General features: G+C 34.8%; 9 protein-coding genes across 15 annotated transcripts in view; 4 read left to right on the plus strand and 5 right to left on the minus strand.

Annotated features, from left to right (window-relative positions):
- The first annotated feature begins 14,698 nt into the window (after positions 1-14,698).
- On the plus strand, positions 14,699-43,211 carry LOC129002507 (cell division cycle protein 27 homolog). The gene is made up of 16 exons (XM_054430365.1): positions 14,699-14,858; positions 19,321-19,396; positions 19,981-20,128; positions 20,977-21,333; positions 21,875-22,039; positions 22,717-22,840; positions 23,399-23,581; positions 24,263-24,506; positions 24,965-25,145; positions 26,021-26,246; positions 36,697-36,824; positions 37,088-37,205; positions 37,679-37,882; positions 38,168-38,306; positions 38,915-39,001; positions 39,359-43,211. The coding sequence occupies exons 1-15, from the start codon at positions 14,838-14,840 to the stop codon at positions 38,998-39,000; spliced, it is 2,400 nt and encodes a 799-aa protein (XP_054286340.1). The 5' UTR covers positions 14,699-14,837; the 3' UTR covers position 39,001; positions 39,359-43,211.
- Positions 43,212-45,612: 2,401 nt separating this feature from the next.
- On the minus strand, positions 45,613-77,601 carry LOC129002215 (protein virilizer-like). The gene is made up of 25 exons (XM_054429862.1): positions 77,531-77,601; positions 76,441-76,594; positions 73,308-73,420; positions 72,623-72,758; positions 68,297-68,464; positions 67,390-67,545; positions 66,766-66,887; positions 63,653-63,846; positions 62,582-62,829; positions 61,795-61,887; positions 60,985-61,189; positions 59,140-60,049; positions 57,313-58,204; positions 56,173-56,370; positions 55,206-55,412; positions 53,219-53,473; positions 52,360-52,628; positions 51,085-51,232; positions 50,768-50,890; positions 50,202-50,304; positions 49,476-49,633; positions 48,484-48,652; positions 47,768-47,952; positions 47,407-47,506; positions 45,613-46,178 (listed from the first exon to the last, which is right to left on the minus strand). The coding sequence occupies exons 2-25, from the start codon at positions 76,498-76,500 to the stop codon at positions 45,913-45,915; spliced, it is 5,478 nt and encodes a 1,825-aa protein (XP_054285837.1). The 5' UTR covers positions 76,501-76,594; positions 77,531-77,601; the 3' UTR covers positions 45,613-45,912.
- A 1,385-nt stretch (positions 77,602-78,986) lies between these two features.
- LOC129002613 (putative sodium-coupled neutral amino acid transporter 10) lies at positions 78,987-89,708 on the plus strand. Its single transcript, XM_054430554.1, has 11 exons — positions 78,987-79,087; positions 80,117-80,227; positions 80,850-80,967; positions 81,980-82,153; positions 82,352-82,458; positions 82,915-83,036; positions 83,506-83,654; positions 84,286-84,422; positions 85,332-85,571; positions 86,435-86,606; positions 87,499-89,708. Exons 2-11 carry the CDS (start codon positions 80,141-80,143, stop codon positions 89,085-89,087), a joined length of 2,895 nt encoding a protein of 964 aa, XP_054286529.1. The 5' UTR covers positions 78,987-79,087; positions 80,117-80,140; the 3' UTR covers positions 89,088-89,708.
- Positions 89,709-92,065: 2,357 nt separating this feature from the next.
- LOC129002216 (nicotinamide riboside kinase 1-like) lies at positions 92,066-93,098 on the minus strand. The gene is made up of 2 exons (XM_054429863.1): positions 92,766-93,098; positions 92,066-92,390 (listed from the first exon to the last, which is right to left on the minus strand). Exons 1-2 carry the CDS (start codon positions 93,062-93,064, stop codon positions 92,066-92,068), a joined length of 624 nt encoding a protein of 207 aa, XP_054285838.1. The 5' UTR covers positions 93,065-93,098.
- A 602-nt stretch (positions 93,099-93,700) lies between these two features.
- LOC129002776 (nicotinamide riboside kinase 1-like) lies at positions 93,701-99,333 on the minus strand. Of its 2 annotated transcripts, XM_054430823.1 has the most exons (4): positions 99,198-99,333; positions 97,072-97,318; positions 95,703-96,042; positions 93,924-94,052 (listed from the first exon to the last, which is right to left on the minus strand). In XM_054430823.1, the coding sequence occupies exons 2-4, from the start codon at positions 97,314-97,316 to the stop codon at positions 94,035-94,037; spliced, it is 603 nt and encodes a 200-aa protein (XP_054286798.1). In that variant the 5' UTR covers positions 97,317-97,318; positions 99,198-99,333; the 3' UTR covers positions 93,924-94,034. The 2 variants fall into 2 exon arrangements, with proteins under 2 accessions (XP_054286799.1, XP_054286798.1); XM_054430824.1 differs by lacking the exon at positions 95,703-96,042 and having other exon boundaries at positions 93,701-94,052.
- Positions 99,334-99,492: 159 nt separating this feature from the next.
- On the minus strand, positions 99,493-103,564 carry LOC129002777 (active regulator of SIRT1-like). Its single transcript, XM_054430826.1, has 3 exons — positions 103,333-103,564; positions 100,257-100,483; positions 99,493-99,671 (listed from the first exon to the last, which is right to left on the minus strand). The coding sequence occupies exons 1-3, from the start codon at positions 103,385-103,387 to the stop codon at positions 99,555-99,557; spliced, it is 399 nt and encodes a 132-aa protein (XP_054286801.1). The 5' UTR covers positions 103,388-103,564; the 3' UTR covers positions 99,493-99,554.
- A 580-nt stretch (positions 103,565-104,144) lies between these two features.
- Positions 104,145-105,842, plus strand: LOC129002738 (putative methyltransferase C9orf114 homolog). Its single transcript, XM_054430763.1, has one exon. It carries the CDS (start codon positions 104,255-104,257, stop codon positions 105,371-105,373), a length of 1,119 nt encoding a protein of 372 aa, XP_054286738.1. The 5' UTR covers positions 104,145-104,254; the 3' UTR covers positions 105,374-105,842.
- Positions 105,843-107,653: 1,811 nt separating this feature from the next.
- Positions 107,654-115,307, minus strand: LOC129002562 (probable enoyl-CoA hydratase, mitochondrial). The gene is made up of 8 exons (XM_054430455.1): positions 114,864-115,307; positions 113,765-113,965; positions 113,047-113,171; positions 112,350-112,554; positions 110,483-110,602; positions 109,568-109,635; positions 108,450-108,519; positions 107,654-107,792 (listed from the first exon to the last, which is right to left on the minus strand). The coding sequence occupies exons 1-7, from the start codon at positions 114,973-114,975 to the stop codon at positions 108,454-108,456; spliced, it is 897 nt and encodes a 298-aa protein (XP_054286430.1). The 5' UTR covers positions 114,976-115,307; the 3' UTR covers positions 107,654-107,792; positions 108,450-108,453.
- A 9,056-nt stretch (positions 115,308-124,363) lies between these two features.
- LOC129003797 (TOM1-like protein 2) overlaps positions 124,364-144,179 on the plus strand; it is a 27,153-nt gene continuing 7,337 nt past the window's right edge. Inside the window, exons 1-12 of one of the 6 annotated variants that reach the window (XM_054432099.1) lie at positions 124,364-124,554; positions 125,949-126,118; positions 131,721-131,811; positions 134,725-134,829; positions 137,543-137,649; positions 138,178-138,300; positions 139,077-139,304; positions 140,251-140,375; positions 140,941-141,095; positions 141,282-141,402; positions 141,631-141,733; positions 142,595-142,615. In XM_054432099.1, coding sequence (XP_054288074.1) covers positions 124,494-124,554; positions 125,949-126,118; positions 131,721-131,811; positions 134,725-134,829; positions 137,543-137,649; positions 138,178-138,300; positions 139,077-139,304; positions 140,251-140,375; positions 140,941-141,095; positions 141,282-141,402; positions 141,631-141,733; positions 142,595-142,615 — 1,410 coding nt within the window. In that variant the 5' untranslated portion in view covers positions 124,364-124,493. Of the gene's footprint in view, positions 124,555-125,948; positions 126,119-131,720; positions 131,812-134,724; positions 134,830-137,542; positions 137,650-138,177; positions 138,301-139,076; positions 139,305-140,250; positions 140,376-140,940; positions 141,096-141,281; positions 141,403-141,630; positions 141,734-142,594; positions 142,616-143,024; positions 143,040-144,179 lie in introns of all 6 variants that reach the window. The other 5 variants (XM_054432100.1, XM_054432102.1, XM_054432101.1 and 2 more) reach the window with 5 other exon arrangements.

Below are 144,179 nucleotides of genomic sequence, written 5' to 3' on the forward strand. Positions count from 1 at the left end.
CCTGATTGTAACTGTCAAATTAGTATGTATTTGTTTTGATATGATTGTTAATGTTTCTTTTATAAAAACACACATTATAAAAACAATAACAACCAAATCAAAACAAATACATATACTAATTTCACAGTTATAATCAGGTGATCTTTTGTTTGCAATCCAAGTGACGTTAGAATATGACGGGAATAGCACACCTATGTTTTTTCCTTCCACCATGCTAAAAGCCAGATCAGCTTTTGAAACATGATAAAATATTTACAAGAAATGTTGATTATGTTGAACTGGTAAGTACATTGTGAGTATTATCATTAGTTACGTAATCTTTGAGTTGACTCTTTTAAACTCATCGGAATTTATAACTTATATTTGTTCTTAAACAAGTTATTTGTTTTTAAATAACTCCTTTATGTACTTCTTTGCGATTGCTCGATTTCGAGCAACATATACCTAGTTCAATTTATGGGTCAACTTTTTTTTATAAGAACCAGGTTTCGTTATTCATGTAACTATTGGAACACTTTATTATTATAGTATCCATAATACGAGTAAAAAAATTAAACATAACTAGAAAACACCAGGATTCGAATCAGCTGCTTGATATTGACATTTTGTGGACATTGTGTGACTATTTTTATATACGGTATTTCAATCTACTGATGTAGTGGAAGAATATTAGGAAAATCGACCTAACAAATTCGGACTAAGTGGAAACTTTGCACAGTTGTTTAGTAAGCCCAAATAAATAAAATATCAAAAGTCCCCATAAATCCCTGCTGTGCTTCAGCCGCCATCTTGGAAAATGGCGGCCAATTTTCACTTTTTTGACAATATTTCACAAACTATTGGTAATACAGAATTTTTGTAAATACAAAAGTTAAAGAACGTCTAAAAATACATCTTTTTCATATTACAAGGTTTGCTCTATCTCTAACGGTTATTGAGATAAATAATAAAAGTTAGTATTAAATTTAAAATTCCCATGTTATTCTTATGGAAGAAAATAAAATTGTTGCAGTTTGCTTATTTATGGATATATTTTGATGAAACTTGGCAAATTTATTTATTTTATGATGAGCTATTAATATTTAACATAAATAGTAGTGTTATATATTTAACATAATAAGTAGTGTTATATAGTCAATGTTATAACTGAATAAGTTACACACACTTACCATGGTTGGAATATGCAGGCAACCTTGTGTTTGCATTGAACAGTATGACATAACAAAAACCAATAACTTTGTGGTAATGCAAACATCATCTATACAGTAATGAGAATTGAGAATCAAAGATTCATAATTATAATTAATAATTCAGTAATAGAGTAAACAAACAAACAATAAATCTTCATAAATAAAATTAGAGTTTTGTCTGCAAATTGCTCAGAATTATATATTAAAACGTTTTTTATTAGCTCGCTTATTTCTTGTCTGGTACAAATTTTGCAATAAATAATAAATGTTATACTAAGTTCCCGATGAGCTAGAGACTTGAAACTTGAAAAATATCTCACAAATGGATGACAATGCAATATTATATCATTTAATTTTCATATTTCCCTTGGGCTACGCCCCATGTGCTTGTTTTTATTAGCTCGCTAGTCGCTTTCCTACAAATTTTGATATCAATTTTAAACAAAGTTCCCGATGAGCTAGAGACTTGAAATTTGAAACATAGCTCCCAAATGGATGACAATGCAATATTATACTAGGTGGCGTTCGCAGAGGCATCCACAAAATTGAGCGGAGTCATCAAGATTTCATATTATATTGATTTTGAATACTGCAGTAAAAACAGTCGTATGTAGCAGTAAAAGTAGCATTTTTACTCTTTAGGGAGTAAAAATCGTTTTTAGCCTCTATGGAGTAAAAATCAGCTGTTGTCAACTCAGTTGCAAATTTATATTGTAAACGATTGCATGAATCAAAATATGTATCGATTCGTGCTTCGTAATCATTTTAACCTACAGTCTACAGTCTCTTCCCATAGTATTTTAGCATTGAAGATAAATTAATCCATTCCCACACTCAACACTGCTCACCTTTACACTACTTCCTTCACCACCCCCTACGTCGACCTGTTTCCCTCTCTTCCCATAGTCTTTAAGGATTGCAGATACATTAATGTAATTGCCAAAGACAGTTCCCACACTCTGCACTGCAAGCCTTACTACTTCCTACGTCATAGGCCTGTTTCCTTCCCTTCTCATAGCATTTTAGGATTGAAGATACATTAATATAACTGCCACAGACGGTTCTCACAATATGCTCATACTTTACTATTTCCTAAGTCACTTCCTACATCGTGTACCTGTATCCATCACTTTCCATAGCATTTTAGTATTTTAGCTACGTTAATCTAATTGCCACAAACATTTACCACACTCAAAATAAAAAAACCATGAAGAATATACACATCGTGTTGTCACAGTGGTAAAGTAAACCTACCTAAAGTCAGATCAAAGAAATACATGCAAGAAATGTTTACTGGTATCAGCTTTAAGTCGGGAAACATTTGTAGAAAACACTAAAAAATAAGGCCGAGTCCTAAAAATGCTAAAATATTTTTACAAGAAACGTTTATTTATAATTTCAAAGCAGTATTAAATAGCGTGAGTATTTCAATTAGTTACCTTAGCATTTAGTCGGGTCTTTTAAACTCATTGAAAATTATGACTGTTATTACTGTAGTTTTAAAATAACTCCTGCATAATACCGGTACTTGACAATTGCTCGATTTCGAGCAACAGGTACACTAGTTCCTGTTGAAATTACTGTTCAAAAGTTAATGAAACTTTTGAGATTTTACCTATTAAATAGGCCTACCACTATCATCGCTTACCTATGATAAAGGTTGTTGACAAGCTATAATGGGAGAAAGTATGTGTCAGATTGCCGATACCGTTTATTTTGAATTTATAAAAACAGCTAATTTGAACTAAGCAGCAAAAAAAACTGTGATACGCAATGAGAAATGTCAAAGTAGGATTGTGTTATCTTTACATTTCTAATTTCATGAATAATTTGTGATATTTTGTGAATTTTTATAATTTTTTTCTCTATTGTTTAGGTGAAGTGGTAGAACATAATGGCTATGTTTATGTAAACTGTAAATTTAAAGAAGCAAATTTCATTAAACTGTGTCCTTCCCCATTGCATACACAAAGCTTGAGTATAACTCTTGAGTATATATGTCTATACTCCTTTTATCCATGCATGGTATAACTACAATAAGAATTTTATACTTATATGCCAACCCCATAAGAAGGACGGGTACTCTGCTAGTAGATTGGTATATTTATAGTTAGTAGGTAGGCCATACATTCAATCTAATACATAATTATATGAAAAGAAACTCAAATAAACCCTAGATTTCCTACATGCCTCTGTCTTAATTTGATATAGACGCTTAAAATAGATTTAACATCCAAACACATTAAAAACTGGAAAATAAATTATAAATATGTGGAGAGTATAAATACTTTAAGACTTAGAACTAGAACGAAAAACGTTGGGTGCATGCAATTTATAATACTGTAATACATTAGTTCAATAGGTGAAGGTAATTGAAAAATTTGTGTATTTTTACATTTCATACATTAAAGAAGCCGAAACAACTCAAACAAGTCTTATCTCAATTGCTGTCTATCTCTCCAGCAGTATACAATGTAGTTAAAGGCGGCCGTGATACAATGCCCTAGCGGAAATGCCGGAAATGCCATTGATATCATAAAGGCTCGTCCAACGATGTGAGCCTCCCAACGGCTACAGTTGCGGTCAACCTAGTACTGTACTTTTATGATTCAAATTGTCTAGGTAGGTCAATGCGGAACTTTGGCACGTTATTAAAATAATACTTGTACTGTAATAATCATTTCAAATACAGTATGTATAAATAACAAATCAAAAATTATTTGATAGTTTACTTTACTTCAAACAGAGACATATATTAATAACGTAATTAATTATTGGTTTTCAACCGAAATATTAATTTAGGCCTAAACAACCTTAGGACGTTGACCCCCCCCCCCTTTCGAGGGTACGTTTTAACTGCGAGGCGCAGTTCGTATGATAAGGACCGTTTCCCGACTGTACCACAGAAAACATATACTAACTGGGGCCCATTTGATAATGAAGTACATAATATTATTAGTAAATCAGCTGATCGCCCGATGCAAATCTAATGGAAATTACAAGTTGTTGTAACTTGTAATTTGTAGTTTATTATGAAATGGGCTACGCAGGATTAAATCCTGTACGCAGGATATGAGCATGTATTATGTGACGACGTCTTAACTTGACAGGAGACGGGACTAGTGAGTAGTGAGAATAAAAACTACATCCCAGTCCAAGTCTATATATGACTGTTATTCGCTAAATCAATAAAACATGCCGTTAACGTAATCTTTATTGCTTTCATTAACAAAGTGTACTATTCCTCCTGTAGTTGCCCGATTGCACCTATGGCCAGGGATTAGGTCCACCCTACGATTGCACCGACAGCCCTTTTTAGGGGTACCCGTTAGTACTAATGTTTGCATACTTTTAATCTTTCAGTAGAGTATTAAAATGTTCTAACGCGGTAAAACTGATTTGTTTATTAAATAACAAACATTATCAGGTTGATTATACATTGCACGAAATAATACGTAAAACATAAATTGCTTATCGCCGAATACACAAAGTCCATTAACAAGTCTGGAAAATCTGCGTTAGTGAACTATGGGTAGCCATAGATGAACTAATATTAAAATTAGTATATTATTAGTTCTTACTATGGCTACCCGAAAATTAATAAATAATACATTAATAAAATTAGAGTAAAACTAAAGTGTTAAATAGTCGATGGGGTTACGTTAATTCAACTTTACAAGTATCTACCATTTATTATGTATACCATATACGAGAGAGGTCATCCAGTGGCCAAAAACTCGACCAAAATAATCTGCTATAAGGTACAGTACAGAGTTCTCTATTTCCACCCCGCACTGTAAATATAAAACATTATTGGAATTTCTTCCATTTTTTTATTTTCTGTTTATGTTTCGTTGTCATTTCGTCACCAGCATGGCAACCCATATATGGCCCATATGCAAATTTGTTTAAACTAGTAAACACGTCGCTCGAAATCGAGCAATTGCAAAGAAGTAAAGTAGTTATTTAAAAACAAATAAAAGTCATCATAATTTCCCATGAGTTTAAAAGACTCAACTCATAGATTACGTGCCTAACAGTTCCATATAAACAACATTTCTTGTAAATATTTTATCATTTTTCAAAAGCTGATCTGGTTTTTTTATGTTTCCCGCTATAGCCGTAATAGGTTGTCCGTGTTGATCATCGTCAATGATAATGTATGGCTGCATGGTACCACCCATTGTCGCCAGTACGTTTACAAATTTCAGTCAGTTCTTTATAGCGATAATAATATTATCGCTATACAACAAAATATTATTTTGTTTACATGACTAAGAACTACCCTACTACCTGATTTTCTGCTTAACCTCTCTGTCGCAATTTTATTTGCATGAATTGGCATTCATTTGGCTAGTTACTGTTGTATTGTAAATTATATTTACCTGAAAAAAATGCAGAATTGAAAGGCCTAATGTCGTCCAGATGGGGTTTTGTTTCCCTTAAATGGGAATAATGCGAATCCTTCAATAAAAGTTGTATTAAGGTTTCTTGGATGTAGTCACATTCTTTTAAAATCCCTTGACTTTTATGAAAACACTAGCAGAGTACCCGTCCTTCGTACGGGGTTGGCATATAAGTATAAAATGTTTATTGCAGTTATGCTCATTAACTTTCTGATTGCAATGGGGAAGGACACAGTTTGATAACATTTGCTTCTCTAAATTTAAGGTATACTATAGTATTACACATCTACCAGAGCCATAATGTTCTACCACTAAACAAATATTATTAAAAATTCTCAAAATATCACAAATTATTCATGAAATTAAAAACAGAAACATAACTGTAATCAATCCTTCTTTGACAGTTCTCATTGCGTATCACAGTTTTATAAATGCAAAAGAAATCGTGCTGCACCCTGTTGGTAAATCTAATAACTTTTTAAGGCTTTTGCATATCATAGAACAAACCTTTTTATTTGAAACAGCCGACTAAATTCTTTTATTCCCCCCCTTTAAATATGAATACTCATAAGATTAACATGGGGAACTACAGAGCCACTGGGGCGGAGCCCGAAAAGATTTTTGAGATAAGAATATGCCTATACATTTATGTTAATCGGGAATGTAAGCTATCATTGTGCCAAATTTCAGCCCAGTTCGTCCAGTAGTTAATGCGTGATTGAACTTCAAACACCCAAACCTTCACATACATATATATATTTTATATATATAATACGCTAAGCCGATTTTTGTGAACAGAACTCCTCCCTCATTTTTGGACCGATTTTGATGATTAGTGTAAAAGAAAATTGCCCTGATCTGTAGTTGTGCAAAGTGTTTTTCGTTGTTTGATATCTTTATTAGTTTGGGCAGGATCTTCCATCAAAGTTGGGTTTTCTCCCATAAGATTAACATGGGGGAATCTAAATATTTAATTGGAAACTTTGTCTCCACTAATTTGAGAGAACGGCTGGGCGTAGAAACTTGGTAGGAGGTGTCCAAAGAAAAATCTTGGTCTGTAGATGAGTTATCAAAAGATAAACGAAATAAATTCGCTTAGGACTCTGCCCCAGAAGCCTTTAAAGATCCCTCCACAGATTTGTTTACATTTCGGTCATGTGGATAATACTTTTTAATAAAAACAGCTGTTCATTTAAAAATTGTATTTTAAACAACACACACTGAATTGTCTAAAAAAATTATTTGCAATGTTATTTTCTGATTTTAAAATTGATTTTCTTCTGTATCATGTCATGTGTTGCAATTGGTTGCAATATAAAGTTCCATTACGAAATCAGTGGAAAATCCTTTTATCACAATAACTCTTACAATTATTTCTTATTGAACTATCTTATATCTATTTTACGGGTTGGTGACTGCCTTTTTCACACCTTTTCCCTACATTTTATCATATTATTCTAGACAGATCATCATAGGTTCATGAGATTATTGTCACACATGCTTTTAATCATTGAAAAAGTCTTCGATTGTGTAATACAATACAAAATAATACAAGTGCAGAAGGGCACTGTGCCCATTTGAGACGTGTCCATATTTTGTTAAATTAATAGTTGTTTTCAGCAACTGGATAAAACATGTTACAATATTTATGTAGAAATATGTGCATGATTTAGAAAGTCTTGGAAAACTGTAATATATTGCAGACTTTTCAGAGAGGTTACTTCGATGTATTCATTCAGCTTAGTGAAAATATAATATATATATGTATACAAATAAGAACTTCAACTCTTAGAGAGCCTTTGAATGTTATTAGACTAACAAAAAGGGTTATGCATGTTTACTAGCGCTACTCAGCAACAAAACCCATTTAATTTATCTCTAAAATATATATTCTTAAGGTGCACTGAGCAGCAGCCTAAAAATTCTATGTAACTTACCCTTATAATATAGTTACAAAATGCTCATACTCGCATTGTGACATTTATAATTCGGCTTATAATTCTCCAAAAGAAAATTCACCAGCAGAAGAATTTTATTGTACTCTTACCTAACATCCAAACACAGAAACCTTGCCTAAAATGGTACCTGTCTTGACAAATTATTTTCAGTGGCCTATATTACGGACCGTGGCCCACTGGGTTGGTAACATTATTGAAAATAACACGACGATTTTGGCTGTAAAATGGCCCATTGAGTAAATACTATTCAAGCAGCTACTGTCATGACAGAAAGGTCATATTCCTTTTAAACTAGATCACATCATTCTTTATAAGATACGTTGATTAACAATGCATGTAAACGTAAATATTTACGTAACAGCCAATTAACATTATTTTTTGCTTTTTGGAAATGCCACATTACTGTGTCATTCGCATTATTTGTTGCCAATGAAGCTGCACGACCATGTAAATGAGGAGGCTCCTAACAATCCGTAGAGAGATTATATTGACAACTTTATGTAACTGATAAGGCTGAGACAACTAACTATGACATCCCCCATGTCAAGGAATTCCAGCATTAACAGTAACCTCACAACCAATTTCTCAAAACTGTGCTAGAGGGTTATTCATTGGCACAGAAGTACGATATGAACTGACGCGACGTGACAAAGGAAAAATCAAACTTACACTGTAACGGATATACCTCCCTTTGGAGTTAGAAAGTGTCTTCCCAACAAACAGATATTTTTTCAAATAAAATCATAGATTAATCTGCATTACACTGAAATCACGGAAGTGTTTGAAAAGAAAAGATTCGCCAATACGATTTTAAATACTATTTAAACGTTCTTCCAAAGGAAGAGATACCAGATAGCTTAATAACAACTCCGATGACGTAATGTATGGGAAATAATTTATTCATTGAATGATCAACCATAATTGATATCTAACGCAATTAATATCATTATTGTTTTTACACTTACTAATCTTTAAACAATGCTAAATGCTCGAAATATGTACCCCTCGAAATATGTATTGAAATATGTATACTCGAAATATGTATTGGTATAATTTCACTCAATTTTTCGCAGTTAAGTTAGATAAATTAGCGTAAGCCTTGAAAGTAACCGTCGATTTCGACGGGTTTCACCTAGTTTATAATATTAGTAAGATAGGCCTATACTATATTTAATGATTAATGTCCTTGCCGTACCAGTTTAATTCAGACTTAGAGGGGTTTCCTTTGCCAATCATCATAAAGTTAAGTCCATGTTTCTTACAAAATAGTAGCACTTCGTCTAACATTCTTGTTCGTTGTTTGTGGAAATCTTCATATTGGTGCTGTAGGTGTTCCTCATTATATAGGTTGATGACGATAGTACTGTACTTTTTTATCTCTGTTTCTTCTACTTGGTGGCGTTCTATGATTTTGCTATGTTTCCATGGTTAACAAATCTGTTCTTTCAATGATTTCTCAAGAAATGCAGTACTATGTCAGTTCATTTTTCTTATTTGGTAAAATAAATCAAATTGTCCAGGCTTTCTCGATTTTTACTTTCTCCCCCTATACCATAGTATATGGAGAAAGTATTGTTTTCGTCAAAATTTTCGAGTTTGAGTTTTGAGTGGATATATTCGTTTTGGGTCCCCCTGGACCCAAAAAAGTGGTTTTCAAAGTGATGTCTGTGTGTGTGTGTGTGTGTGTGTGTCTGTGTGTCCGTGTGTCTGTGTGTCTGTGTGTCTGGATGTGTACAGAGCTAGAGACTACACCTGTGGTCCGATTTCGATGAAATTTGGTATGTAGGTTCTAATTCGTGGTATCTCCAGGCGTTTTTTTAATTTTTTTGAAATATTGATTTTTAATGGGGATTTTCCCATAAAAACCCATAAAAAACCGGAAAAATCTGATTTTCTCGAAAATGGCCCGAACGATTTTGATAAAAATTTAGTATGTTATAGTCCTTTATATTCTGAACAAAATGGTACAAATCCCATTTCTGTAAAAATTACGGTTCAAAAGTTATGGTAAATTATGTTATTTTCCCATAAAAACCCCATAAAATAACGAAAAATAGGATTTTAGACAAAAATCCAGTTTTTATTTGACATAGTATGTTATGGTCCTTACAATTATGATATTTTTTTTTAATTTTTTAGAAATTCTTATTTTTAATGGGTATTTTCCCATAAAACCCCATAAAATAACGGAAAAATAAGATTTTCCCAAAAATGGCCCGAACGATTTTGATAAAAATTTAGTATGTTATAGTCCTTTATATTCTGAACAAAATGGTACAAATCCCATCTCTGTAAAAATTACGGTTCAAAAGTTATTGTAAATTATGTTATTTTCCCATTAAAACCCCACAAAATAACGGAAAATCACATTTTCCCAAAATTGGCTCGAACGATTTTGATAAAAATGTAGTATGTTATAGTCCTTTAAATTCTGAAGAAAATCTTACAAATCCCATTTCCGTATATTTACTCTCACCGCTTACACATGATAAAGGTTGTTGACAAACTTATGGGAGAAAGTATGTGTCAGAATGCTGATACCGTTTATTTACATTGTAATATGTACAAATGTAAATTTAAATAGTAAATATTTAATTTCAACAAAATCAGTAAATGTACCCAATGCGTTTCATTGAATTGAAAACTAAATAACAGCAATTAAAATATACAGCTGATCAAAATATAACAATTCTGTTCTTCATAAGGATAACATGGGATCTTTGGGCAGAGCCCAAGAGACTTTTTCAAAAATGTAAGGCCAGTTTGCAAATCTACGTGACACGGTCTTTCCAATGAGACGTCAATGGATAAAATCGTTTAAGAAATGGCGGCGACAAAGTTTCATGTAGCGTATTAATTATATAGATTTTAAATCCATTTTGTGCTTACTTTTGAACCTATTTTAATTTATAAATACCTTCTTTTTTTAAGCTCTACAAAACGGTTTAAAAATAAATTGAAAACTTTTTGTTTTAGGGGAAAAAATTGAAAACCCCCATTTTTACCCCATAAAACCCCCCCGTAAACCCCTGTTCCCATGGTCCGATTATGCTGGTTCGCGAACTCGTTCGAATAAACGTAGGTTTACACGTTTTTTATGCGAGGAGTAAATACCTACGTCAAATAAGTCTTAAAATTGCATCCACATTCCAAAAAGACCATAAAATTAGTTAAAAATATTAATTCCAAAATGGCGACAAACTTGAAAAGTCGAAAGCTGTGCATTTTATGGTCTTTATGGAATGTGGATGCAATTTTTACTTTCTCCCCCTATACCATAGTATATGGAGAAAGTATTGTTTTCGTCAAAATTTTCGAGTTTGAGTTTTGAGTGGATATATTCGTTTTGGGTCCCCCTGGACCTAAAAAAGTGGTTTTCGAAGTGATGTCTGTGTGTGTGTGTGTGTGTGTGTGTGTGTGTGTGTCTGTGTGTCTGGATGTGTACAGAGCTAGAGACCACACCTGTGGTCCGATTTCGATGAAATTTGGTATGTAGGTTCTAATCCATGGTATCTCCAGGCGTTTTTTTCATTTTTTTGAAATTTTGATTTTTAATGGGAATTTTTCCATAAAAACCCATAAAAAACGGAAAAAACAGATTTTCTCGAAAACGGCCCGAACGATTTTGATAAAAATTTAGTATGTTGTAGCCCTTTAAATTCTGAATAAAATGGTACAAACCCCATATCTTTAAAAATTACGGTTCAAAAGTTATGGTCAAATATGTTATTTTCCCATAAAAACCCCATAAACAACAAAAAATAGGATTTTAGAAAAACATCCGGTTTTGATTTAACACAGTATGTTATACTCCTTACAGTTTTGATAGTTTTTTTTTAATTTTTTGGAAATTTTTATTTTTAATGGGGATTTTCCTATAAAAACCCCATAAAATAACAAAAAAATATGATTTTCCCAAAAATGGCCCGAACGATTTTGATAAAAATTTAGTATGTTATAGTCCTTTATATTCTGAACAAAATGGTACAAATCACATTTCTGTAAAAATTACGGTTCAAAAGTTATTGTAAATTATGTCATTTTACCATAAAACCCCCTTAAAATAACAGAAAAATCGGATTACCTCAAAATTGGCCCGAACGATTTTGAAAAAAAATTTAGCATGTTATAATCCTTTAAATTCTGAACAAAATTTTACAAATCTCATTTGCGTATACAGTTATCTACTCTCACCACTTACACATGATAAAGGTTTTTGACAATTTCATGATGTTTCATAAGTTTTTGACAAACTTATGGGAGAAAGTATGTGTCAGAATGCTGATACCGTTTATTTATTCTGTGTTCGCTGGTATTAACAGGAAAAAGTTGGATCATCAATTAAAATGACGTTCGAAGCATTCCAATTTTACTTCTTTTCTCTCAATCCTTGAACCTCATTGGTCCGTTGCCTGTGTTGTTATGAGAAAAACTACGCTGTTGTGAAATGAAACTATGCTGTTATGAAACACTGAGCTATAATTCTAACTGGAGGTAGCACTGAATGTCAAAGATGCGTGTCGCCAGCCGCCATGTTTGCGTGAGTCTGGTGTCATAAGAAGCCATATTATTGCTATAACTATTATTATACTTGGCAAATACCTACTTTGTATGGTCGCCATTTCAAAGAAAATTAATAAAGTATTCAAGTATGACAAAAATACTCACTGCTATACCAACCTAGTTATAAGAAGCCATGTCATTGCTATGATAAGAAAACTTACTGCTATACCAACCTAACAAAATCAGCGACACGCTTTTGACAGACTTCTGCCATGGCAGTGCTACCTCCAGTTATAATTTTAGCTCAGTGTTATGAAAGTAAAGAGCTGTTAAGTGAAACTTTTCAATTCTAAGAACTGAACTGAAATGGCTACTTTAAAAAACTGTCGTATTTAAAACGGTAATAGGTAAAAACATTTTGGTGAATGTTCCATATAGGTAATACGCTATTACCATTAGCGAAAAAATCTCTCATGGCAAAAATAATACGATCCTGATGAAATTTGTACAAAACGTGTCGTGTAAACCTAACCTACAACGAATGAGTCCGCGAACCAACACAATTGGAATACGCGAAAATGGGTTTTTGAGGGTAATAAGAATAAGGTAAAGATTTTTACATGAGCATAATGAGTGAATTTCCAAACAAAATTTAAAATCTTAACCAATTGTAAATAGCTTATGTGTGGCATGCAGAAGGAATTTTGTATATATTTTATGTATTTCTGTAATTGACGTAACCAATGCATAACTTATGTAAATCTGGTTAAATAAATCACTCATGACTTTAGAGTAAAATACCCCCGCCGCAGCAAACCTGCATACTAAGCGAATTTCCATTTGCCTAACTGGATTTACACTAAAATGTCTCCCTTAAAATATCACGTAAACTATCGTATGTAACTCGTCCAAAATGTGTGTACCGGACTCGTATGGTAATCCCGTACTCGACTTCGTCTCGCACGGGAACAACCACACTCGTCCGATAAACACACTTATTTTCAGGACTAGTAACGTAATATACTATTACCGTGTACTTAGTCAGCTGTTGAAATAAACAGCTAATTTCAGCGGCCTATTTTATAAAAAAAAAATCTAATTTATGTTCTGTCCTAAATAAATTGTGTCGCACGAAAATCCCGTACTCGGCTACGCCTTCGATAAAACACCTTACCGCTTACCGGGCTAGTAACGTAATACAGTAGGCATATACTATTATTTTCTTTATACCTACTGCATTTAGATAAGGTGTTTAAGTTTCTTAAGCAGCCATTACAGTTTACAGGTGGTTCTGATGTGTGTTTCTAAATACTGCAACAACTCTATGATTTATTTTAAATACCCCCCCCCCGCAGCAAACCTGCAGACTAAACGAATTTCCATTTGCTTGATTGGATTTACACTATCTCCTTAAAATATCACAAAATTATTCCCTATTTCAATATTGCACTAGTTTAACAAGTACTTAGGTATGTTGTAACAGGGAGGGTTTTAAGTTTAAAAATATTATTACATGTAGGTAGTTTAGTATGAAATATATGCATTTTCAAATTTAGATCAAAAGATGTTCATAAACAAGCTAACTACAACAGTTTACTTATTCTCCATAAGATAAGAATAACATAGGGATTTTAAATTTAAAGCTGTTTGAGTTTTCTCCGTAACCATTAGGCGCATAATAATGCTTCAATATACTAAATAATTTTTTTTAAGCTCTACAAAATAGTTTGGAAAGAAATTATTGCAAAATTTTATGTTGTCATTGCTTTTTATGGATCGCCATATTGTCAATGGAAAGGTTAACAAAAGAATCAAAGCATCTGCAGTTTGTTTAGGCAAATTAACGCAGTTTTTCATTTCCGTTGTAAGTTGCTGATACAAATGTACTACAACTAATTTAATATTTCAAAGTGTAACAATGAACAACGTAAAATTGTTGTTTGGGTTTATCTGTTTTAACACTAAGCTAGTAAGTTAAATGAAAAAAAACTATGTACTTATATCATTATATATTTCAAATAAATGTATGATTGAAAAAAACTTGGATGGATACCATAATCATCCTCTAGCAAAGTTTGGCCTAGGTATCAAGTTTTAACTACCTTCTTACACGAAAAAAAAAACAGTTAATAAATCATAATACAAGTGCGACAAATGTCTAATTATTTTAAGCCTTCAAACGGCAGAACACATATTATATACACAAGATAGTTGAGATAGCATTGACAAATTTGAAGGAGACTGCAAGCGCCGTGAATAGAAGTCGTTCGGAGTTTAAAAAAAGAACGACTCTCATTATACTCAACCGATCTGTTCAGCAAGAGCTGTTCACCTTCAATTTGAATCTCGCGCTCTTTGTCGATCTGTTTTGCTTGTCGACATTTTGCGTGTCGATAAAGTGGGAAAATTTACACAACCGTCCCACTTAACAGACATCCCACATAACCGACATCCCACTTTACAGACATCCCATATTACCGACACTGTCGACATTTTGAGTTGTCGACAAAGTGGGACTATTTCAGTGTCGATCTTTTGGGATGTCGATAAACTGGGACCCCACGACCGTTGAAGGTCATTGCCAATAATTTAGAAATTGATCAAGCTGGCCTGTCTGTCTACCCCCGTTTCGTTTCCAAGATGGTGGTAGTTTTGTAACTGTGTAGGTGAAGTGTTACCTCAACATTCCCCACTGAGACTAAATTAGTCTTGGTACGCTTCTGTAGAAATTTTAATTCACTCCGCAATTTAGTTAACAGTGAAATCAATAGTTTATCAAGATGATTATGGAGCCTGTACAGGTAAGAGAATATTTTTCAGAACAGTGAATGGGTGTGTTCTCGTTTTGTAATTTTACCTAACTACCCTACTTGTATAGTACTTTCTCATTCTTTATTTGTTCACCATTTCAATTGCTAAATTCATTAAATTATTACTCCCGATTGGGCCCACTATTAAGGCCCTAAATTTTCTCTTCAGCCTAAAGTAAAAACTACCTCTAATTTAAAGACTACATTAAGCATCTGGCTTTTTTGCTTCCCCTTCCTATCGTTGATGTTAAATCCATAAAATGCTTCAAGCTGTTGTTTGTTGTTGTTGGCCTACTAACGTGTTTGTCAAACATACATTCCATTAAGACATTGTGTTGAATGGAATACCTAGGCTATTATTGTTAAAAATATAGGCTCAAACATGGACACAACATACCTAGGCCTATATATTGGCCTGTACTTATGCTAAACAATGGCCAAGCCAACAAAAATATTCTCTTTTTATAAGTTATGCCATTATAAATTAGGCCTACAGTATTTTTATCGTTAATTTTGAGGCATGCTGTTGTTAGCACCTAAATAATTTTATCTTGCTGGATTTGTTGAAAACAATAAATTTTCCTAAGTTGGTTGGACAGTTCTACACTTAACCCTCCGAGCGTCGAGAGTCTACGCATAGACGAACAAAACCCCCTGTGGGGCGTCGAGCATCTACGCGTAGACGAACACGCAGTGTTCCGTTCAATTTGCATTCAAATAGGCAATTCTAAATTCAATTCGACGCAATGGGACAACTGATTGATATTGGTATCACCGTTTACGGCAGAAGTTGGGCTTTCTCCCAATGTCTGTCTCGAGCCACTAAACTGTATGTAGTGATCGTAGCGCAGCTGTAAACTTTGTCAATGTTTTGTTTGTTGACAGTTGCTTGTTTACTAACACTTGCTTGTAAATGGTGGATTGTTGTTTTAGATGTCGTGTTAATTTCTAAATATGGATAGTATAGTGACATTCGTGATTGTTTATTTGAGAGTGGTGATGAGTTAAATGATCCTGATGAAGTGGACATAGACAGTGATTTAGAAATAAATGAACCTCCAACATCAGATTCAGACTAGCCTGTATTAAGTTAGTCTATTATCAGATTCTGACCATAAACATGGCGCAGAAATCACTTTTACACCTATAACTTTTTGTTACTATACTTTATCTAACTTATAATAATGTTTATATATTTGTAATCTACATAAAATTTCAGACAATGTGGCTATCTTCAAATAGTTGTAGGCCTAGAAATATTTTATTTTGACTTAGCGCGAAGCTAAAAGTTTTTTTAGATTCTTTATATTTTGATTTTTTTGTGTATCATTTATAATTTTTTTTTATTTTTATTGCAAATAGGCCTAACGCCTACATTATTGTAGCCCATGAACCTGTGAACAAAATTATATACAAAACATCATAGTTTCTGACATTTAAATAGGCTCTAGGTTATGTTTAATGAAATCCTGCAAATCAGTAAAAAACAGCTTGACGCCAAGGCGTTTTTGCTTGATGCTTGGAGGGTTAAGATTAGGTATGCTATTTTGCACAGCTAACTTATTAAGTTAGTAGGCCTATTAAGTTCTTGACTGAGTAACACACCAATTTCACTAAAACAATACCATTAAGGACCAAAGGCCTAGGGCATATACCGGTATTGAGGCAGTCAATTGTTTTATGCTTTCTATTGATCGATTCAACCCCATTTAATCAGCTGTTTCTTGTTAGCAGTGTTACCACACGCCCTAAGTTAAACAAAAATCCTGCTTATGTGGTTGCTGAACCCTGTTTTATTAACCTATCCCGCTTTAAAATCCTAACTTATTTTTTCCGCATTTTAGTATCGGTACCGTATCGTACAAATTATGTCACATCTCAAATGATCTTTTGGCCGTGTCCATGTGAAAATTGCCATTTTAACCTTAACCCTAGATGGGTATCGCACGTAAATATGACGTTGTGCAAGTTATTTTTAGCATCTCAACCCCACCCCCTCAACCGACAATACCCTCCTTCCGGCAGTGCTCTCAGCAGTCATTTGCCGTGCGATGGCTGCCTTGGTTTGGTCGTAGTGTGTTTCTTTATGCACTTGCCAGTCAATTTCTTGGAACGCATATCAAACTTACGTGTCAATACCCTTTGTGGAGGCCTATAATAAAACGGCCGGCTAGTTTATGGTAAAACGGCCGGCAGTACATAAAATTTACGTATTGATACCTTAAAAGTGTCATACTATATGACGATACCTTACTATGCGATTCCTATGAAACGTCAAATTTACGTATTGATCCCCTTAGCGTCATGCTGTATGACGATACCTTTCCAGGGTTAAGTGACATAAGTTACTAGGCGTAGGAAAGGTACCTAAAATCCTATTTCATTCCACATCACGTTTTAATCCCTCAAAAATCCTGGCTTTGTAATAAAAGTCTTGTTTAGCCTATGGAAGCACTGCATGTCAGAAATTCACTCTTGTATCCTAAAGAAGGCAATGCTTATAAGCCTATTACCCATTGTCTTTTAAGTTCAGACTTTTGTAACTTAGGCCTAGACTTCAACTTTTAAAAAATTTAGATGGGAATTAGGACATAGGCCTAGCTCATTGTTGTTTTTTGATGACTACCGGTAACTTAGTTTCCAGTTGGTAAAAATTGACAGGTCGATTTCTTTTCTGCACAATTAATTAAACAACCTGTTCCTGTCTGTTGAGTATACTTACCTATTCAATCTATGGGACCGGTAGGCTAAGTTAATTACGGTATTAATTAGTTTTTATCTTTAGGCACTTAACTTTGAGTTATAAAAACTTAAGTTGACGTTCAAGTCAATGTTAAAGTTAATTCAACGTTAACGTTAAGTCAACTCAGTTGACTTAAGTTGAACTAAATATCTTATAACTTATAGTTTATTTTAGACTGGCCCACTAAGCTCTGTCTAGGTGCGGTAGCAGTGGATGTCTTAGGATTGAGTAGAACATTTATTTGTCAGTACGGTACCGTAAGCTCTGGGTATTCCTAGGTAGGATAAGACCCTGTGAATAAAGGTGTGCAATACACCATTGTGGGGAAAAGAAAGATATAACTTAGAAAGAGGGATTCATGTCACACCACGTAAGAAAGTGTTCTTCATTTTATGTCTCCATGGGGTAAGATGGGAGGTGGAAAGGGAACTCATTTCTCTGATCAGTGCTGTTAAAATATTAAACTGTGGTTTGTTTGTGCTTAACTTTGGCAAATCAACCGTGCAGAACTAAAGCTTATTCAGCAATTTCTGCACATGTGTGTGCCTAGTCCCAGACTCAGCATCGCAGTTATCTCTCAAACGAGTTACAGTTTTTTTCCGGTAATCCTGGCCGGTGGACGTAATATCTTTATAGGAGACGTTCTGAAATAAACCTACAAGAAGCCTGTATTTCCTAGTACTGTATACTTTATTGATATGGTAACCTGAAAGCTCTATCTTGTTTATAACAATGAAAGTACTTTCCTGTTAAAGGGAGCATTCATTATTATGGATGATTTGTTTGATGTGTATCGATATTTTCTTTTTCTTTCCGATATTAAGTAACGAATATTAAGTAGGTAACAAATTGAAACAGTCAGCTGACACTACGATGAATAAAAATATTGTTCAGTATCAACAAACAATTTTAAAAAATATCAAAATAAATCTGATCTAAACTAACCTAACCTAACTTACCAACTTGCTAACATTTGAAACAATTCAGCAAGTTTGGTTAGATTTAGTTATTTATGTTAGGTTGGTTTAGAACACAGTTTCATTTTTTGATCAATATCAATCATGGGACGCAACTATGTCCGTATTTCAACCCAAATATGAGTGAAGGATGAGTGTAGGATGAGTGTAGGATGAGTGGCGCGTTCTTGTAGTCTTGTGAGTGACTAAGGTCGACTTATTCACTTAGACATTAATAGCTTTTAAGTAATAGCCCATACAGCTAATGGCAACTAAGGGACCTACTACTACTACAGGGGATGAACTACTAGGGGGGGTACTACTATAGGGGATGAATTTTATAGTGGAATCCGAACCACATTTTTGCCGTGGTTATAACGTATCAGTCTAATTAGGCCTATCATTATAGTACTGCAGATAGTCTTAGTACGTTACTCACTAGTGATGACTTTAATCCACACCAGGTAGTATCGCATCCACATTGCATGCCCATAAATATCCACAATTTGTGACCTCCTAGTAGCTGGATTACAGGATGACACCTTTGTCCCAGTCATATATTGGCGTGTTTTTTTATATCAGCAATTACTGTAATTCTAAAAATATGAGTGGATTTAAAAACCTCCAATCTTCTTTTTTCACTTATTATTTAACATAGGCGTATTTTGTGTGTTGTTACAAGAGTGTTGTTCATAAATTATATTCTGTTACAAACATATTCCATTGTGATAATGACAACATGTATGTTTTTCAGGCTGCCATTTGGCATTGCTTAAACAATTACAGTTATGGAGATGCAATATTTCTAGCAGAACGCCTCCGAGCAGAAGGTAAGGACATCTAATGTTTGTTTATTTAACTTTTAATTCACTTAAAAGAGGAGATAAGTAGGCGTTCTAGTAGTGACTAAATTTAATTAATTCAGAAATTTGAACATTAAACTTAGCGCTTAGTAAAGAAGTAAACATGTTTAACCGTTTTCTACAGCTAATTTTAATTGTTGACCGTTTACTTTGTGAGTTGGACTTCAAATAAAAAAATGTTTGGAAAGTGAAAAAGATATTTGCTACTTATTTAGGCCTACCGGTACCGTAATTAAATTTGAATTCTTAGCATTGCCCTACATAGTAAATGCAATAAATAAGCTACCGTACTATTTGAAAGGAATTTTATTGTAAGGTTCTATGGTGAAACTAAAAGTTCAAAAATTGGTATTTTGGAGATGGTCGTTTTAATTGAAGAGGCGAAAATACTGGCTGATGTTTTGGATGTGTTTGCAGCAATGTGTCTTCGACATGCTCAACTGACGTATAGGCCTATTAATTACATGTATTTTTTTATTCATCAAAATGAGAAGTAGGTTTAATTATATTGTAAATGATCCAATTTAAGATATTTGAAACCGTGTTTACAGTGGAGTCAGATGAAACACTTTTCCTACTGGCTACATGCTACTACCGCAGCGGCAAACCTGCGCAAGCCTACAACATCCTCAAAGACAAAGGCCCAGTCTCGGCTCAGTGTAAATACTTGTTGGCCCGCTGCTGTCTCGACCTACAGAAGTAAGAACATGTTAGAAATTATGATAACAGTTCCGCGGAGATCCCACAATCTACAATATTATCTGATGAAATATTAGTTTGATGTATAAATAAAATCGGATATAGTTTTCAAGCTTTATAAATATTGATTTGGCTAACTTATATGTATTGAATTAGACATGAAAATGTTAAGCCATAATAGGCCGAGGGTCCTTTCAAGAAGACTCTTTCACACTCATCTGCGGCAGTAAAGTTAGTTTAGTCCAGTTTGGCAAAAGTTGAAATGTTTTGTTGTTTGAGGAAAAAAAACAAATAAATTTACAAAGATGTCAGTTTGTAGGCATATTCAAGTTCTCTTTTTTCATGAGTAAGAAAAAGATTTATTTTGTATATGTTAAGTAACTACCATGTTTGTGATCATCACTTAACTTAACGAAACTAACCTAACCCATTGAAAATATCATCCGATAGTAGTAGTTGTAGGTCCTCTGCGGAACTGTCCCCGTAACTTTTTGTGATACATTTTGGCCAACATAAACATAATAAAAAATGCAAAACTCAAATTGTCTTTAAAAATACCATTGGAATGATCATGAATTTAATAGGCTACTTAATTCATTAATTGAACATTATATTTTAATTAATCAAAACTGTAAAATCTAATCTGTTTTCGTTGCATTTATCATAAGAACAAAATATAATATATTTGTTATTTATTAGTGGAAACAAAATTTTTTTAATGAAGACTGTTAATGAACAAATTTAGATGCCTTCAGTAGGGTATTTTTTTTCACACAATCTTTCTTTTGATTTGACCTTTGTTTGACAACTTTTAGCATTTTAAGCTAATATTTTCTTCCCACTGTCAGGAACGCAGAGGCTGAGGCAGTTTTGACTGGAGGAGATGCCACGCGGACACGCAGCCTAGACGAGATCACAGCAGAGTTCGGCAACTTGTCGTGCTTCGCTCTGAGTGTGATTGGTCGCGTGTGCTGTGCCTCGGAACGCACGGTGCGCGGTGTCGAAGCCTACAAAAGAGCTTTGAAGCTCAACCCTCTACTGTGGCAGTCTTACGAACAACTTTGCCGCCACGGAGAGAAGCCTGAACCCAACAAAATCTTCTCGATGAACCATCTTGACAATCTCGGTCACATTACGGGCACACAAAACCCTTTTGTTTCAACCAGTCCTGCGGAATTCGGGCTGGAGAACAATTTAAATATACAGTAAGTCTAAAGTAAAGTTGCTATTTTACTTTTAGGAATCTCGATGATTTTGTTTATGTCTATTAACACATAAAATCTCAGTTGTAATTTAATTAGTAAGGTCTCAAATTTATATGTAACGTAAAAGGCATAACTAAAGATTATTTATACAACGCTTACTTTTATTCTCTTCTATATGAATAGTCAAATGAATCTGGAATCATTCGCCACCAACCACTTTGGTTCTAGTTCTTTTAGATTACTATACAATTTTTTTGCTTGAACTCAAGTACACATCCTGTTTTTATGATGTAATTACATTTTAAATAAGTTTTGCGTTTGTAATTGTCGGTTTGGGTGCAAAATTATCCAAAAATGTTACAGAGTCAAACAGGATACCATAGTATATACTCAAAACACTTCTACCAAGAGTCTATACATTTACCACTATGATAACGTATAGGCTGATTTGATTGTTTGTCAGTGGAGACGGCTTTGCTTCAATTTAAATTTAAACATCTGAAATTTTCAATATGTATAAAAATCCTTTTTGTATTTTCAGAACACCGATTCAAATAGAAAATATTTTAACGAGTAACAAGATTGAATGCAGTGGTATTCGACCTTTCTCACCCGACGATAGTCCTATGTTGCCTTTGCGATCTGCCAAAACTTCGGGATTTAGAAAAGCGTTCTCAGGAAGCAGTGTCAGCCCCTTAACTCCGAGGTAAGTTTGTATTCATGATTGAATATTTGCCAGACAAATATTGTGTATTTGATATTTACCTATCAACAAATTAAGTTAGGTTTTGGTAGAAAAACATTTGGTGAGGAATATATTAAGGAAGAAGGAATGGATTCCCATCTAACTTACATTAGAAAAGAGTACTAGGTAGTTGAAAGTACAAGGAAAGTCAACAACACAATAAACTTGATATTTCGCCCCTGCTAGAAAGAAGTAGAATACCAATTAGAAAATGACTTCCCTAATGTTATCAACAAATAACTGAGACTTACAATTTTTTATTACCGCTAAAAGATCTCCATGATGCTTTTCAAAGTCTTGAATTTTAACCCTCCTTCAAGCATATCATTGATGTTTGTCATGTTTTTATTCGTAATAAATAACCAAATATTTTTTTTTAATCAGCATTATACAATGCTCAACAACTTAAATGACTGATTATTAGTAATAAGAGACAAAATGCTTAATTCAAACATCTTCTTTATGGTAATTTTGTTGAGTTTTCTGCACTCTGGAAGCTACCATGTTGTTCATAGGTTTAGCCATGACAAGTGTATTTTTAATGACATAAACAAAACCTTTTTGAGAGCATATCATCATATTGCTGTGTAATAAAGACTGTCAGTAATGATTGCTGATTTGACAATGTATTGTCCTAGTTTCGGAGTGATGCCGCTGGTAGACTGGTCTCCTCAGGACGTTTACCCATCTCCTCTTCCTGTCTTCTTTGCCACTAACTCAACGTTGACTGATGCCAACGAACAAAAAACATTGGCAAAAAGAGTAAGTACTCAAAATGCTTGGTCAAAGTACAGTTGGTCTGTGACAGTGAAATATTCTAATATTTGTGTACATAGTGTAAAGTTTTATGTTTCCTGTGCCAGTTTGGACTCTTTCCCATTCAGGTAAGCCTGCTATCCTCTCAACAAATCCTCAAACATTTTTTTTTTGTTAGTGATGTTTTTTTTATTTGCTTGGGATAGTCCCAACATTTTAGGTATTAAGAAATTTTTTGTTTTGTTTTGGGATATGACAGACTTTTTTGGAATGGGCAACCTAGCGATATTATCATCTTCATAAATTACCTCTTTGTAGGTGATGATCATAAGGTTTTTCGATTCTTGTGTAAATGGCCTTAAAAATCAATTGTAAGTATAAGAATGGTTTCAAAGTAAGTTTATAATAGGGGAAATACATTTTTACACCAGACACTATGTACCTATTTATTTTGCAATAATCACACTTGAATATGTAATGAGGAATTCAGTTTTAAATGTTGTAGGATGTGCGTTGAGATTTGGATTTGTTTGCCGGTATTGACCATCTGTGTGTGTGTTGTAGCAGTTGATCAGTCGCAAGGAGACGCCACTGCAACAGTCCAAGACTACAGTGTTCTCTCAGTCATGTAACACCTCCCACGTGCTGACCACACCCAGCGCCACGCCTGTACCCGGCCCTCTCAACAACACGGCGCAGAACGTACGCAGGTCCTCGCGTCTCTTCACCAACAGCTACTCCGTCAAGGTAACATCCACAGAGTGTACCACAGTTAGTTCTATTTACTGCGCTAGTCTTTGTTACTATAGTTGATGTGACTTACAATAACTCGTCTTATCATGACTTGGCTAAAAGTTGGTGTATTCGACAGAAATCGGTAATTTATATCAGTATTCTATCAGACGCTTAGTTCAGCTATGTTTTGATTTTAAATAACTGATGACTTGCGGCCAACCAAAATAAAGAGGCAAAGTCATTTTTGATAACCTATCTTTTTATTTAATCAGTTCTAAGCAGGAATTTAAAGGCTAAGTATATTCAAAGAGATCTAAAACAGTATTAATAGTAGTTTTGTAAATTGATGTCATCTTAAATCTACAACTGAATACACAACATTTATAATCAAAATAGTTGATAAATTGTTTCCTTAACTTTTTCAACTAGACCTATATCAAAGCATGAGATCCATGTTGTCATGCTCTTACATTTTGTTGGCCAAGCCACTGCAGGCAGATTGAATTTTTTATGATGGTTTTGGTTTACCCGGGTTTTTGTTTTACTGAGTGCTGTTAAAAGGCGGTTTACTATACAAAAATCCGTCCATAAATTATTTACCAGATTTGGACCATATCTAAGTCAAGGCTCTACAGCATTAATTTTTTTAATGATCTGATTTATAGTGAAAATGGCATTGCTAATGTTTTGCAGGAAAACAACAAGAGTCCAAATCGGAACAAGTTTGCCACACCAAAGTCACCGTCGAGGAAAACAAAGTCGTCGCGGTTAGCGAAAGCGAACCTGAACAAAACAAATTTCCAAGACCTGAACGAACGTAATCGCCTCGGCGTGGTGGGTGAGCGGCCGGAATCTATTGTGGGCGACAACTCCAACAACCAAATGAACTGTGCGACAATGACTCAGCAATATCTAGGCATGCAGAAACAATCTATTGGTGAGTGTGGTACAAGTTGGATGTATACACATGTGTGTTAATCATCGTGTTGTGCTGTATATTTCACTAAAATACACCCCTTTGGACATTTAGACAGATTGAAATGTAAAAGAATTTCAGGAATTAAATATGAGTTTATTATTGTGTTGGAATATATTTGAATCCAAATAACAGCAACAGCTGATCAAGTGTAGTAAAACACAAAATAAACTATTTTGGAGGCTAAGTGTCAAAAATGTATGAAATTTACTTTTTGTGAATTATTTAGCTTAGAGAATGGTGCAGTACAACAAATATAGTTGGTCGCACATCAGCCAGCCGAGGCAAAGCGTCAGGTTTTAATCCTTAGCTTGGGCTGAAAAGAGTCACTTTGAGCAAATACACTGCTTATAATATTTATTATTTCAGATTCTAAAATATCCCTTAGTTTCTAACCACCCCTGGTATGATTGTTACAGAAGGCTTGTTGACTCTACTAAGGGAGGTAGGCACAGCGTATCTACACCTGTCTCAGTTCCAATGTCGTAAGGCTATAGAGTGTCTGTCGTCTCTGCCTTCACAACAGTACAACACAGGCTGGGTGCTGGGGCTGCTGGGCCGAGCCTACCTGGAGCTCACTGACTACCAGAAGGCCGTGCAGTAAGTTATCTATCTTTGTAATGGATGGGATCCAACTTCAGTCTTACCTTACTGACAAAGATGAAAATACACAAATAAATACATAACGCATTGAATTTACAGAGCTACTAGCTTTTTCTTTTGTAGTAGTGTCTTTCCATGACTCTTCTTCAGACGGAAAGATACTAATACTGAAGAAGGAGCTAGTAGCTCTAAAAATTCTATGTTTTATGTGTTTATTTAATTATTTAACTTATTTCTAAACTTTTCCGTTATCGACTTCAATTTATAGATTTGTTACAGATAGTTCATATGGGGAGTCTGTGGGTCCTAAGTATTTTTGGCTTGGTCGGAGTCAGGCCAACAGTTTCCCCAAGGGAGTGGTCCCTGCCAGAAATCGTTTTTGGGTCAAACTTAGGTCGGGTTGACCCTAGTTGAGTCTTTATGTTAGCAATCACAGAAAGCAGCTCTGAAGATATGCGATCCCAAATTAACGATTTGTGAGTGATGTTCATGGTTTGATGCGATTGCGGAAGATGTGTTGCCATGGCCACAGACTTTGCTATGACAGCATTAGAGATTTTAGGATCTGCTGTGACTGCGGGTGTTAGGTACCATAATATCATTCGCCTATTGGGTCTGATGATGATTGGAGTGCCCAATCGAAATCGATCACCACTTACCAACTTTTACATGTATTTACCGTCTTGTAAGTCAACAGTATAAGTGTAAATATATTATTGCAAGTGTTATTAGACGTAATATATTTCTGTATTTTTCAGATAATATTGTTGTTACCATGGAAGATGTAGGCTACTTGATTTCACTTTGTCTGCATGAGGTGTTCACGATTTTGCCTTGACAGCAAAAAAACTAATAGTTGTGTGACTTTGTAGCTATTTCTCCCAAGTGAGAGAGAAGGAGGCTCATCGCATGGAGGGTATGGAGCTGTACAGCACGGCTCTGTGGCATCTACAGCGGGAAGCAGCACTGTCAGCGCTGGCGCAGGACCTTATATCACTAGACCGCCACAGTCCCCACGCCTGGTGCGCCGCGGGAAACTGCTTCAGCTTACACAAGGAGCACGACACCGCGATCAAGTTCATGCATCGGGCTGTACAGGTGAGTACACTGACGACTTGCTACTTTCCGTACGTAAAGTTCATTGATGTTGCATGTTAGTTACAAAGAACTCTTCGTTGCCTGTGTGTTTCCAACTATTGATATCCAAGTGTTGTATGATTTGCTTTTAAGCTAGTCTAATTTAATTGCAGTAGTTTAAATGATAGCATCTAAAAAATGTTGTATATAAGCCAAAAAGGTTGTTGATGTTCACTCACAATTTAGGACAATTTGGATCTGTACTTAAATTTAATTTCCAGTTTTTAATTGTTGACAAAGGTATATTTGAGTAATAAATTTATTTTTTTAACTTTAATGTTTCACGCTGGGCAAGTTTGATTTAATCAATATTCACTCTTAATGAAAATGTTCAAATTGTAACGTTTTCCTTTTCAATGTGTTACATCTTACCAGATCGGAACAATTTAAGACTTGATTTAATAAATGCATTCCATTTTCAGGGTTGCCACCAGCCATGAAAACCTTGAAAAGCGTGAATTATGCGTGAATTTAGGTGACCATGAAAAAGTGCGTGAATTATGCGTGAATTTCGTCATTGGACCATGAATTCTCAATATCATTATTAACAATTCAGCCAAAACCCCTAAATGTGCTGAATCAAATACTCCGTATTAAAACCATTCTCGAAATGAACACCGAGATAAAACGTCAAAATGGGAGTGTCGAGATAGAAAATTTTGTTGCCATGCCACGAACAGAAACGATTGCGTAGTTTATTCAAGGTCAAATCCGATCGTAACCGACGTCAGCCGAGTAGTCTAGAGATGGGAATTATCGTTGTTTTCCGGCAACGGTTATAACGATAACGCAGCTGCCCAATAACGTGTTGCGGCAACCTATTATTTCAATAACGATTGCCAACTCGTTGCCGTTGCCGCTATAAACCGTTGTCCGCCGGTCGGTGTTGCGGCGTTCAGTTATCATTGTCGGTTGATCAGTTCAGTTTTCAGTTGTAGTTGGGAGTCGGGCGTTGCCGCGTTGTCCAGACAGGATGCGTTATTCTAGTTTGTTTCAGAAGTTATCGTTGCTCTGGTAGCGTTGCGGCAACGGCACTAATGGCAATGCATGTTTTCGTTTTCGTTGTCGCGCGGCTTTCCTGCAACATTGTGTAGATAGATACGTTATTATAATAACAGGGAGTTCTCCACAACGTGTTGCCGCGATAACGTTGCCGTGACCGCAACACTGTTATTCATCCTGTTATGTTATAACGCCCATCTCTACCGAGTACCGATCTACCGATAAAATCGATGCTTTCGGAGCTAAAACATCGATCACAATTCAATTCAATTCAATTCAATTCAATTCAATTCAATTCAAAACATCTTTATTCATTAGTATATAAAATTGTATATACAAGAATGGTGTCAAATTCATCATTACATAAAATATAAACACAAATAAAAGACAAATACAATACACAAGAACAAAACAACAAAATAATACAGTCATCTCTCAAGTAGGTATAAAACAAAAGCATTCTTCAGTGAAAACAAAAATATAGTTCAGTGAAACAGCAATAGGCCTAAAACATTTTAAGTCAATGCTGTTATTGCTTAGCCCAGAAATCTTTGAATTTATAGAGAGCATTTTGTGTCAAATGTAATTTTAGAGCATTTTTAAATCTGTTGTCATCTGTTTCATTTTTGATTTTTATTGGTAATTGATTAAAAAATTGTATTCCAATGTATGATGGTTTTTGTTTAAATATTTCTTTTTTATGCTTTTTAATTTGGAAATTATATCGGTTTCTTGTGTTGTAATTATGATTATCGACGTTTCTAGTAAATGTTGAAATATTACGTTTAACATGAAGAACAGTTTTGTAAATATAAAGGCTATAAACTGTCATGATACCCAATCCAATAAAATGTTTTTTACAGTGTGCATCAAAATCCAATTTAAGCATTGATCTTATTGCATCTTTTTGAAGATGTAAAATTTTTTTGAGGTTAAAATTTGATGTTGCTCCATATACTTCAAGACCATACCCAATATGGGTATGGACCATTGAAAAATATATTGATTGCAATGTTTTGATGTCACAAAAAGAGGACAATCTCTTCAGAGCAAAGACTCCTGAACTAACTTTTGAACAGACCTCTTTTACATGATCTGACCAAGACAGTTTTCTATCCAGTAGAATACCAAGGAACTTTGACTTTTCAGCAAGGTCAACAGTATTAAGGCAGTCTGTTGGTTCTGTGTCATTCCTTGAATTACCATTTTTACAAGAGAATTTAATTATTGTTGTTTTATTTTTATTAGTTAAAAGGTTCAAGTTACTTAGTCTTTCGTTGACTTTATTTGTTGCTAGGGATAATTGATCAAAAACATTACTTCTATTGCTACTAGCTATCGTTAGATTAATATCATCTGCAAAAATACAAAATTTGTTATTTAATGTTAGATTTGAAAGACATTCTGGTAACTTTCCTAAATACACAAGGAATAGGAATGGTCCCAGGACTGATCCCTGGGGAACGGAATATTTAATTAATCTAGTTTTTGACTTTATTTTAAATAATTTATTGCCATTGAGGTGTTTAGTTTCCACATATTGCCTTCGACCTATTAGGTATGATTTTAATAAAGCTAAATCTTTGCCAATTATTCCATTAGAAGTTAGTTTTTCTAGTAAAATAGAATGGGATACACTATCAAACGCTTTAGTCAGATCTAAAAATGCAGAAACAGTATGGTCACCTTTGTCTAATTTATCCACAATATGTTCAACAAAAGCTATGACTGCAGTAATAGTTGATTTATTTTGTCTAAAACCATGCTGTTCCGAATCTAATAAGCTATTTTTTTCAAAATAATCAGTCAGTTGCATCAACATACACTTTTCAAAAAACTTTGATAATGATGGTAGGATTGAAATAGGTCTGTAGTTGGCAGGATCCTTCTTGTCGCCCTTTTTAAATATTGGAATAATTTTTGAGATTTTTAATTCTGTGGGAAATACTCCAGATATCAAAGAAGCATTTATAACATGCAGTAAAGGCTTAAGAATTGCTCTTTTTGAAGCCTTAATGACTTTTGTTGGGATGTCATCGTATCCAGATGACCACTTGTTCTTTACTGAATTAATTATTTTATCTAACTGTTCCTCAGATATAGTGTGAAACTTAAATCTAGACTTATCAGCAATAACAGCATTGGACTGCTTGGGGCTATCCCCAAAGGAATCTTTATTAGTCAAATTTGGAATTATTGTGCTGTCAACTAAGTCTGCATAGTAATCATTCATTATGTTGACAACTTCCACAGGGTCAGTAACGGAATTTCCATTATGTTTTAAAATAATCTGGGATGGTAAATTAGCAGAATTTCTTCCAAGTTCAGTGTTGATTAAATTCCAAGTAGTTTTGGCTACATTTTCAGATAAAGTGATTTTATTGTGAAAGTATTGTTTCTTCTTTTCAATTATGAGTTTTTTTAACCTTCTTTTTTGCTGCTTTATGTTTAATTTAAATGTCACATTTTTATTTTTCCTTTTGTTTTTACAAGCGTTTAATAAGTTTTGCCTTTCTTCTTTGATCTCTCTATCTATCCAATTCTTAAATCCGTGTTTTGTACGAACATTAGTCACAGGAAAATTCTTATCAAAGTAAAACCTTAGAATATTGTAAAAAAATGTAAATTTTTTATCAATAGGGGTTTGGTAAAGTTGTGTCCAGTTCTCAAATTCTAAATCTTTTATAAAACTATTAATATTATTTTTGCTAAAAATCCTTTTTGATTCCAATAATATTTTAGGGTTATTGGATTTTTCTTTACTCATAGTATTTATTGTGAGCAATTGCCCATCATGATCTGAGAGTGCAGTTACTAAACACAGCACTTTAATATAGGCTTTGTCAATGTTAGTAATAAAGTTATCTATTGCTGTTTCACTTGTATCTGTAACTCTAGTTGGTATGTTTACTGTATAGTACATGTTGTGCAACTTTAATAAATTAACAAAATCTATTTTTCTGTTATCTTCAGACAAAATATCTATATTAAAATCACCACCAACGCAAATACTATTATTAATTTCTCCTAAGCAATGTAAAAGTTTATTTAAATGTTCTAAAAAACTATCAATATTCCTAGATGGGGTTCTGTAAATACCAGCTAAAATAAATTTTACATTATTTGTTTTTACTTCTATTGAACAGGATTCAAAAACTTTATCAATATTTAATTCGTCTATGCATTTACTGGTAATTTTTTTGCATTTAATCACATTTGAGACCATTATCATAACCCCACCTCCTTGGTTATTATTCCTAACATAATAACTAACTGTTTTATAGCCACTAAGTACAAAACTATTTATCTCATCTATTGTCAATTTGTGTTCTGTCAAGATTATAATATCAGGTTTTAAATCATCAATAGTAATTTTTAATGAATCTATTCTGCTAGATAAACACTGTATGTTTTGGTGGAAAACTGTAATTTTAGATGCTGAATTGTTGGTGGTGTTAGTTATTTTAAATCTTTTGTTCCAATCCTGCTTCTTAAAAAATAATTCTTACTATGAACATCATTATCCCCGATCAAAACATCAAGCTCTGCATTACAAGTAGGCGCAACACTCACTTCACCTTCACTGAGCACAGCACTTGTTGTTGATGTGTGTGCAGGCGTAGGTGCATCTCTCTGTGTGGATTTCTGGTCAGCCTGTGTTGATTGTTTAATCACCTCGCTGTACTGCAGTTCACCTGGTACCACTGGAGGGCTGGCTTGAATGGGACAGGGGATGCTCGTCAGATCATCAGTGGTTGTTGTGGTGGCGTCATCAGAAGCATTTGCTGTGCCACTAGCTTTTGCAGTAATATTAGTATTGGTATCACCAGAGCCACCTCTAATGATGTTGGCAGGAGTGCTAGTCATAGCAATGCAGCTGGTGCTTGGTGGCAGCTGTGAGTTCCCTGTCTTTTGTGTCTGGTCAGGCCACCCGCGCCAGGGCGAGGAATCAGACATCAATGAGTCACTGGCATTGAAGCAAGGAGTGGCAGGAATGACCTTTGCTGATGGTTTTAAAGATGTCTTGAGTATTTCAGCTTTAAGTGATTCTTCAAGCTGGATTTTAAAATTATGGTGGCTCAGTCCGTTTCTCAAACATCTTCTTGAGTCTTCATTGTATGTAACAATGATAACTGTAGCATTAGTCTTCTTTTGGAACGATATGATACTAGATACAAAAGTTTTTATTTCCACATTGTCCCTTATGCATCCAATAGGGGAACAGTATAAAGTATCGTAGTTCCTGCTTTTAAAATCTACAGTGAGCTCTTGGAAAGCTTTCACATAGTCAATTAGTTTTGGTTTGTCATAGTACTTGAGCTTGGTTATTAGGCTGTATATTCCAGGTCCGTTATTAGCTTGTTGGTGTGCTAGGTGGCTGGCAACACAATCCCAAACTGTAGGCTTCCCGAATTGGTTCTTAAATTTAACGGCAACTCCAGCAGTCATTTGCCTGTCGTGACCAAAATCACCTGATATACTGTGGGCAAAAGCTACTTTCTTCTTATTACAGTTGTTCTTCAGTGTAGTTGCCATGTCTTGATCGATTACTGTTATTATACTGCTAGGCTTAAAGGGTGTTTTATCTGGCTCTGGCAATATTTTTTTATCAAAAATGAGATTGCATACTTTTCTAGCTACGATTTTTTTCCCCTTTTTGTTAATATGGTAACCTTGTCGTGTATGATAAAATTTTTCCAAGAGATGCAAGTCCAATAGCTTTGTATGAGAATTTGTATGTACCAATGCTCTAATCTTGTTATTTATTTCTGAAATTATATTATGCTGTACCTTATAATTGTGTAGGTCATATCGGTAGGGTATTGTGGTTATTATAAGATTTGTGTTTTTTAAATTGACAATTAGACTCTCTAGATTTTTTATTATTGAATCTGAAGTTTCGTTAAGGTCTTTCATTGTGTGGTGAAGCTTCACATTGTTTGATCCCCCAATCAAACAAATCCAGTCATTTTCTGTATATGACTTCAAATGTGACATAGTTTTAGTTTTGTTCACCACATATTCAAACGAAGCTCCAGGTGTTATGTGTCCAAACACATTAAAAGTCTCATTAGTGAGGCTGGTCACATGGCTAGCCAGATCTCTCCCCTGACTATCAGCCACAATTGTTAAATTATGTTTTTTTGTCTTGCTGGTCAATTTGATGTTATCTGGCTTGACTACTTTTGCAGGCTTGGGTTGTTTTTTATTTGGAATTTTTATATTAGTAGATGTACTCAGTTCGGTCGCTGCTGATAGTGTGGGGGGGTTAAGGTCTGATTGAGTGCTTAATATTTCAAAGGGGTTTTTGGATACAATAACCTCATTTTGCTGAATGTTGCTGCTCGTATCACAATGTGTAGGCGTGAAAGGTTTTCGTCCTCTTGGGGTAACTGTTGTCCATGGGGTTTTACTCTCTTGGGAGGTAGACTCTTTGCTAGCAACAAGTTTCTCAGTATTGCAACTAAGTTTGTTGTCCAAAGGCTGTAAGGTTTGTGCTACATTGTTATTGCAAACTGTTTCACTTATTAGTGTAGATTTAAGTGTTGTCAGTATCTTGGGGTATTTATGGGATTTGTCAAGCATGAAATTCATGAAAAATTCACTGCTCATTGCAAAGTGATTACTCAGTACATAGGCTATATGGGATCGTTTGGAAACTATGTCTGATTCAGTGAGTACAACATTTTGGAGGAAGTCTAAGTTGATAGTTTCCTGAGTTACGATGTCATGCACAATAGACTCTATAAGCCAGCAAACAAAAACACCACAGTCCCATGTATTTGACTGCTGAGGTCCATGCATTTCAATAAATTCGTAGTTCAATGCATTTTCTCCAATGTAACCTGAGATTTTATCTGCTACTTTCTTTGCAGATTCTAAATTATAACTTTTGCTGGAGTCAAAATAGTGATATTTATTTACTATTTTATTGTAAATAAGAAGGCTCCAGTGTGAACCACTAGTGTTGTTTTCTGAGGTAGTTACTTGATCAGAATCATTGATTACCATGATTAATATTTTCATTTTACTAATATGCAAGGGCTCAAGCAAATAATGAAAATCTTGACAGTTTTTAACACCATTAAGGATTAGTGGATTTATTATGGTACAGTCCTTTTTGTAAAGGAATTTGTCATCCAACAGTTATAAATATGGCTGGAGAGAAATGTCAGACAGCCACTTTTTACCAAGCAACTCCTCTCGAATCCGGTCTTGGCTATTCAAAACATTGTCATTGTTTATAGTGATTACAGAAGAATCCAAAGTTTGCATGGTTAAGCTACTTGTTAAATTGTCAAAACTAAAGGATGTATTTGTTGCTATAGATGTGTCAGAAGGTGCGGGGCTTAGATCAGTATTAGAAGTTTGACTGTCATCTGAACTTATATCTGTCGGAAGCTTTTTTGTAGAAAAATTAAAATGTTCTATTTTCAGTTCCAGTTTATTTTCGGTAATGTACTTAGTCAACTCTTTTTTGGATCGAAAAACTTTTCCTTTTGGTGACACCACATGAATATCTATTTTTCCTTTGGATAATCCTGCTTTTCTCACAACTTCTTTTCTTTGCCATCCTTTACCATCCTTACCTTACCATCACATCGATGTTTGTTCCGAGTTTCTCGTCTGGTCTAAATAAACCAACACAGCCAATACAAAATAACCTAAAACCAATACAATTCAGTTACGGAAAACATCAATATTTCATTACTTTTGTTGGCCTAAAAGACTGATGTAACAAACCAAATCATCGGTTCGGTAATCTACCATCGATGTAAACAAATAACTTCGAACATCGATAGAAAAGACATCGATGTTTCGAAAACATCGACAATCGGAATTGATGCTCGCTCTCATTCTCTAGTCTCTACTCTCAACTCAACAGTCTCAGTTCGTGTGGAAGGAAATACAGAGTAACCATAACCTAAAAGTTTTAAACTGATCTGAAACTTAGAATAGAAACGAGTCAAACGTTTGAAGTAGTGGTGGACACTGGACAGGACAGTAAGATCACTTGTTGCACTCGTGATTCAGTTTTGTGCTTCTTATAATTGATTACCCAACACTCAGTGGAACAAGTGTTCAGATTAAATATTTTTTATTACTGATATATTATACTTCCGATACTTTACAACGTTAAAATAAGAAGTACCTTGCCTTGCCATAAAGGTCAAAATGGCTTGCGCCGGCTGGAACTTAATCGTCTTCTGTGTTTGTTTTGGTCATATTATGTCGTCATTTCAAACTACTGTCAGTGTTGAGTAAATGTGTTACAACGTGAGATTAAGTTTATTTATTTAGGCCTGAAGTCAATGTTGTGCTGAAAAATGGTGATTTCGTTCTGAGGAAGGTAAATGTGGTAAATGTTTTGTTGAAGCATAATAACTAGGTGTTTTCAGTCAATACGAATCTAACTAATGAGATGTAAATTTAATTAAATAATTGTTTTAACTGTGATTTAAACCTGTGTAGGCAAAAAATAATATATAAACTGATCCAATCTGAAGAAACATCCTCCTAACTATGTTTATTTTAACATTTTCTGTAATGTAATTAATTATTTTTTTATTACTTAATGTAAGTTAGCCTATGTCTAAACTTACATACATTCCATAACTTTTGTTTCGTTCTTAGCTTTAACTAAATATTTATTTACATAATCTTACCTTTTTAGACTGTTTTTATCAGTCAGTTGGTAACCTTTAATCTTCTCAATAAATAAAAGTTGGTTCAGGCCTAACTTAGCCTGGATTCAGCTTTGGATTACAGTACAATGTAGGCTAGCCTACTGTGTTACAGTATAAAGTAATAAAGTGCATGTGCGTTTTAGTAGGCCTAGATATGGCCCATTACTAAGTTAACCGTTTCTTGATCATGTTCTTAGCATTTGTTTTTATAGTAGCCTATTATCTTAATTTGATGTTTAGACAGTAAAGTTCTAGGCCATTGCTGGATTAACTAAGTTAAACCTTTTATGTTTGGATGCAATGTTTTTTAGGTTAGGCCTAGACCTAACTACCAATCCGACTTATTTTTTTATTTATTATTTCTTCTAACGTTTGAATTTATCATTAGGCCTATGATGTTGTTAAATCAGATGTTTCAATTTTTTTTAACCCTCCGAGTGTCCATAGTTTAGGCCTTAATGTCCACCTATTTTTGGCCCCTTTGCAAGGTTTTATTAAAACGGATCTGAGAAGCTTAAAACAATGTTAATTCTAATGTTCTATATACCATTTTGTTTGGAAAATCATGGGCTTCAATATTATATATAAAACATAAGGAACATTTTTTCAAAAAAAAATTTTTAGGTAAAAAAAATATAATTTCGAAAATTTTCAAAAAAAAAATAAGTTCGCGCTCAATGAAATTGTATAAATTATAGGCCTATAAATATTTGAAAATAGCCACTTTGTTCTAAATTTAATGAGGATTACAAATATATAATCATATAGCGAGGTAAGTTATCAAATAAATAAGTTATGAGCGAAAAACGGATTTCAGTACATAGCGTTTAGCTAAGAATGCATAGCCTAACCATAGCTAGGAATCTGGCTGATAATTTACATCAATATCACTACCTACTTCTTCAGGATCATCAACCAGCACTTCAAAACCACTTAAATCTTCTTATAATGCACCACGTATATCACTACTTTTGATTTTTAACACTAAAACAATGATAAACGTAATAAAACACATCAGTCATCGGTCCGGGGGAACCTAGCTGTTTACAAATACACGCACGTCAGCTGTCTGCTACAATATTTTCGGAACTAAAATGAATAGCGCTTAGAGACAGGCCTCTGGAGAAAGCTTAGAATATTACGGAAAGAACGATACCTAACTCGATCCAGTTCAATCCGATTCAGTCAGTCATAGAGCCTTCGCCGTAAACGATGTTTGTGCGTCTTAAACTCGACGCGTGACCCTACACAAAGTGTGTTGTGCGTCTATTTTTTGACGCGTGACCCTCGGAGGGTTAATAATTAGGCCTACATCATATTATCACACACAAGATTTTTATTAATATCTTTTTTCATCTGTGATTTTACTTTTTTAGACTGGATAAATTATATTAAATTCTTATTTTTAACTCTAAAATAAACGCATGAAATGTGTTTTATTTGATAGTAGCACACAAAACTATATATTTTCGATAAATTAATGTACAATTCTGAACTAGGCAACACTTTTTTATGGTGAAATTGTGCGAGCATATACCCCATGAATTTTTCAAAACTACCAATGAAAACCTTGAATTATGCATGAATTTTTTTATCTCACCTTGGTGGCAACCCTGATTTTTAATATTTATAAAAATTTTAATTTTTTTAAACAGAATAACATTACTAAATTAGTTTTACCTTAAACAAGATAATGTTTTACAATAACCAAATATTTCCAGGTCGATCCAAACTTTGCGTACGCCTACACACTTCTAGGTCATGAATACGTGGTGACGGAGGAGCTAGAAAAAGCCATGAGCTGCTATAGAAATGCCGTACGGATAGACTCTAGACATTATATAGCTTGGTAAGTTTTTGTTGTAACTCTTGTATTGTGGTTCAGTTTAATAGTTCTATGGATAGTACTACAAAAAAATTCCATACATTAAAATCTTAATTATATAACAACGTTAACGTTTAGTTATATTGTTTCCCACTCAATCAGTTTCTCAAATGGTTAACCGTAGGATGTCTCTCTGGTAATTTTTTTGTGTAATGAGATGTCACAAGTTGTTAGGTAAAAAAATAAAAAGTTTTCAAAATCAAAACTCAAGCGTAACTCTGTTTCAGGTTCGGGATTGGGACAATATACTCCAAACAGGAGAGGTTCCAGTTAGCAGAGGTACACTTCAAACGAGCCCTCGCTATCAACCCCCACAATTCTGTCGTCATGTGCCACATCGGTGTCGTAAGTAGCTGAACTATGAATCTATGAATATTTATTAGTCAATACTCAATTTTGACATAAATTCTGGATGAGACCGTTTCCAGTTTTCTGATTCCTCTGTATTGACTTTGATTCTTTTCCTATCCCAGTTCCTAAAATTTCTCAATAACATCGGTATTGAAGTTTTGAGGAATTGATAATTGGAAATGGTTCATTCTTAGTATTTTACCGTGTGCCTGTTGTTCAAAGTTTACCCTCAATTGCAGGTTCTTCGATAGAGTGAAAACATATTGGCCTTGTTTTAAGAAGCTTCTCTGTGTGCAATAGCTTTTACTCCTAAGGATAACATTAAAGGACAAAGGATTTTGAAATAATTTGAACACCTAGTAATATAAGAAACTTTGTGTTAACTCAAAGTGATGTACACACAAGACTCTTATTTCATCCTTACTGATAGTGATTGTACAGTAGGCTAACTTTAGGTTTTCCTCCAGGTCCAAAATGCCCAGCAGAAGACTGACCAGGCCTTGCAGACGCTGGATGCTGCTATTGCCGCAGACCCCAGCAACCCTCTGTGCAAGTTCCACCGTGCCTCCATCTTCTTTGCGGTCGGTCGTCTCAAAGAGGCACTGCAAGAACTGGAGGAGCTCAAGGAAATCGTACCTAGTGAATCTCTAGTCTACTACCTAACTGGGAAGGTAAGTTCTGTGTAGACTGTTAGACCTAGACATTCCATCCACATGTTAAAGTAGTCGTCTGTAAGAATCAATATGTGCATAGTTGTATTGAGCGATTAACAGAGTGTGCTAATGTAAATCACAGATTTCTTTTGAATATGTCAACTTTTTAACCAAGTCAAACTAAAATGACGTCTCATTGTAAGCTATAGCATCTTTAAAAAAAATATTTACGTCAACAGCGGATCAGTCAAGGCTGCATGTTTCATGGTTTACCTGGTGTAATTTGTGGTTTCCGTTCTGCAGGTACACAAGAAGTTGGGTAACACACATTTAGCGTTGATGCACTTTAGCTGGGCCACCGACCTAGACCCCAAAGGAGCCAATAGTCAAATCAAGGACGCCATTGACCCTTCGATCTCACGATCCCATACGGAGGACTCGGGTGAGTAGATCAGGTGTTAATTACATGTTTGTGGTAAAACTGAGGAACTAGATTCAACCATCCTCTCACTTCTCACTGTACATTGAGTGGTCATGTGTTTATTGAAGTAAATTTTTTTGCCGAAGACCATCACTTTAAATTTTTGGTTGGGTCAAACATTTTGGCAGTCAAGTCACTGGGAAAATTGGGGTTGGACCAAATTTGGTTGCTTTGGGAAAATTTGAAAAAAATATAACTCTAAACCACATTCATCAATATCTTACTTTAATCTCCCGCAATTGGCGTTGAACTGTGAAAATCTTCCTCAGTCATGGGGTAATCAAGAACACCCTCCTCAAAATGACAGGAAGTGTACTGAAGTAAGAAGATAAATCAAGAATAAATTTTAAAAAATCAAGACTATAACACAAATATAGAAAATACATTTTGTTACATTTTCAGAATAATATAAAGGACGTGTTTCAACAATTCTTATATAAATTTCACACTTGCATCACGAAGGGGCATAAGTACATATGATAAGCCTATGTACTTACTTCCCTTCTTCTTGTAAGCCACAAATTAAAATAACAAAAGTTTTGAAAAATAATATTTTTGTTTATTTTCAGATTTTGTCCAGGTGTTTCCGCCAGCTGAAAGCTCACAAGAAATGAACTCATTGCAGTTACAAGATAGCGATGATAGTCTTCTATGAGGTAAGTTTTTCAAAGATTTTTGTTTATCTCCTGGTAATTCATAGCAAGGAATGAGTTGGCTTTGCAATGTTTAATGGGGCAGACTTTGGCAGAAATTGTTGAAAAATTCCAATATTTACCACTTATGGCAAACTTAACGGTAACACCCATCTGTCGCTGCCGTTTGCATGCCCATTATCCTGACATCTTAAAAGTTATTTTAGTTCCAAGATTGCTAGCTATCACCTCAACAAAACGTTTTTTTTTTCAAACGCTAGCCTTTCAAGCATAAATTTTTCTGTTGGGATGCAGGTTATAGACACTTTTCTTATAATCTAAAGGTTTTGCCCGAAGTATTAGTTTTGCCTTGTGTTTCAGTGACTTCTGGGTATTAGGTAGCCTAATCTCTCCCTCTAGTCTCGCAATTGCGTCGGGAGATTTTCACACAGCTTAAGTTTCATCGCAGCTAACCTACCAGTCTTATTATATATTGTAAATTGTATAAGTTTATATGTATATTTCTACTGTAAATGTGTAAGTGTGTTTGCTGAAGCGTACTGTACGGAGCTGAAACGGTTTGATAATTGTTGTGTTATTAATTTTGGATTTTATTAGACTTTTCTTTTGTACATTATACTTTTCCTTATTTCAGTGCCTGTAAAGAGAGGAGTGATTTATTTAGGTTAATTATACAGTGTAAGCATTTGTGGGTGTTTTAATGTGTCCTTTAATCTCAGTTTATATTTTTAAATTATTTTAGCGTGTTAACAAATTATTATTTTGTAGATTATATAGTAGCTTTAATCAAGATGACTTTAGAATAATTATTTTTCATAGTGAAAATAAAAACATAATCCGTAACATAATATTTGTCAATAAGAATTATATATTTATTTTTTCTTGTCCTAAACATTGAGTTAACCTGTGGTTTTTGTATACTGTACCATGTTAAGAACTATTTCAACATCTACACATGACAGAAGATCTTGGATAGTTATTTTGATTTACGATATACTTATAATTTTCTTCAGCTACAAAAATAACTTAAATTAGTACAATTACTGGATTTCTATACATCTTTATATATCACTAGCTATCCTAAACCCCAACCTACTAATTGTTGCTCAACAGTTTTGCAGAAAATATTATCAGAATACTAAAAGTATATAAAAATTAAAGCTCACGAAATTTTTGTTCATTGAATATTTGTTACAGTGCCTGCATTTATATATATTTTACAGTGAACTGGGTTCGATATACAGTTCAGTCAAGTCTTTGGCTAAAAATACAATACCGGTACTTTGAAGTAGACACTCCATTTTCATATTATCAACTTATTTCAATTGAGCCAATGATACAGTTTGCGGATGTAAATAGTTTCTAAGAGAAAAAACAGTGAAGGTTCATGTGTTAAATCGATGGTGGAGAGTTCCGAGTAAAGCCATGGCTCCACCAGTAACTAGAAGAGAAAAATATCTTCACTAGCACACTCTATTTGAAGCTGTACTTGTTCAAGTTTTGGCCATTTTACAACTCGAAATGAACGTTAAAGTGAGCGACTGTCGGATTACGATTTTGTAAATGACTCATTTCTGTCAAGTATTCAAACTGATGGGACGACCTTGTTAGCTATAAGCATCTTTTATTTCCTATCAGCTATCTCAGTAATTAAAAATAAGGTGGAAAATTAAATTTTATACATTAGCGCAACCTGTGACTGGCTTACAGAACTATGTTCTTTTTTTAAAAAACATTGGCAACAGCTAGTTCATATGGATGGTATGTCTACTTCAGTATCGTAAAGTCAATGCTCAGTCAACTATTTTCTCTTTAAAAAACTCACTACAGAGCTGGTTCATATTGAAATGTCTACTTCAGTAGCCAAAGCATATTATTGTTTAGTATTAAATTTTTTTTATGTATTTTTGAATCATTGTATTGTTACATTAAAAATGTTATGACAATAAAATACACAAGTAGAATCAAAGCTGTTTCAGACAATTGGCTGCTTTTGTGGTAAGGTAGTGAACCTTAACATGTTATGATTTAACCCATTGATGCCGTTTCTTAAGTGTTGCTCGTCACCGCATTTCGTGGCGTGGTAGCCTTGCTGCTAACACACTAGCACTTAAGTTTATTGTTCTAACCTGCGAGAGATAGTGTTGACATATGATTTTAGTGGCATTCATTCAAGTCGTTGCACAGACGAGTGTAGCGTTGAGGCCTTTCTACATGCGCGAGTTTAAATCCCCTGTGCAGTCCATATTGAGCTTACTAATGTGTGGGTTAGCCAGTGGAAGGACCCACCTTAAATAAACGGTGTTCGGCTTGGGTAGAAGTTGACGGCATTAGTGAGTTTAACACTTTAATACTTATCAATGAAATGGCGACCATACAAAGTAGGTATTTTAAGCCAAGTATGAATGGAGATGAGTGTAGGATGAGTGGCGCGATAGTGATTGCAAAATAACTTCTTGAACAGCATTGTATGTGTTATTAAATTACCTGAAAGTACAAAAATACGTCAAATAACACTTGTAATAAATAAATATATTTACAGTATACTTTTTCCTAGTCAAGTGGGCTTCCTTGCACAGTTTATAGTACAGAAAGCCTTACTTTGGTGCACAGTTTTTACTTCAGAATACACCAGTATTCCAACCAAACAACACAACAGCGTGCTTTTATTATGCACATAATCTGTGTATGCTTGGAAATAAGTTTGCAACACTTAAAGATATACGACTACGATCAGCTGGTGCAGCGTTTCCCATTTCGTTCAGTGTTTGGATTTACCCTAACCTTAAAACGTGCTGTACAGTGTTTGAAAGACTAATTATTTATATGATTTATAGTAACTGCAGGGAAAATATAATGTGTACCACGAGTGCAAACTGCCTTTGCTATCACAGGCCAACTCGAGAAACTTTCCACACTCGCCTACGGCTCGCGTGTAAATATTTCTCTCGTGTGCAGCAAATTGCCACTTTGCCCACTAGTTACACAAATAACTATTTACTCTCAAGACGTATTTACATACATATAAAAGATGGTAAGTGGTGATCGATTACACTTACACTTTTGTCAAATATGGACATCGAGTTGAAATTGTGTGCGACAAAAGACATAAAACTAAATAACCTAAAAAAATATTTAATTTAAAAAATAATCCGGTGTCAATGGGTTAGATCTTACTCCAAATTGATTGTAAGAAACCAATACTCTTTGTAATTCTAGTTTAAAAGATCTTGTTCTGTTAAGAAATTTGACATTTATCTTATGTAAGCTATGTTTATACTCCTGTGATAGTTTTGACTGCTCGAAGAAAGACTGAATTTGAGTTAAATGAGCTAATTAACGTAAAAACTAAATAATGCTTTTAAATTTTCCAAATTTGTTGAATGTAACAGTTCATGTTTTCTTTTGTTTGTCGCATCTAGTTTGAATTACAGGTTAAGTACCTTTGACTATTCATAGAACTAGACATTTGATCTCCTTGTCAAAATTGTAACCGGTTTTAAAATTAAAATTCATTTGTGGTTAGAATTTTGTTCCATTGTGTATTTTACTTGAATAAATACCTCCTTATCAATGGTAAGACCAATTAATTGGAAATAAAAAGTGAATAAAATGGTTTTGTGAATTAATTTGCTTAAATAATGGTGCAGTATGACAAATACAATTCATCACATGGGCCAAACTGTCTTATAACCCTTATTTCCCAAAACAGTTGAATATTCTATACTTGAGGCTGACTTTTTTTGGTGGGTGGCATCGAGTTAGATTACGAGAGGGTCTGGATTATGGTGGTTCTACTGGACAATATCTTTGTTACCAATCTTCAAAGTTTCAGAATGCATGCATATTTTAACGTACTTGTAATGATTTTGTCAGATTTGTTGTGTTGTGATAATTTCTATTTCAAGTTTATTTTTTTAATTCTTTACTTGAGCCATATAATGTGCATTGAATTACCTCAACTAGCTTGTTCAACACCGGTATGAATACTACTTAAAAATTTATGAATGTTATGTAGATGTTGTTTTCAATATTGTATATATTATTTTAACTGTCAGTATCTGAGAACATATATAATATGATGAAATTGTAATGTATTTTAATGGAGATTGTGTTTTTGTATGCGTATAGATTAAGCTAGCCAATTTTTGTAGCTATGTATCATACAAATTGTGTTAATTTATTCAAAGAATAATATCGAAGGGAGATACAATCTGGTGTTTTATTGATCCTTTGGCTTCAACACAGTTTTTAGATAAAAATAATGACAAATCATCGAGTGCAGTAATGACTTTTACCTATGACCGTTTTTAAAACTAGCTTTTCAATTACATTTTCAGCATGGAATAGATCAATTTACCACATTTTTTACTTTCTCCACAACACAACATTAGTGTGATAAAGTAAACGGATCAGCTGGTAATGTCCAATTTAAAATTGTTGATCTGTCGAAAACTCACATAGGCTATTCTTTCCTCAACCCTTGGTGAACTCAAAGATTTGCTAACCCACAGTTACGGGAAGGCTTTTTAAAAGATTGTTAAAATGTCAGATAATTCTAGTGGAATAGACATAGAAGGGCTCAAACGGTTCGTAATTATCTTTTACCGCCTTAATCAAAGAAACGTTACGAGAAAATCCACTACCAATTTATCAAATGGACAGTAAAAATAAAGTTAGATCATTCTATGAATAAATAATTAATAGATATTTTAATTTTGTTTGTTTTGATTTAAATGTTGTAAATAAAGTAATAAACTGTTGTTATAATACATTCAGTATTGCCCAAAATTTATACTTTTATCACAAGTAAGTCTGGTAATTTTTGTTTATTCTTTTACTGCTTCGATAATTTTTAGAAGTTACAAGAGCTCGCCCCTTGGTTGAAAACTCAACCAAAAGTATGTATTGTGCAAACTTCTCTATTTTCACCCCACGCTGTAAATAAATCACATGTGATTGGAATTTCTTTCATTTGTTTTGATTATCTGTTTATATTTTGTTGATATTTTGTCACCAACATGGCAACCCATAAGGTCCATGTTAATTACAAAAAAAAAAATTAATTTCAATTTTGTGATTATTAAAGTATATTTTAATTTATATTGGGATTCTGCACATGTACAGGAAAATATCCCTCATTTGGAACCAACAGTGTGTAATTTGGTACAATACTGGACAGGCTAGCTGTCAATTTTTTTTAATATAAAATTTCATTTCAGGTAAACATTAATATTACGCACAGAATTTAATTTAAGGTAAAGCAATTTTATTCCATCTTTATGAGTACATAGAAAAGAAACTAAACTATTCTATTAAAATATACACAAAATGTACAGTTAAAATAGGTAATACAAAGTAACTTTAAATGCTAAATTCACTTTACATCTCAATTTGTTTGTGGTGGCGATTAAAAAAAAAAATTACAATCTCCTTCAGTTAGTATACATGCTAAAGTAACCACTTATATTCTAGATTCACTGCACAAGCTTACAAGTATCATACAACTATTCCTTTCAACTTGTACTAGTTTTGTATTTATCCTAGGTGTCGCTATAAAATAAGAGGCATTTTTAAAAGAAAAACTGCATGAGCATTAAGGCAAAACGCCATATTGCCAAGTTGCCAATCTCCCTCCACATTACGGCCTGTTTGAGGATTCTAGGCTGCTTAGTTCGACTACAGCCTTCGCTTGTATTTGGGTTGTGTACTTGCTTCTCGTCAGAAAATAGTTGGCATTATAACCATAGACAAAAAGAATTAAATATAGACCGTCAGCTGTGCTGCGGTTACCATAGGTTCTGGCGCACACCGCTGGGATCGCCATGGTAGTTACAGCGTACGCGCTACGTAAACTACAGCGGTGTGCGCCCGAACTTATGGTAACCGCAGCACGGCTGACAGTCTATATTTAATTCTTTTTGTCTATGTTATAACTGAGCAACATGTAAATTTTTTTGCGAAGCACTGTTAAAACACTTGAAAAAATACCCCAACAGTTTAGGATATTTCTTTATGTTTTTCAAGGTGGTAGAAGAAATTTCCATCCGCGAGTACTTTTGTTCAGGCATGATGATTTTGAGCACCATTAAGTCTCTGTTGTGGACTAACTGAGCTCTACAACAAATTTTCCACGGCAATGTTGTTCGATATTTTTCTGATGAGAATCATATACACAAATGAAGACTTGGGCTGAACTAAGCAACCTAGTGTCGTAGCGTAGAACCGGTCGGAACGTGGCAATATGAAAATTGGCCTTGAGGCTCATTCTTAGAAAACCAGTATTGTTATTTTATAGCCACACCTCGTGCATAAAGAATACCTAACCTTAAAAAACATTGGACTGGTTTTCTATGCATAACATCTAATGCCATTTAGATATCAACTTTTGGAAAGTCAACAAATAAAAGTATAAGAAAGTTTACAATCAAAATATGGACAACTTGCAATTCTGTGAAACATTTGAAAACGTTCAAATTGACACAATCAATGGGTTTTAGGATATAAACACATTGGTAAATGTCAAAGTGTAAAATCAACTTATAAAAATGTCAATCATTAAATTTTTTTAGTTGTATTAACTAACAGTTAATACATGTTAGTTAATGTGGTTATTCAATCAATCATTATTCAATTTAAATTTTCTTAGTTTCAGTATGATTGTGAAATAGAGTTACTATATTAAAAGTTCCAAGTTGACTCTTATTAGTAAATGGAATACTTAGCCATGTGCCCTTTCGTGTAAAAAAACCTAACCTTTATAGTTTATACCTACCACAAATTCTACTGATTTTTCCACTTGTTAAAATTTTGAACATAACAAAATAGTTATCTCCCAATCATTCCACTCACACTAATTTTAAACAATCAATTCTCAATACGTTTTTAAGTTTCAAACCAACATCAAAGCACAATTATCTAGAAAAGAAGCGTCCCATGTGTCTATTCTGCTCGCTGCGATGGGGAGGCCCCGCCCTCATGTTGGGGGATGAGAACCGCTCCCTGCTGTCCTTGGTCGGCCAAGAATGGCTGGGCGGGGGTGGGGCCCGTAGTGGAGCTCGCCCGTTGGAGAAGTGGCCGGACCTCATGTCAGGGGGCAAAGCTCTGAAACTCCCCCCGCTGGGGCCCGAGCTGCCTGCAGCTTCAGCGTGCCAGTGCGGCGATAGGCTTTCTCTTCCATCTACAACACATGCAAATATGCTTCACAACACAAACCCTCTGGAAAAGAATGAATACACAGGCAAAGACGTCAAGACTTGCCGGGAGTAACCAATGGAGAAAATAGTTAAGATTATGAGTCTTGCTTCATCACCAAGACAATAAGTCCATCCCTAAATAGCAATGCAACATTACCCAATTGAGGTGGGGATTAGCCTACAAGTACATTACCAGTACAAACTAGAATATACACTTAATCCTCCTAACCTCAATAAAATAGCCCCAACCTCCTCTCACAGCTGGTTTAAAAGCAATTCATTTTAAACTGTTCTCCTTCCTTTTTTATTTGTTATATATTATGCATCTAATAATCTAAATATATAAAAGGCAAAGCCCTCACTGACTGACTGACTGACTCACTCACTGACTCACTCACTCACTCACTCATCACTAATTCTCCCACTTCCCATTTACCCAGGAGGCTGAAATTCGGTACACCGATTCTTTGGGCATTAAATAGGAAAACTAAGTAGTTTTTATTCTGATCGGGCTTTCGGGCTCCGCCCCAGTGGCTCTGGAGTTTCCCATGTTAACCTTATGATTTTTCATATTTAAAAGGAATTTCTTAACAGCTGTTTCAATTAAACAAGTTGGTTCTGTTCTATGATGTCCAATAGCATTAAAGTTACAAGGATTACCAACAGGGTGCAGCACTATTATTTTTTTTTTATTTATGACTACAGCCAATTTGCAACCAAAAGGTGAGTGAGCGTAGCGAACGAACTTCAACCTGGAAGCGAGTTAGCGTAGCGAACGAGCTAACCTGAAGGCAAGTGAGTGGAGCGAACGAGCTCCAACCTAAAGGTGAGTGAGCGTAGCGAACGAACTTCAACCAGGACGTGATTGAGCCATGCGAACGAGCTCACTTGTGAAGTTGAACGGGGCAAAGCCCGCGGGTACAGCTAGTCACTAATAAAACTAAACATTTTTTTGAGGCCACAAATGGGAATAATGGAGGTTTCAGACTTCTGTTTTGATTTATCTCTCTAAAGAAGTCTTAAATTGGGACAAAATAGCAATGTTATGATTTTTTATACCCTAGAAAATTTTTAAATTTTTCAGTTTAGCTGGCTGAACTCTATCTCTTTCAAAACTATCTAATCATCCACTTGATTTCTTCACTCATAATTGGACTGACGACCTTCCACTTGCTATCCAATTAATAAAATAACATGAATATGGAACATTACCACTTTCTCTTCTGCCAGGATATGGTGTAGGGAAAAACCTTCCTCCACGGTCAACACCAAATGGCCGAGGTCTTCCACGAACTCTCGAGGCAATTATATCCTAAAAGAGAAAAATTGTATCAAAAAATTTTAAAACGTTAGTTTTCAGATAGTCGATGATCAGTAAAATTATGAAATATTCTCAAAATTAAATGTATTTTCAAAATAATACTAATAATCTAAACTAAACCGCTACGTGACATAAACTGTTCATTTTAAAAGAGGTTGAAAAAAAACTTTTCTAGACCTGCATCAAGTTTAACTTTTCTTAGCCAATTTTTCAAGATTTCAAAATAGCTAAAGAGTTTTTTGTTGTACATACCTGTGCAGCCCTCATAGATATCTTGTTGTAACCTGTCGGACCAGTAGGCTGAGCGCCACAGGTCTCCAGTGCCACAAAGTCATCCACGTGGAGTGAGGGCGGACGAGATGTGTTGGGCGGACGAGACCTGAACATGTCTCCTCGCTGCACGGACCCTCGGAACCCCCGGCCTCGCATGGGTGCGACTGTAGAAACGGGGTGATTTTAACATAAAATACACCAAACACAAGTTACAATGGTTAATTTATGACTCACTATATCCAATATTATAGTATCCCCAACATTACTAATTATCTATCCTTGGAAACAATATTAATTTTCAAACAAAACTTTCCATTGAACGATGTACAAGGCATAGAAATAGTAGCTGGTGAATGCTGGCGCTAAACCTATCATCCAATAACCCATTTTTACGGTGGGTTAGCAAATTCCTCAGCTGTCCAGTTCAGTCGCTTTGGAGAATTAGGGAATTTCTTGGTTTGCCAACCTCAGCAGAGTTAGTGAATTTGTCTGCAAGTTCTGTCTCTTGGAAGAGTTGGCAAATTCCTCGGTTATCAAGTTTCCAGTTCATCTAATTTGATGTTAGCCAATGCTCCTGGATCTGTTAGTCAATGGATCTGTTTTCAACAACACTTAGGCCTAGCCTTATTTCTATAGGTCTAATAACAATAATGTAAATGCTTCCAAAAGCAAGATTAAATCATCAGATGACATACCGAAGGGTCGTCGACTAGAGTTGTCTGCTGTGGTGTTTGTGTGCGTGTTGGGTGACGTAGAGGTGTCCAAGTCCCCCACTGCCTTGTGTCTACACAACGTCGCAACTTTCTCTGCCAATGGGAAGTCAGGAACATCCTTGGCTACCACTTCCAACAGGTCTGCCGCAACCTGGGAAGCAAACAGTAAAACATTACCATAATGTGGATGGAATACATCGGTAGTCACAAAAAGAATATTACTTGTTTTGGCGCAGTGTCGTTTCCAACTTTCTCAGTCTAGGAATCAGTTGTATTTACTCAATTATACCGATAATTTAGTAATTATTATGAATCGTATTGAACGAGTTTCAGATCGTTGTAGCACAAAAAGTTCACATCATTACATTTTTGCCTCCAAGCGGACTTCTTCGACACTTGGAACTTTCTAAATGAGTATCACCAATCCTGATATAGACTGACTGTATGAAGCAATTAAAGTAAAATAGATTTTAATACTGTAGATTTTCTTGTTCAGGCCCTTTGAAATTAAGCAAAGGGAATGAATGAAATTAAGCATTTGTCTGAACTAAAAAAAAAAAAAAAAAAAAAACTAAAAACTACCATAAGTTCCATATTGGATACGCCAAAACATCTACCTTTCTCCGTGTCTAAGTAGTACAATGAACCATAAAACCGAAGTAGTAAAGTCAGGGATTCGCTTTCCGAAGCTGTCACATATAATTTATCATTAGAGAACCTACAAATGAATTAGATAATCCTTGCTTTGTTGGATACATACACCAACAGGCCTTTGGATGTGAATGGACAACTAAAGAGTTAAAAAGGCTAATTTTCTTAAACAAAAAACTAATAAACAGTGCTGGAAAACTGGGGCCTATCCTTTCAGCAAGTAGGTAAATTGTCCACTGTACCACTAACTTACTGCTGTCATTAATAGTATACTTTTATTCAATCCTAAACATTATTGATGTAATTGGAGGAGAGTAGTTTACCTGTTGCATCTCACTATCCTGATCGTCTGGTGGAGGTACGGAGAGCCAGTAGCCTGCGGCGAGTCTGTCGTCTTCTACTTCCCCCACCACAAACACAGGCCGAGCCGAGAATTGAGCCAACAATGTGTCTGGCGACGGCAACATCGGTTCTGGCACTTCTGTGGACAGACAATAGGAAAACTTAGGTACAAATACAAATTTTCTGCTTTTGCTATGTTTCACAAGACTGTTTCACTTTCACTTGTTAAGAGATAACTAAGAAACAGGTGAATCTTTTCTTTTATATACCGGTACCAGATTGCATATATTCACGTAGGGGAACATTGGAATCTTTCCTTCAGAGAAATTACAAGATCATCTTCCTTCTATGCAATCCATAAAAAAATATGTTGCCTCAACGATTCCTGGCGGATCTGTCTGAACACAATAATCAAATATTGCCGACCTCTACAGGGAAATCTTTGCCTAATTGTAAACCTATGTCCTTTACCTATAGAATGATGAAAAATTAAAGAAGCAGGCTTACCCAACAACGAACGACATACACAAGTTAATCTTACAACAAGTTTATCTTCATGTGCCATGATAATTTTTTACAACCAATGTTTGGATTTAATTGATTTATGCTGAACAAGTTGTGTGTCTTAGGCCTGACATAAGGTCAATTTCAAACCAAACATGTATCTTTTTAAATTGTTAACTCCCATTATCTTAACACTTTTTTACCTTTTGTCTCAAGAGGTTTTGATCCTTCTTCTTCCAACAACCGAATCAACTCCGTAACATTTTCACAGAGGGATTCCAAGGTTTCATCTTCAGCTCGGCTTTCCTATAATTATCAATGTTTAAGACTGTGCCTTAAGAGATTTTGGCAGAAAACGTAAAAAAGGAATACGACAGGTGGATGGATCAAGGATTAGGAAGAGAAAGATGTTGGCAGTTTTAATTTGAGGTTAATGATGTAATAATTTAGGGCACAAGGCCAAGATTTTAAGTATCACAGGGACAGCAGGTTTACCTGAAGTTCATCCTGGGACATTAAAGACAAAAACCTTACACTATAAAAAATAATATATTCAATAAGGTTTTAAGTTAGAAAGATTTGTAGGCTCAAAGGTGGCCAAGAAAGTTGAAGAGTATATTGAATAATTTCACAGATAATTGTAAAATTAATTTAAGAAGCCTAGTCAGTGGTCCAGTATTTAAATAGTTTCACAACCAAACTTGCAGAGAAATTTGACATCTTTTAATCCGGGACTTTTGTGTTAAAAATGTACTTCAATGCCTAATACCTGAAGTAAAGTATCAACAGTGTAGAGAGGATGCTTCTTTTCCTCAGAGTTTTTTTCCCATCCGAGAATGTTGGCAAGCTCTGGCGGAGACAAGGTGATTGCCCGGGCAGGCACTCCTAAGACCTGAAACAACCAAATGCAGTAAATAATACTGCGGGAGATATGCAGGATTAGCTGTGATCGTGAAAGAAGTGTGCGATGATTTTTTAAATTTAAAACCGACAGCTAATAAAACAAAAACCAATCTGAAACCTAACTTATAAAAATTGTCAAGATATCACTAGTTAAAACGGTCACAAACTAATGACTTTTCTTACCTCATCGGGTGCGTCAGGAGTAATACAGCCTCTCAGAAGCTCCAATAGAGTGCTGAGTGTACTGAGACAATCTGTACGTTCCGTGTTCCACACACTTACTATCTTAGCCACCAAGTTCATCAGTGCTTCTGGCTTCTTCTCCAGGCAGCTGAAACAAAGTGTTAAGCTTTATGTTAAAGAATTCACCATATACAAAGCTAAACAACATGTAACATTTTTAAATGATCAGACTTTTTTCCAGTAAAATATTATATTTGATACATATATTGAAAATACATATAAAAAAGTATAAAATAAGAAGAACAACACAAACTGAAATACAGGTGGCACTGGAGAGAAGAAGAAACATCATCCAGTAAGTTGTATTTACTCAGTGACAGTGATAAGACAGTGCTGAACAGCCTGTATAGTTTTAATCAGTTTATCAAATTTTATTCCATATTTATTTTATTAACATCACAAGTTTTAGTTATTGTGATTGTGACAGTATTTTAAAGAATCTATTGACATACCACAATGTATTAATTAATACATTGATGATGTGGTTGCATACAATGACCTCACTAAGTTCTAAGGAAGGAAACTAGTCGTCATAACAACAACTGTGGTTGGATAAGGTAATCGTTTTATTTAATCAATAATATATTCCAGCCATGGGTCACAATAATAATAAGAATAAAAATGAAACAAAGGGTCGCATTATGGTTTTCATTTTTGTAGGCTTTTTCCATTCAGTTCTAACTCCACAACAATCTTTAAGTGTTGATTGGACGTAATTCATTACTATATAAATAAATTTTAAACACCAGTAAAATAAATAAAAGTCCTATTACTTGTCAAATTGTTATTTAATAATACTGTGGATATTGTACCACACATTTCACAAACCAAAACCATTGGCTTTCGATTTGGATAATGTAGTAGTAGATATTCTATGAATGAAAAGTATTTGATAATTACCATAAAATATAAATTGGAAAACAGCTATATTCAGTTTTAGTTAGGACTTTATTACTGGACTACCTTTAGCCAATTTATATTCATGAATATAACTGAATTAGCCACTCACAGAATTTGCTACAGTCTAAATGGTTTTTACTTTATTACTTTCAATGTTTTCTTGTATTTAAGAGACCGACATAAATACACTATATTGGTTGCTCAATTCAAAACCCTCCTTTATTCTAAAACTCGCAACAAATCGTAATAGAAGGTCTACTTCATCCAAAAGCTAACACCTAATACCGTTGCCAACAACGTCATCAAACACATTACTTCTTCAAGTGGAAGAACCCGTAGTCGTGTTCCGTCAGCATGAGGAAGGTGCGTAGAGACGGCTGCAGTGTAGTGAGGTTGTTCCTGGCGTCTCCGACGTGTTCCAACATGACCAGCAGCAGTGTGCCGAGCAGGTCGCGCGGAGGCAGTGTGTTGGCGAGGTATGTGTCAGGGTGGGGGGTGGTCGCTCCGACTAGCACAACCCCCGGCGGCGGCACCAGGGTCAGCTCACAGTGACACAGCGACTGCACCACGGACACAATACATTCCTACAACAAACACCGATGTTTTAAATGTGCTTTTTGAATATCAAGGTTGAAGTTGTTTGAGATTAATTAGCTGATAGTTTTTTTTAAAATTTGTAATAATTTGCTGGATCATTCCTCATGCAATTTCTTGCCAGTAAAGACATAGGGACAGCACTAACGCAACACCATACGTTTCAGACTTCTTTAACCTCCTTCTAGAATACCTAAAGCAAGAACAGCAGTCAACTCGAGCAGTCAGAACTGCAGTTTGATTCAAGTCTTCATTTATTTTTGGGTAGTTTTGGACACCAAGCAGAAGCAAAAGGTAAAATCACCTGCTGTTGCCTTATGGTAAAAAATCTTAAACTATCGGTTAGTGTTTTGTTTTATATGATGTACCATGTGTTAATGTTTTTTTTTTTTTTTACTATTGACACACCTCTTTTGGCAAGATTAGTTTTTATATGAGAATCTGATGATGACTGAAGAACTGGATTGTGTATAATCCAGTCAGGACGAAACGACCATAAGGCAACAAAAGGTAATTAAGCCTTTTTCCCAGTCTGTTAAACACAATAATAACACACTTTCATACAATTTACAACACCGACCTGAGCCTGGACATGGGTGGGACAGTCATGAGGTGCCCTGAGTACATGACACAGACTGACGACTAGATCTGGGTAGCGCTGGTGAGCCTTGTCAGATGACGGTTGTCGGACGATCAGGTTGAGGAGCGCCGCTTTGACACTGGCGTGTGTTGTCATACAGGCGAGGAACGTCAACAGTCGCATCATGTGACTGGTCACCGGACGCTCCGGCGGCGTCACAGCCTTCACGATCGAATCCAACACCGCTCGAGTCACCTGTAGTATCACTCTGGTTTAAGGTTTTGTTTGGAGTAAACACGTTTTAATAGTTATAAAGTGAAATGAAAAAATCTACTGAAATAGCAGATCTAAAATATCAGTTACACACTTTTACCACATTGTGAGTTGTGTAAGCCTTAGAACACTGAATATTTTGATCACCGTCCGTGATGATTAGGTTGAATAAATATTTAGAACTAAACTAATAAAACGAAACAGTTTATCTCGGTCGATCAGAAAGATCAGGTCTTCACACAATTCTACATTCTGCACTAACCCTCCATTAATTTTTAGCATTTAAAGTTTGCACACAAGTGTATGAAGATGTCTTAAAGAAGTAAGTGAACTGTATCTAGGCTATGCTGCCATTTAACCGTACAACTTGTTGGTGGTGTATTCTTTAGATTCTGAAGGTTGGAACTTCTTTATATAGTTTTAATAGTTCTTCCCCCAAACAATGATTTGAAAATATTGCCTGTTGTTTATTTTCTTATTCTAAAATATAAAAAACAAAACTGAAACTCCATAAAAAAAGAAAACAGAAACTGAAAAGTTTTGTCCATAATCCAGGTGTGGGTAACATTATATTTTAACATGATTCTTCATCAGGGTGAGTATTTCAACGTAAAGATGAGTAGTGGATGAACAGCTAAGATCATCCACATCATCATTTTAAATGATTTTTAATATTGACTAAGATCAGCTGTTTCCTCTAACTCAGACTATACAGTGTGTAAATTAAGTATGGAAACAAATCTGTATTTTTAAAACCGAAATAGATAGAAATATTCTATTTGTTGCAATAATAGTTAACAAAGATTCCGCAATTTTTCACATGAAAAATATTTTTTTACCCCCCTAACAGGGTAGGTGGTAGGGGGTGACTTATTTTTTTCAAATAGCAACCCCTATTGAGTGACCCCTCATTTTGAAGGGTTTGTCAAAAGAAACACAATGACGCAAATCCGAGGTGAATATCTCACTCCTAGCTAACATGGCGGATATTCCAAAATGGGCTTTTTTTTACAAAAATTAAATTTTTCATTACCCACCATTTAGGCTAGGGGTGAAATATCTACCTCGGGTTTGCGTCATTCTTTTTCTTTTAACAAACCCTTCAAAATGAGGGGTCACTCAATAGGGGTTGTTGTTGAAAAAAATAAGTCACTCCCACCCCCTACCCTGTTAAAGGGGTTGAAAAAATATTGTTGATTAAAAAAATTGCGGAACCTATGTCAACAATCAATTCCACAAACAGAATATTTCTATCTATTTCGGTTTTAAAAATACAGATTTCTTTCCATTATTTGTGAAATTGGTGCTTTTCACGTACAATAAATCAAATTTTGGAATATCCGCCATTTGGGCTAGGAGTGAGATATTCACCTCGGATTTGCGTCATTGTGTTTCTTTTGACAAACTCTTCAAAATGAGGGGTCACTCAATAGGGGTTGCTATTTGAAAAAAAATAAGTCACCCCCTACCACCTACCCTGTTAGGGGGGTAAAAAAATATTTTTCATGTGAAAAATTGCGGAATCTTTGTTAACTATTATTGCCACAAATAGAATATTTCTATCTATTTCGGTTTTAAAAATACAGATTTGTTTCCATACTTAATTTACACACTGTATAAAGCCCAATCAAGGACAGCTGGGCCAGGTATCAAAACCTATCACCAACACCCAGCTTCTATCTTTCTCACTAAACCGGAAACCTCCCTGACTTACCGTGAGGGCCGTAGGTGCGGCCAGATCGGCCAGTTGGGAGCACACACTCCTCAGCAGCTGCAGCAGCGGGCTGTAGCTGGAGCAGCACATCGTGGTGATAGTCTCGTGTATCAGACTGCTGAGGCAGTGAAGGTGAGCTGACCACAGCTTGCGACAGTTCACCACTCTTTTGATCTCCTCATCAGGCAGAGGCGACCTCGTTTGGACCTGAGACAGTTTAATGTTTATTTAAAGAAGAGTAGGTAAGTTTAATGAAATTACCTAATTGTTGGAGTCTGGATTAAATGTTGATTTTAAGATTTGTAACGACTTAAGTCATGATGACTTGTGTTATTAAATTCTTTAGATTTTTTTTGTGTTGGTATTATTAGGTTTTTTTTTAGGGATTATTACAGACATTTTCCATCCTGATAGTGAAAGACAGAAGAGACTCAAACTAACTAGGGGGTCTTGCTGGAGTCACTATCTTGTGCAGATGTTTCAACTGGATTTTCATAATTTCTTATTATTTTTATTTTGGGATTTTTTTAAATTTATTGTTTTGATCACTGTAGGGTCTTTGTAGGTTTTCTTTTGTAATTTTCCAGCTTTTGCTAGGTCTGTGAACTATTTTAAGTGATCAGAATCCAGATCCTGAAACGTTATGAAAACTTACTTTTTTACTAAATATGACAGAAATTTTGCACAATATCCTATTATAATATATTAAAGTTGTATGGAACACCATAGCAAAATCTCTATGTTTGAACACTAATACCTCATCTGAGACATATTTGGGACCTATAGACCTATTGGTATCAACCAGATAGACGAGCAGGATCTATATGCACAAAAACTCTTCCTCTACCCCTGTATCTTTTGTTAATTTGTACAGTTCCAACCGATGATTGCCGTTGGATTGCGTCTAGTGTTGATCGGAGACCTTCCTCATTACTTCTTACTCGCCATTGTAATTTGAAATGTTTACCTGCAGAGGTAGAGGCAGCAGCTCAGACAGCAGGGACAGTCCAGGCAAGAAGTTGTGCGGAGTTGCTACAGTAAACTTCAACACCTCAGTCACCATGAGTGTCCACAGACTCTTGTTGAGAGCCTCTGTCTCAGAGCTCGGGTCCGCGGCCACAGGCTGAGTGTAGGCCAGTAGAGTCTCTACCACGTCTCTACTCACCTGTGAAATGGAGAAATTATTTTGTTTTACGGTTTTATGTGCAACTATTTTCTAACCTCCTTTCTCCCCTTAAGCACAATGTTTCTATTCTATACTCAAAAGGTATCCAGTGGCTCTGTGATTCTTGGAGTTTAAAGTCTTGTCAATGCAAGTGTTCATATTGAAAATCACACTAGTTTAAAAATAACAGCGTTCTTTACGATCATAACCAACTCAAAATTACCGCCCTTAATAACAGATAGCGGAGAAATAATGAATTAAAGCCAAGTGAGGTTCAAAGGAATTGATTTTAATTTCAGAAGACTGTTTGAACTAAGTAATTGGGATAATATAATATGACTAATAAACTGGAACCAAAGTTAGCTACAAAACCAGTGAAGATCATTGTTGATGTTAATGGTTGGTTACAAAACTCTGAATATTTTGGCGTTTGCCGTTTAGTTCATGAAACTGTTGATCAAGAGCTTTTGAGGTACCGGTAAGCATAGTGTATGATATACCGGTAATAAAAATTAAAGAAACCCAATTTATTTTTAGAGGTTATAAAAAAAATTGTCCGAGTGCTTGAAAAGTGCCGTAAACAAAAAAATTGACTGCATAGAAAACTAAGCTTAAGAGTTTCTCTTTAAAACCTATGTAACATAATATTTTAATATGAATACTTTTAAAACTTTTTATTAATTTATGGAAACTTTCTGTATAATCAACTCTCAATATCATATCATTATCAACTATTATGGTTTGAAAATCATAAAATGTAGATAATGGAATGTGAACCATTAAAATTTACAATAATCACAGAGCTCTCAGTAAATCTAGAAAAAGAGTAAATAGTATTATTTGATAAGCCTTAACTGATATTTAAAATAAAGGGCAGTAAATGTGTAAAATAATTTTACAATCTAGAAATGCAGAGTTGAAGAGAAAATTTAAAACACTCACCTTCTGCGCTTCCAGATGTGCATGTGCCGTAACTGGAATTGCCTGCATCAAAGAGTACGTCTGAAGAAGAACAGGAATCATGGTGAGATCTTTGAACTCCGTGTTGCGACACTTGATGACGTGAGTCAGAACTTTCCGGATGAGTTTCATAGCCGGGTGTAGGAACGAAGTAAGAGCAAGACCCTGTCTTCCAACCAGCTTGGCCGAGTGAAGAGCAGGCTGCTCGTAGTTTTCACACAACTTCTGTATGACAGCTGACAAATGACTGATGCCTTCGAGAGAGAACAGCTGGATTATCACGCACTTATATTTCAGCTCGGAAAACCCAAATGAATCGGGTACATTTATGCTGAGTTCTGAATCGTTAGGTGGAATTCCCAAATACTTCAAAACCCTCACAGCCGTTATCAACTCTCCTGGAAGAGATGTCGCTTGTTCGATGTTCTTTTTGATGAGTTCTACCAATCCGGAGATATCATCGTAGGCGAAAGCGGAGGGATTTTCAACCGGTTTCAGCCAAGAAGATAATTCATTGTATTCTTGAGATGAATCGTTCACCACTTTATCCAATAACTCTTTTACGTATTTTTGCAGGAACGGAACGTAATCAGAATATTTTATAGTCATGGAGATTAAATCTCCGATGTAAGATTTGCCGGGGAATTTTTTCACTTTAGAATCCTTCTCGACAGTTTTACCCTTAAAATATTTTAGAAGCACTGCAGCGTTATCTCCTTTACTCAACACGTGCACAACAGCCATTTTCCCGATCGCTGCGAACGTCAGACAGTACAAGCTTTGAAGATGCTCAATAACTTCAGAATCCTCTGCGTCTGTTTTTCCTTTGGCATACAGATCCATCAGATGATCAATGTGAGACATTGCCTGAAGCCTGGAAAATTCCAAATGTATCAGTAAAATCTATGTGTGTATATAAACCATGATCTCAACAGTGTTAAGTAATATAAACCAAACTAAACCATAGTTGCCTTTAATATTTTTTAAAAATTATTTCTTAGATAGTAGTAACTTCAATTAAATCTAACCCAGGCTCCTATTGAACAATAAATTATTAATTAGGGTTTACGAAAACTTACTGTTTAAATGTACTTAACTTTTTTTTAACTTAGTTGGTCTCACAGTAAAGGACGTTTGAAATTGAAGGATGATTAACTGACTCAAGTGAATATTTTTTACAACATATCTTTTTCACTCAATTTTTTTTTAGAGTAACTTAAGAAGGAATAAACATATTTTACTAAATAAATATTGTTTTTGGAACACGTTTATTTACTTTTTGTATAAAAGTAAAAGTTATAATTAATTTTTCTGACAAGTTTTTTTTGTGAGTTTGACTGACAAAACCCCTGAAGGTTTTATCTTATCAGCTTCAACAGTTCTACTCTTATTGTAAATTATTTGTATTGCGTAAACATCAATTTTAGCCCCATAGTTATTTATTGAAAAAAAAAAAAAAAATGTACTCAGAAAACGTTAGTAATAGAGTCTAAAAGTAAGAGTTGAAAAATACAATAATAAGATGCAGTCATGTTAGGTCGTGTTATTAGAATGTATCGACAGGGAATTCCTAGGAAAATGGATTTAATTGGTGATAGAGGAATGGAATCTGACAAGGAAATCTAAGATGATGGATGGATGAGGCAAAGAGGAATGTTGATAAGGGAGAAATGAGATGGTAGATAGTGAAGGAGAGAAACTAAAGAGGGGATGGAAGATAAGACCTGTGAGTCCTGGGGAACGGAAACGAAAGACAATATGTATATAAATAACAGTATAAGTAATCTTGCCATTATATCTATGCCTCACCTGTAGATAAGATGCAATCCCAACTGTGAGGAACTACTCTCTTGGGTGTCTTCGTTTTCCTCCCCTGAAGAAGGACCTCCCAGCAACACCCTGATTAGGGGGTTAATGGTCTCCGACACTGCATACAAAAACCGCAGACCATCCTGTGATTCCTGCAGAATCGTGATCATTTCCTGGATAGGAATCACAATAGAAGAATAGCAAGAAGTACCGGGATGAGTCAACAAGATCAAAAACGACTCCAGAAGTCTGTGAGTTCGAAAGTAAGTGAAGAGAGCCGGGTAGGGGTCTGGATTTGACCCAGAGTTTATTTCAAACTGAGCGGAAACCGGGAGAAACCGTTTTGGGTGCGAAACCATTGTAGGAGCGTTTTTGTAAACATTAATTATCTGTTCTATTGAGTTAGCGATACTTTCTAGATCCAACTCGGCTGTTTCACTCTCGTTTTCTTTTCCCTCTTCGACGACCAGTTCCGCCACGGATTTGTTGAGCTTGTCTAAAGCTTCGTACAAGTGCAGCTTTTGCAGGATGGAAGTGATCGCGTATTGCACTCGAGCTAGCTGCTTGGCTCGTACCATCTCCAAGAGTTTCTTGTAACCGTTCCAATCTTTCGCTTCCAAAAAGTGTTCAACGGCCTTCTTGTAGCGTAGACTCGCATCTAGAGAGCGCAAGATCATCAGTTTGATTGAGAGTGCCATGTAGTCTTGATGGAACAGCTCTATCAGTTTTTTGTGAACGTTGACCTTTGCCATGAGTCGTTCGGTGACCTCTTCCCCGCACTGGCAGAGTGCTTCGACCAATCGGATGCCAGCTTTGATGTGTCGCAGCTTGTAGCCAGGCTGTGGTTGGCTGAGGGCGTCCTCAAAGTCTAGTCCAATGTCCACCCAGGATATTACAGTGTCAATGACTTCTGTCAAACAAAGAAAGCGTAGGTTAGAAGTTAGAACAAAACTGTTTTTAGATATCCCATTAAATATTTCTAAATTCATAATTTTGTAGTCAATTATTCTTGACTAAGAATATAAAGGTAATTCCAGTTGCAATGTACTGGCAACGTGGATTTACTCACTGAATTCTAAAGGTTATTCAGTGATTTAATTATGTTCTATTATATTTTTATTTTAAGCCCAGAAATCTTTATTCACTACCGATCATATTACATGAAGGCTTCGTCATACAATATAAATATATGATAATACTCAAGAAAAGAATATCTACACTTCTGCACATATAACACTAATCTTATGAACGTTACAGTTCAAATTTGTTTAATGAATTTTTTGGTGGACACACACAATAAGAACATAAAAAAAGTTAATACAAAAATAAACATGCCTGATTTTGGGGTGTAACTCAGAAAGAATCCACCTTCAAGTCAACTTCCACCCAAGAAACCCAAAATTTATTTTAGCTAGGGCCTTTTTTGACAAGCTTTACCACAAACTGGCATCCAAACCATAAATCTATGGTGTTGTCTGCTGTCTCTTGGCCAGCGATCCAACATCTCAGACTACTCAGCCATTGATTAAACAGCTACATGTACAGCTTTCAGTTCATTTTGTACATTTACTAGCATAGATGGTTGTTAGTGCAAGTTTGGTTGTGTTACTCCTGAGTCCAATATATTTGCATTTGGAGCTCACACGACTAATGTTGTATTCCAAACTATGTTTTTACCTTTCCTTTGCAAACTTATACTGAACTTTACACATATCCATCTAGACTTTCTTTGACAGGTAAATATGGTATGAATATTGGCCAAAATAACTTCTGTTTCCAAACAATTTGAAAAAAAGTCAACCTGAAATAGCGAAATAAAAACAGTAAAATACGACGTTAACTAACCATCAAACTTGTCAACATGAGGCAAAGCTGCGGGCAGTAGAGTGATGAGCTGTTCTGCAGCATGTACCCACTCTTCTCTCTGTGCTGCGGTAATACGCTCCCTAGCCACACCGGCCAGCAACTCCCCCACCTTGGCTGCGGAAGGGGGAGAGGGGTGATGACTGCGCTGCCACTCCAGTGAAGTCTTGGCTGGGTCACTCAGGTGCTAGCAAACACACAGTACTTTGTTATGCACACTACAATATACAGGAAAACCCCCTTTCCAACGTACCCACCCCATCAAACTGAAATCCAGGTTATAACCGTTATTACTGTAGCAAAACTTCAGTTGTCTAAATCAATATTTTGGAGGACTAATAAATATTTTAAATAAATTTTTGCTATTCTGAACTAAAGGTTTTGTTTGAATTTATTACTGAATTTTTCATAAAAGAGAGTATGGCAGTCTGTTTCATCTTGCTTTACCTTATCCACAAAGGCTAAAGGAATTCAAATGCCAGTGAGTGAAATAAAAATAGATGGATCCACCGTGACTTAGCCTAGACTGTGTGTATTGTGTTCTAGGGGATCAGAGAATTTACTTCAGTATTGTAGAGTCCTTTCGTTGAGTAGGCATCTGGACTCGCAGAAAGTTATCATTATAATCCTCATTCAGAGTGATCACACACCGCCTTAACCTTCCCTAATCCACAGAGGTTTTCCTTATTTCCTAGTTACTTCAACTTCAGTTCATGTATGTATACCAATGACTAATTTATGATTACTTACAAATTATAAGTAGCCAACAATTACAAAGAGTTAATTACTCACCACAAAAGGCTGCAGTTCAAAATTGTAAGGATTGAAAGTCTTCATGGCATCTTCAGCATAATCCGGGAAGTCGTAGTCAGCCATGTCCTGAAACTGTGGCATGTATTCATAAACAACATAGATATTTGTAACGCCAAACTTCTATTCCAGTTAACTGGTCTGATGATGGTTTTATGTAATGAGCCCGGAACGTCAGCCAATAGTACATGTTTGTCTGTGAACCGATTTGACCCTGAAGACCAAGTTTGTAGTGACATGCATACTCAAATTGGTCAGTTTGACTGGTTCATTTTGGAATCCCAAGAACAATTTTTGTAACTAGTACAATAATCTACTAAAATAATTTGTTCTAAACACAATATTTACTCTATTTCTAATAATTTCTAAAACCTATATTTGATTTTCAAGACTTTTTACTCCAAAATTGAAGCAATATTGCCACGATCTTCTGTAATTTTGTTTTGATAGGAGGAAAAAGCTTACTAGCACAGCGAAGTAACGTCTGCTGAACTTAGGTCTGCTCAGTAGGAAAGTAATTTAAATACTCACAAACAATGAAATATTCCATGGTACCCAACCACTTACTTAGTCACAAGGAAAGGAAGATTGCAATGAGCCAAGAGCTCAATCTAGGTCAAGTCAAGATTGTTTTGGACTAGATCTGTTGATCAAGAACACCTAAATATAAGATTAAGTGCATTTAAGATTTAGTTTAAAAGCACTCATCACTAATGTTTAGAACTATGGCTACGTAGATTGCGTTACAGAAGAACAAAAATCAACCTACCTGAGCATCCGTGTCATCAGGCATCTCCTCGTCGCTGAGAATGGGTTCGAAGGGCTCCACATCCATAGTAGGTTCCTCGGGTGCCGGTGGCGGAGGAGGGGAGGGTGTGGAAGGTGTTGCTTGACGTACAACGGCTCCCTCTACCCCCTCCACTTCCCCCTCTGCCTCGGGGATCTCTCCTTCAGATATTGACTCCACATCTCCCGGGGACAACGAGTCAAATGGTGCTTGCGGAGACGTTGCATCTGCTGTAAATAAATAGATCGGTTATTGCTCTATTACGACTATCTAATATTAACCCTTGTAATCTTAACTTGTTTTGCCTTTGTTGTACAGTAGAACTTCAATCAGGACTGAATCCCATTCAATTACTTACTCTTTACACCCAGAGCCATTCATATTGAATGTGATATTTGGCTGCAACATTTGATTAGCCTAATCAAAAAAACCAGATAATGGTATTCTTCATGAAAAACTATCTAGTGATACTAGGTAGATAACTCATCGCACAATCGATATGACACTACAATAGACTAACCGAATGATGAACACAATTAATTGGTACTTTAAAATATGTAACGGATAGCTCCTAACTGTAAAACTTGAAACAAACATCACTTTTTTAGTGAATTAACTTTAAGGTGATACATATCTGGATGTTTAAATCTGGATGGTTCTCCTATAATTTATTCGCACATCTCAATAGGGTGGGAGTGAGCTATCCAAAAGCTCTCTCCCGTCGTGCCCTATCAACACTTTTCTGCATCCACGTCTGTCAAATGGCAACAGTAATAAACAGAGATTGATACCCTATAGAAACCTAATTACGAAACACAAGGCATACTTGGCAGTAGAGTAAATTTTCCCTCACTGTTTTTGGCTACTACAACTACAAAGAATAATCATTGCATAGGGATGGGAACCAGCTAAAATAGTAGTGGACTAACACAAGAACACAACTTTGGTCTCAGATTGCTTGGCTAAAACTAGAGCTAAATAAAGATCTTATTACAGACGACCCTTATAGAAAGGGATTAACCAGTAGGTACAAGTTTTTTTGAGACAACTAACCTCTTTTCTCCTGAGGTGACGTGGCAGGGGTAGGCTCCGCAGAAGGTGGTGGGGGAGGTGTCCTAGCCCCCGCTCTGTGAGGAGGAGGGGAGCGGGGCCGGCCAGTCCAGCCCCGGTGGTGCGGGGGACCACGGGGGTAGTGAAAATCCCCTCTTGGACCTCTAGCCCGGTCAAACTCTGGGCTATTGTGGTCACTGTTGAAGTATTGAGAAACGGAATTACATGTAGTTTCAAACAAATCACTGTATTTTACAGAATTAACATAACAGATAATTACAATTACGTAATAGCCATAATGTTGCTAGTGAATTTCCTTTTCAGGAAGTATTTGCAGGAATTACTCTAATATTGCATTACTCACAGAGGTACCTAGATCTAGGACTGCTACAATTAATCGTTTTAGGTTCACCCAGAATCCAAACAGACTGTTAAATTATAGAAAGGAAAGTGGTAGGGGTGTGCGATGCATCGAAAATGCATCGAAATTTCGATTCGATTCGATTCGATGCATCGAATCGCGATTCGATTCAGTGGTGGTCAAAAAACGATTCGATTCACGAGGGAGTCAGTATCCATATACGAAAAACGCCTGCAGAAAGTCAATGCAATACCCGCAATACAGGAGCGCGTTGCTGTTGCGTTTCCTTTACGAAGGCGTTCTTATTTAATACATTCTTTGCATTAAATATAGCTTTAATTGTTTTATATTTTTTTGTTTTGACATTGCAAATGATTAGAGGTTTTGTTTTTTGTTTTAAAAATAAGTCTGAAAAATTGTTACTTAATACTTAACTAGTAAGATCAATGTTATAGACTGATACACTTGGTATTTTTGTTAGGTGTCTGTCGGTCCCCGTCCCCGAATTTTTGTTGGGGCAAAAGAAAAAAAAGAATAATTTATTTCCAAAGAAACACTCTTATATTATTATATCTATTACAGAGGAATTAAAATGTTCAAATGAGAATTAAAAATTAAGTTGGCTCACGACCTTTAAGAATAAAGACACAACAGAGCAATTGCCGCACTGCCACTAGCCAGAGCCAGGTCTAGTCGTCTACTGATAAGAGTAACAAGACAAAAGCCGTGACGCAACACTAACAGTGCAAAGAAAACAAAGTCAAAAGAATAGAAAGACTATTTATCCAGACATACTAGTATAATCATTTATTGTTCATTTAATACCTAATTAAAAATATATTTTAGTATTTTACATAATAAATTATAAACAAAAGAAATATCTGATATAGTGAACAGATCTGTATCTTGGTTAAATAGGGTTAAAAAAATATATTTCTAAGATCCAATACAATATTTACAACTCACAAATTACATTGAATCAATTTCTTTGAAAATAATCTCTAACAGTTTTGTGTTTTTGAATAAAGAAATATATTTCTTTGTCTCTACTTCCTTGTTTCATCACTTGCATTTTGTCAGCAATTGAAGCAACTGGAAAGCAACCGGGTGGTGTAAGAGGGGAGGGGGAGGGTCTATGACCTTGAATTCACACATCGTTGCCCGGGCCTGGCTGGTGAGACTGATTCATTGTTTTTGTTGACATACTACTACCCTTCCTTAAGAGAAAAAGGCCCTGCTGTTCCAAAAACATTGAGGGTAGTTTAAAAACATTGACCTGTGTTGCCAAGGGCACTAGAAGATAGCATTTAACTTTCTTGTCTCTTGATTTAATATTATTTTAATCTTCTATATATTATTTAAGAGTTACTTTTCGGGTACCTAATTAGTTGTGATATTGTTTAGCTTCATTTTATGGATTTTTAATTCTTTTCATTCATTAGCTATCAAAATCAGTTGTTTTAGGATTTTAATCTCTTGCAGTACGGTAGGTCTATACTACTGTATGACATGATATGCATTTTTTAGTCCTTATTAATTATACCATAAACAATGTTTGTATGTTATTTACTGTTTTTGAGTTTTATAGGAAATTAGTTTACACAATATCTTTTCTTCAATGAGTTCTCCACTTGACATGTTGCTTCTAGCCTATTACTATTTTAGGCCCTATAAAAATAATGCCTATGTAAAGCTGTAGGCCTACTGATGCCAATAATAATTCTTTATTTATGATGATGTAACAAATAATGTAAGTGTGAGGTTATTATACTAAGGAGGTTAGGAGGCAGGGAATGAATGATACATGTTGCATGGTGGAAACATATTATTTTTATTTTCTTCTTGCTTGCAGTCCTGAAGCCGGTCCACAGGCCCTAAACTTGTGATATGTAAATTTATTTCTTAATGGTCTTTTTATATTAAGTTCCATTCAAATTTGTTGTAATTTAGCTACCGGTACCTATTTAGTTATTTAAACAGTTATTAAAATGAGAATGAATGTCTTGATAAAAAAAATATTTTCTTCTTTCTTGCAGTTGAGCCAATTCCAAGTAAAAATTATGAAATAGGCAAGTAAAGCAGCTCACTGGTATTTCCAGCAGTTATTCTAATACATATGATTGAAAATAAATATTTTTTCACCTAAAATTCATATGTAAGTATGAATAGGCCTAATACCACATCAACAAAAATTTGTATTACACAAATGTGATAAATTTTAATTATTGTTAATCCACTCAATTGACAATTATGAATAGAAAAATACCGTATTGCTTCGAATCGAGTTGCATCGAATCGAATCGAAAATCGTTTGAATCGAATCGTTGCTTCGAATCGAAAATTTTTTGCTGCTTCGCACACCCCTAGAAAGTGGAGAGCAGTTTAAAGCCAGAAAGCTGTGACTTTTTAATCAAGTGTGAGCTTCTCAAGAAGAGTTACAACAAAAAATATCATAAGAATACTGCAGTATAAAAAATTAATTTGCAGAACTAAATTGGAATTTCCATGTCATTGCCAAGGGTTTCAGATCTAAACTCAAAATTACGACAGTAGTTGTTAAAAGGTGTGCCATTTATTTTTTTCTTTACTAAGAGACTTCACTGTATGGAAAGAAGCTATTCTCAGTAACTTACAATTGATTAATAAGCCATCTCATCTGAGTTTTACATGGTTTTTGACAACACAGAACCACAATACATACAATTGCTTATAGAAGTTTTTATTTGTACTTTGTTTAATATATTTCATCACTCACCGGAACTCCCTTTCTCCACGGTGCCTCATGTCTCTCTCCCAGCCACTTTTGTCCTCGGGCGTCCGTTGGTCCCATTCACCCTCGTACATCGGCTCCTTCGCCCCCTCGTAACCCTCTGCAGGCTGGCAACAAAACAGAGCATTGAGATTTAAATTCAGATCCTATTTCATTGGAGCAGCCTCAACCGGGTCTAGGTATTACCATGAGACCTACGGTAATAGCTTATTCCCTATATGGGAAATATGCTAAATAATAGAATATTCCACTATTACTGACAGCATTTTTCAACCAAGGAGGTGGAAAGCGAGATGTATCAACGTTTGGTAATGGCCAGGAAGCTATTCAACCTAATATTTCCTTGGTTGAAAACCCTGCCAATGATATAATCTAATGTTGTGTATTATCCTTTGTTTTTTGTGTTTCTTGAGATGCTTTCTCATTCAGAAAAGCCTATCATAACAAAAGTTGTCAACTTTTTGAGTTTCAATTCCTTTTATACTACTAAGTTTTTCCAGTCATAGATCGACTTCTCAAACTTTTATGCAAGAAACACTAGAATGATTTTCTAGATGTCTAAATAAGTCGTAGGTCACTTGTCTATTTGATGATAGTGCTAGGCCCCACCTGGGGCCATTCCTCCTGGTACGGGTGTGGGTGTGGGTGCGGGTGAGACGGGTAGTCCGGATGTGGTGGAGGGTAACTCTCCTCCGGGTAAGGTCCTGTCATGTACGGGTCCCTTGATGGTTCTACTACGTACCCATCTTGTGGAAGCTCTCCTACCTAAAGAACAATATGATTTTATTAAAATTATACAAAAATAAATAGAATATTTTTGCTAAAGGCTTTTGTTACAGAATGTGCTTACAATAGACATTGCTAAATCGACCACCATTTGAGCCTGCAAGAATTACTTAAGGATAATAAAGTAACAATACAATATTTGGTAAGATAAGACTGAACATTGTTGGCCAAACAATATGCTAAGAGCGTTAGAATAGGAAAAGGGTGTGGTCCTGCTCCATTTCCCAATCACCTAGTAGTAGGCCTAGTGTGGTCTACTCATCAGCCTTAAAACATCAGTAACTGTGATACACTACTAAACTTTTTACTTACGTTTATATTTGTTAGATACCTACTACACTATATTTTACCATATCAAAGTCAAAATTGAAATCATTATGCAACAATACAATTTGATTATGAGCATAAGGTCACGGAAATAAGTAAAATATACTTCAGCACCTTCACAAGCGTCACAAGCTTAATAAACGCTACAATGTTTCCAGTAATTTTAATACCACCATACACACCTGTGCATTCCTGTCACTGAATGTGGAATTGAGTTTAGCGGTTAGCAATTCAGTGAGAAAGTGAATGGTTCAATCCCTGACATGTTCACAAAAAATGTATTTCGCCAATTTGAGGGGCGTTTGGCTTAACCTATGAAGCATTTGCGATTCCTCTGAACAAAACGCCTCCAGTGTAGTTATTACAGCTAGATTCACAAGTATTGTTTTGTGGGTTAGGTCACCTGTCCAGCTGGTTGCCAACCCGAGGGAGTGACAGGTCCTGTGTCCACCTGAGGACCTCCAGGAACTGGTGGGGGTGTCTCATGAACAATGGCTTTAGTCAGGTATCCATACACTGCCAGGGTGATGGTAGTGTACCAACCTCGCAACACCAGCCCATCAGTTGGTATCTGCAAGAATTACAATTTTATATGAGAGGACGTATATATGCAACGTCTTGGCAAGATTTACTATGATGATCCTATTGAATAGAAATGACTTGTTGAAAAATTAAATACCGTAGTAGTTTTATGCTGCGATATTAAAACTGTCTGTACAATCCACACAGATGAGCATTTCATTACCCAGTAAGGTCCAGATGGAAAATATTCAAAGTCCCTGAGCATTTCATTACCCAGATAAGAAATATTCAAAGTACCTGAGCATTTCATTACCCAGTAAGGTCCAGATGAGAAATATTCAAAGTCCCTGAGCATTTCATTACCCAGTAAGATCCAGATGGGAAATATTCAAAGTCCCTGAGCATTTAATTACCCAGTAAGGTCCAGATGAGAAATATTCAAATTACCTGAGCATTTTATTACCCAGTAAGGTCCAGATGAGAAATATTCAAAGTACCTGAGCATTTCATTACCCAGTAAGGCCCAGATAAGAAATATTCAAAGTACCTAAGCATTTCATTACCCAGTAAGGCCCAGATAAGAAATATTCAAAGTACCTGAGCATTTCATTACCTACCCACTAAGGTCCAGTTGGGAAATATTCGGGCAATAAACCCTTATTGATTTATTCTTTTCTTAGGAACGATAACTCTAATAAAAACTCTCAAGAGCCAGAGTTGACAATTTTATGTTGATGAAATCACAACTAAATGAATTATTATACAACTAAAATCCGTATTTTTTTTTTCAAATGCAGTTTAAAATAGAACTATTATTTATTAATTAACATGTAGGCCTACAGAACATAAAATATATATAAGGTTACATTACCTTGATCGCCAAGTGATCCATGTCACTTGGCGATCAAGGTAATGTAACCTTATATATATTTTATCATCAGTGATTCAGAAAAACAAAACACACCATGAAGCTAAAGAACATTTTTTAAACATTTTAGTGTAAAAACATACAGACAGCGTAGCGTAGCCCAGCGTAGCGCAGCGCAGCGCATGTTTTAAATCAAAACCGTGCATTGAAATGAGGTATGACATACTAGTAGCGTATTTCGGCGTAGCGTAGCGCAGCGTACGACCGAGGAACAAACTATTTTGTTTTTCTCAGAGCGTATTGGAGCGCATTCGACTGCAGACACGCTTTAAAGTCAATACTAGTCTCTTTTCTGCACCAATTGGTCTCCTCCAATTAGTTGTCAGCTTCTCTCAATCATCCTTCACCAAACTAAATATGTAATCGAACGTTGTAGTCGACATTCTTGTGTAGTTCTTAAACCCAGACTCATATTTCCTAAGGTTTGGAAATAAGATGTATTCACCATGTTTGCCCCTGCCTTTACACACTTCATGCAACCCCGACACTTCTCCTACTGATCAAAACTGCCACCTTAAGGTATTTTCGACAAAAATAATACGAGCCATCTTCGACAGAGCCATCCTCTATACTGATGTACCCTATTAAGACCGTCTACGACCTATGTTGCGCTACGCTACGCTGCGCTCTCTGTGTGTATTGGACAACGCTGCGCTCGGCTACGCTACGCTGCGCTGCGCTACGTTGCGCTACGCTACGCTGTCTGTATGTTTCTACACTTACTGACACATAACTTAATGGTAATTGAAATAACTTAATTTTTAAGTTTGTATTGGGGATAAAACAGTTTTTTTTGTATTTTTTATGAGAAGCAATTTTTTTTTTATTCTGTGTTCTGTTTATAATCATATGATTATTGTTATTGTTTATGTTTGAATTATTTACAAGTTGTACACAGATTTAGTTGAATTAAAAAAGATACATTTTTAATTATGAAAATAAGTACATTCTAATCAACATGTCTCCAAACTAAAAATGTATAAATCTTTTTTTATTTAGTTACCAAGAAAGAGATATTGAGTAGAGTAAAAAAAAAAAAACTAATATAATTTTCTCCAAATAACAGCACCATCAAGTAATGCCATCAAGACATTATTTAATCAAGAAGTTATTCAGTAAAACAATCAACATAGACACTTTGGACTCTAAGTTGCAGATAAATAAATGCCGATTCTCAAAGATTGCCAGAGCAATGAATGAAGATTGAGTCAGAATCTAATGACAAACTGTTTGATGATTTAAAGGTTGCGACAAGTGGAGAAAATAAACATTGCTAAGCCCATCTGTTCAATCAGCTGTTGATAAGACTTGGCTTGTGATAACAATGAACATGGATACCGAGGCTCTCCTTGCTGATAATGATAACGATCAGGTAATTAACTGGCTGATCGTAATTATTAATGTATTTAGTGATTTGTATTGTTCATCAATATCAGTATTTCTGAATCTTTGACACTCATCTATTTTATTTAACTGTACAATATTATGCCGTAAAATTCGGTTCAGCAGAAAAATGTACTGAACTATGTTGGATTTTAACGTATTGTGAATTTAGTTGATGTACCTAATACGTCATTGGCCCTGCATTCTTTTTACTCTTCCAAAAGCAATTGAATAGCTAGAGCAGGTTCCAACAAAGATCACTAAGCTATTGTTTACTCAAGAAAAAGTATTAGCAGAACAATGAGTTTTAAATATTAAATTTTTGTTAATGTTTTGGAAGAAATTTCAGAAAGTGTTTAGTCATAAAGGTCTAATATAGGCTACATGTATACCAGAAGTCATTCTAATGCAAAATACCCCCGCCGCAGCAAACCTGCCGTCTAAGCGAATTTCCATTTGGCTGAATTGATTTTCAATTGATCTATTTAAAAAACATTAGGTTTAACGAGTACCTAGGTTTGCTGCTACAAGGAATCTATTAAAGTGTGTGTTTTAAGTAAAATAATTATTGCTTAGTATTAAATGAGCATATTTGCCAAATTTGATCAAAAGATATCCATAAACAAGCAAACTACAACATTTTACAATATTCTCCATAAGAATAACATGGGAATTTTAAATTTACCATTTTTTTTAGTTTTCTCCGTGACCAATAACCGTACAAGAACACTTTGATATACTGAATTGTTTGTCTTTTAAAGCTCTTTAAGAAGGTTTAGAGAAAAATTGGAAAATTTTGTGTTTTGAGGGTCAAAAGTGAGAAAAACCAATTTTTACCCCTTAAAATCTCCCATAAAACCCTGTTCCCATGGTCCGATCATGCTGGATCGCGAACTCATTCAAGTTTATGCCGCCTTACACCTTCAAACCAAATTTCATCAAAATCGGATAAAAATTACTCAAGTTATCGTGTTCACGGACACATATATATATAAATCTATATACAGTATATATATATATACATATATAAAAATTTGAACGAATGGTGTTTTTGGCCTCTGGGGACATCAAAACGAAAAAGTAAATCGGTCCCGGGCCTAAGTCTTACCATGAGACCTACGGTAATAGCTACTTCCCTATAGGGAAATTCGCTAAAATATGCGAATAGTCAAAGAGGTCGGCATAAAAGGTTCAATAAACTACCTGTAGGTCTAATTAGAATTAAAGTTTATTAACCAAGGAAAATCATTTTTTTATTAGGCACCAGTGACTTGTGATTCATTGAATTGTTTTGTTGTATTATCCAACTGAAATGTTTACTGTGATGTGTGATTTAGGTTGAAAAAAATTATCATAGTTTGTATTTTACGGTTATTCAATTTTAGCTCATCTTAGTCTATTAAATATTTGTAAGCTCAAATAGTTTGAACTCATGCATAAAATCATTAATTGAGGCAATAATAGTTCAATCTAATTTAGGCCTAGGCCTATAGAATGTTAAATACTTAAAATCTTTTCTTTAAAATTAGTTTCCTTTTAATTGGACTTTTTTATTCATAGCCCTAAGTTGACATCTTTTCTGTCAAAGAAATCCTGTGCAAAATGCAAGATGATAAGAAAAATCAATTAAATACAAAAAAACTTGATAATGACCCCATACATAAACAGTGGAACATGCTTGAATTAAACTCTCTTAGCTTAATTAAAAAAAAAATCTTTAATTCAAATCTTTGTCTCTGTTCTTAGAACTACCATGTATAATCCATCAAAGTTGAAAAACTGCTGGTTATTCAAATATAATTTTGGATACTTTGAATCTTTTCTAGATGAAGTTTTCTGTACCACAAAAAAAATCAATTTTACATACGTACAAAATACATAGATCCAAGCACTTACTCTCTGTTCACACTCCACGTGTATGTTTCCGTTTTGATTGTACTCCATTCCACCGACGCTCTCAAACGCTGACGCTCCAGGTTTGCTCAAATCGTTGACAAAGAACTCTATTTTAAATTGTGACGGGTTGGTCGCTCTGTAACATAGAAAAATATATTTAAAGTGATACGATTACTTTAACAATCGTCGTTATTTTGCACAAAAAGATCCTGAGAATGAAACATAGTTTAAATTCAGCCACCAAATTTAATTTACACAGGGTGTCAATAACTTTTTTCAGTTGTCATAAACTTTTAACCAAGCTAAAATTAATGGACAACTTAATGCAAACTTTAGTATTTCATGTCACATCAATATTTATAATGCTAGCCTTCAAATCTGTTGTAGGATAATGGTACAATCAATTTCGTACTCGATTATGGACTCAGATGTAGTTTCTCATTAGGTTATCAATCAAAATTCCTATCTAACAAAATTATTGAAGTTACAATCTTTGAGCGGCTCATTCTACTAACCTCTACTTTAATGTAAAAGCGACTATATTATCTGGTTTATAGATGTATCAACAACAAAGACCATGTTGTTGAAAGTTACAATCCAACTGTTAACTGTTAAATTTTCCGTGATTCAGTGATCATTCGTACTTGATTGATTAATTGGATAACTCTGTACATTTATCACTCACCCGAGCCTAACTCCTCCAGGAAAGTCTGCCTGAACCCTCGCTCCGAGAGGGATGACTCTCACTTCCGTCACACAAACTGTCTTCGTAAACTGGACCAGGTCTAGGTTGAGTTCCTGAAATAGTATATTACGTTACTAGTCCTGAAAATAAGTGTTTACCGGACGAGTGTGGACGTTCCCGTGCGAGACGAAGTCGAGTACGGGATTACCATACGAGTCCGGTACACACATTTTGGACGAGTTACGTACGATAGTTTACGCCATTCTAATAAATCTGTACAAATCCTTATATATTACCACCAACTAAAGGACTAAAAATCACTAGTCAATAACCTCTAAGAGAGGTTACGTTTTTGTTTATAACCACTCATTGCCACCCAAATACAGTATAATCAGCTGATTGGTGTCCGGTAAAACTCGTTACAGTACAGTAGTACGCAATGAAACCCCATTTGATTAAGCTGGCGGCAAAGAGCTGTTTTCTGGACTATATCCTTGCGTGGGAAGTTCGTCAAAATAGTGTAGTGTGGCATAAGTATTTTTGAGTTTTGGGTGGAAATATACAATTTTGGTCCCCCTTGACCAAAATGGTAGGTTTTAAAGTGACGTCTGTGACTGTGACTGAATGTGTAGAAATGTACAGAGCTTCAGACCATCCCTGTAGGGGTGGTCTCATTTTGACAAAATTTTATATGAAATTAAATTAAAAGAAAAATGTCTTTATCTAAGAGGCGAAGTTATGTGGGTGCTAATGCTTGGTATCTCCAGGTGTTGTTTTTATTTGAATTTTTAATGGTGATTTTCCAAAAAAAAACCATAATATAACGGAAAATCAAATTTTCAAATAAATGGCTTACACAAATTTTACTACACTTTGGTATCTTGTGGTCCTTTTAACTGTATACTAAATGGTCCAATTCCCGATGCTATTAAAATTACGTTTTAATGGTTATTACAATTTTTGTTTGTAACCATAAAAGTCATGGATATCCCGCCGCTTACCAAATTAAACAAGCTTATGGGAGAAAGTATGTTTCTGATACATAAATGACTTACCCTGATGCTTAAATTTAAACAGTAAATAACAAAAACATCATCAAAGTACTGAAAGTTAAATATATTTTAGCAATTATTTAGAACATAAATTTTGTTTAGAAAAGATTATTTTTTACAATCAACAATAAGAAACAAAAACACTTTCTGCAAGACTACTTAAAGAGTCGGAAAGAAGCATCATTTATAGAGTCTCCTTTGAACAACATAGCCATTTTAAGAAGTTCAATCTTGGCATCTTTGCATTTAGCGGAGCTCAGTTCGTGCATATAGCACAGGTTGGAGATGAGGCTATCCTGAAGACCATGAAGTGGATCATTGTGCAATGCTCCATGCAACAATCGAATGCCTTCCCTCAAATGTCCCGAGTAGAAGAGACAAACGGAGCAATTGTTCATCACCAACAAACTAGAGGGATCTATGAAAGACGCTTGTTCAAAACATCTATACCCTTCTTCAAAATCATTACGAGCAACAGCCAACAATCCCATATCCACGATACTGTCAAAGTCTTCAGATGGATGTTCAAAACTTGATGAACTACTATTTTGTGCCTGTAAGAAACAATGTTCAGCACTCTTCAAGTCTCCAAATTGTAGATATATTCGACCAAGAACTGAGCAAAGTGTTTTCTTTTTACCGAGGGAACTCTCATTTTCAATCATACCATTCACAATATCTACAGCAAGTAAAAAATCATTTATTTTTAAAGCAACATTAACGATTGAAATCAATACACGTTTCTTTCTCGCTTTCCACAAATTGTAAGCTTTGTCTTTTTCCAATTCCAATCGACTTGCAGCCTCGTTTTCCAAATTCTTCTCTATCTTTTTGACAACTGCTAAAATGTTAAAAAGATTCTCCAACGATTCTGAATGTTGACCACACAAGCTTGGCAAATTAGCGAGCAGCAACCTCATTTGGAATGGAACCATGGAACCACTACGACCGTGGTAGACTTCTGGGTAGAACTGATAGTACAGGTCAGGCTGGTCCCCATCCCTCCAATAAGTTGCTTCCATAGCAGCTATATCAAACTCTCGCAGCTTCACCAGCAATGTTAGCCTTGTAAACCACAACTGTATTGACTGCGGAGTATGATTAACTGACGAATCACTGATTCTACAATTCATTTTATGATCTGTCAACAGCTGAGCGGTAAGGTTAACAGCAGTTGTATAATCCTCTTTCCTGACCAATTCTAAAAGGGAGTCAAATCCATATTTGGATGATTTTTCCAAATCGATTGTTCTAAAATTGGTTTCTTCTCCTTCAGTGACCGAGGTTGCAAGTTCACCAAGTCTGCTAGGTACATTGTCTTCGTGAATTTCTGGTATTGTAAAAACATCCCTAGCAGAGAATTGCGGTGGAGGATTTAGCAAAGCATGTTTTGTTCTCTCTGATAAAATCCAAAAATCACTTTTGTAAATGTACGCATCATTTTTGTCAAAATTTGTAATATTTAAACTACAAAAGTCATCATCGCTAGTCTCCATATTATCAGAGAATGTCAGAAGATCTTCGCTTAATTCATCGGCAGAGGATATATTTTCTTCGTTAAAGAGTGGTGAAGATTCTCTCTCTGATTTTGATGAGCTAGGAACAAAACTAAATGAAACTTCTCCCTCCGATTTGTTCAAAAGACCCAACTTAACTGGAGGCTCATTCACATTTTCAGTTTCCAAGTCAATATCTATTCCCATTGCTTTGTCAACATCTTCATGACTGTTCTGTTTGGAAACATGGAGTTGAGTTAGGTGCATATTAAACTTAACCATAATAAACGTAATAATTTGTGTACGTCATAAGCACATAAAGTAGTATCAACTTATATCTAATTAGTGGTCTACATGTGCGGAATACAATGTGGAGGATGAGTGAGAGTTGAGTAAAAAATCTTAGTTACTTTGTTACCGACTAAGATCAGCTGTTTCTTTAGGCTTACCTAGAACCATTTATTGAAAGCATTCCATCTGACTTGGCATTTTTTAATGGAGCAAACTAACTGAAGTATCTTATGTAATAAACAATTCAAAATGAAACATGGATTGCAATTTTGAAACCGTCTACAAAATACCTACCTCAGATGTTTCATGAGAAAATGTATCAAAGAACAACAGTTCTGGTTGTTCTGAGGCCATTATTTACACAGTTTCTATTGTTCTCCCAATGTGACTATTTTGTTCAACCAAATTTCTTCTGTGACTCCTCTTTACCGAGGCTACAGCAGGCACACTGAAAAAATCAAGTATTTATTTAATTGTAAGAGAATTCATGTCATGAAAATTATAATTATTATGTTTGGAAATGTTATGCCTGTTGATTAAACCACTGAAATTTATTTCTACTAGGCTACCGTACCTAATAACTTGATAAAAAAAAATATGGACCAAATATTTTATGTCATACTGTAATGGTTCCGACTGATAATAAGTTAGGCTAGGCCTAATCAAGTCAAGTAGCCTACAGTATAATTGTGTTCGTATGATCTGACTAAGACTTAGCACATGCAGTGCTGCAGGAAAGAAACAACCTAATCTAGGCTATGGGTAGACTTCCATATCTGTTGGCACAAACAACTGAATAAAAATATCGATTGTTCGATTGTTTCATTCGATATATCGTTTGGTTAGTTAGGTTAGGTTAACCTTACCTAACTTTCATTTGGTTGTTTGTGCCAACAGATATGGAAGTCTACCCTAGGCTATCTAAGAAGTACACATGATCTAAGATGTTTCAATCTACGTCTAGGACTAAGTCTTAGGACTAACTCTGACAGGTTTTGCAGCGTATATTTAATTCAATGTCACAAACTTAAGAACTTCCAATCCTTAAAATGTGAGCCAATAGGCTAACTTATGTAAATTTAGGTTCAACCAAATTGTAAACATTGACCTAAACTTAGCAGTCAAATTACCTACGATTCTTGACTAGGCCTAAACTATGGAGCAATCAATTATCAAACACCGAAATTACAGTAGCCGAGTATAGCTTACAATTTTATTAATTTATAGTAATTTTTTCACAAAATTAAAATATAAGTTAAAGCTTTTACTGATATGGCTGACTAAATTAGTTAATTTTCTAAGTTCTAGGCCTAACTTAAGTTATGTTCTAGATACCTGTAGGTACTATTTAAAAAATAGTTTTATACACGATGTTAAGTGTTACCTGCAGAAATACTGTTAAGTATATTATTTATTTACTTTCTGGATACTTAAATACATTAATTAATACAAAATCCATTGCCAAGCCTTGACAATATTTTTAACAACATTAAAACTTATCAAACTAACAAACTTCACTTGAGGTTAGTTTAGTTGAATCGGCATTCGTAAACAATTTATAACCAACCAGGCAGGAATTCAGGAATATTATTTTCTGAAGTACATATCGGTTTTGTACCATTGGTTAAAGTTTCAAACTACCGATTGTCAAAGCTATTGCATAGATGTAGGCAATGCATTAATGCAATCATTTTGACACCACCATCAAGTAAAACAAAGGCACCATTATCAAGTTAGTCATAATGATAGTCATATAATATTTATTCAAGAGTACGACATGTTGCACCAGAATGGCGTTATACAATTAAATTATATTGTTAAAACTAACCATGTATAAAAAGGCTAAATAAAATACAAAAGCTTATAACTTACAAATCTACAACAAAGTCAACCAACAAATTCATCTAGGGAATAATCGGGCTTGAATAACATACAAGTTGTTAGTTGTTTTTTAAAATGTATTTATGTCTGTAATTAATTTTTAAAATATTATCAGGTAGAAGTTTACAAAACTTAATCCCAGCATAATAATGAACAGGTTTTCAAAGAATTTTAAGTTGTGATTAGAAAAACTGATTTTATGTCTGTGCCTTTCCTTGTCCCATAGCTGTGGCATGAACCCAAGGTCTCGAATTTTGGTAAATAATTATCCTTTACAAACAATATCAAATCAAAGATATATTAGGCAAAAACAGCAAGAATACCAAGTTTTGAAAATTGTTGTTTCTGAAGTTGTCCAATCTTGAATGTTTAACATGATGTGAAGTCCCTCTTTTTTAAATGATAATATTTGTTCCAAATTTTCTTGAGAGGTTTCCTATATACACAACCAAGGTCCTTATAACATATAACATATAACCTCATATAACAATTTACAAATATAGATTTTTAATTCATATTTTTTCAATTCTGTATGTTTTATTTTCAATATTTTAATAAATTTATGTTCATAAATTTAAATTTAAATCAATAAAGTGCGAATTAATGAGCTGATGCACGGCCACCTTTAACTACGGAGTTAAAGGCGGCCGTGGCTGATATCACCTGTCTGTTATCTTATGGGACGTCTGTCACTAAACAACACCACTTGCGACGTTGCCAATTCTACTAGGCCACGGCCTGCAGTTAAAGGTGGCCATGGCTACGGCCAAAGACAAGGGAACAAAAATCTTTTATTTCCCTAGTCAATGCTACGGCTTATGAATTAGCTCATGTATAAAACCAATGTCCAGTGAATGCTGTTGTACTGGCTGTTTGTTTCCAAATTTCAGATTATGATTATGGTTATGTTATGTTTACGTTTATCTTGCTCCTTGCTGTCGCTGTCACTGACAGTTTATTATTGTGAGACCCAACAAATTTTCACTTTTATAAGCAAAATTAAGCAGTAATTTGTTTCAATTCATGTCGGACATACGTAAGTGCTTTTCACATTCAAAAGGTAATTTGTATATTTTTAAATCTATCAATTAAGAGAAAGTAACTTAGTAGAGCATATTTTGCGAATAGGTTATGTAGTTTCGTTTTGGGTTTATTGCTGAGTAGACATCAATTTTTATTTTCTTTCTGATTTTTCTTAAGTTTTAGCACAATAACTCTACAGCACAATAACTACAGAAAAAAGTTGTCTCTCCTGTAAAAGGCCTATCTTGTAAATCGATAAGTTTTCAAATGTTGGCATGGCCGAATATCTGCAGCCAAGTCTTGGAATGAGTAAATGGGTACACTTCCATATCTGTTGGCACAAACAACCGAATGAGTAATATTGATTATTCGATTGTTTAATTCGATATATCGTTTGGTTAGTTAGGTTAGGTTAACCTTACCTAACTAACCAAACGATATATCAAATAATCGATATAGGCCTATCGATCGATATTTTCGTTCGGTTGTTTGTGCCAACAGATATGGAAGTGTACCCGAGTAAATAATAATAATTATTCGATTGTTTAATTTGATATATCGTTTGGTTAGTTAATTTATTGAAATTGAATAGGTGAACTCTGCGTACAGGTACACCGGGTCTCACCATTATAACGTAAACTGGCAATTGGCAGGATTTGAACCCGTAATTTACCTCCAAAACAGATGCCTCGGGTTCAGTTTCTTAACTGGGCTATGCTAATATTGATTGAAACTATCAAATTGAAAATATTGATTAATAATTGATATTTTTAAATATATCTATTATAAAATAAAACTATCATAAGTTAACGTAACCTAACCAACCAAACTTGCTGATGGTGAAAAAATTGCATGAAGGTTTACTAATCGAATCGATAGTTTCAATCAATATTAGCATAGCCCAGTTAAGATACTGTCAATCATTTGTGCTATTTCCAATAGACCTATTTTTTTTTAAAGAGCTAACTTATGTGTAAGTTAAATAAGATAAGATTAATTTGTTATCACTTTTACTATTGCAAGGATGAGATCACGAGATACTAAATACTTTTTTTTTGTTTTTCAGCATAGTTTTTCAGTGTTGGCCGACATGGGGACCAACACAGGCCATGTCATGACGCTAGCCAACAGTATCATTGGCGTGAGCGTGTTGGCAATGCCATTTTGTTTCAAACAGGTACAGTTATTTTAGAAACTTTTGTATAAATGTTTTATAATAATCACTATTAACTATGTGACCATATGTTGTCTAGGTAACCGAATAGACATAAATTAGTGCTTTTGAAATCCAAAGTCGATCTCCTAGAGGGATCGGTCCTTAATCTTGATGCTTTACATAAGATCTATTTTACATACAGAGAAGATCGGAGATTCTACAGTTTTCTTACAAAATTGTTTGAAATCGCCAATGGTGTTGACAATATTTTAGCTGAATGTAATATGGTAAGCACTAATACGGATTTCAATGCAATGTGGATAGTTTTAAGGTAAGGTAGGCCTAGTAATATTTTTCTCTCCAAGCTGTAAGTTAAGTGTAATGTTGATTAGACAAAATGACAAAAAGCAACACATTATGATAACAATCCATTGTAATCAATTTGGGTAAATCTTTTATACAGTCCCCACTAGTCAAGATTTATTTAATTTAGTTTTACATACAGCTGTCACAGAATGAAGTATGAGAGCCCAGTTGCTCAATCGTCATATGTTTATTTTTATTACCTTCTAGGGATTGTTCCTATTTTTTCCCCTTGTTACTGGCTGTAATCAGCTGTAATCTAATAGGTGTTTTGTTTCAGTGTGGTATTATCCTGGCAACTCTAATGTTGATTCTTAGTAGCATCATGACTCGTCTAGCCTGCTATTACCTGATAAAGTCGGCAATTCTGGCCAGAAGAAGGAACTTTGAATTTTTAGGTCAGTTGTTTAAACTGTTGATGTATTTTTTCTGAAAAACTTTGCAAAGTCGTATATTTTGTGTTCCAATTAAGTTATCAGCCTTATCGTGAATATTTTGTACCATTATAATAGTAAAGAACAAGCTAGGCCTAAGTGAAAAATGTATTTTACCAATCTTGATAATGTATGCAAAAATCCCTCAAGTAACTTGCCTTTGCCAAAAATGAACTATTTGAACCAAAGTTAAATGTGATTGTTTTGATGTTGATTTTTTTAGCTGCAAAGTTGGAAACAAAACCTGTTTAATTGTCTAACTGTAATTTCTAGCTTGTTTAATCACACTATTTATTTTCTATTCTTTCGCTTCTTCACTTTGTCTTTTGGTACTTTTATAGTTCGGATCGATTAGTGCAACTAGCTGATCTCTGTCTGTTAGAAAGCTACAGAAAGTATATTCCGTAAAATAGTTTCTTTAAAACTTCTAGGAATGCACTCAGAAATATCACTAATGTATGCTATTAAAATCTTTGGTATCTGAATACATTTAAGATTAATATTGAATCACCTCTGCTGCAGCTAACTCGCAGACTAATCGAAAACAAGTACAATAATTTACAGTTGCTAAAATTGTTTGATCCTATAATTCATTATCAGTGAAATTCGCCTATTGGATCTGATGATGATTGGAGTGTCCAATCGATCACCACTTACCATCTTTTATGTGTATTTACCATCTTGTGAGTAAACAGTCTAAGTGTAAATATATTATTACAATTGTTAGTTGACATATTTTTTGAGCTTTCATTGAAAAATAATCCAGATTTTAATGTCTGCATAATGAACAGCACGGATCATTTCACCAACAATACAATTTGTAACCAACAAACAGAGCAGTAAATTAAGTGATTAACTGCAACAGAAACTGTTAATAGTTCCTCAAATAAACAATTAGGCCTATTTTAATTAATTAATTCTATTCACAATAACTGACTTTCCCTATGTTATGTTGAAATATATTTTCGCCCTGCAGCTTTCCACATATTCGGCCCCCCTGGTAAACTAACTGTGGAACTGAGCATCATCGGGTTCATGCTCGGAACGTGTGTAGCATTCTTCGTGGTGGTTGGCGATCTCGGCCCGGCTATTCTCGGACCAATACTCGGAATTGAGAATCCACAATCCATTCGAGCAACTGTACTCATTGGTGAGACACCTTTATTATTATCTCTTTTAACTTTCTAGAGCCTATATATTTAAAGTAGGGTAAGATATTAGTTTTAGTTTGTTTCTAAAGACAATCCTATTGTTTTTTTCAATAAATTACTTGATAATGCGTTAGGTAATATTTCAATGTATGGTGTTTTTTAGAAATGAATTATTATTAGGTTATGTTGTGTGACAGGTATCGCAGTGTTTGTGGTTCTACCTCTGGGACTTTTACGCAACGTTGACAGTTTGTCAGCCATTAGTGCTGCCACTATTGCATTCTACATCTGCCTGGTGCTCAAGGTTGGTACCACTACCAAAGGGGTGTAAAACCCTGTACAATAAGACACTCTCTCAATCAAATACCTTATGATTGGACCATCGTCAAAACCGAAACTATATAAGAACACTCAGAATATAGCTGGGCCATATAGTGTTTGATGATGTGTTGTAATTTTTAGATGACTGTCCAAGTAATGGTAAGTAGATGGCCATGAAACCTAAAATCTGAAGAAAATGTTTCCGAACAAGTTAAAGTACCTATACGGTACAGTATTTTAGGTCGTAATAAACTTCTCTAGTTTAAGAATCTCTCTAGTCATACAATTATTAGGTCTTATTTCTTTGAAAATTGGTCCATATCTTCTAATAACATATTCCCAAGCTTCAAACTTTCCTCCCCCCCCCCCCCCCCGCCCCCTGCTACAAGTCAATGGGTTCAACCTGCCAAGGTTCAACTCAAGGCAATTGTTTGTTTAGGTGATGGGAGAAGCCACCACACACCTCGTAGCCTGGGACTGGATGGATCACGTGTACTTGTGGAGACCAGCCGGACTACTACAATGCATCCCTATTTTCTCCATGGCACTATCTTGTCAAACGTAAGTACGATATTTATTATAAATTTCAAATAACCCTTCAATTTTTGAAGGGAAAAAATCATCTTGGCTTTAAGAACTTGTTAAGGAAAAAGGAAGGATACAACTACATCATCTGAAGAAAGAGTCGCAGGAAGCTAAAAGCACACATAAATTGTAAAATGTGTTTCTTTTTTGTGTACTTTTAACTTCCTGGGACTGTTACTTCAGGTGAGTTAGCTGTGTATCCTTTCTTTCCTTAACAAAAAACTTTAAGGAGGATTCAGATTTATTTTGGTCAAGAAATGCATGCTGAATTACCATACAGCAGCTAAATAGATAGGCCTAAGTTATTTGATTCTAAAAAGATAAAATACTCTAAGGTTGTTTAATTAATTTGTAAATTAAACAGTTGAGTATCTATAGACGTTTAGATGACATGTTTTTCATCCTCAATGTAATTTCAATAAAAGTTATGGTTTTGATTTTGCAGGCAGCTGTTTGAAATATTCGAGTCCATCCCTAACGGAACACTGGACAAGATGACAGTTATCGTTCGCTCGGCAGTCAACCTCTGTACGCTGATGTACGTAGCAATGGGGTGCTTTGGCTACATTGCTTTCTGCACACAACCCTTCTCTGGTAAGTTTTAATTATTAGTTAGGGCCTACAGCATCCTTATTCTGTAGTTTCAGCCCTTACAGTTAAAACTTGCTAATTTGGCACATAGAACTCGTTAAACTGCTGGATTACAATCTAAAAATAGATCCTAGGAGCATAACAGATATGATGCTAATGTTGGGAGTCAAAAGGACTATTATATATGAATCAAGCCATTTTTCTGTGTTCAGTTGTTATTTTTCAGTACTCCAGCCTTCAAAAAGCTGCTTGCAAATTCTATTGAACGTGCGCAAATAGTTACTTCAGTGTAAAAAACTGTCCTAACATATGGCGGATTATTGTATGTGCTAGTAAAACGAGACCTAAAGGTATTACCTGAACATGAATTTTAATTACACATCCTGTTAACATGCAACTTTCAAGTTCTTCAACATGAGCTGGAGGGAAGAAGCCGACATGTTGGTTGTGAGAAAAAAAAAGAAAGACAGTTCATGATAGGCCTGTTTAACGACAGAGACAGCTAATGATGATTTCACGCTGTGTGTGTCAATGTTTTGTGTTTAACATCCGAACTGTACAACTGGACAACAGAGCGCAAAGGATTCAACTTAATAGTTTGACGTTTGACTGTATATAATGTTTGATTTTTTAGGTAACTTGATGCTCTCCTTCTCTCCCACCCCTACAAGTGAAGTGATCAAGATGGGTTTTGTGTTGAGCGTCGCAGTCAGTTTCCCACTCGTTATCTTCCCCTGTCGTGCGAGTCTTCACTCTTTGCTGTTCAGAAGGGTATGTTAAACTATAGTTCGGCCGCGTAGAAAGCGACCTCCTCCAGCATTGGTTTAGCATTAGCGCGCAGGTCGTTTTCTAAGCGGCCGAACTATAGTAGACCCCAGCTTGATTCTGCTGTTAAACATTTGTTCATTAGTTTAAAACTAACCAAGTGTTTCCAGATGTCTGCCTTGTAGCATGTTTCAGACTTAAGCCAAGAATTATCTAATAAAAAAAAATTATTGCTGTAAAATTACATCAGACATAGTCTTGAAATAGTTAATCATAGATACGAGTATATTATTTTCAGTTCTACAAATAATTCAAAACTTTTTGGTTAAGAAAGTTTAATGAAGTAAACTAATAAAGCAACATTGCTTCCACAAAGTAGAATGATCTTTCTGTATGTGGGAGTGAGTTATTATTTTTGAATTTTTTACACTAAATAAAGATAAAAATGTTTCTTGAATTATTTTATGTTGTGCTAAAGAACCATGGTATGCGTGAACATTTATTATGCTTTGTTAGTGTCAAACAGCTTGTGACATCTAAGCTGGCACTTGGCCTAGCGCGGGCAGTGTAGGTTTGAGGAGGGTGGAGGGAAAAGACCGGGCCGCAAACATTTCCGCTGCTTCACTGGGTTGACTCCCCTTGTATTATGTACTTGAGCCCCTTCATATGAGCGAGGACAGTTGATGCAACCTGCATGACAGGACATAATGTTTTTGAACTAGCTACTAGTAGCGATCGGCCAAGTGCCAGCTTAGATGTCACGAACTGTACATTTTGACTATTGGGAAGGACTGTAAAGACACAACTGTCCAAATTCAAGTGTGCAGACACCAACTGATGACTCACACGATTGTGTCTGACTTTCAAGTGACTGATTATCAAGATTCATATTGTAGAACTTGTCGTTTGTTTCAGGGTATCCCTCCCCACCACGAACTCCTATCCGTTAGCAACCACATGCCGGAGCTGAGATTCAAGTGCATTACAATAGTCATAGTGGCCATTGCTCTCGTATCCGGCCTTCTCATTCCCAACATAGAACTGGTCCTGGGATTGGTCGGATCAACCATCGGAGTACTCATCTGCGTCATCATCCCCGCCACGTTCTTTCTGTGCCTCACCACCAAGAATAATAACGAACGGCTTCTTGCTCAGGTACTGAACGTAAAGGTTGACCGAGTGAAATAAGGGGCTTTGGTTGTTGGGATAGCAGGTTTGATTGAAAAAAGACTATTGTGGCAAAAGACAAAAACTTACATTATAATTAGATGCAGAATATTTAATTAGACCTAGATAATTTTACTGTCATCATATTGTATTTTCATCCTAAGAAGGATTGTGTAAGGAAAAAAATTATATATATGTCGTTTGGTCAGATGCTGGTAGTAGTGTTTTTTACGAGGTTAATCCTAATAGTCTGATACAAAACAATACAACTAGGCTAAATTGTACTTGTACAACCCGAAAGTTGTTTATTTAGTTATCAGTGTTAATTTATTGGCATTTTAGGCCCTACCTTTTTGTAACAGTTCTAACCTAGGTCTTGGTATTATCTAACCTTTAGTTAGAGGGAACGAACTAGTCCAGTGGATAGTGCGTGGGACTTCAGTCCTTGAGGTTCCCGGTTCAAATCCCGCCAAATCACCAATGGATTTTATCTTAAGTGATAATGCCTCAACCCCTAGACCTAGCCTGAATTAATGTGCAAAAACAATCCCAGGCTCGTGCCTAGCGTCCTAGGACAAAGAAATACAACCTTTAGTTAGAATCATTCAATTGATAGCACAATGTAAGAATGGCACCAGGCTCTAAAATAACCCTGCTCAGGCCAAACCAGCAGCCTCTAATTAAATGTGAAACTTATCATCCAATTAGACTATTTAATTTATCATTAAAAACTATGGTAAGTTTATGTAAGTTAATAATATGAATCATTAAAACTCCAATATTAATTTTGAAATAGAAATATTATATAATCACGATTTGCTTAGGTACACAAAAACCTGTTTGTTATTCAGATATTGTTCGTGACGGGACTAATGATCATGGTGCTCGGCTCGTACGCCAACTTGTACGCAACAGAGCAAGCCATCTCCAACAACGAGCCTCCGTCTGCGCCCAAGCTGGTCCAGCTGAAACCTCCGGAGATGCCTTCTGTCAACGTCCTTCCACCGGATACCAAGTCTCAGAGTAAGTACAAAGTATATGTAGCTGTACTTGTCATTTTAGACAATATCTGACTGACCAATCATCATTAATTAAAAAGTATCAGTATCCCAAGTGTGCGTTTAATGTGCTCAGCCAGTAGTAGGACAGACTCAAAAGTCATGACAACATGGGTTTGAATCCTATGCTATTAAGTTTTATCTGTGCAGTTCACCTTTTTACTGTACTGGCTCACACCTTGCTTTGCTTTTAGTGTTAAGTTCCACCATTGTTCCTCACACAGGCCTATGTGGACAGGCAAATATAAGGTTAAAAAGAAACTGCTGAGTTGCTGACCTCTTTATTAAAAAAAAGCTTATCCACTTTGACTTGCTGTTGTGTAGGTTTTCATTTAGTATTAATCCTCCTATAGGATGTATTTCCAACAATATCTATCGTTGTCCATCGATTCTCTTTCACCAGTTTTTCACTCGACCTAGACTTTTGCTATTTTCCGTCTTCTGTTATTTTTCTTGACCAAACAACCCTAGTATTTACATCCTAATTTTTCTATTATGGTTCAATCATGTCCAAACAATATTGTCTAGTATCTTTTTGTTTTTGCACTGAAGATGTTCTAAAAAATTTGTCATATGAGTTGAGAATTTCTTAGATACCTATCATAAATAATGTTGGATACTTGTACTCAACGTTCAATGGGGCCACTTAGTTTAACCTAGTTTATGGGGCCACAATGTTCGTTAACAGTATGTATCTGTGTATATCTTGAGAGATAACTTCTATTGAATGATGGACATAATTTCATGAGACTGTAATTTAAAGTGTTTATGTTTACAGGGTGTCGACTATAGCTGTGAAATTAAATTTTAGAGTTTATGTTACACTTTGGTTTTACTGACATTTGTTTCTGTTCCAGTTAAGATGAAAGATGACACTTTGAAAAACATCCAAAACGTGGAGCAACTCGCAGCAGCTCTTCCAAAACTTCAGAAAGATAATCCTGCTCCTTCAATAGAGAAAATAGAGGAGAAACAGGATGTGAGAAAAGAACCACCAGTTCCAGAAGCTCCAGAGGTGAAAGTCGTCAGTGAAGGTCCTCCTGAAGTGAAAGTTGCGGAAGCTCAAGTTCCAGCAGTGCAGGAAGTGAAGAAGTTAGAACCTCCTGCTGAGATTGAGAAAACTGTGCCCAAGAAAGAAGAAAGCATTCACAACGATGCCTTCAAGAAAGAAGATGACGAAATAAAAGAGGTGCAGAAACAAGAAATATTAAAGAAGAAGGAAGAACTGATTGAAAAGCTGGAAGAAAACGAGGAAAAGCAAAAGAAACTACTTGAGGAGCAGAAGAAAATACTGCAGGACATAAAACTTGAAAAAGAAAAACTAGTTGGAGAAAATAAACAACTTGAGAATATTGAAAAAGGAAAAGAGATTGAGAAGAATCAAGTAAAAAGTCATTTGACGAATGAAGTAATTGACGAGAAGAAAGAAGCTCCGATTGTCATTGTGAAAAAGGTGCCAGAAATTGCTGAAATCAAAAACACTCTTGAAGCTGTAGAGCCTAAGATCATAAAAAAAATTGAACAGGAATTGAAGGAACCTATAAAGTTAATCAAGGACGACGTTGTGAAAAAGAATATGGCTGAAGGACTACCCCTTCCACTTGCGGTTCAACATATAGTGCCAGCATTGAAACCTGCCAAGATTGTAGACAATAATCTCATAAACCCTGATGAGGGAAATCCTGACTCTAAGGTGCTGCGGAGGGAAATATTGGGAAACAGCCAAGTAAGAGAACAAAGAGAGAAAAGAGATGTCATTGAAGTGTCTGACATTGACCTGAAAGAGGAGGGTGGAATAAAAATTGATAATACCATCCCAACCACTTCAATTAAAAATCTTGAGAAGAAAAACCCTGGAAGTTTGGTACAACCGAGTAACTCTGTGATTATTGGTCATGTTCAAGTTAAACCGGTAGTAATTGAGTTAATCCCACCTAAATCTGAGGTTATTTCTGGAAAAGACATTGAGAAAGAAAATGTTAGCAAGGATGTCAAAATAATTGCTTCAACTAATGAAGTAAAAGATGCGGGTAAGGATCAAGGAAATGAAATACAATCAAAGGAGTTAAAAGAGGTCATGGAAGAATGTCAAGATAAAAAGAAACCTGCCATGAAGTTCACTGATGAGCTAAAACCTTTGGATTCTCAGAAATTTGACAAGGGAACAAAAGACTTAGTCAAACCGTCAGCAGAAAAAGAAATCTTGAATGTTAATGGTGAAGAAAAGGATTTGAAGCTTCTGAATGTCAATAAAGACGAAACAACAGAATCTATAATAAAATCCCCAGCATTTCTGTCTAATCCAAATTTGGTCCTGCCATCAGATAAATTGGAAAATGCTGTTTTGGAAAACAATGCCATCAACAACGCTGCCAAACCAATGAAGAGGGATTTAAAATCTCTTGATCTGAGAGAAAATCAAAATTCTAAGGAAGGAGAAGCATAATGATTTCTGTAACTCTATTGTTACCCAAGTATTGTAGTGGCTGTGGAAGAACTCAACGGGGTATTTTACCACTTTACCAAAGAGGTATTGTTTCCTAGACTACTATGAAATCCGACCATAAACTATTTTTTATCAAAACCTATTCAATATAAAAACTTGGAAAACCTCAATGAAAATGGTGTTATAAAGTATATTTTTCTATTTGTATTATGTTAAGGAAAATGTGAGTACAATAATTACATTAGCAGATATTTTGAAAATGTGTAAAATGTCTGACTAAGCTAACAGAAACTGTTCAACGATTATTTATAGTTTAGTGTTGTCAAAACTATATGTTTTGTGATGGTGCTAAGGTATTTGGAATGGTTGTGAATGTAATTTATCTTACAATTGTATAATTGCATTTAATTGTTATTTGTAAATACTATTTCATAATAATTATTTATTCAATTTCCGATGTATTATAGTTGTTTTTTTTTCTGTAAAGGCCAAGTAGAAATAAGCTAGTTTAAGCTCATGACAAATGAATTATTTCCTAATGTAACTTTGATGTTCATTTCAATCAAACTCCTCAATTAAATGGATACATTGTGTATACTTTTTCTTTGGATGATTTTTGTTGTATATCATGATTTGTATTTCTTTGTTTCGCTTAACCTAGTTTTTTTTTTATTTATTTGAAAACAAGTGACCACATTTTTTGTTTGTTTTAATTTTTAAACTTTATGTTTCTTTTAAAAATGATTATATTTTGATTTTTTTTTAAGTAAGTAAAAAAACTTTTTTAAAGTAGTTGGGCATTTTAATGTATTTTCATACAAGTGTTTTATCATATTGTATCATCCGTATTCAAAATAGTGTGCTGGCAAATGAAAGTTAGTATGAAAAGTAATTTAAATCTTAATTAAGTAAAACTCATTTGAGAAATAAATTTTCAGGAAAGGCTCTAGGCCAGGATTTTGCATCGTATAATAAACGGGGATAGCTGCTAGCTTACCTTATAAGTCCTGGTAGGCCATAGAACCCACCTCAGAAGATACACAAACAATCTTTCGTCCAGTGTGTGGATTTCAAAAAGTTGTTGCTGTCACGGCTGTTACCGCGTATGAATCGGTGGCAACATCCATCATCCATGATAGCAACTATATATTAGACAAAATATCAAATGTTTAATGTGTGTTCTATGACCTGTACATAAAGCTAAGGTAAGCTAGCTGTTATCCCCTTTATTCTACAATTAAAAATTTTATGTTTTTTGTTCGTAATCAATACTGTAGATGGGGTGGAATGGTAAATTTTCTATTTTTGTTTGTGCAATTACGTTACATTTTTATTAGTCAAACTACAACGATAATTTATACTTTCAGGTATTTGAATGTACTTGTCAACATAAAAAAAGACATTTAGTTACATACTTGTTTTATCTCAAGTATAACTCCTTTATTAACTAGGAATAGATATGAATTAAAAAACTGTAGGCCTATAACTGTGAATTTTTAATGTGTATCAAACATATCGTGTAACACAGTACATGTCAAGATAACAATTCAGAATTTTCCAAAATCAACTTTGAGATTTTGTCATTATGAGTTCTTAGTTTTAAGAGTGAATCATATTTTTGTAAAAAGTAGATATTATGTAGATTTGATATAAAAATATAGGTTTGACTGTTATTTTTAAGCCTAGATTGTCTGAAAGCAACTTTGATGTAAAGATCTTGTGTTCTGAAATGTATTAAATAATTTATTGTTGTTCATTCCATTAAGGTATTTAAATGTGTTTTTATCCTTTGGATTGTAAGTTTTACTTTTGAACGATTATTGATTATCTTTATTGTTTGTTATTTTTCTTTGTAATTTAACCTGAATACACCATTTGTTAATTAAATCTATTTTTGTTTTTACTATCCTAATAATATAGACCTTAAATTTAAATTAACTCAGCAGTAGCATATGAGAATTTGCATCGTACAACCCTGGTTTGAGCCTAGACTCCTACATCATCTTAACTCTATGGTTGGTTACCGCTGGCTTAGCTTTGCAAATTATACCATAATGGTACTTCACCATCTTTGGATAACTTCAAGACCAGAAATCTAGCCTGGCAACTGAGGTAGTTTGGCTATTGTAGGGTAAACAATAATGGCTGGCTTCTTTGTTTTGTGTGTTTTCTACACCAATGGCGTTTTTTTAATTATGTCAATGTAAACACTTTAAAGTGGTCCAAATCCATTAAAATGTTGTGGATGTGACGGGTGAACCCATCTCTCCTGCATTGAAGTCAGAGACGCTGACCACTAGGCTAGCAACACATCCGAAGATTTTCTTCATTGGTCTTGCTAAAATGGTTTTACGCTGTGTCATTTCAGTATCACTACTTTTACACAACTGCACTTGGTGGTTAAAATATTGTATCATGTATTGAGATTAAATGCAGGGGCAACTATGAATGCTCATACCACCATTATTGTATTGCCATGTAGAATTATTTTAAACAAAATCAGCTAGTGTTGTCTTTGTCACAAATTTGCCCTGCTGTTGTTCCTTTTTGTTGAATCAGCAACCAGAAGAAAAACATGAACAAAGTAGAGGAAAATGCACATCTTATAAGCCACGTTCAAACGAAGCCAGTAGACGAGGAGGTTACTTGCCTTTGGTAACTTGAAATCCATCAGAGGCAAGTAGCCTGGCTGCTACCATGGCTTAACACAGGTAACCTGTCTTTCTACCGGCCTCATTTAAACACAGCTTAATTTCTTGCCAGTTGCGACTTAAAAGTCCAAGAAGATGTCTACTTAAATACCCCTGAGTCGCAAAGGAAATTGCTGCACAGAAATATATAATGAGTGGTCGGAAAAATACTCATCACTAAACAAGCCAATAAAACATTGCTACTCTTCTTGTACAATATAACTTATCACTCTCTACCCTGTTTAGTAAAAGGTATGATCTTGGAGGGAATAAAAAATGTGTCACAAATTATCTGTTTTTTAACTTTACTGCTTTTCCGATTTCCGATGACATATTTTCTATGATTGTAACATTATTTGCACTCCCGTCTACGAGGATTAAATCGGGCATTTCTCTAAACACGGTATGCTTGTATTCCACATGCGCGGGCCACACGTATTCTTCAAAGTAGCGATCTATGTCAGGAACTCTTCTATTCCGTTTCTTACGCCTCGTTTTACAAGTGTCTTTTCCCAGGACAAAGAAGAATTTTACATCACATCGACTTGTGACCGTTTTGTCATAGTATAACATGAATCCGTCGAGGAATAAAATTGGTGATGAAGTATTGTTCCTGTAAAAGTTAATGAATTTACTTTTAATTAAGCAGAGGATAAAATAACATTCAAAATTGTAGCACACAACTATTTAGAGGTAAACCAATTTGCTTTTGAATAGTCACTTTCCATTAAACAAATTTAAGGGCTTTTGAAAAATTTGTTTGCAAAAAAAAAACTAATTTACATTTAGCTTTGATTCATAGATATTTATGTACTTATTGGTGTATGAAATTAATAGTAAATTAACGTTTGCGTGGAAATTTTATCTCGTAAAAATTAAATTGAAAATATTAATCCCTCACATGAATGAAAAAATTATCTGCTTAATCACAATTCATCCAACTAACTTTCCCTATCAAATATCTCTAACAAAAAACCCACCTGTTTACCTGGAAATCACTTCACTAACGTCTTTGTTCATCCGTTCCATATCTATTGAGCTCATCAACTCTCTATTTCTCCAGTTGAGATGGGGCAGTTGTACCTGTCTGGGATCGTCATCTTTGAGGTAGTAACTGTCCTGCTTCACCAACACAGAACCGACGTACTTGCTGTGTAACGCTCTCGTAATCGTACTCTTTCCTCCACAAGTTACGCCCGATACACAGATTACTGCCCAAGCTTGTTCTGTGTCGTAAACCAAGTCTAGCAGATAAATTACGACAATAAAAATAACTGTGTCCATCATTATAACTGTTGGTTCAAGGATTGGATGTTGTGCTTTCAAATGTTGTTTGTAGAGACAGTGACTAATTGAGCTATAGCTGGGAGTGTAATCTGATTAAATTAATTGTTGAGCTATTTTTAACCGGTCAAACTGTGCAATTTAATTGTTGGGTATGGTGATGAGTTTATTTTGTTTTAAAACAAAACTTAGAAATTAAATAGTGATTATTTATACTTCAAAAAAATGTTTTGAAAGTGTGATGGATAGTATTAAATTAAATTTATTAAAAAGAATAAATAAATACTAAGGTATTTGTGACAATATACATATTATACATATTAATTATTTCTTTCTTTCTTGATTAATCCAAAAGTAAAATAATAATTCAGAAAATCCTAATTAATATGAATAAATTGGGGATCCAAGTTTTCTGGGTTAAATTTAAAATAGAATGTAAAGGCAGAGGAAATATTGGGCCACGTGCAAATTTAATATTGACATAAACATCTTGTTATTGTTACTACGTCTTAATCATTTTTTTCTCTAACATTTTATTTCACATAAAACTCTACAGAAACTATTGCTATCAACTCCATGTATATCACCTTTGTTCAACAAACACCAACAATACGCAGGGTAAAAAATTAACAATTTCAATAACAATGTAAAAAGTTTTATTAGTCAGGATTTACCACTTAATTCTTTATTTAACAGTTCAACATATTCATGAACCACAGAATGATTGTCTCTGGTGCCAGGAATCAACTGGAGATTATCACTGATCGTGAGCGCGAGCTGGAGATGACGTTCGTACTCGGGCCACACGACTTGCTCAAAGTAGCCCGGCACGTCGGGCGGGTCGTAGGTCCGAACACTACGCCGAGCCCAACACTCTTCCCTAGTCAGCTGGAAGAACAGCTGGTGTTGACAGATGGACGAGATGTAGCGGTCGGTGAAGATGAGGAACCCTTCGATTATAAGGAGCGGCAGCTTAACCTCGGACATAGGCCTGCAAAATGATTAATTCTTGTGTAATTTTCATTGCCCTGGAATGGAAAATGAAGGAGAAATTCTGGTTCTTCATTATCATCATGGACTATTCTTAATTCAAACTTCATGGAAAAAAATCCTTAATTTAAATTTTTCCTCTCAGTTTATGGAATTACTTTGTAAAATCAGGGCCGAAATAAAAAATATAGTAATTTAGATATGGCATTGGATGGTTAAAATTTGTACGAACATTATCAACAAGGGTTTAACAAGGTTAAAGCAAAGCACTAAAAACTGGCATTGGATCACAGCGTGGTTGTAGCCTAATAATGCACCACATAACCTACTAAAGGTCTTTGCTTTCTCCTTTACTCCAGTGCCTTTGGTCTTATCTAGCTGCCAATGTTTTGTCATAGATACTCACTTAGTAGATTTCTCATTCTTATAGAACAGCTGAAGACAATTTTATTGTTAGTTCTGTCTGGTGCACTGTAGAGGTCGTGTTTTGTTTACTTTTTGTTTCTTTTTTGTTTCTTGTTATTTCAGTACTTTAAAACCTTGTTTAGCCAAATAAATCTAATCATAAACAATAACTCATTCAACAGTAAGGCACAAATCATGAATTAACCCTAGCAATCAGTGTCACCGGACATGAACTAGACACAAAAAATGAGCTTCAAAATTTATAATGGGATGAGAAGTCTACTTGTGTTGGATGGACTATGGTTTTGTGCAGTACTATTAAATAATTCTGAGCAAACTAGACAAACTTAAGTTTGGGGTTATCAAAAAGTAATGTTTGATTATTTTTTTTATTTTTAACTAATTTGTCTGAAAAATTATTATTTTCCGCAAATACATTTTGGGCTTAAAAGAGTAATTTTTATTTATTTCTAAATACTTTTTTCAATACCAAGGTATTTTAACACTATCTACAATTTATTACAACTAATATACACCTATACTAAGATTTTAGGAAAAAATATGAAATTGAAAAGTTAGCAAACATAATATTTATTCCCTTTAAGAAAAATACATCAATGGCTACATTTCATCATAAAAGTCACGATGATTGTATAAACTTATAACGATGGATCAGTTTTACTTTATACAATAGATTTTCTTTTATATGTATGTAATGTAATAATTCTTTCTTTTCAATTGATTGGCCAGTCAAACAGACAATGTTATTGATGTTAACAACTCACAAACGGTTTCAACATTAACTGTCTCTTTCGCTCGCATGACCAACCCTTTTTCCGTCTTTCCCTTTGTATTAGCTCGTCAGCTATTTTGGCATCTTCATCCCACCATCCTATATTGTACCAGGGCTTAAAGTTGTTTACTTTGTATTCCTACTAATGAGAAATGAAATACTTTTTAAAAGAATCTCCTGTTTTTAGCCAGTGCTGTTGGACATGCAAGTGGCAGAAACAGCTGATATAGTTTATTCGAAATGTTGTGCAAAAGATTTTGGCTATTACAGCTGTTACCTGACTAAAAACAAGATAGATTAATCATTGTCTTTCGGGTCATAAAAGTTAAAGAAATCACTTCAACATAGTAAGCCCTAATTCAGCTTAGTTTCGTAAGACTCTTTGGTGCACAAAATAATAACACAATCACAACTTAAGCTATGTAAGAAGAAGAAGCGTCAAACAGCAAAAACCTTCTTCATGATCACTTGTTGCACATCTTCAGCCACTTTGTTCACAACGGATTGTGTAGTTCTTGTCCCGTCGATGAATTTCAAGTCACTATTGATGTTCAAAGCCACTTGCAAATTGCGTTCATACTCGGGCCACAAAACGTTTTCAAAATATCCAGGTTTGTCGTGCCAAAGAGAAGCCCAAGAGGGATCAGGAGGTTCTTTGGCCCTTTCGGCTCTCCGTTTGCGACATTCTTCTGGCGAGATTGTGAAGAAATACTTGAGGTCGCACAGCGAAGATAAGAACGGATCGGTGAAGATAAGATAGCCTTCGAGAATGAGAAGTGCGTCTCCGGGATTTCTGAGGAAATAATCACCAAAAGTGTTTCAATTCAAAAAATTGTTGGTGAAAAGTTAAAATTCAAATTAGTCTCATTCATTAATAAAGATTTAAAAACGGCTTCAGGATGTAATTGGTACTGTAAAAAATTATATTTTACCAGTTTTGGTAGTTTTTTTAGTATGGTTTGTTGGTACTTTCCTGTTAAAGGAACATTCATTATTATCGATGATTTTTTTCAATTCTTCAATATTCTATTTTTTGATCCGATATACCGATATTAATGAACGAGATGTCGGCTGACAACTACGATAAGTTAATATTGTTCAGTATCAACAAAAATTTAAAAATATTATATTGAAATGAAACTGTTCTTTTAAACTAACCTTACCTAACCAACCAACTTGCTGTAACATTTCCAAATCCCGTTTCATATTACTTACATGCCTTTTCTGTTATCAAACAAAATTTTGAAATGGTAGCCCTACAGCAAGTTTGGTTAGTTAGGTTACTTTAGAACAGTTTTACTTATTTCTGGATCCACATAATATACTATTTTTGCCTAAACAAAAACAGTTGTAAATTTATAATTTAAATGTGTTTGAAGATATTAAAACAGAAGGCATGGATCGTAAAGGAAAACAAAAATATCGATCGATCGACAGAAATCAGATCGATAATAATGAATGTTCCCTTTAACAGGAAAGTACCGGTTTGTTAATAAAAAGTAAAATTGCACCATTATTTGATGCTTAAGAGTATATAGCACACCTCCTCTAATAAAAGGTTGGTATTAAATCACTAAAGTAAAAACTCCGCTAATCTGGTAAATTCTATTATCCTACATCAGTATAAAGGTTACTGATTTTTTTACTGAAAACCTCTTCCAGGTTTGTTTGTCTACGCAGTCAGATGAGGTTGAACTGAAAACCCTCACTAAAAACAAAAAAGAACATGTACAAAAGCTACAACGGCTAAATTTAGAAGGCTTTTTTTTTGTAAGAACTACTAAAGTCCCGAACACACTAGATTAACGAATGTCTAACCTACCTGGTCAAAATCTCTCGTATATCGCTGACCATCCTATCCATATCCAACGCAGTGGCGATCTCCCAGTTGATGTGGTTCAGTTCTGGAAGGTGCGTGTGTCTTGGGTCGTCGGGCGGCAAGAAATAGTCGTCCTGACTAACTACAGTTGCGTCTGGAAACTCAGCTCGGAGTGCCGCAGCAAACGTAGTCTTTCCACCACAAGTAACCCCAGATACACCCACTACCGTCCACTTCTTCTCACTCATCGCTGCAAATATTAAAATGCTACTAAAAACTATAACACGCCACAAGTGAAATTCACTAAAAAATTAAACTCCCTCTTGTTTTAAAACGTTTAATTGGATTTCTGATGTTTCAGAGTTCAGCCCGATAGTGTTTGACTTAAGTGGTTTACTAATGTTGTAAGATAACGTAATGGGTTTAAAACAAGTTGATTCGTTTAATCGTTTATTATTTAACGACTGATTGTTCTGAATTTTTTAGTTCATGATCTTTTTTTATTTACCATTTTTTAAATGTTTACAGTATAAAAGTAGGCCTAAATATATAGGATAGTATTGAAAAACATTTGATTTATTATGTTAATATTATAGTGCCTACAAGTAAAATTTGAATCCAGAAGTTTCTTTGGTGGCTTTTATCGAAGAGCAAGTTCAATCTTTACAAAAAACGAAATGTTCAAAATAGCAATTAGCGTAGGCTAATTTAAATAGACACTTAATTAATTAGGATTTAAAATCAAGTAAGTGTCAGTCCTATTTTTATAGACCTAGATAGGCTACTTTTATTTGAATGAACATTCAAAAATAATTAACTTACCAGTACCGTATATGAAAAGGCAATACGGATAATTATTTTCAAACAAATCTCAGTTAAAAACTAACAGTAATACTTTCCATTAAAAACAACATTGGATTAAATTTACACAGTCAACATTTATATGTGAGAAAGGAATTTATTTATAAAAATAAATACCTCTGCCTTAAAAAATAAGGATGCCAATGACACAGAAAAATAGTACACATAAAATATCGAAGGATTATACAGCTATAAGATTGATTAATTTTGATGTTTGCCATATATATTGTAGGCTATATATATATGTATATATATATATATATATTGTACCCAAAAATTGGAAAAATAAAATAAAGTAGCCTGGTTCTCCCAAACCTAAAAATATAGGCCTACCCTATGACACAAAAAATATGACTACCAGTTTAATTTCATCAACAACAACTAGATAGGCTCCGTTATGTAATTAAACACCAAAGTCTCTGGGTTATCAATGTCTCTTGCAACACGTTTTTAAACAAATTAGTGATATAGCAGCCGAAGTGTTAATATTTTAACAACCAATTCTAGCTGTGTATTGGCGTGATCATTCATATAACCATACTCGAAAAAAAATCCAACTATTTCATTGCAAAATGTAACTTAAAATACTTTTTTGTTATAAAATAATATATTCCTTTAATAGTCACAATCTAACATTGATGAACTTGAATGCAAAAAATAGTTGTAGAAGCAAAGTAGGTACTGGTAGCCTTGTGTAAGAGAATTAAGATTACAAGTAGGGTATAATAATCTAGGCCTATTATCTGCAAAAACCTGAAGAACTCAGGTTTCTACTCTGGTGATTCTAAAGTCTACTGTGGGAATCAATTAATCTAGGCCTACAGCGTTTTAAACTAAAGTAACATTTTTGAGCTTAAGAAATGTCTAAATCCATGTGTGTAGCCCCTGAGCTGTTGGACATAATGAAAGACTAAATTACTTACGTAATTCCCGTCACAGCTCAATAAAATATGTCTATTCAGGACATATTTCGGTGTGTACTGTCCCTTGATAACTGTGCGGTCGGTAATCTTTGTTAGAACAGGCCTGTTTTTTAAATGTTTAATTGTTTTATGTATTTATTTGTGTTCGTACTGTGTTTATCTTCTGACGATTTTAACAACTGACCAACTCTACATTATGTACCTGAAGCTGACGATGGTGTTTTAACACCGAAACATGTCCTGAGCTGTGACGGGAATTACGTAAGTAATTTAGTCTTACATTAAGAAATATCGTTAATAATCAGACCTAGTTAACCTACCTTAAGTTTGAAAACAAATACTCACCAGTCAACTGAATATTCCAAAATTGCTAGCAAAATGTCTACACAAAAAGCACAGTTTTTGTCACCGAGTATTAATTGCAACAACGGTAAACACTATCAATGAACCGACAAAAATAGTTCCACAAATGGCCGGTATGAGTAAAGCATATCTGACAGAGGGAAAGAGCGCAGCAAGTGACGGATAAAAAGGGGCGACTATCACCCAGAGAGTGTAGTACGTGAAGAAAGCGACGGAACAAGCTAGCAGTAATGATCCATAGGTTGATGAGTTCATTAGTTCACTCTAGTCTGTAACGTATTCTTGTTAAATCATGTCTTCTTCAGAACGCAGTTCCTTCTAAAAGTTCATTAACTCACTCTAGTCTACAACGTATTCCCGTTCAAACATTGCAAAGTCTTCTTCTGTAAACACAGTTCCTTGAACGCTTTCCACCATTTCAGGTTCTTCCTTACAGCGGCTGCCTCTTTTGAAAATCTGAAATTAAGGACAAAATTACTAGTTACTTTGATCATAGAAGTAAAATTGTAATTTTGTGCTGATTGTTTGGTCAAATCCACAAAATTGCATCTTTAAAAATGGTTTTTTGATCAACTATTTAATGTGACAATGGTAGGGGGAAGTATGAAAAAAAAAAACAAAAAAAAAAAAACAAGTTAAACATACAGTCAAGTGCTGTGGAGTCTTTATATTCCAAACTGAATTAAAATTCGAAGTACATAGTTCAAATATTTTTTAAGTAAGAGTAGAAGTAGAGAGCTGAATGATTGAATCAAACATGCACAGTAGGTTTATAGCAGCAGTTAATTTAAAAATGTTGTGTTTTGATTACAGTTTTAATTTATGAAAGCTTAGGCCTAACTACATTGACCTGAAAACTAAAACTTATGTGTAAAAAAATATGTGTAGGCCTGTAGGCCTAATATTATGTCACAAAAAAACACATATTTTTCTTTGCTACATGCAATTGCTTGGAAAAAAAAGTTAGACTGAAATAGCATGTTCAAAGCAGTGGGGATTCCAATGACGTTTAAAATCATAAATCAAAAAATAATATCTTACCGATGTGGTTTTCTCCTTATTAACTTTGTTTTTACTCAATGCTCCCAACTTTCGGAGATTGTCCTTTGTGTGGTCCTTTCTTTTATTGTACTGTTTACGGATCTGGTCAATAGTTTTAACTGATTTTGTTTTCTTCAAGGACAATCCCTTGTTAAAATTCAAATTATTTCCTTGTGAAGATTTTTGAGTCTTTTTCAGATCTGGTTTGCTCTTTTTAGCTCCACTATCTAAAAAAAAAATACATTAGAAATGAGAGATTTTGGATCTAACTTACACAACGTTAGTAGGTAGCACATTTGCTATGACGTGATACCATGATTTAGGTAAACCGGAACTACTCACTACCTGATAACTTATTGCGATAAAATCACTAGAAAATCATAGACCTGTACATTACTCACATTAACTTCCTCTGTACACTGTGGTCTCTCTCAACTTAATTAACAAGTAGCCTACTAGAATACAACGAATACAAATAACTTAGTCCTACATAATGCCTAAGAACCATGCTAAACAAATTTGAAAATTAGTTTATTTATAAATAAAAAAATAGTAAGAAACCTCCTCAAACAACAGTCTGAAGTTTTTGGTACCTACTCTACAGACACGTTTAGAGTCTTCAGCGAGTATTTGAACCCTTTCGATGATAGAATATTTTTTGGCAATTGTCCGAAAAATGCTAGAGTTATTTACTTATTTCGTCCGAAAAGTGCTAGGCTTGCCACGGGGGCAAAGTGTAATGTGCGAGAAAAAAATAGGTAAAAATAAAATTTTTAATTCGAAAAGTGCTAAGGAACGATATATCGGGCCTCGATCATATGAGGAATCAAAAGAAACCATCGCTGTTTCGAAACTACAACCGAGTCAACCGATATGCTCATTTAAACTCACATGATCGAAAGTCGCGCTGGCACAATATATCGTCGCTTAGCGCTTTTCGGATGAAACGCGAACAACGATATATCGTTGCATAGCACTGAAAGGGTTAACTAAATTATTCACTCCACAGAAAAAAATATCATAAATTATCGTTTCAATATATTGGAGATGGAGATCCAGTTAAATTCTACGCCTCCCCATTGTAAACAACTTATGGAATGCAGTACCTACACAGCATACCTAGAATCACCGAAATCGATTAGTAGAACCTTCTGGAGTTTTTGCCTTCCCTATGCATGAAGACAAATCAAAACTGGATAGGCGTAGATCTCTCGAGAATATGTAACTTATATAAACTTTTTTTTTATTAGATGTAGGCTAGGTCTGTCATAGGCTATAATCGTCAAGCACCTAAGGCTAGAGAAAGAATTTGAAATAAGGACACGTCTTAAAATAAGGGGCAACCTACAGTTTCTTAACTGGGATACCCTAATACTTATTGATTAATAATCAATATTTTTAACTATAAATTATAAGGGGCAACCTACAGTTTCTTAACTGGGATACCCTAATACTTATTGATTAATAATCAATATTTTTAACTATAAATTATAAAATAAAACTGTAAAGCACGGGTCACACAAGGCTAACATCAGCTGCGCATTGATGAAGCCACTACTGTCAGCTTAATGTGCACAAAATTTGCAGTTGACACAGCCAGCTGGTGAGCATTTGTCAGCGGCTGGCGAAGTCAGACATGTTCAACTTTTGGTAGCGAGGCAGCAGCGATACATAACTAATTCTAGCAATTCCTGGAATGTATGTATGGTGACATTCGTAAAACATTTTTGTATGCTTCTGATTTATCTTCTTTTAACTTTGGCAACCGCCTTAAAGAAGCTCCTAACCATTCCTTTTTGTATCCATGGCCTGGCTCACTAAACGCTTCTTCTTGCGGTTAAGCATTTTTAAATAAAGTTCTTTCTCTGTCACACACATGCCTCAATAATCGATAAGTACTGGTTTGTGAGGACCCAAGGACGACACGGTGACAAGAATTGAGCTTTAAACTAATTAATAACTAACTTTAACTGATTAAAGTAGTAATTTGTAGCATAGAAATAAATGAGCTTAAGTGATCGTAGAAGCAGGTTTTTTATTCTTAAATCTATTCCAAAACTATTCGTGCTTGTAGGCTGTTTCTTCAAATAAGTAGGAACGTCAGAGAAGCAGTTTACAGTGAGTTGTTGCTAAACGTCACAGCTGTAAGTTACTTTCTCATTACCTTATTACCTCCTCTTCGTCTTTGACCAGCCAGGGCCAGATAGACAGTTACAAACATAAAAAATAAATAATAAAAATAACTTCTTCAAAAGAACATATATTTACAACTTTGCTTTAGTTAGATGGCGGTGGGCAGTCAAGAATTTGTGCCTCCTCAAAAAACTCGTCAACACAGTAGTACGCGTATTGCAGGAGGAGCTCCTTAATCTTTTCCTTAAATATTCGAGTCTCTAGCTCTCTCAGGTGAAGTGGCAGTGCATTGAACATTTGTACTGCAACTGCTAAGAAGCTATCTCTTGTCAGGGACAGTCTGTATTGCTGGGTATTCAGCTTCTGTGCTTCTCTAATGTTGTGAGAGTGGAGCTGACCTCGGATTTCAAAATTGTTCAGGTTGGCTCTGATGCGAACAACACAGGCAAGAATGTATTGGTTACTTAGACTGTTAGGATGTGTAATAATCTAAAAAGGGGTCTGCATGGCTTCCGCCTCCTGCTATTTGTTATTACTTGCAGTGCCTGTTTTTGTAAGAGAAGAACAGGACTGCTGTTAACGGCATGTCCCCAGATTTGAACAGGTACCGTACGCCACATGGCTGTTAAAAAGCAAAAAATAGTCAATAGGTACTGTGCAGTTATCTGGAGTTATTTCTCAAGAGGAAGATTACTCTGATTAATCTCACACAGACAGAATTATAATATGAGGGCCCCACACATCCTTGATAAGTTTATCACTTATGTATTCCTTAACGAGGTCCCACGGACGCTTCTAGTGTGACCCATGCTTTATAAACAAACCTAACCTTGCTGATAATGAAAAAATTAGTGAAAGTTTACTAATCAAATCGATATTTTCAATCGATATTAGGGTAGCCTAGTCAAGAAAATGTATCCAAAATTAGTACAATAATGCCTACCTGCTGATGAATCCCCAAAAAGTTCAAGGGATTGTTTCAAAATGGATTTCGACATAACCTCAACAGATCGTTTATCATTAATTCTTTTAAAATTAAATTTGATCTAACTTGTTTAATAAACTCTATTTTGAGTGAAATTGAAATTACAAGTAGGTAGCCTGTAAAGTAAACAGAATTATTTAAATTGATTCACGAATCGTGTAACCTCAATAAGTTAGGCCTACTGCACTCACTAACCTCCAAAATTGAAAGAAATTCAATTCTCGTCTCGGTTGAGTCTGACGTCTGACTTAGGGTAGGTACGAGGGTACGATTGAGGCATTAGTTCAAAATTCCTCCGTGAACAGTGCTGTAGTAGAGAGCACTTTGGCAATGAAGGTTTACTAATCGCAAAAATAGTTCTGTTCATAAAATAAAATTATAAATGCCTCAAATAAAATTTTATTATTTTTTAAATATAAAATTAAACTATCATAACCTAACCGAACCAACCAAACTTGCTGATAATGATATATGATTTATGATTTATAATATAACAAAAGTTTTACACACTAGGGACACTCTTGGTTTGGCCACTTGGCTAGTGAATTGGATTGGAGTAGAGCGTAGAGCGGAGCGACCAACAGCAGCATTTTAGGAAACGGAATAAAAACATGTCAATGTTTGTTTTGTTATGTTTGTGAGTATTTTCAATTTTCTGTCACTGTCAATTTTCTGCATTTCAGAAACGTGGTTATCGTTATGTTTAGAGGTTAAGTTGTAACTTATTTATTTCTGTTTTACTCTGAATTGATTGGTTACACCAAGTTACACGTGCTGAACTCCTCTACTAAGTAGTAAAGTGTGATGTGTAGGTTATCCTTGCATCTTTTTCGAAACCCCTAGAACATTTTATAACCTAATCGTAGATACATTTTGTAGTATGGCTCCTGTTAAACAAAAACGATTGAACAATGGTGATAGTTTTGATACGAAAAAGGAAAGAAAGAAATGGAAAGAGCAGAAACTCCTAAAGGCTGCTGGATTCAAAAAAGGTGTCGACCATGTAACAAATTCTGAAGATGTGGTAAGTTCTCCTCCAACATGTTCTTCAGTCGCGAAAGCTTCTGAAAACTTTGAATCTACACACACGATTTCGATAGCCGTTCCAGGTTCAATCTTGAGCAATGCTCAGACTGCAGAGTTAAGAGCTTATGTTGCCGGCCAAATCGCTCGTGCAGCTTGCATTTACAGGGTTAGTGAAGTGATAGTATTTGACGATGTAGGAAGCCAAAACAACAATGCGATTCGCAAGCCAGGTGAGGATCGTTGTGCTCAATTCTGTAGACTATTGCAGTACCTGGAATGTCCTCAGTACCTTCGCAAACACTTTTTCCCTCTTCACAAAGACTTGCAATATGCTGGAATTATGAATCCTCTTGATGCCCCTCATCACTTGCGCCAATCCGATGACTTTCCCTTTAGAGAAGGAGTCGTTTCCCATCACTTGTTGAAGCAAGGTAAAGGATCTTTTGTTAATGTGGGTTTAATTAGAGACGTTGGTGTGGACCGTGCATTAGTCCCTGACATTAGAGTAACTGTGAAATTACTGCCTCAAAAGGAAGGTACTAAGAAGAGGTTTGGTGTTATAGTTCCTCCTACTCAACCTACTGAAGAGTTGGGAGTGTACTGGGGCTATAAGGTAAGATTCGCTCCCTCCCTCAGTGATGTATTTACTAAAGCTCCATATGAAGAAGGTTATGATTTAACAATAGGAACTTCTGACAAAGGGAAACCCATCGAGGAGTGTGAGGATTCCGAATTCATTGACTTTAAACATATGTTATTAGTGTTTGGTGGACTCGCTGGATTGGAAGCTGCTTTGGAATGTGATGAAAACCTAGATATAGACGATGTTACTCTGTTGTTTGACAAATACCTTAACACTTGTCCCGACCAAGGATCTCGAACTATCCGTACAGAAGAAGCTGTGTTAATTTCTCTAGCTGAAATAAGAAGATCAATAAAAGCAGCCAAAAAGGTTGTTGTTAATGATAAGTAAGTTTGTCAAGGTAACTTGTTATGAAGGTCAATACTAACTTAAATACCGGTACCGTACAAATAAAGTAAACCTTTAATGAAATCAGTTGAGCAAGATTTGCACTTCATATAATCTTTGAATGTTGATGCAAAGAATGATCTGGCCCTAAAGTAAATACAGCTTACTCTATAAATTAGTGTTTTCTATAAATTAGTGTTTTGGCAGATATAATAATTTATAGGAAAGGTTTTTTTTACTCAAAATCAAAGGCTGCGTAAGAATGTTTTCCTATAGTTTGTATTTGATGTTGAGAAATGTATGAAAATTATTTAGGCTATTGTACAAGCTGCTATTTCAATCAAATGCCAAGGGAGGTTTATTTGTTGGTTTTGTTAAGTAAAATGTCCTAAAATGAGTCTAGTAAGCCCTGCTATATGTTAAATGGGTTGTTTTCTGGTTAATAAAAAGGTTTGTTGTTACATTACAATTTTCTACATTGTTTTATTTAGTCCTTTTGGTCTTTGTTTCCGTCAAAGATTGTTAGTACAAACTTATTTAATTATTTATTCTTAACGATTTTGTCTTGCCTTTCAGATTGCAGCAATCAAACATAGTAAAAAAATGTAGGCCTACAAGCTTATTGTTAAATTCAGATTTTTTATAACTAATCTATTATTTATTTCTACCATTATCTTGAATTATAATTTAGATTTATTGCTCTAAGTCTAGGACTACTGATTTGTTGTAAATATTTTGTAATTAATTCTAAAACTCACATACTAAAATGGAAATATTTTCCTAGTTTTGTCACCATTATTTAAAAACTGTTTCCTATCAATAAAACTTAATAAATGTACAAACATTTTTCTAGTGTGACAATGAATTGACAGAGAACACATTTTAAATCTTATGTTGTTGTCAAAGATTTTTGCATGTCAACCTCCTACAAATCAAACTCTGTGTACATACTAAACGGAATTCATATTTTGAAAATTGGCGATTAAAAACTACTTAGTTGTCTCAATGTTAAGTAAATAAATGGTCCTGGTTAAAAGAGCTTGTCTTAGTCAGTAAAAAACTACACAGGTCATATGACTTGCATTCATGTTTGGTTTAAAACACCCTGTGCGTCCCTGACTTAATTGGTGATATACTCTCTTTCAACAGTGTATCATCCTGTTGTTACAAACCTTCTGTGAAGGCAGTAAAGACATTTTGACCAAACTATTGATTGCATATAATTTTATCAATATAAGTGGTTTAGATACCTGTATTTTGGTTGCGGTACACTACCGCAACCATTTGGGTTCAAAAGAAATACAGGTAGGCCTGTATTATATTTAGTAATCTGGAGGCTATCCTTATAGAAAAACTATTTGTATCAACAATATCATGAATTAAAATTAATAAATCTGATGATAAACAATTGACATTTAGACTTGACAACTTGTATTTGAGTCTTACAGTTGTTGGGTCACAACTGAGCTGTTCAAAATTTGATTACATTGTACTTGTGACGCTACAGAACAGAAACAAGCACGGGACAACGGACAACCGAACGCTTTCAGCTAAGGTATGGTGTACTATATTGTGACATGCAAGGAAAGGCCTGTGCGGCAAGCACTGTACGGACATCGCAGAAGGGTCTTCCTCCATAATGAGCGTTTTAGTACATGGAGGCATGGAAGGACTTTACCCTAACACCAGCGACTAGTGCTAGACACCACACAAATAAGAACACAGCAGCATTTAGTTTCATTTGGATTATCTTGCGTGTTCTGTTTTCCCATATTCGAGCCTTAAAATTTTTAGGTTACTCTGATATTTGTTTTGTTTTTAGGAAAAAGCATTTAGCTTGGGTTAAATAAATATATAGGATGGAGAGGACACAGTTAACTCACCTGATGAAAGGTTGCAGACGAGTCAAAGAACACATAAAACACACACATAATATCAAGCATTATTATGTGTGCGTTTTATGTGTTCTTTGACTCGTCTGCAACCTTTCATCAGGTGATATTTGTTTTGATCACTTTTCAACTACGTTCTCGCATCCAGTAACTCGGCAGTATTGTTTCATCTTCAACACACATCTCCTACAACCTCTACATTTCAATTTCAACCTCATAGGATTAAACCGGAGAAGAATTGCATTCATAAAACTTATTATTATCATAACTTATTAGTGTAAATCCAAAACCAAAAGACTTATGTCGCATAAATTAATTGGGGTTTTGGGGAATAAAAAAGGAAAGTTTGTATACAAAATATATATATTTTTTAAAACTTTCATAACAGTCTGTATACACGTAATAAATCAGTAATAGTAATATCAAAATTAGCATGAGATTTTATGTATTTTTAAGAAGAGCTATTTTAAGATTAATCTTCACTTGTAAGATAGTAAACTCGGTCAAGGTCAGTCTTCCGTTTCATGCATCTGAAAAATACAAGATAGATATAACATCACCATATTCATTACAATAATTAAACTAGGTGTACAATGCAGTTGTCTGCTTGCAATGTTGAGCGGAGCTGGCATATTAATCCAATGCTTTTCTAAAGTCAATGCTACATCTGTTTCTCGTAAATGCGGTGCTGGTCACTTGCAGTATCCAATGTCGATGAAGTATTTTTTTCACATAAATGGAATGTCTGCATGCAGGAACCAATGTCTATGTTTCATCTGGTTCTCATAAATTAAATGTCTACTTGAAAACTGGATGTTCACTGAAATGCAGTTAATATTTTTCATTATTTAGACTACTTAGGATGGCTTTTACTTGTCAGATTTAAACTGGGTCTTGTTTACTAAAATTGCAAGCTAAATTAAAATGAAAACTAATTCAGCAATAACTGTTGCCACCATTGAATTTAAAATAAGAAAATAATTTAAAGCATACAAAAATAATTACTACCGTATTATTTTATTAGTTTCTTCATAATCTTGCCAATTGGCTAAATCATTATCACACACTTTTAAAAGTGTGTGATTAGTTTATTTTTTATTATTTTATCAGTTTAGGTTTTAAGAAAACAAACATAATTTTCTTCAAAGGAAATGTATTTAAAAATCACCTTTAAATTTTAATCTTACCTCTCTAGCTGTTGGTGAAGTTTGGAGATCGTTTCTCTGTAAATGCTTTCATTCCTTCTTTCTGATCATCCTGAAAAATTACAATTGTGTTTAATTCTTTACAATTGGCTATTGTTTATTCACCAAACTCAGGTTACTTTTCAAACGTTTCCTTTCCTCACAAATTTGTTGAAAGATGTTTGTGACATATGAAAGTATTACAGTAGAGTCCCGTTAGTCCGAAATGATTGGGACCGGGCCCATTTCGGATTACCAAATATTTTGGATAAAACGTTTTTTTGTCTTCTTACTACTTTTTTTTCGGACGCAGGCACGAGCCCGGGATTGTTTTTCACATTACTTAAGGCTAGACCTATTGGCTGCAGCATCATCAATTAATAAAATCCATTTGTGATTTGGCGGACGAAAATGTAAAATGTTACAGTAATAACAAAAATGTTGAAATGTTATTAAAATGCTCTACAAAAAAAGTCTATCTCGCCCAGCCACTACAGAATACTTTGACAAGGTACAGCTAACTGTGTCAAAAGTTGAATAAAAAAAATTTCAAAAAAAATTTTAAAAAATTTATTTTTTGGTTTCGGATTGAGCGGACTTTCGGATTACCGAAAGCGTATAAAACTCCTCTTCTGATATCTGAACCTATTAGCATGAACAGACCAACACGGATTTTTACAGTTTAACCTGTAGATTGTATAAATCACAGAAGGTTCATATTTCAATTAGTAAAACTACAGTCATTAAATACGGTCATCAAATCTATAGCAAAACCTCAACACTAAGCTCTTTATTTCCCCCACCACCTGTGAGTTTTACACGGCAAATGCCGCTGTCGTGGATCCAATAAATCAGCTGCCAGACAACTACCACCGAGCAAAAAACCAGCCTTAGCTGGGTTCATTGTAGCCTATACTGCAGTGTATTAAGTTTGTGTCAGTTGATTTTATTTTTTGGGGTCAACCAAGACGGAAGAAACCACTATAATACTATAGAGAGGTCTAAGTGTCTTCAAGAGACTTAAAGCTCTTACAAACCGATGGCAGCAACAATTTTAGGATTTTATAAGGTAGGTGAATGATTAGTAGTAAAGATATCAAACTTGTTTTTCATCAACTTACTGTGGCAAAAGTTCCATAAAACAGTTTCTTCTCCACTCTCAAACCCTCCTGGAGAGTCGTTTCAAAAGCTGCAAAACACAGAATTGTTATTAAAACCTTCTCAGTCATAACTTTCTAAACTTATTAATCTAAAGTTATTAAAAAATGGGATGTAACCTATAAATATTGTTTTCACTAGGCCTCGCTATCCATTCTTCCGAGACCTATTTTTGTTTTTAAAGGCAATTTGAAAATCCGTTGGCTTGCTGGGCCTAACACAGCTTCACCACCCCTTTCGTTTCCTACTCAGGTCCTTGCCCGCCTCTCATGACGTGGCCAAGAGGTTCAACTCCATAGGTATTACTATAAATACTTTGATTTTGAATGTTATGTAACATTTGACATAGACATTTGAAAAATCACTTTCTAATTTTGGTTTTTAAAATTAAAAGTAAACCGCTACATTATACAATAAGGACCTCTTTTCCAAGCATTTAAAACTGTTGGGTAGGTTTGGTGATTTGATTTGTTTCATGGTTTTTGACTGGGCAAAGTGCTGTTATACCGCGAGGCTCTTTTAAAGAGATGAGATTTTTAATATGTAAACTAAAGTAATAAAACAGCTAATAGCAAACAGAACATACATACACAGTACAACCCCTCTTTGATACCTCGGAACCAGACCTCTGTCCAATGTAAATACAATCAGAACTATCATGACTTAGCATAACATTAATGGATACATTTAAGAAACAGACATTAACTTTGATGATTAGGAAACTTTATGATTTTACCGAACAATTAAAAATCACACCAATCAACCTGTTAGTACCAAACAGCACTAGACTTACTGGTTGTTACTTGTTTACCTTCCAATTAAATCAAAACAAGTAGTTTGTCCTGTAGTTAAGGGTAAAGTTAAAATGCCAAACTTACCAACATTAACAGCCTCTTTACACATCTGCACAATGAGTGGCGAGTGAGAACAGATCTTCTCCGCAACCTTGATGGACTCATCCAGTAGTTTGTCTGCAGGGAACACCCGGCTTACGATCCCTTCAACAAAAAGAAAGGTTGCTTTAACAGTTCTCTTAACTAAAACTACAGGAGTGTTAATAGCCTGTCTGGTTAGTTTCTCTAACTTCAGTAAGCAAAAGGGATGAGTTCAATCCCCGATATTCGCAAAGGATTTTGGAAAGATTACCCTTGAAAGTTCTTTCATGACAAATTCCACTGTAGTGGCACTAACACATTTATGTTTAAAATGCCTTTATTAGTAAATATTTTCATTTAAAAGAAGACTTAATCACTCATAATAACTTAGTCCAAACCCTTTTTGTATGAATAGATATTTTCATTTTAACCCTCAGAATGTTATGTGTCGAAATTTCGACACATAACACACTTTGTGTAGTGTTTTGTGTCGAAATTTTGACTCACAAACACTGTTTACGGCGAAGGCTCTATGACTGACAAAATCGGATTGAACTGGATCGAGTTAGGTATCGTTTCATTTGGCAGATTCTAAGCTTTCTCCCGAGGTCTGTCTCTAAGGGCTTTTTTTCTCTCGAGCCGATCTTAATTGTAGCAGACAGCTGACGTGCATATTTGTAAACGGCTTGGTTAACCTCGCACCGATGACTGATGTGTTTTATTACGTTTATAATTGTTTTAGTGTTAAAAATCAAAAGTAGTGATATACGTGGTGCATTATAAGAAGATTTAAGTGATTTTGAAGGGCTGGTTGATGATCCTGAAGAAGTAGGTAGTGGTATTGATGTAAATTATCAGCAAGATTCCTAGCTATGGTTAGGCTATGCATTCTTAGCTAAACGCTATGTACCGAAATCTGTTTTTTGCCCATAACTTATTTATTTGCAAATCTACTTCCTTATATTATTATATTTTTGGAATCCTCATAAAATTTAGAACAAAGTGGCTATTTTCAAATATTTATAGGCTTATAATTTATACAATTTTATTGAGCGCAAACTTTTTTTTTTTTTAATTTTCCAAAATATTTTTTTTTTACCTAAACAATTATTTTGAAAAAAATGTTTCTTATGTTTTATGTATAATATTGAAGCCCATGATTTTCCAAACAAAATGGTATATAGAACAGTATAATTAACATTGTTTTTTAAGCTTCTCAGATCCGTTTTAATAAAACCTTGCAAATGCGCAAAAAATAGGCAGACATTAAGGCCAAAACTAGGGACACTCGGAGGGTTAATATTATTTTTTTTTTAAGGGAAAAAAGCAGCTTGGCTTTGGAATAATCAATATTTCTCCTTTCTCCTCATTTTAATATTCAGTAACACTAGGACTGACACTTTTAAATCATCAGGATCTAGGCCTACAAACTTTCCTTGACTTTTTTACTAATTATATAAATTTTGGACTACCACTGAAGTAAAAATCATGAATCCAAATCATACAGTCAAAATAACTTATAAAAAGCATTAGGATGCAAAATAAGTAACATGTTTTTAATGCCTTCACAAAGGGACATTTGGAGAGTCAACACAAACCCCATCACAATGAACATCATATTTCCAGCATTATAAATATCACAAACTATCTCTTCTCAAGACAGGACTGCACGGTGAATCTGGAATTGAGGAAAGAAGAAGGTGGATGGATGAGGAATCAAAGGCTGTGGAGAGAAGAGGATCAGAAAGATGGGGGATAATAAAGAAAAACGAAATGAATGTGAATAGATAGAGAGCTTTTGACTAAAACTCTTCCTATTCCTGTGAATAACCAAAAGAGGATATAAATTATTACAAGGCTGCTAACTTACCCATCTTCTCAGCCTCCTCAGCAGTAATGGGTGTACCAGTGAGACACATTTCCATTGCCTTAGACTTGCCAGCACTGCGGGCAATGCGCTGTGAACCGCCAGCGCCAGGGATCGTTCCGATGGAGATCTCAGGCTGGCCGAACTTGGCTTTGTCTCCAGCGTAAATTATGTCGCACATCATCGCCAACTCGCAGCCTCCTCCAAGCTGTACAAATAATATTATAGGTAACACATGCCTAATCATCCTGGTAGGAAAAACAATTATTTGTGAGTAATTTACGGAGAGAAAAATAACAGTAGGGTCTAGTGCATGCTAACATGTATGTACTCCCCAGTCCCTACTGTTCTTTATCCGAAATTCAAAATTTTAACAAGCTTATAACGTGTTAATTAGCAACCTGGTTGCTTTGAGTGTGCAGAGTATACCTCTAGATGAGTAAATTTACCTCTGACAGAGCTTAGAACAAATGGATCATTAAAAATAAACCTTGAAGAGCTCAGGAGAAATTGTATAGGATGGATGGACTTTTTGTGAGTAGCGCCTAAATTCAGACTTTTTGTTTCTTTTTACCAGATCTTACTGAGTGTGTACGTAGAGCTTATTTTATAAATATTTGGCTTTTGAATAGGCCTACATAGCATGAGGAAAAACATCAAAAGGTTAGCAATCCAAACATAAGCCACTGAGAGAACTAACCGCGTAACCGTTGACTGCAGCAATGATTGGCTTTTTGCATTTGGTGATCTCATTCCAACCCTGAAGCAGCCCGGTCTTCACATTGGAAGCGTACGTCATATTCATCATTTCTTTGATGTCAGCACCTACACAAAATAAATTACGTAGTTCACATTTTTAGGGCCGACAAAACGTCTAGAAATATTAGCGTTGAAAAACTTAAATGGCAGGTATTTTTTTCTTTCAAATATTTAGAAACCTCGTTTTCGTTGGGAAAATCAACAGGGGTTTCCCCAATTCAGTGAGTTTAAAACCACAACAACCAATGACAAAGCAGCTTGATTTCAATGACTAATCACATTCTGAAGATTTGCAGGAATATAGTCAATTTTTAGAACAACATTGTGAGCAATATTTTAAATTTTAAAATCTATAGTTTTGAACGTAAAAAACTGTTTAAGTAGGCTAGGTTTTTTTTTTACTTTATAGGTATAAAGTACCGTTTATTAGACACTATTAAAGTAAAAGGATAGGCCCTTATCTGTTCATAAACAAATTAGGCTAGGTACTTTTTAAACATTCTTGCCACCAAAACTGAATGTACGAATATGATAGGTTATGATATACCTTTGCCCGTCGTTAGTCTTTGTAATCCCCACCGGACAAGGGTAGTAGGCCTATCGCATAAAACAAATGACATGCTAAAGAGTAGACAAAATGCCCAAATCTAATATCTTACCTGCAGCAAATGCTTTCTCACTGCCAGTAATGACCACTACACCAACAGATTCGTCTTTATCAAACGCAGTAACTGCTTCGGCCAACTCTGTGACTAGAGCATCACAAAGAGCGTTTAATGCCTTGGGTCTGTTCAGCGTTATCACACCAACATTCTTCTTCTCTCCCCGTTTGTCGGTTAAAATGTGTTGATAGGATGCAGCTGGAAAAAATGAAATTTTTTTGAAAACTAGTTACTTTTTGGGTCTAAGCCAATAGGTCTAGCATAAAAGGAATCACAAACGGTTTTTAAGATAAACCAGTCCAAACTTTTAAAATATCTTAAGTTAGGATTAGCCAGGATTAAACCCGTCCTTGAATAGATCCAAGATGCTAACTAAGATAACTAACTAGGTACCGGTAACTGAGTGGTTTGCTTATAGTGCTCACCTGACAATCAAAAGGTTACCGTTTCGATCATGAGAAAAAGTCAGTAGCTTTTTGATGGTTCGAAACTGTACTCAGCTGTTCCTGGTCATTGGGTTTTAAATAAATGATCCTGGCTAAAGAGACAGCTGATCGACAGTAAAAAAGCTACACGGATTATCACACTTCATTCTACACTCATGCTTCACTCATATTTGGGTTCAAATACACACCTAGATGGCATCCCATGATATTTACTCAAATAGGCCTAATTAGCTACCAATTTAAGATACAGTAGAACCTCTTTAATCCGAACTAATTGGGACCAGGGGTAGTTCGGACTATTGAATAGTTCGGATTACAGAACATATTGTTGTTTTTACATAAGAATAGCTAAAACATGGCTAAAATTGATCAACATTATTTTGGGAATAGTGAAAAAATGTTTTATAAAGTAAAATACAGTGTTTATTTAATACAGTAGTTACTATGGTGAATAAACAATATTGTAGATTAAATACAGTATACAATAAAGAACTGCTGTACTCTGTATAGAGTACAGCAATGAGGGGTTCGGATTAATGGACGTTCGGATTACGGGGGTTCGGATTAAAGAGGTTCTACTGTAATCATAGTTAGGTTAACACTTACATAATGCATTAAATTATTACTAATCAATGAATATTCATACTTACTTGCATATGTGTTAGAAATAATGACTTGCTGATTAAAGGCAGGGGCCAACAACCTTGATTTTGAGTTAGTGATGATCTGTTTTCCAAATAATCTAAGTGATAATGAAGCCATTTTAAAAGATGTATGCCCTAGCCTATGTTCTGAATACAGAGAAAGGACTAGTGGATGGTAAAGTAGTTATCAAGGCAGTACACAATCTACTGATAAGAAAACTCAAAGGTTATTTGCTTTTTCTTGGTTATCTCACAAATTACTTAAGAACTTTTGGAGCTGATGTCTTCACTGGTCGGCAGTGGCAGAAATATCCAGCGTAACAAAAATAACAAAATGAATAAGTAGTAAACGAATTAAAATGTATTATCGAAAAGTCGGGGTAAACAAAAACCGGTTTAGCTAACCTCTTCTTCCTACTTCCTCAGGTAAACGGAATCGAATCTAGTTTCTAGAATCTAGTTTTGACTTTTGACTTTTGAGTTATCTAACAATCTGTCTGCACTACAGCTACAGCTGCAGATTGCAGAATGCCATGCCCTGCTCAGCACGACCTTCTAGTCGAAGGGGGAGGTGCAAATGTCGCGCATGCGCACAAGCTGTCACTGTTGTTATTTTCAAAGTAGCAGTAGTAGTTTTGAGAACCTATTGCGTTTCTTCCCGTTCCCGGTCACTACACCTTGTAACGTTGTAACCGTTAACGGAGTTGCCACGCATACTCACTCAGTTTGACAGATATTTTGGTTTGTTTGTTTTGTTTCCTTTAACAACCTCGAACTTCGAGTTAAAGTTTGCACTAACTTAGACCAAGGATGAGTTGTGTTAACTTTGATTAATTTTTAAATATGGAATGTAAAACCTGTAATAAACTATTTTCTTCGGCGTATTCATTAAAAAGGCACCAAAGAAATGTGCACAGTGGTACTAACAAAAGACTTACCTCGTCCAAGTTGTTATGCCCCGAGAAAGAATGCAATCAACAATTTCTCTGGTGGTACAAACACCTTAGAAATCATATTCTACAAACTCACAATATCAACATCTCACTTGAAGCTGAAGAGTTTGTTTTTCAAACTGACGAATGTATGTAGATGTATCTCTTATAGGCCTACCGGTACTTCTAAGGCTAGATTAACTTGTATTTCTAGGACTTAGCACAGTGTTGGGACATCGAAACATCAGTAACGTCGATATTAGTATCGATCGACCTTTAAACATTGATGTCAAAAGAATATCGAAGTCAAAATATTGATAGATATTGGAGAAAAACATCGAGGTTTAGTAAAACAATAAAATGATGGTAAAAAATAAATATCTGAGTTAATATACTAATTTATGCGCTACTAAAAAAAAATATTGGAGTGAAATTTTGATAGTAGCAATATCGGAGTAAAATATCGATACTAAAAATAAATATGTGTACTAAGCTAAAAAGGGTGTAAAAGTGTATACCAACACATCCTATAGTAATATAGGCATAAACGAAAATAATAATAAAATCCACCACTTTTCATTTCATTTCATTTTCATTTTTATTAAACGGCAACACCATTTTACAAGTGGGTTTAACAAGATTACATTATACATTGTGCATTATACATACATACCAACGACAGAGCCATTTGAAAATGAGCGAAAAACAGTTTCCAGCTTAAACACAAAATCAATAGACAATCGATAAAAAAAATCAACAATAAATAACAATAAAAATAAATAACAATATAAATAAATAACAATATAATATAATACATAATATAACAATAGGCTGCACTTTACTTGACGTCCTACACTCATTCGATTGTTTTTTTCGATTCGATATTTTCATTCGATTGTTTCATTCGATATATCGTTTGGTTAGTTAGGTTAGGTTAACCTTACCTAACTAACCAAACGATATATCGAATGAAGCAATCGATTAATCGATATATCGATCGATATTTTCATTCAAATGAGTGTAGGACGTCAAGTAAAGTGCAGCCTAACAATATAATATAATAAATAACCACTAAATGGTTAGCAATATAATTCTAGCCTAGCCCTAGAAAGAGACCTATGCTTCACGGCTTTAGTCAGTGCCAGTGGTTTGGAGAACTTTACTTTTAACCCCTAACCCTGCAAACAGCTATAACGGTTACACGGTGGCCGTGGAACGGAACCAAAAGTTTACTACTGCTAAACTGTGCAATAACAGTGACATCATAGCAGTGCTTGTGCGCATGCGCGACAGCTGCACCTCCCCCTTCGACTAGAAGGTCGTTGCTCAGCTGTCGTTGTGTATTGGTATTGGTGTAGTCATTGAGAGATTATAATGATATAGATTATAGATTATTATATGAGATATAGTTATTATTATAGCTCAGTGGGTGTAGTGTGTACCAAACCGAGCCGAATACCGGAACCGGACCGGAATACCGAAAAGTGAAAACCGACGTTGACGTTTCCGACGTTTGGCTTTGTTGACCACAGTTTACCGTGCCGTGCCACAGATGACAGAACCGACACGTGAAACAACATAAATACGGTTTACTAGGTCCACTCAGGTCCAGAAGCGCAGTGCTCACGATGTCACTGTTGTCATTATATTATAATCAATGCATCGGCGTTTAATAGTAGACAATTAGCATTATAATTGAGATGAGGACACTACTCACCCACGGCCGCCTTTAACTCCAGGCCGTGGCCTTCGAAGTGGCAACGTCGCAAGTGGTATTGTAACAGCTGTTTTGTTTGGAAGCAGCTAAAGGCATTTGTGCAAGGCGTATGTATCTGTGTATCTACGAAAGATTGGTTACTAGACTTTGACATTATTGACTCCGCTTAAAATATACAGATTTCATTTCATTTCAAACAATTTTATTTTCTTTTAGTACCTACATATTTACAGTACATTGAACAGTGTCGAAAAGTGATTCTTTATTATAACATAAAACTGTTTTCTAACTTATTTCTACAATTTTTTACTATAAAAAGAAGGTTATTTATACTATTACAATAGAGATTCTCAACAAAACAAATAACAATCATAAATAAATTAAGAAAGCAGTAAAATAATCTAAACAATCAAAAGCCCTCCTTCAAGTCCCAGAAGGTTTTAAATTAAACTCTGGGTCAAGAAATTCTTGTATGGAATTTAGTTCTTGTATAATGCTTTAGTTGTTATAAGATCTTTAAGTTTCCTTTTTAATATTCTTGGATTCGGCTCTTGTCTTAAAGGTTAATGGTAATTTGGAAAAAATAATGCACCAGCATAAGTAGGTTTCTTTTTAAATAGTTCCAAATTATTTATTGGTATTGCAATATTGTCCCTATTTCTATATTATACTCATGAGTACTTCCTAATGGTTTTAGAGTAAGTTCCCTTTCCTTGAAGTGGATGATAGTTTGATATATATACATCCTATAGACTGTCATAATTTTAAGTTTTTTTTTTTTTTTTTACAAGTATTTATTCACAATCTATTCTATACTAGAATAATAAGTAAATTTGATAACCATTTTAACATGGGTTAGTTACACTCCATCAAGTGCACTAACATACAAAAACTTTTAAAAAGTTCAACTAAAAACGATTTGGAAGGTCTATTGGATTAACTCTTTTGAGCCTATATGTAGCTTCACTATTGTCGAGGAGGTTAACTGCCAGGAAATTTGGATGGGTTTCTAATTTTCTTTGGTATTTTTCACTTCGTTTCTTTATTTCTTCTTTAACATAGGGTAATTTTGTATCTTGATGAATTACTTTATTTGTGACAAACCAAGGTGCTTGTAAAATCTTTCTCAGTGTTTTCGATTGAAACCTTTGAACTATTTCTATGTTTGAGTTGGAAGTGGTTCCCCAGAGTTGGATACCGTAGGTCCAAATAGGTTTCAATATAATTTTGTATAAAAGTAATTTATTTTCAACAGATAATTTTGAATTTCGACCAATGAGCCAATTTAGTTTGTTTGTTTTTAAATTTAAATGAAGTCGTTTGTTCCAAATGTGTGAATGCCATGTAAGCCGTCTGTCGAGATGCATACCAAGGTACTTAACTTCGTTGGATTGTGGAAGCATGACATTATTCAATGTTACTGGGGGACAAGTTCTTGTAGACATAGTAAATGTAACTTGAACAGATTTTGTTTCATTTACTTTAATTTTCCAATTCTGTAGCCACTGAGACAAATCGTCTAATGCAGCCTGAAGGTTTGATGATGCCAGAATAGGATCCTGATTTGATGATAAAAAAGCAGTGTCGTCTGCAAATGTTGCAACCGTAATACCCTGAGTACTTGGAAGGTCATAAGTGAACAAAATATACAAAATAGGCCCAAGAACACTGCCTTGTGGTACACCTGATTCAATTTCATGCACATCTGTAACTATATCTTGATATTTAATTTGAAAAAAGCGTTCGGACAAATACGATTTCAACACTCCATAGTATGTATGGGGCAGCAAAGTTTTAATTTTGAACAATAATCCTGTGTGCCAGACTTTATCAAACGCCTGGGCTACGTCCAAAAAAGCAGATGAACAAAAACGTTTATTTTCAAGATCTTCCTTGATTACATTAACTATTCTATGCACTTGCTCAATGGTGGAATGCCTTCGGCGGAATCCAAACTGATGGGAAGGCAACAATTCTTTTTCGTCAATTATAATTTGAAGTCTTTTTAAGAAAAGTTTTTCAAAAACTTTAGAAACCACAGGAAGAAGAGATATAGGCCGATACGAGGATGCTTGATTTAAAGGTTTACCAGGTTTCGGAATAACAACAATTTGTGAAACCTTCCACTGTATTGGGAAGTATTCAAGGCGTAAAACTGCATTGAAAAGTACTGTGAGGAAAACTATTCCTTTTCTAGGAAGCTCTTTCAACACTTTACCTGTTATCAGATCATAACCGGGGGCTTTTTTGCCGTTTAAATCGTCTTTTATTACTTTAGCTACTTCAGATGGTGTGAACAATTTTATTGGTAAATCAAGTTGATTTGGAGAATCGAGGAATTCCAAAATTTCTTGCTCAACATTTGAATTAATATTATATGGCTTGAACACTTCCTTGAAGTATGAAGCAAATACATCTGCTTTCTCGATGTTGTTTTTGGCCCAAGAATCGTCTTCTTTTAGAATAGGTGGAATGCAAATTTGTGGACGTTTTAAGTTTTTTGTAACTTTCCAAAGGGAGTAGTCACTAGCTTCAGATGGAGAAAGGTTTGATGTGAAATCTTGAAATCTGTCATTGTTTAATTTAAACAGTAACCTTTTTAGTTGTTGAGTGGCCCTGTTTAGATTTCTTTTATCCGTCTGGTCTCTAGAGTTTTGCCATATTCTACGGAGTCGGCGTTTTTCGGCAATTTTCCTATTAATTTCAATTGGATAGTGTATTCCTGATTTTAAATTATGTTTATTCTGGTCTGGAGTTGCTCTCCAAGCGGAGTCTTGAACTGTTTTGTTGAAATGTTCAACAGCAAGATTCAAATCTTCTTCGCTCTTCAAACACACAGAAATCTTTAAATTTTGATCCATTAATTCACGAAAATAATTCCAATCTGTATTTTTGTTGCATAAATGTGGTGGAATAGGTTTGAATATAACATTTGAAGCGATCGTTAAAATTACAGGTGAATGGTCTGAGGAAAGGTCCAGAGATTGCTCGATTGTCACAAAATCTCGGGATACACCTTTTGTAACAAAAAAATCAAGAAGGTCTGGTATTTTTTGACGATCAGAGGGCCAATATGTCGGTTCACCTGTCGATAGAGTATCAAGGTTCCGTTCTTGGATTGACTGCTAGTTGTCGACCCCTAGGAGTTGCCAGACGGGAGCCCCATGTAGGATGTTTGGCATTGTAGTCTCCTCCTGACAAAAATTTACAGCCTAAAGTGCAGAAGAAATCATTAAACTGTTGGCGTGTAATGTTGTGTCTAGGTGGGCAGTAAATAGAACTTATAGTAAGTGGGCCTGTTTCAAACTCCACTACAACAGATGAACTTTGTATGAAATCGAACTGATATTTAGGCAATTCATGGTGCTTGATATGACTTTTAATCAAGATAGCACAACCTCCATGAGCTCTATTGCTAGGATGGTTAGTGTTGTATAGACTGAAATTTGGAATTTTACAAAAGTTTAAATCAGTAAAGTGAGTTTCAGAAATAAGAATAATGTCCAACTTATGTTTAGCAATGAACAGTTTTAATTCTTGGCATCGCTGTGCCAAGCCATTAGCATTCCACAAGGCTATCTTCAAGGTTTTCACCATTAATTGAGCTTTTTAAGAACAGTTGTAAGTAGGTCAAGTAAGGAACCTATTTGTTGAGATTGTTGGATAAACAGTTTTTCAAACCGATCAAAGAATGAAGTTATTGTATTTGTTAACTTTTCTGTGGATGCATCACTAGAAGCATTACTTGGCGTGCGTGCATTCACATTATCAGAACTTGTGCTGGGTTTAGTTTTGATACTTACTCGTGAGTTGCTAACTGCCTCCGCATACGAAACGTCAGGACGTATTAGATTGTCAGAAGAAGCAGAATTTGATGATTGAGTAACTTCAGCTTGTTTTGAGACGGTAGTTCTTTCTCGAGCCTGGGGATGTGTTCGACTCTGGATATTTTTGAAGACCATGCATCCCCTGTAATTGGCTGGATGACCTCCTCCACACAAGGCGCATATTGCAGGAGTAGAATTGTCTTTAGTGCATTTGATTGTATCGTGTTCTTTTCCACATTTAACACATCTAAATGGATGCCTACAGTAGGTTTTTGTGTGACCATATTGTTGACATCTTTTACATTGAACAATTTCCCTTTTCCTATAAGGGGGCTCAAAAGTTATCTTAGCATGTAACAAATACTGAATATTGAAGATGTCTTTGTTATTAGAACTCGGCTCTAAATCAACAAAGAACATTGACAGTGGCTGTTTGGTGGTTGAATGAAGTACATTAGAAATATTTCTTACCTCATGACCCATCTGTCGTAGTGCTTCTTTTAGTTCTTCTGTATCAACTGAATAGTGCATATTCTTCAATACAACTCTGTATGCTCGATCTTGTTTAAGCTGAAATGTATGGAAGCTGACATTACTCTCGTTAAGTTTTCTCACTATTTTTCTATAAATATCAGCAGATGTTGGAAGAATCTTAACTGAATTGTTATTTATGCATTTGTAGGCAAAAGCAGTAGTGTCAACGACAGATTCAAATGTTTGAATCATTGCCTTCACATTACCCACATCAGGAATAAAAATAGGTGGAGGTTTAGGTTCTGATGATTTTTTAGAAACTGTTTGGATGTTAGAGTCCATGTCTTCATTATCTACATTTAATACTTCAAAACTGTTGCTAACTTCAATAGGCGTGTTCATGTCTTGTTTGGCCTTTTTTTGGTTTCTATTAGAAACTTCTCCAACGTTTCTGCGTTTGGGAATCGTTTGCCAGTTGTCTGTATCGTCTTCTGACGTGTTTGTCTTGCTAGGAGAATCAATCATAGCATCGATGATTTCAGATGAAAGAGAACCCTCGGTATTGGAGTAGTTGTGGTCAGAGAGGTGCGAGTTGGTGTAATTCACACCTTCGTCGGCCATTTCAAAAGAGAAATGATAGATAAACGTAAACAAATCAAACGGTACAGGTTATGAAATTTCAAAAGTCTAAATAGTTACCACGTTACACATCAAATCAAGTCTGAAAGTAACTGAGCATAACGGAATACTAACGCACATTCATTTATGACTATAAAAACAAAAACTAACTATTAAAACCGAGCTTTTTTTTAAAAAATAATCAAGTTGTAGGTGAACTGTATAAGAAATAAAATTTAAATAGCTTACAAAACATAATTTTAAGTGAAATAAAATATTCTTTTACATGTGTTTTTCGTTGAAGTTTCAATATACGCCTCACCGCTTTTTTATATTTAAGAATTGTATCAAGATATATATTTTTAATTCATATTGTTTCAGTTTTTAATTCTGTATTTTTTATTTTCAATATTTTAATAAACTTATGTTCATAAATTTCCATTTTAATCAATAAAGTGCGAATTAATGAGCTGATATCCCCTGTCTGCCATGTTATCTTAAGGGACATCTGACACTAAACAACCCTACTTGCAACGTTGCCAAATTCTACCAGGATTTAAACTTTAACTCCAGGCCTGGAGTTGGTGGGCAGATTTTCCCATCCTTGTTAGTCAGTCGTGACGTCATTGTTGATGCGATGCAGTTATCGTACTGGTCCACAAGTCAATAGTCGATATCGAATACCCCTAATTTACTTTACTTGAGAATCGAATCGCTGAAACGAAACGCTTCCATCTTCTTTCTCGAATCTTGCTTGGTTAGGTTCAGGACTCTAGATTCTCGTTCTTTGGTTCTTTCTTTGTTTTTGTTTGGTTGGATTGCATGTAATGTCGACAAGCGTAACGAAAGAAAAGTTGTTAATCGTGTTTTCAGATATAACTCACTAGTTTAATTTTTAATTTATACCCGTACTTAACTTACGAGAAGTTGTTTTCTGGATAGGCCTAGGCCTAGTTTAACTTAAATTATACATTTTTATATTTATATGACTTAAGTATTAACTTAGACCTAGGCCTATTAGAGGATTTTAAATGGAGGCAACAGAAGATAATAATGATGGTGATCAAGTGGAATCGAAATTACACTTTGTTAATACATACGACCAATTTTCTATTAAAATTGCAAGAAACCGAAGTATCTACGTATAGCAAATTTGTTTGCAGGCGTGCTTGTAAGCAGGATTTTGGCCATAACCTGTATAATACTATAATAGCTTCAAGTTCTTGTTTATCTTTTACTTGGTCACAAGCCAAGTCCAACTTGGTTATAAGCTCCTTATTACCGATAATACAATTAGATTTGCATATGAGCGGTAAATTTAATTTACAGACCGTTCTATAACTTTAGTTTAAAAGCGTTTTCTACTGTGACTATCACAATCATACTTCATATTCATAGATTGTAGAGAAACAACCTAAACCTACATTAATAACAACCTACAACCATAACCATCAACCATGATGTTATGTTAACGAATTCGACGCGAATAACGATAAAATATCGATAGACGATATTTAGAACTACATCGACTTCCCGAATCGATCGAATCAACGTGACGTCACGACTGACTAACAAGGATGGGAAAATCTGCCCACCCCTGGAGTTAAAGGTGATGATTTTTTCAGTTCAAGGTATTTTGTGATTTTTGAATAAAGGACTTATGACAATGAATTACTAATTGAATCACAACAAATCTTTTGTTTATAATGTGGTCGTTAAAGATCATTTTGGTCGTAAGGTAACAGTGGCGATTTAAATAAATTGTTATCAATCAATGAATTTACACTCCTATATGTGTATAGTCAATTATTTATAGTATAATTTGCTTGAATTTAAAATCAATGCCTTGAAGTTTCGTGTATTTGTTTTTTTCTCTCTTCATGCACTGAACCATATGTTTACAGTTTACTTGTCAAAGCGTCAAAGGTAGCAGCCGTATTTCGTACTCGCAGGAGAAGTGGAAGTAGTTTAGCGTATACTATTTACCATTGATGTTTTCTGAGTCAATTTGTCATTATCTCATTTTATACGCAATTAATTAAAATATTTGTGTTGTGCAATATTAAAAATGACGGCATTTTTTGGAGTTGGCGGGAATCCTTTTGCGACCCCTGTTGGTCAGAGAATAGGTAATTATTTGTTTGGAAGTTATCAGTTGCTTTTTAAAGAGGTGGCCACATATTGGTGGCACTGAAAGATTGACATAATTATATAACTTTGTTATTCCAGCTATTTCGAGACTGTGGATGAAGTAGGGCTAACTTTTGTTCTTATAGGCCTAGGCTATACAATCTTTCAAAGAACAATTCAAAAATTCCCAAGCATTTGGTTAAGCACCATCTGTCAAGCCCAAATCTAAAATTGCTCCTATCTAACAATGATAAATCGGTCAAACAGATAGTGTAAGTTAGGCCTAGGCCCACACACATTTGAATGGGATGCTAATAGTGTGAGAAAAAAGTTTGTTGCACTCAATTAATGAGTAAATGGCAAAAATCACACCAATTACGTAAAACTACACAAATTACTAAGTTTAATATTGTGGCCCTATCAGTTCAAATAATGTAATAACATTGTTTTGAATTTCTATAGCTCCTCTATAGGCCTATTGTAGTAACTTAAGTTTAGGTAGTAAATGCAGAATCAAACTAACTGGTTAGACCACCGGTTCCCAAACTATGGGTCGCGGGAGCAATTTTGATGTGTCGTGGGAGGAGACCAAACATTTTTTTACCGAGACTTTTTATTTTTCATTTTGTCCTGGAACGGTAATGGTAACTTGTTTGAATGTTGGTCTGTAGAGGAAATTGAATTTTTGCATTGAAAGGCTGATAAAGTATCAAATCCAAATTACATTAGGCCTATCACAAACTGGGTTAGACTTAGACATGACAAGAGAAGAGTAAGTGATCACAATTTTGCCAAAAATCAATTTAGGCTATTTCACTTTAAATAAATTTCAGCGGTAGCACAAATTCAGTTACTGCATAGGCCCAATCAATTAAAGCCGATATTTGGATTCCTGCATAGGGCCTATTTGAAAGATAAACATTAGGAACGTCTAGCTAGAAGTTAGATTAGTTAGTTGATGCAGAGCGCAGACGAAAACTAAAAAAGAAACAGGCCTAACATCGATTAGGCCTATGGATGTTTTTAAATCGATGTAATCGGTACATCGATGGTTTACCGATGTTACCATCGATGGTTGACCTGTCATCCAGGAGTCAACAAGGGAGTCGAATAGCTTGTCCCAAATTTTTAAAGTTGCTCGTTCAATTCCATGACAATGATTGGTTTTGACCCAGTTGCTATTTTCATTGAGCTCTTGCTAACTTAAATAACAGATTGATATGAGACATAACGACAAGACCAGGATTTTTTATTTTCCCCTAAAATAATTAAACATTTAAACTGGTTGAAATAACACAAGCAGCTGTCATATATCAAAGTTACTTTGTTGATTATATTTTAGGACATTTTGTTACGTTAACAAGTTTACCATGAGCTGTTATTTATGTTTCAGAACAAGCCACAGATGCGTCTCTGGCCTCAGAGAACTGGGGACTAAACATGGAGATTTGTGATATCATCAACGAGACGGAAGACGGACCAAAAGACGCTGTGAAAGCTTTGCGGAAGCGTCTACAGCAAAATGCTGGAAAGAACTACATTGTAGTCATGTATACACTTACGGTTAGTTAACTTACTATAGCGACTAATGGTATAGAACTGTGGGTACTTTGGTATTATAAATTACCACTGAAATCTTAAGCTTAAGACCACATAAGATTTTTGTTGGCGTGGTTAGATTCACTTAAATAGCAGTCTCAATTCAATAAATATCAAGTAGGTACTGGTATTGCCTTCTCGTAATACCCTTCCTTGCCTCTGTTTTCATTTTACCATTTTCACCGTGTAACTCAATAACAGGCAGTGCCTAACCAAACAGTGCGCCCTTCGCTACAGCTGTTGTTTTTTTGTTACAAAAGTGTGTTGCAGTTGTAGGAGATTGTGTAATAATATGGGATTGCTAAGGAGTGAAGATGGGTTAGAGCAATTCAATTTCCGGCTGAAATTAAAACAGTAGCCTAGGCTATGTGAGTGATAGTGAAAGTAATTTGTACACTTTCAATAACGCTCTGTTTTGCAAAACGTACCACTAGACCTAACTTAAAGTACTGGTAACTAATCCTAACCTACATGTGTGATCAGTATAATATCAAATGTTTAACAAAAAATATTTTTTATACATTAGACCTATTCCCATATCAAACATTTTTTTTTTTTTTAATCTCGACAGGTCAAGGTTTCAAATAATTTGTGCAGTGGTTTATGTCAATTCTGTTGTTGGTCGTGATGTTCTTGTTATATAAAACACGTACGTACATTTTTAAGAATGCAATAAACACAAGGAGACGGTGGTACGATTGAGACGGCTCAATCTGGGTACGATTTGGTGGACGATGGTCAAAGTTCGGGAGATGAGGGTTGAATGTTGCCTCCAATGAGGTTTCTTTACTTGTATCACATTTATGCCACCACTTGTAGCCTACGATAAAATCACACATGGAACAAACTTGGAAATAATGAAAGGTTTATTTAATTTCTTTTTTAATAGGTCCATGCCAAATAGCGTTGCAAACGACAAATTTTCATTTTTGTTACTTGAATTCTTGTTCAGTGGAGTGATTCAATCATGCTTTGTAAGTGTTTGTCAGAATTGCAGGTTTAGTTCGTTGGAGTAGGTAATGGTCTAGTCCTGGCACAGGTTACGTTCAAACATTAAATTGTTGTCTTACCTTACCTTACCTCCTTGGCCACTCGAACCTAAGAAGGTTTTTGGCCTCGCCAACAAGTTGCCTCCACTGCTGCCGGTCTGCCGTCAAGTCTTGAGATGCCCCCACTCTGCGTAGGTCCTTCTGGACTTGGTCTCTCCATCTCAACTTTGGTCTACCTAGCGGGCGAGTGCCTCGTGGTTGTCCATTGGCGATCTTCTTAAGCATACTTTCTTCTTCCCTTCTTTCTACATGGCCTGCCCATCTCAGTCGTCAACTCTTCACTATGACTTTGTCCGGTTCTTTGTACAGTTCTCGGAGCTCTCGGTTTTTTCTTATTCGCCACATACCTTCTTCATTTATAGGTCCGAAAATCTTCCTCAAAACTTTGTTCTCAAAAATGATAAGTTTGTTTTCATGATTTTTAGTTAATGTCCAGGTTTCCGAACCATATAAAAGGACTGGTTGAATTAAAGTTTTATAGATTCTTAATTTTGTGTTTTTGGTTAGTATTTTTGAACTAAATATTTTTGATACGTCCCAGAAACATTTGGTTGCTGCAATCAGTCTCTTTTCTATTTCTGTTCCTCTTCGTTACTACTAAATTGATGTCACTGTTAATTAATTCATGTCACATAAAGTAGCTAAGTAATCTTCTGTCGATATACTTCTAACCTGACAGCAATATTTTTAGAACACTATTTGGTTGTGGTTTCATGTGATAAGTTAACAATTTTAAAATTATTGTTTTATCATCCATATCCATACATTTGTTTGCCCATTAACATTATTAAGTGCAATCTACAGTTAGTGTTAACAATTGTTTCAATTGTTTATTACATTTCAACCAACAGTTTTTTAACTTTAAAATAGTTTAAGTTCTACAAATTGTGTAGACTGAAATATTAGTAGCCTAATCTGGTTTATTCTTGAAATTAGTCTTTAATAATTATTTATATTTGACTACCGGTACTGGTACTTGTGTAATTAAAACAATTTTTATTGTTATTTTGATCAAATCTGACATTTTCAACAAGGACCAATAAAAAACATTGAAAATAAATTAATATTCCATCATTGCAGTTTATGTAGATAATATAAGGAAGCATTTGAAATTCCATTTTCATAATTTAATAATTGATTACAATGTCAATCAATACTAAAAAGATAATTATACAAGATTATGACAAAATTAGACAACCAATATTTGTACAGCGATATTATATTTTAATACTCTTGTGTTATTTTAATCTAGATATATTGATAAACATGTTTTATAATTTTATAACTGGTTTCAAACTTGTTACTTAAATTTCCAGCAAAATTAACTCTCTTAGAAATTTTCTAAGAACAATAATGTTGGTTACCATTTTTAAATTAACTTTATTTTTAGGTAGGGGACTTCAGAGTTTCTCAACTCAAAAAATCTGTTTAATACCGGTACTCAATTTTAGAATATTACTACTTTAATTACAATTTGATTTATGGGATCTTATTATTTTCTCTTTAAAAACCCTTCATATTTTTCCACTCAGTAAAATATGGATATATTTTGCCCCTTAAGAGGAGTTATTAACTTCTTTGGGACATCTTCCTACATAATCAACATACAAGTAATTACTGTAGGTTACTGTACTTAATCCTTGGGTTTCTTAAAGAACTCTTTGCATTTTTAATACAATACTTTATGTTTATTACCGTAGTGAAAACACAAAAAAATCCATTAATTTTTTTGTACTGGAAAAGAATTTGATTTTAAATCAAACCATTGATCAAACTAAGAGCTATCACTAGGTTAAATGAACCTTGAACAGTTTTAATTTAATTTTGAATTGTGTATCAAGAACATTTATTTTTAGATATTAATTAAGAAAATAATTATTCTATTAGACTATCAATATGCTTAGCAGTATTGTTCAAAGTGTCGATGTCAAGACAGTGTTATGTTGCTTTGGAGATAGTTGTTGTTACATGATCTCAGCGTGTTGTTGCACAACACGTTTTGTTTGTTATTTGATGACTCACCGTCTAGTCTAAGTCACATGACCGCCTACTACCTTCAGGCTGTTGTCGGCTGTTTTCATTTACTATTCTATTACCGCACAGTATTCATTCACATCTTATGATTTTTGATCTGTTGATTTATTCTCTGAAAAAATCTTTGTTGTGATTTTCCGAGATTATTCCTCTTGATTTTCTGGAATAGTTTTTGTGTGCTCCTGGAATTAATTGTTAGCTTTCTAGAATAATTTTTGTAACTTCCTGTAATTATTGTTGTTATTTCCTTAATCTTCTTTAAATTTTATTTCCTTGAATTAAATTTAGTAATTTCATGTTATCTTGTTTATATTTTTTTTTGACAATTTTTCAATTTCCTGGAACAGTTTGTAATTTTTCCATTGGGCTATTAAACTGAACTATGTTATTTTGTAATATTTATGATTCTTGTTTTCACATTTGGAATACTTGTATTACTTTAATTTTTGTATAGGCCTACTATTTTTTAAACTCACTATCCGAAAGAAAAGTAAAAATATAGGTATTAATTTATTTGGAACATAACATAACGTAAACACTTTTTAATACAGATAGAGGTAATAAAATTTTAGGAAACAATATATTATAATAGTACCGTTCTAAAAAAAGACACGTAATTGGTACTTATCAAAATGTTAATCATTGACAATGTAATTTATTTTCTGTCACTACAATCCGCAGTATATGTGATGGATCATCAGCTCCATCATTCCCAACTCCAAAAGTCATATCTACCATCCTAATCTTAAGCATTTTAGACAGCTTTCTTTTTAGTTAGTGTTTTCAAAGTTACATTTAGCTATTAGTAGTTCTTCTTTATAATCATAGTTTATAGAGTAAAGTTCTTGATCTGCATAATGAATCATTCCTAGCAGTAAATGACCATTAATTCCATTGATCGGAATGGCACTGAACTTTTCAATGACTTCTAATACACAATATTAAATATAGGAATACAGTATGTATTAAACTTATTTTATTAAGTGATGTTTTTATTTGTTTTCTGTGTGAAAATTTTTGAGTCGGTGAAGATGGGGGGGTTGGATTGGAGATTAAGACTTTGGTTTTGGTAAATCTCTTCAACCAGGAGTCAAATTATTCTTATTTAAAGTATTGCGAAGGAGTAATTTTTGTAAACCCCAATACTAAAGGTGAAACTTAACATTGTCTCATGTTAGTTATTCTCTCACAACAACTGTGATTGTAACATTATAGTCGTTCATAATATTCAGCTCTGATAATTAGTTTTGAATTAATTCTCTATGCTTTTTAGACTCTGTAAATGACTAGAGGAATGACAAAAAAGGTTTAAAAGTAGTTTAGTTGCGAAGCACTAAACATTTTTAGCAATAATATTGGGTTAGAAATAACTGTTAATGGTTAAAATGGCTGATTGATCCATAACACAATTACACACTGGTATTCTAACCAACCTCACATTAATACTGTATTCAGTTTTAACATATGTATTCAAAGTGATTCGTTTTCTTAAAGACAGTGTTAAAGTGATTAAGTAACACTCATAAAATCTTTTGTTAACTTTTGTCCTAAAATACTTGACATTTAACTCATTCCAAGTACTGTACAAGTGGTTCTGCTAAAGAAGCGTCAGTGAACGGAAAGTGTGTAGACGGTGCTTATTGCATTACTCCTTGTTTCCCTTGTTGTAATGAAAGACTAATGGACTTTTCCTCTCCCCCCCCCCTAACTCCCCCCCCTTACTTCCCTCTTTCGTCTGCCGTCTTGTAATTCATCTTCTTTGACATTCAAGAACTACTTAGTTTTCACATTTTGGCATAATTGGTTTCCTTTGTGTTGGTCTTTTAAAAGTATTACTCTATTTTTTTTCCTTCGATATAGCCTACCATCAATTCATTATGTTTAGACAGGTTTGGACAGTGTTGTATTTTGTCTCGAATCCAAGTGAAAGATGAGTGTATAGTTATTTTATTTAAACAAATTTTTGAAGCTCTTTAAATTTTGCACTTGGCTTCCATAGTACCTCAGTACTGTGTGGAACGTAGGGTGATCTGGTACAGTACAAAAGTGAACTGTACTAAAAATTTAGTTTTGGAAATGGGGCGCAAACCCACAATATCTTTGCGTTGAATCCGTTGTCAGTTGCGCTAGTAAAGATACTGACTCATGCTTTGTGTAGTTTTGTTACTGACTTAATCAGCTGTTTCTTTAGTCAAGGATATAAAAAACCGATTGTCAAGGACAGTCCTGTCCAGTTTCTTAGACAGCCATGAAAAAAACTACTGACTTCTCAGAATTCAAAGGAATATCTATAAATCTTCAATTCCTAAAAATTTAAGCATTAGATTTTGAGATTGGCCGGATTAAAACATTGTTATGTTATATTATATTTTTCATCGCTAATAAAATGTCTTTCATAAGCTTGTGATGTATGTTGCTGGATTTTACGATTGAATTACAAATTGATCCAAGTTTAGCTTGTAACTGTGAACGGACATTTTCAGGTGTTGGAGACATGCGTGAAGAATTGCGGTAGGAGATTTCACGTTCTTGTTTGTAACAAGGAGTTTGTTCAGGAACTGGTGAAGCTGATCGGTGAGTATCTGTAGTCAATGTAATATGTTTACGCAAAGTTGATAAAGAGTTAAAGTCGATTGTGTACGCAATGCTAAAGGTGTAATTAAAAACATTAGGGGTTATTTTTTAAGTTTTTATGATTTTAAAGACATACATGTAGAAAATAAATCAAATATTACTTTAAATATTAATATATGTGGATCAGGTATTTGGATCTGTTTTTTAACTGCCTTCATCTTAAAATTGTCAGTAACAACTGAACCCAAATTGATATTACTACTTAATTGACTTTTTAAAATCTTGGCCATAAAAAAATAATTTTTTATCTCAACCAGGATTTTAGAAGTTAAGAAGAGTCTAAGTTAACCATTTTACCTCTAAGCCTTTAGAATTGTAAACGGCTCATTTCACAACTGTATGTGATAGCAGAGAGATAAGATGTCGCTATTTGCACTCAATTAACTCTCACTTGCCTTCGCTTTGGTAGTATTTTTGTTTGTTATTCACTTAATTCTGTGATTTCAGAATACGTTGAGTTTGAAATACAGGTTTTTCATAATGGTGGGGTTCAATTATTATCCCTTTGAGCTTGAGTTGGACACAATAGTAGCATAACCAAACTTCCACTTAAGTATCGTAAAAACTCAAAATAAATAATATCAGCAAACTGACACATACTTTCTCCATTAACATTTCAAAAACCCTTTTAATGGGTAAGCAGTGAGAGTAGCCTAACTATGACAATCTATGGGGAAAATCTTAAAAATCGCAATAACTTTTGATCCATAATTTTTAAAGCATTGGTAGTTATACCACTTTGTTTAGATTTAAAGGACTATAATATACTAAATTTTGATCAAAATCGCTTGAGCCGTTTTTTATCAGATTTTTCGGTTGTGCCTAGGTTTTTATGGGGAAATCACAAAAAAAATCCAAATTTAAGAAACACGCTCTTGCTTGTTAAAATATACACAATTAAATTATTGATACACTGTAGATCAAAGAGTAGGATAAAAAATAATAAGTTGTAAAATTATATTACATTTTCAAACTTTTGACATTACAATGATTCAATGAACGCAATTCAAAAAGGCAATTATTTATTGCTCCATGTCCATTTAATCGTATATCTCAGTTCACTCACTGTACTACATTTTCCTTTCCTATCTGATTCTTACCAAAAGATAAACAAAATTTTTAGATTTGCCAAAATTGTCTGGGTTTTAGATAATCTGAGAAGAAAGAGTGATAAAACAGGAAGTCTGGGATTCTTAGAGTTCATGTAGTAGGGCAACTTCTGCCAATCCCCCAGTTTTATAATTATAAAAAGTTTATTTGAAAAAGGTTGAATAAAACAAGTTACAAAAATCATCACAGCTTTTTAATTGAATTTTAACTAAACTGCTTGAGCTATACAGAGCTTGAGATATTCAGGGCTGTGTGAAATGTTTGATTTTTATCATAAACAGGCTATCAAAACCCCACCATTATTTTATATCCCCTGTATAAATAAGCAGAAAGAATACCTTTGTTGTATTTATAAAAAAAATTAGTTTAATGTTACAAGGATGAACAAACTAATGGATTACCAAAAAAAGCATTTTTTAAATTTATTTTTTATTTATTTAATTTTGAAATTTAATTTTTGTGTTTATTTTTATATATTGATTTCAGAACCTAGCATTGGCTGCTGATCTGCATGTGGCTTCCTTCTTCTTTTTCATTTTACTCAGTACTATTTTTTTTACTACTTTCATTCTTAAACTTTCTGCTCGTACTTTTAGTTCAGATTGATAGCTGATAGGCTGATAAGGAATTCATTCATGTTATAAATTTAAAAATTCAAACTTCTGCAGATACTTTTTCAACACTTTATTGCTAAACTACTTAAATTTGTCTACTTCTTTTGTGTTGTTTCTTCTTTGTGCTCTCAAATATTACTTTAACTTTCAAGAGTAAATAATATAATTGTAGTAAATACTACCAACCTATTTTGACAGAATTTAACTAAGGGTCTATTTAGTTTATTGTAAATCAGGATGGTGTAGGATTTCAATATGCTCCAATCAATTAACTTGCACTGCTTCTAATCTGGTGAAGGGTATTATGTGTTTAAGTTAAAATTTATTGACTTGAAAGTAATAGCACAGTACAGGATTCACAGCTCAGATGTAATTATTAGTGTCTTGGTATTCGGTGTTAAAGTGACAGGTTCTACCCTCGGCTAACTTAAAAAAACATTTTTTGCTTTCCCTTAAAACGTTTGTGATTTTATATGTCACTGACAAATAAACAAAAATTACAACTAAAACTATTTTCTTAACCGGTGTTTCTCAAACAAAACTGTCAACTAATGAGTACACTGTATTTCTAGCTTTTATACTTGTAGACATCCCATTACTATATTATGTGGCCAGTTTTACAATATAAATTGAGTTTTTAAATGTACGTTGAAAATGGGCTGTCAATTACTGATTTTGGTTGACCCTGCCAACTTTTTAGCCAAATTAAACTGACAAACATAGTATCTTTTATGTAAATCAACTATCTCAGTATTAAAAATCGAACGGAGAAAATTGAATCTCTACAGTAGCGCAACATACGAGAGAAATACTATGTAAATGAATTTAAAAATTAGTAACAGTAGATGGATATATTTGTTTTCTTATGTCGACACCAGTAACATTTTTACATGAGAGAAATTGTATAATGTACTGAAATAATGCTTTTGGGGAAAGTGGTCGAAACCCATACGTGTTGTGGATGTGCCCGGAATTAAATCCGTCATATTGAAGTCTGAGACGCTAATCACTAGGCCAGCAACACACCTATTGCAAGCTGTCTACTTTCATTATCCAAAAGTCAATTTCTAGCTACAATCTGAACTAACGGTATTAGACCAGAGAGTTGCTTATCAGTGTATGGTTGCAGCCCCCTCACCCCCCCTCTCCTGGGTACAGAACCTCCCCCCCTCCCTGCAGAATCTATCTGCGTTCTCCCTCAGCTCGCAGTATTCTCCCATAGGAAACGGCGGAGGTTAGACATCTTGCTCTTCGTTTACTAACTCTAGGCTAGCCTTGTGCTTCTACTAACACAACTCTCCGTAAACTAACTTAGGTTAACTACATGCGCTTCTACTAATACTATAGCCCAGGGATTTTCTACGTATGGTAGTCAATAGTCTGACTATCTTAGATTTGTTGTCTTCGAGTATGAATGATTGACGAGTGAATAGATTAATCACTTTTATCCACTGACATTTCAGACTTAATGTAGAGCGCCATCTTCAGGTTGACTTGACTTCCAAGAGTTGACGTTTTTAGTTATTTACGTATCAGTGACTTGGCTCCCCACATCAAGACTGATCGGTGGATTGAAGTGATTCATCTATTTTGAAACGGTCATCACCCAAAACCCTGTGTTTAGTTTGAGACCATGCAAACCTATACATGAAGATCAAAATAATGACCAGGTTTGGTCTTTAGAGGCTCAGAATGTTTTTGGTTCTGAGAGAAATCAACCAAACACAGTTTTGAAATGTTAATTGTTTTTTAGGTAAGTTTAGCGAAAGAAAGGAAATGCAACAAATATTCAGAGTGGTTCGTCACACGTTTGTACACAATCGTGGAAGTCCTGAAAAAACTGATACCCTTCAATGTGGTAAATCAATTTCACCTCCCTATCCTCTAACAAATCCTGCAATATAATTCAATATACAGTAAAAGTTTGACTCACCTTATGTAGACTACTTGTTGATCCATATCAAACCTGTTGAAGGCTTTGTTTCCATTTTTTTGTATCAGTCAATAAATAATTGGTGCTATGAAATGATATAGATTTGGAAATTACGGCATCTTAGTTTTTTAAAAATAATGAGTAGAATTGAAATTTTATGGTAAATTGGCCAAAGATAAGATACATATCTTTTAGTTGATCTTGTGAGTCAGTAGCTCAGTCGGTAGTGAAACTACTAAGGGCCGTAATGCCGAGGGCTTTAAATCTGGTGCCACCACAACAATGGTATCACTACAGTGCATTCTTGTACTGTACTGGCTCATCGCTTGTTTTGCTGATACGTTCCAGTTAGTGGTCTCTTAATTTATGACATCTACACCATTTTAATATTTTTTGGTAAAATGGAGACTATCACCAACACGAGGATAGTAGGATCATTGTATTTACTTTTAAGAGGAGTTTGGGTTTCTTAAAAAATTTGCAATCGTAAAAGAGAGGTAAGGAAATTCCTGGGCTACTATTTCTAACTATTATTTTATTTTACTAACAAAATACTAATAAACTAACATTTATCATAGGACCTCACTCTTCTTCTTAAAATTCTAGGTATTGAAATTCAAAAATCTTCTCAACATTGAGACCGTGATTACGTTCTGTGCCTAAAATTATTAATTACAAATTACAAAGCTTAAACATATTTAGTTTCTTGGTTACGTTTATGTTTATACAAATAGGTAACAGGTTAAAATACCTGCAGAATTGTTAGGCTTGAAAATTTACTCTTAGATTTAAAACCAGGGGTCGTCTGACAGCACTGCTAAGATTTTAACATCCTTAAAAAGGCCATTTTAATAATAAATCATTTCAAAGTTTACTGCCATACTAATGAATTAAATTTCTTTTGCGTTACGGATTTACCTCTAAATTATTGTATGGTAAAAAATTTAAAAAATGATAAAATTATCTTATGTCAAATATTTTTAATTTTAATTGATATCAACAATTAATTATGAGTCCTCTTTAGCTTTAATTTTCTCTAGCATATTAAACGTTGTGACATCGCTTTATGAAGCATTTCAAGCTAATTAGATGTGTGTAGTTTGCTGATGTCATGTTGTAATACTTTCTGTAACCCTGTACCATTTATTCAGTTGTGTTGTTTTGAATGTGTGAGAGTGTAAACATAACCTGCAAACATAAACTTATTGTGTGCCTAAAAAGTTTATTTTTTATTTTAGGGATGATGCCTTGTTTGTGTCTTCTCGAAGAATAAAATAAATTTCCGTTTTGATAGATGTTGTGCTAATACATTTTATGAGGGACACAATCAATTTAGCAGCTCTTTCTATGAGAGATTAAGCATTTTTTACCTATGTTATTTTGTATTAAAACTAATTTCAAGCAAATTTTCTGTGTAAATACTCAAATAGTTTTTCAACCTTATATGTGTACAATTTTTCAAACTGGACCTGCAAGTTCATAAAAAATCTTATAAACTCATTTATTGAGCCAATATACTCAAGTAATATGCCAAGTCGAGGAAAAGTCGTACATTCTGGAAGTCAAAGAGTTGCATAAATCTTATTGACTATTTAACAAGGGTTGCTCAACCAATGTAACATGGACTACTGTACTAACATTGAATATTGTAATAGAATCAAACCTTTTTTTGGATAAACGTTGCTTTAAAATTACACGCAAAACTAAGGAAGAAGGTATAGATACAGTCAACTTACCAAAGAAATAAATTCCAGGCAGTTAAACGCATACACAAATCTTTTTGAAGAAACATTGAAGGGGCAAATCATTAAATTAATTGTTTTTTAAAACTTTTTGTGTGCTGTCAACTGTTTGGAAATCTTTTCTCGGATATTTCAGTTGCATCTTTTACCTAATGCATTCCTAAGACAAGTTCTTTTTCCTAAAAAAACAAAGATGCAAAATTGTAATCTTCTAATCAAAAAGCAGTACAGAAGGATTGTTTGACCTAGGTGTGGTTACGTTCGGTTTGCAGGACCCAAGAATGATCCTCCGACGGCTGTACAGGAGAAGGTCCTGAGTTTAATACAGAGCTGGGCGGACGCCTTCAACAGCCAACCAGAGATGAGCGGAGTTGTCCAGGTAGATTAATTGATTTGAATTGTCAACTCTTGAATTAAGAATGAGTTTCAACAGTTCCACTAAAATTCACATTGGAAGATTTTGATAAGAAATTGTTCTTAATGTATCACAAAGTGAAAGTAGTCTCGACAATTAGACATAAATTGGCCTTGGTAAAATTGACTCGAGTAACTCGGAATACAAGAACAACCTTTGTAAACATGTTAGAAGTAATTAAATTAACATCTTAAACCTAATCAAGAAGCAATCGTTGCAAATAACATAAAAATTACCATCAAAGTAAAACACATATTTGCTTTTTTCAACTGTTATTTAAGGTAAGGATTGAATTATTCCAAGTAAAGTCCAAGGTTTGCACTGCCATTTTAATATCTGACAGTTTTGGTGTATAGCTTATTTGATTTCTAGCAACACTGAAGTATGGCCTATTGTATAACTTGTGCACATCTTTCTTTTAACAGTGGATTTTACTGTGTTAATTATTTTTGCTATTTTCATAGATGGTTCAGTAGTGTGTCTGTGTTTTAGATATACCAGGACTTGAAGTCTAAGGGTATTGAGTTCCCAATGACAGATTTGGATGCTATGGCTCCCATCCACACACCTCAGAGGGTGAGTGGCATTCAAGCCTACCATGATCTGATCCAAAGAGTAAGAGCCTTTATGTATGCAATTTCTATTGATAATAAGAAGAGTAGTAATATTGGCTAAACAAATTGGATGTTTTACAGATGTAACAAACTGAATTTACATATTTTAATGCACTGTAACAAACAATAGGTTTCAATAAAATAATAGGATGTCACAAGTCGAGTGGTTTAAGTGCAACATTTCTATTCCAGGAGGCCAGGTTCAAATCCCGCCAATCGCAAAAAAGACTTAGTTCTATGATAATGCTATGACTCAGTGGTCAGAGTCCAACTCTTTAGAACACAAATGAGATAAGCTCAAATTGGTGGATTGACTTTGAAATTAAAAACATCCCCTATACCTTATATGCAACCAAATTAAGAGGTCACTTTTAATGAAGTAAAATATTTATGGCTAAGTAATTGTAATTCCCTGCTACATGATATATACATATGATCTTGCATCTGGTTATTCCTTGGTCTGGGCAAACTTCCACAGTCCCTTTTCTTTAGCAATCCACCATCATACTTCTGTTATCCATACTCTTTACCTCTTCCTCTTTCCTTCAAGTCTTACTCTTATTCCCTCAATCACTACCAACTCCATTTTCCTGTTAATACTCTTTTCTCACTTATTATCCTCCAGTATCCTGTCATATCTATGTGATAATGCTGCAACCCCTAGGTCCAGCTTGAAGTAATGTGAACAAATTTTGGGCTTGTGCCTAGTGTACTAGGACAAAAAAGTATCCCATCATAGTTCAAAGTCTCATCTCTTATCGTACTCGTATGTGACAGAGTATACCGGATGGTGAGGTGGCTGTAGGAGTGTCAGCTCTGGCGGCTCAGCAGGCGGGGACACTCGGGGCCACCAAGACCCCCACTAGTCCCCGCCTCACCCCAGACCAGCTGGGCAAGCTGCATGGTGAACTGGACGTGGTGCAAGGCAACATGGCAGTCATGAGCGAGATGTTGAGTGAACTGACTCCGGGCCAGGAGCATCCCAGCGACATACAACTACTCAAGGTAAAGTGTGTACGCAGAACTCTCGTCTAGTTTAACAAAACATAAAATAGTCGGTTCACCTAAGTGTTGACGAGTGAGAAAAATTGTTGTAGTTAAAAACTGGGCCCAGTTGTTAAAATGTTACTGTTCAATTTTGTTTAAGCCTTGGCTGTTTATCATATGATGGCAGTGAAGTACCGTTAACATTACGGTTATAAGCAAACGGTAAAGGAGGCAAGAGTGATAATACAGTACCCACAGTCGATCACAATCATTTCCTACCTTAGGCCCGGTTCACACGAACGACATACCTAGCAGACTAGGCTTGGACTAGGTAAGCACTAGGTAAGCACGACTGGGTAGCGGACCTCAGGATCACACCGGTTCACACGAGCGACATGTCCACAGACTACGTGAAAATATCGAGATCAAAATCACTCGGTTCCATCACTGGTGCACAATGAGAACAAAGGTAAGAATGCGAGCTGCAGCTCGACTACCCGATCGCTCGTGTGAACGCTCCCATAAGGCTACATGTACTGCTACGCAGTTCGACTGGACGACTGGGTAGTTGCCATGACGGACTGGGAAGCGGGGCCGGATTAGGTTTTGGGACATCAAGCTTGAACACGACTAGCTAGTCGGCGTCCTAGGCTCGTGTGAACAGCTCCATTTGATCCTGTGGTCCGCTACCCAGTCGTGCTTACCTAGTCCAAGCCTAGTCTGCTAGGTTTGTCGTCCGTGTGAACCGGGCCTTATAAGCCCAAGAGCTTTATCACATCGCTGCCATTTATAGCCATTTTCTGGGAACTAGGAACATGATGAAGTTGAAGGTAATGATAAAAAGTGATATTTTGCTATCTTAGTGGAGGATAATTTTAAGATCTGGTGAAATGAGAAGAAATACTTCATTCTTCAGACACGTCACAATATATTCCTCAGATATCATAGCCTTGTGTTTGTCCAGGAGCTTCATGAGACGCTGAAGACAATGCAGGCAAGGCTGGTGGAACTGATCAGTAAACTGGCCAATGAGGAGATCACCGAGGAACTGCTGCGCATCAACGACCTTCTCAACAATATCTTCCTCAGGTAGGCTACAATCTTATTCTCCAATGCTCCGTAATCCAACTCTCTCTGCAGACGATTGAGCATTGTGAAATTTCAAGTTACAAGCCCGAATAAATTACTTCAGCATAGTTTTAGAGAGGAATCAAATTGTCACATAGCCAAAGTCATTGGTGTTTGACAAGATTTGAACCTTGAGGATCAAAGCTCCGCGCTCTACCACTAGACCCGGTAGCTGGTTTTTCAATAGTAACACATTTAAATTGTACAAGGCATTTAATCCAATTTTTATGCATCTTTAATTCATTTTTGGTAAAAATGTCTTTAGCTTTGTCTCGGTGAGATACCAAGATATATTCTAGCCTGAAAGAGTCATTGTGAATAAATACACCATTGTAGAAATCAAATTAAATTAACCATGGTTTTCATTTTTCTATGGTTAAAAATTTAAATTATCCTCCAATATGTTGTCGACCTACCTATTTAAACAGGCAACCTTAGCTTTTGAAGGTGAGCATAATAACCACTTGTTTACCCAGATAATTGTACGCTAAAATATGATGAACATGATTTTGTGCATCTGTTTCAGATATAGCAGGTTTGAGAACAACAGGGAGATGGCGGCGAGGGCTAGAGAGGGAGTGGGGGCGGCAATGGGCGGAGCTGCAATGGGCGGGGCAGCAATGGGCGGAGCCTCCCTTATAGATCTGAGTGATGAAACCACCTCACAATTGTCTGGACTGTGTGAGTAGATAGTCTTTACCTTGTTCTGTCTAAACCATTGTATTATTACATTTTTTAGTTGATTAGCAGTGATAACACAAGGTTCTATCCTGTAAAGATAAGCGAAGGTTTACTGTAGCTTCAATACTCCATTGTGCTTTGTTGTAATTTCATATGAGTGCTCACATTATGTTGACGTGTTGGCAGCTCTGAAGGCAGCGAGTAGCAGCTCGGCCCAAAGCGCAGCGGCCGCTCGCCCTGACAAGGATGACGAATTTGACATGTTCGCTCAGAGCCGAAATGTTACCTACGAAACATCCAAAAATGGGTAAGACACATAGTTAAGTGAAGCACTCTTTCAAAATTGTAATGATAGATGAGTACAAGAAAAGTAGTAATTTTAAGAGCTACAACCTGACCTGTCCTTCATTTGGTGTGATGTCATAACCTTTTCTGTTGCCTGCTTATGTGATAATGTATAAGGAATTATAAGTAGTTATGAGAATAATAGTGCTGTTGGTACTTGTTGAATTTATAAATTTCTCTTGTATCTCAGGGGCAGCAGCACATTCGAGGCTAACCTTAAGCCAGACCAGATCAGCGGGAGTTTGGGAGCCGTGGCCCAAACTAGGTCTCAACCACAGACGCAGGCCAACACGGTAAATATCAAATAGTGTTATGTTGTTATGGGTTGTAGGCTAGATAATTGAACTATTCCCATCTACAGTTCTAAACAATTTATGGATTATAGATTGTCTTAAAAGTTCTTGATAAAATGTCACAACTACATCCTTAGGAGAAGACTAGAGTTGGCAGTCTTACCTGAGAAAAAATTTTGGATTACAGGTTTCCTTGATTAGAAAACATCTATCAGTACAAAAACTGTATAACATTACATTAACAGAGAGCCTAATTAGAATATTTAACTTTCTCCGTTAATAATACAAACCTTTTCACCTTCAGGAAGGACATACTTTACACAGAGCTATACTTATTGAGGTTTTTAATCAAAACCTCAATATAGTTAGTTATTTATTAATTCCACTTTTCAAATAATATTTTATATTGTAGGTTTTTTTGACAAACACACAATGCTTAGCACAGCTTTAGGATACGACACTGCTTTGGGTTGCCACAGATTTGAATAGGCCTAATCCAAATGATGAAAATTATGTACAATTTTTGTTAACAACACCAGAAAAGTTTTTGAATGAAGAGATCTAATTTTGAAATATAATAATGTTTTACCTAATTGGTGACTTGTCAGATTTGTTTGACATAATCATTTCATAAAATAGTTTCTTACATTACATGAAAAAATGTCCATGGCTGTCACTCATATTCATACAAATGGTTGATATGTCTACAAACCCTAAAATTTGTACTGCTATTAAATATCTCAGAAGGTTGTAAAATAACAGCATACTCTAAATAATAAACATATTTTTCTCCATTTTTTGTGTGAAAGAATCTCAGCTATTTTATTTTAAATATTTTCCTAAACCTGTGACATATTTTAGCTGCAGAAACGTGTGATAAAAGTAAGTTTGGATTTGTTGCAATTTTTGTTTGTTTTTGTTTTTGGTTTGTCACAATCCTATTTGTTTATAATATTTTGAAACTACTATATTTTCATTTTTAGAATTCCAAATTTATACAAGAGTTTAACTGTAAACCTCCAAACATGTAGTTTTGCATTTTATTTACAGTCAATTTTTGTAAAAGTACAATTAGATTTTGTAATAGGGGTAAAACAACTACTAGGATTAGACTTTGTTACTAAACGTGGATTTTGACCTTCACTTATGCTTTTGAGGTTTTCTTAAAAGTTGTTGAGTTATTTAACATCGAGTGGCATATACAATATACACTGAGTGACTATACTAGTACGTAGCTTAGTACAGTGTTGTGTGTTGCTAATATGTTATTGTTGTATTGCTGGTGGTCCAGGATTCCATCATGGGGGTAAGCTGCCGGCCGAGATTGCCTGTGCTTGTTTAGATATCACTCATCTCACCCACTAATCATTGTACTCATCCATAGACAAAAAGAATGAAATATAGACTGTCAGCCGTGCTGCGGTTACCATAAGTTCCGGCGCACACCGCTGTAGTTTACGTAGCGCGTACGCTGTAACTACCGTGGCGATCCCAGCGGTGTGCGCCAGAACCTATGGTAACCGCAGCACAGCTGACGGTCGATATTTAATTCATTTTGTCTATGACTCATCGCAGACCATACCTAGTGCATACAAACTGTGGCAATTTGTTTTAGTGTGTTGTTTTAAGAATTGTTGCAAATATTTCCCACATCGCTGAGTTCAGCATAAATTTTACGATCGATGTGGATTCTGATTCTTGTCTAGAAGAAGAAGAATTGAACATTTATCATTGCGAGGTTGGACAACTATCACAACTATCAAAGGAAAGCTAAATAAATTGCCAATTTGTTCTTGTGCACTAGGTTTAGAATCAGATTTTTTACTCAAATGTAATACTTCTACATGTCTATTTGTTCACTGCACACTTTCTGAGTGTGTTTACCACTGAATTTGTCCCATTGTCTCGTTTTCAATGATTTGCAAATGTTTCTTTTCTGTATGTATAATTGTTTTTATTGGATTGGAGTTTATGGTTTATTTACACCTAACCTAATGATTTATTTATTTACTTTAATAGGAGTATATCTGTCAAAGTTCAGTTTCAATCAGCATTTCACTTGGTAACTTAAATCAAGAAACATGTCATAAAAAATACATTCTTAACATATTGTAATACATTTACAAACTAAAACCATTCAAGTAAAAACTTTCCTTGTAAAATAAAAATAACTTTCTAGAGTCAATAATCATTACGTAAATTAACTACTCGTCACCTTTGGAACTAAAAGTTTTACCAAATTATGTTATTTTAACCAAACATACTTAGTGCAGCTATCTAAACAATAACACTCTAGTGTTGTCAATAACTCAGAAATTAGTGTAGTGTAGATTAGCAGAATAACATGTTAATGTTAACACTTTTTCTTTTAGTAAGTGTAAACACTTAATTATTATAAATTTATACTTTCATAGAATATTCTCTGAAATGCTTATCTCTTATCTTT

Source organism: Macrosteles quadrilineatus, unplaced genomic scaffold, assembly GCF_028750875.1.
Source record: "Macrosteles quadrilineatus isolate MER2022 unplaced genomic scaffold, UCM_ALF_1.0 Scaffold_9__3_contigs__length_116548681, whole genome shotgun sequence".
Classification (NCBI taxonomy): Eukaryota; Metazoa; Arthropoda; class Insecta; order Hemiptera; family Cicadellidae; genus Macrosteles; species Macrosteles quadrilineatus.

Coding starts and splice junctions, on each gene's coding strand:
- LOC129002507 (XM_054430365.1), top strand. CDS start 14,838: ATGATTATGGAGCCTGTACAG. Junction 21,334..21,874: donor GAGAACAATTTAAATATACA/GTAAGTCTAAAG, acceptor TTGTATTTTCAG/AACACCGATTCAAATAGAAA. Junction 25,146..26,020: donor GACTACCAGAAGGCCGTGCA/GTAAGTTATCTA, acceptor GTGACTTTGTAG/CTATTTCTCCCAAGTGAGAG.
- LOC129002215 (XM_054429862.1), bottom strand. CDS start 76,500: ATGGCCTCAGAACAACCAGAACTGTTGTTCTTTGATACATTTTCTCAT. Junction 72,759..73,307: donor CCTGGAGGAGTTAGGCTCGG/GTGAGTGATAAA, acceptor TCTATGTTACAG/AGCGACCAACCCGTCACAAT. Junction 58,205..59,139: donor GGATTGCATCTTATCTACAG/GTGAGGCATAGA, acceptor GGAATTTTCCAG/GCTTCAGGCAATGTCTCACA.
- LOC129002613 (XM_054430554.1), top strand. CDS start 80,141: ATGGGGACCAACACAGGCCATGTCATGACGCTAGCCAACAGTATCATT. Junction 82,154..82,351: donor TCGAGCAACTGTACTCATTG/GTGAGACACCTT, acceptor GTTGTGTGACAG/GTATCGCAGTGTTTGTGGTT. Junction 85,572..86,434: donor ACGAACGGCTTCTTGCTCAG/GTACTGAACGTA, acceptor TTTGTTATTCAG/ATATTGTTCGTGACGGGACT.
- LOC129002216 (XM_054429863.1), bottom strand. CDS start 93,064: ATGATGGACACAGTTATTTTTATTGTCGTAATTTATCTGCTAGACTTG. Junction 92,391..92,765: donor GTTAGTGAAGTGATTTCCAG/GTAAACAGGTGG, acceptor TAACTTTTACAG/GAACAATACTTCATCACCAA.
- LOC129002776 (XM_054430823.1), bottom strand. CDS start 97,316: ATGAGTGAGAAGAAGTGGACGGTAGTGGGTGTATCTGGGGTTACTTGT. Junction 96,043..97,071: donor ATACGAGAGATTTTGACCAG/GTAGGTTAGACA, acceptor TTATTTCCTCAG/AAATCCCGGAGACGCACTTC.
- LOC129002777 (XM_054430826.1), bottom strand. CDS start 103,387: ATGTCGAAATCCATTTTGAAACAATCCCTTGAACTTTTTGGGGATTCA. Junction 100,484..103,332: donor TTTTGGGGATTCATCAGCAG/GTAGGCATTATT, acceptor TTTTTTTTTTAG/ATAGTGGAGCTAAAAAGAGC. Junction 99,672..100,256: donor ATAAGGAGAAAACCACATCG/GTAAGATATTAT, acceptor CCTTAATTTCAG/ATTTTCAAAAGAGGCAGCCG.
- LOC129002738 (XM_054430763.1), top strand. CDS start 104,255: ATGGCTCCTGTTAAACAAAAACGATTGAACAATGGTGATAGTTTTGAT.
- LOC129002562 (XM_054430455.1), bottom strand. CDS start 114,975: ATGGCTTCATTATCACTTAGATTATTTGGAAAACAGATCATCACTAAC. Junction 110,603..112,349: donor TGAGGAGGCTGAGAAGATGG/GTAAGTTAGCAG, acceptor TTTTTGTTGAAG/GGATCGTAAGCCGGGTGTTC. Junction 108,520..109,567: donor TTTATGGAACTTTTGCCACA/GTAAGTTGATGA, acceptor GTAATTTTTCAG/GATGATCAGAAAGAAGGAAT.